The sequence below is a fragment of the Lycorma delicatula genome, chromosome 10 (genome assembly GCF_047948215.1).
Source record: "Lycorma delicatula isolate Av1 chromosome 10, ASM4794821v1, whole genome shotgun sequence".
In the NCBI taxonomy this organism is placed as follows: domain Eukaryota; kingdom Metazoa; phylum Arthropoda; class Insecta; order Hemiptera; family Fulgoridae; genus Lycorma; species Lycorma delicatula.
Genome location: NC_134464.1, coordinates 25,872,560 through 25,984,245, shown reverse-complemented (window position 1 = coordinate 25,984,245; position 111,686 = coordinate 25,872,560). Strand labels below are relative to the sequence as shown.

The window sequence follows — 111,686 nt, the reverse complement described above, 5'->3', positions numbered from 1 at the left end:
TCACCTTATATATCCAGAACTACTGAACGGATTTTGATCAAACTTTTTCAGATTATTTCTATGTACGAAACACTGATATCATTAAATTTTCAACTTAAAATGTCAATAAGGTGAGAGGCTCCCCACCGTCAGTATCTCGAGATTTCGCCTAATTATGGTCATATTTTTATTAGGCACTTTTTTTAACTACAAAAACAAACAAAAAAAATATATTTTGCAAAATCGTACCCCAATTCCAAAAAAATGGTGTTGTAGTCATCCGCTTTGTTGTGACGTCACAGGTTAACGGTATAATAATTAAATAAATTAATAATATTTAAAGTGTAAAAAAGTAATACGGTCTGGCCGGTCTCGAACTCGATCGCCTGGTAGACTCGGTACGTGGTGCGTTAAGCCTCGCGTCTACACTAGCAGACTGCCGACCGTAAAAGCGAAATTTGTTCTATGTAAGTTATGAAATTGCTTTATTTTAGTTAGTACCGACCGTCATCGGTAGTACCACCACACCCGCGCGAATTAAATACGGTATGCACGCGCGCTTTAGTTAGAATCATTGAATTAAATAAACGAAAAAATACTACATTTAAATAAAATTATAAATACTTTAATTTGTGTGTGTAAGCCTTACATAAAAAACAACGCACAATTTTAGGACTTTTCCGGATGCGGCTTAGTCGCGTGACGGGAAACTCCTACAAATGTGTTGTCAGCTTTTTAATTCAACTTTAAAATTACTACATTGTTTATAACTATATTTATTAATTCTAATAAATCTCGTTAATATTAAAGGTTATATATGCATATACATAGCATAAACATTGAAATGAAACTGAACCTACTACATAAAAATGATAAACTACTCTTATATATCAACAAAGACCCGTTTACAGTAAAGTTTGCCTATGAAGAGAAAGTGTAAAATAGTGATTGGGAGCAAAATCAACTCTTTGTTACCGTTTTAAATAACTTACTTTAATTTTTAATTATTTTAAAAATCGCCTTAAAATATAATTACCTTGTAGAATGTAATCGCAATGCAAATCATTCTAAACTATAAAATCATAATTAGAAATTTAAGAAAAATCTGATTTTGTTAAAAGAACAAGAGTTTTTTTGTTTAGTTATAATTATTAATAAATAAGTCATCAGATAAGGGGTAAAATTTCATGTCTAAAGACCTATTATACTAAAAAAAAATAATGGAATTAATAAATATGTATTTTTATATGTACATTTGAAATAACAGAAAAACTTTGTTTTCGATAAGTTGAAATTTAGTTGACTTCAAAAAATCGTATAAAAAATTATCTACCATAAGTAATTTCTACGTACATAGAAAAAATGCGATAAAGAAACTGAAAATTTGATTTTCTATTAAAGAATAATTTAAATCTGAGAATCTTTAAAAAGGTGAAAAAATTATAAATTTGGACTTTAAAAAATTCGTATCAGTAGAAGACCCAGTACTTGATTAGATGTGTCTCATTTAACTTCTGAATAAAAATCTGATACGGACACTACATGACTTCCTTGTACGCCTATTACATTATATATACACATTTTTTTTTTAAATGAAAATACATAAAGTTTTATTTCATTAATAACTTCTGATATATATATATATATATATTATTATTATTATTATTATTGAATTATTACCTATCGTAAATGTTTCTTTTTACAATCAGAAGTTAATAATTATTAATAAATCAATATATATATATATATATATATAAATTTTTTTTAAAAAGTTAAAAATATGGAGATGAAGTCTGATTCGAACCGAGTGCGTTCCCCTTATAAGATCCAAATATTTCGTTAATTAAAATTTCATTTGGCTATAATTCTGGAACGATAAAACTTATGATATATCATTGAAAAACACTCAATGAGGACTTATTATTGCAGTTAAGAAAAAGCCCACAAGACGTCAGACCCTACCTGGGGGCTGACTTCGCAAGATAAGTAATTTGGTATCGAGCCCCGGTTAGCTGAGATATTCGCTATTAGTATGAAAATGGATGTGTTGAGAACTCTATGATGGATCTGCGATGTGAAAAGGTGTAAGCATTGACCTCGCTCCCGAAAGCTGGCCAGAGCAGAGAGGCAAGGTATGTTTTTATTGGAAGCTTATTAAATTTTTGAATCTGTTTCTTGATTCTTAAATATATCAAGAGGACTTTAAGTAAATTGAACTGTAGGAAAAAATGTTCGTTGTATCAACACTTGTTTTATTAGTATGAGAATATTATTTTTGGTGTTTCAAGATTCGATCAAGTCTGAGACACTGTCACAAGACGGTGTCTTCCCCTACAGCGGTCAAGACGATAGATACGTTATGTGGTTCACAGATAAATTCTGGTTCCACTTGTCTGGCTACGTCAATTTCCAGAACATAAGCATTTGGGCTACACAACATTTTCCCGCCACTCATGAGGACCCAATACACCAATTTAAAGTCACAGTTTGGTGTATAATATTAGCAAAGAGAATGATGATACCAATATTTTTTTTAAGGGATTTTGGATACAGCAGAGTATCGCACAATTCGTTGAACAACTGGCTGGAATTGAATTTATCTAGGGTATTTTCAATAGGATGGGGCAACATTCCAATGTAACGATAATTCATGGGATTGATCGAAAGTTTATTTGAATACCGAATCATCTCAACTCCTGGCTTTTTTTTTTTTTTTGTCTTCAGTCATTTGACTGGTTTGATGCAGCTCTCCAAGATTCCCTATCTAGTGCTAGTCGTTTCATTTCAGTATACCCTCTACATCCTACATCCCTAACAATTTGTTTTACATATTCCAAACGTGGCCTGCCTACACAATTTTTCCCTTCTACCTGTCCTTCCAAAATTAAAGCGACTATTCCAGGATGCCTTAGTATGTGGCCTATAAGTCTGTCTCTTCTTTTAACTATATTTTTCCAAATGCTTCTTTCTTCATCTATTTGCCGCAATACCTCCTCATTTGTCACTTTATCCACCCATCTGATTTTTAACATTCTCCTATAGCACCACATTTCAAAAGCTTCTAACCTTTTCTTCTCAGATACTCCGATTGTCCAAGTTTCACTTCCATATAAAGCGACACTCCAAACATACACTTTCAAAAATCTTTTCCTGACATTTAAATTAATTTTTGATGTAAACAACTTATATTTCTTACTGAAGGCTCGTTTAGCTTGTGCTATTCGGCATTTTATATCGCTCCTGCTTCGTCCATCTTTAGTAATTCTACTTCCCAAATAACAAAATTCTTCTACCTCCATAATCTTTTCTCCTCCTATTTTCACATTCAGTGGTCCATCTTTGTTATTTCTACTACATTTCATTACTTTTGTTTTGTTCTTGTTTATTTTCATGCGATAGTTCTTGCGTAGGACTTCATCTATGCCGTTCATTGTTTCTTCTAAATCCTTTTTATTCTCGGCTAGAATTACTATATCATCAGCAAATCGTAGCATCTTTATCTTTTCACCTTGTACTGTTACTCCGAATCTAAATTGTTCTTTAACATCATTAACTGCTAGTTCCATGTAAAGATTAAAAAGTAACGGAGCTAGAGAACATCCTTGTCGGACTCCCTTTCTTATTATGGCTTCTTTCTTATGTTCTTCAATTGCTACTGTTGCTGTTTGGTTCCTGTACATGTTAGCAATTGTTCTTCTATCTCTGTATTTGAACCCTAATTTTTTTAAAATGCTGAATATTTTATTCCAGTCTACGTTATCGAATGCCTTTTCTAGGTCTATAAACGCCAAGTATGTTGATTTGTTTTTCTTTAATCTTCCTTCTACTATTAATCTGAGGCCTAAAATTGCTTCCCTTGTCCCTATACTTTTCCTGAAACCAAATTGGTCTTCTCCTAACACTTCCTCCACTCTCCTCTCAATTCTTCTGTATAGAATTCTAGTTAAGATTTTTGATGCATGACTAGTTAAACTAATTGTTCTGTATTCTTCACATTTATCTGCCCCTGATTTCTTTGGTATCATTACTATAACACTTTTTTTGAAGTCTGACGGAAATTCCCCTTTTTCATAAATATTACACACCAACTTCTGGCTATCGAGATCGTATGATTTAAGTCTACCAGGATAATTTTTCCTCGAGTTATCTCTGAAGACAATAGTATACTCTGTACGCCCTCTGACATGATTACTTTTATATGATTCGTCCAGTACAGAAGCTGTTAAACGATTGAATCCTCTGGAAATTAACGTATCACTTAAATAAATAAAACCTCTTTCTGTAAATATTATTATTTTATGCACATTTTTGAATTTTTTAAAAGAAATATAGTCATTAAAAAAGATCATTTAAGATGAATTATAGCTAAGGAGTGTATCTTATATTATCTGATAAAAATCTTGTTATTAAGATAATAATAATTATTATTATATTTTGTGCTAAAAACTCTATAATTTCTAGGTTGAGTACTGTTTAACTTTTTAGAGTCTTTCTTTTATTATATTTTGACACGTTTTGGAATAACTCCATTGTCAAAACTTATTACACTCGTACTTTTAAATTTCTATTAATCTTTATATAGTGTTTAGTCAACGCTGCTCCCTTTATTTGTTGATCTAATCAAGCGGATATCCTTTTCTAGAACCTCAATTTATTTAAAACAGGAAATAGATAAATAAAATAAAAATATAAGTATAACCATTAACAACAAATAAATAAGTAGAAGGCCAGATAAGGTATGACGTCAAATAAAGGGAGGGGCCTTAAATAAAGTCTATATAAAGATTAACAGAAATTTAAAAGTGCCAGTATAATCAATTTTGACAATGGAGTGGTTCCGAAACGCGTCAACAAGTGATATAAGAATGAAGCTAAGAAAGGTGATATTCGATATAGAAATTATTATGTGGTACTTGAACGGATTACACAGTGACTTTCGAACAAGCTGTACCCATACGGCTTCAATGCATAATGTCTGAGTTTTTACTTCGTTCACATGGTATCAAAAAATTACTGACAGTTAACTTAAGTTTGGCAAATGTTTCACGCCAAAAAATAGATTGTTTATGTACGTATAACAACAATAATTATTATCAAGAAATAATTACAATAAAAATCAAACTGTATTCTAAACAATTTTTGATATTCGTAAATTATTAACAAATATAATATTATAGTAAACAAACTAAAACATTTCTATTAATAAAATAAAAACAACAAACAAACATTTTTATTCTTTATAGTTTTTTCATAAATATGTTTCGCTGTATTTTTTTATTAGGATAGTAATATGCCGTTTATTTTAAAAAATATAGTAACGCCGAATTAAGAATTGTTCTATTACATGGCATGGTATTGTATGGTTAAAAAATACAGTTTTAAAATACATAGAAGCGTTATACAATGAAAATTCTATTGGTAGTTTTTTTATGACTTTTCTCAGTGTTTTTGCACTGCTCTATGGAAATTTTATTATCCTAGTACTTATCCTTAATTTTTAAAAAAAAAATTGTATTTTAATCTTTTTTTTAAGATTTGTTCATGACTTATTTTAATTGTAAATTTTTATTTATACTTTCATTTAAGTAAGGATTATGTAAGTATCACCCCCCCCCCCTTGAGTCAAGCAAAAGATGTGATTAAAATGATTAATGTGATTAAAATAAGCTAATAAAATGTTTTACAAAATAATATTTTACTCTCCTTTATTTTATTAATGACTGAAATGATAGAAAAATTATTCTAATATTTAAACTAAAATAATTAGAGCAAGGAAAGAAATTTTTTTAATTTTTAAATACCTCCACGCCAAGTACAAAAAATCTAACTTTAAAATTATTCATCAGGTTACATTTAGTTAAATTTAAAAAGTATCATCGTTATAAATCCTAGAAATAAGATTATTATTATTTAGAAAAGTAAAAGTTCTATACATTTTATTTTCATTCAGTAATTCAGTTAGTAAAATAAGCCTATAAAAATATGATTTTTATTAATTTTTCTTCTTACTTTATGTTATTTTTTAATTATTTGTTTCTATTAAAAGTATTGAAATCTACAAAAAAAAACATTCAATTTTATAAATCGTTCCCGGTATGCCAAATTTCTTGACGCTTTTCGTTATACTACATCAACGTTATTAATTCTGAGGATATACAGAGGAATTTATGTAGAATTACCGACTTCTCTGAGCACATTTTACTACCGAAGATAATGAACAAAGTTCATATAAATATATGTACAGAAACTTGGTTAGCGAGTTACGGCTAGCGAAAGATTTCACTCTGATTCCTGGGCAGAGTGAATAAAACTATACTGTAATTCTAGGAGCCCAAATTAAGGAGTAATATGTGAACTTTTTTGTCTTGGATTTTAATTTTGATTTCGGGTTCGGATTAAACATCGTTAGAGGATTATTACATACAAACACGTACATGAATGGCCACGATCGGATTTCGGATTCACCTTAAAATGGCCTCTAAAATTAAAATTTGTTAATAATACGCAATAACGATTTAAGCCATCAAGTTGAAACAAAAACACTAATGTAAAATACACTATAATGCATAAAATAGATAAATATATGTTTTTTTAAATCAAGGGTAAGACCCACCAAAAAGGTGGAAATATAACTTTTTAATAACCGAAAAATAAATCTGCAATAGAACCACCAAACAAACGAGATAAATAAATTGTATTAACTTAGTATATGTAGGATCCAATAGAGATTAATAAAATTATAACAAACTCATTTGCGCTTCATGCAGATTTTTTAAGAAGTTTTTGAAATATAAAAATGTGTAACATTTTAATCGTAACAAATAATGAAAAGGAACCAATGTTAACAATGAACCAATGATTAACATAATATGAGTACTGATTTGATCAGCCACCATATAATCGTCAAGTGACCTAAAGGAACTTTAAAACATAAAAATATGTTAAACATAATAAAGTTAAAAACTTATGTAACCTTAATAAATAATAATGACGTAATTGACATTATTCAACTAATTATAATGACATATATTAAACATAATTACTTACATACGTATATATATATTTAGTACCCTATGCACATATACAAAATTTATGAATAGTAATTGCATTAAATCAAACAATAATACTCAAATATATTATACAGACTCGTAATATGTAATAATCTGAGTTAAGCAGAAATTAGAGATTATAACTTTGTTAAAAATGAATTAATAATGGAGAGAACTGTAATAATAATAAGAATGTTCGTTCGGGAAAGTCTTACTAGACTTTTCATTGATAACTCGGTATTTCCTTTTTCCGAACTGGAATTTTGATGGGAAGAAATAATTTTACGTTTGACCAAAAGTACAGGATAATTTAGTTTTTACGTAGTGGAGTCATTTCGATGTTATTTATTATTTGTGTGTGTATGTGTGTGTGTTTTTTTGTTACGTGCACCCGTTGTAAATATATTTAATTCTTTCTCGAAAAATTTAAAAATTTTTTTTCATAATCATCCCCTTCTATTTTTCGTTCTTCCCTTTCAATTTTAGCCCTTTCTGTTTATGATTTATTACTTTGAATGCAAACACTGAGGCTTCACGTATTACAAACGAAACAGGTTCTGCACTGACCGATACGAAGGCGAGACGATTGAAAAAGGGGTGAACGGACCAGGGGCCGACGACAAACGGATGCGTATGCCCGCAAAAAAATGCAAATTACCTATTCTAGCATAAACATTAAGAGGTAGGACAAAACGTTCCCTTATATTTCCGGCAGTAAGAATACAGGACGAAGCGGAATTAGTGGTCTCACCGAAGAAAGGATTGTATATCTTACCTACCTGCCACCGCCACCACTACAAAAATATGCCTATTCATATTCGGCCTCTCACCGCTTGTAACCTTCTACGCCTGTTTACTCAGATTTGCTATTGTTGTTCTATAAAAAATAATTTTTGTTTGTGTTTAGTAATTATTCAAAACAGAAACGACCATTATAACGCATCTTTTTACAAATATAAAATATTATAAGATATAATACATAAAACTTGAGATGTGCGATGTAATCGGTCTGATATTATAATTGCTCATAAAATATAAGTACAGAAATGCAATATTGCATGTGACGTAAGATTACGAATTCATTTATCCAGTTTAGACTGGATTATGCCTCCACTGTTAAGTCCATTTTATGTAAGATAGATTGAAAAAATGCAAGAGAAATTTATGTGGTTTTCGCAATAACATTAGAATTATAAGTTATAGTACTTTATTAGACTATTTAGAATATAAAATCTTGTATCAGAGACGACAGATGATTTTTTATATTCTTCGAATGATAAGAACTGCCAATTAAATTACACTGTATATATATATATATATATATATATATATATATATATATATTACCTTAAAAGATCGATATTTGGCAAATGTAATTATTCTCCGGTGAATGTCGACACATACCAAATACGTCGGCGAAAGACCGAAATATTTGCTTATTCGGACATTCTCCGGTATGTGTCGACAAATAGAGATAAGCTCTGGTGGAGATCGAAATTATAACTAAAACTTTTTTAAAAAATCATCCAATAGCACTCTCTAATGTAAATAGATTACGAGAAACCCTTATAAAAAAATTTTATTTAAACTAAAGTAAAACATAACCTACGCTCGCTAACCTCGTCTAATTAACGTTAAAAATACAAATCATATAAGTTATTCTCCAAAACTGGAGGCGATTAATCAAATTCACTGCATTCAGCATGCACTGATGGTGAAAGTTGTAGATTTACAGTAGGCTAAGCAATCTAAGCAATGGTCTCATAAGGAAGAATAGATCATTTTGAGGTACAAGAGTTAACTAAATCTTTTTTTAGTAAATTACTGTTGAGTGCTTACTTAAGAGGTAATGGAAACAAACCACTTTGTGTCTTATCTAGTTGTAAAAAAAAAATAAAAACATTAAATGTCCTCTATTTAGGTTACGGTTAAAGTTATGCATGTAAAAATTTGATGAAAATTGGTTGAATCGTTTTTCAGTTACGCTCAAATGATCTAAAAAGAAATTTGAAACTTTTGTCACTCGAAAATCTCCTTTAAAATGTTTCACAATCTACCCTTTCAATTAAATTTTTTTAAGTTGCCCCCGAAAGGGAATTGAGGTGTGCTGGTCCCATACCAAAAAATAAATCGTTTTTGGGTAGAAGCATTTTCTAAATTTCGTTTTGTTATGTTTAACAGTTGAAAAGTTATTTAAACCTTTCCATACTTTATTAACATGCTGCTATATATATATAAAACTGTTAATATGAGTTTATATATATATATATATATATATATAAACATAATATATATAAATATATATATAATATATAAATGAGCTTTCACATGTGAATCGTTTGATTCGTTGGATACGTGCTCGAATTCTTTTAAGAATTCCAGTGCGTTCATCGTCGCATCGAACGGGTACGATGTCGGAGATGAGAATAGGTTTGGAAATCTGTTGGGTAATTGATTTAATAAATCTGTTCCATGGTCCTCCGCCGGGATACAACCCCAAATTCTCACGATCTCCATCAGAATTAACCTTTTCTGTCTCGTTATTGTCTTTATTCTCCTTCGGAATTCTATGAACACCCTCGAATAATCGGCTGTCTGTAGATTCGGAAGTAGTTGAACTATTTGGGTTATCGTTAGTAGGTCGAGTACAGTTGTCATCTCCGCTGTCTTCTTCTGTGGTTGACTACTTGCAGTTGAGGCTTTCTTCGAGGAGGATGTAGTAGAACTCTTGTTGGTGATTTTTTTGGCCGGTGGATGTACCTGGGTAGTCGCACATTTCCTTTTCGTACCTGATGTTGGCTTTACGTTGGATTCTTCAAAGTCGGTGTCGCTGATTACTTGTGCGTCTTATTCTTGTAATGTTTCCTTTAAATCGTCTGGTATAATTATTGTAGATGCTTGCGAATAATTTTCAAACGTTGTGCAATCGTCTGTTTGTGTATTCCCGGCCAAATCCTCCAGGATTTGGTTGTAGTCTTCCTCTTCTTCTCGACTGCTGGTGAAAGACACAGATTTCTTTAGTTGTTTTTGCGACGCACTTTCTATGAGTTCTCGTAAGTCAGACATTGTTATTTCACTGTACGTAAATCGACGATGATAAAGTAATCGTGCTTGTTAAGTGTTGACTGTCTAAATTTCATCTGATTTTCCTCAAATTATTGCAAAGTATTTATACTGTTAATGTGACGTCAGCAGCAATCGACAAAGCCAGCTGGTTACTTGCCGGTAGCAAAGCTGCAGCCTGCGACGACCCCGAACCTTATCGGAAGACGTAGCGTGTGCCCGACACGTCGGGACGTAGTGACGTACTACACACATACGTGCAGACCGTAACAAGCATTGTGAATTTGTAAAGCTGAGGATTATTCATATTTAAAAATGAATGATAACCTTGAGAGAATGAGTTCTATGAAAATGTTTTCTGAAGTCGGCACCAAATTAAAAAAATAAAAATGTTCACATCTTCATTTGATATTGAATTCAGCAAATAAAAAAGGAAAAATGTCGTTTTATTATGTTGTTCTTTTTTAGTAGGTTTTATTGTCAATTTTTTTTACCGACGTTTCAAAGAAAAAATTACGGTATAACTTTCGGTCACATGGTGCAGGATTGCGGGGTGAAGATAGATTTTCTTTACCTTTTTGAGCTACAAAGAGTACGTAGATATCATTCACTTAAAATTTAATTATATATATATATATATATATATATATATATATATATATATAGGCCTATAACAGTTTTGTGGCTCAAAAATCTCCAAAACTACTAAAACAATTTCATTGAAATTTAAATATGCTGTAGTAGTGTATCTGCAGTTGTGCATGTGAAAACTTAATGAAGATTGAATGAATCATTCGAGTTACACTCAATTTAAGATCAACAAAAGACAACATAAGTTCAATTTGAAGTATTAATTTCGATCGCATGGTGAGATTGGGGGGTAAAAATGATTTTTGAGGTATGAAAATACGAAAATGCCATTTATATATAAAGTTTTGCGGCTCCAAGTCTTCAAAGTCTCCAAAATACAATTCATGTAAAAACTTCAAACTTCTGTTGCTTGAAAATTTCCAAAAGATTAAATTCATTGAAATTTAGGTATTCTACAGTAGTATATGTGAAGTTATTCTTGTGAAAATTTGATCAAGATTAGTTGAGTTCTTCTTGAGTCACGCTGAATTTAAATCCGACAACATAAATGTAAGCTCAATCTGAGGTTATGTAGTGGTGTATTTTTCATACGCGCTTATGCAGTGAGTCAAGTGGTGAGTGATTTAAAACTTGATGGCTTCTGTGTAGGATCTACTAGTTAATCGAACGTATTTTGTGCGTTGCACTCTGAAAACCAGCACGTTTCTGACAGCAAAAAAATGAGGGTGTCGGAAACGAAAAAGTATTTAAAGTGGTCGCTAGTACCGCCATACCCACACGAATGAAATACAGTATGCGCGCGCTTTAGTTAGGGATCATTGAACTAAATTAAAAAAATTTATATTATATATAAATAAATTAAATTGTGTGTGTAAGCCGTGCATCAAAAAAAGTCTCTTGGTGGTAAAGTCCTACAGCTGTGTTGTCAGCTTTTTTCTGTTACCGTAAGCAGCTAAGGAATAACAAATTAATTTTTTTACCAGTCGATTCCAGTTATCGATGTCTTAATGTCATGTCATTTTAGAACAGAATTAAATAATTACAACAGAGATAAATAATTAATAACAGAGATTAGATGAAAATTGAATGAAAAACTGGTCCACGTTCTTATGCCGAAGATCTTTAAATTTGCTATTTTTCATTATCGTAAAGTAAAAGGCACACTCGTCCCGCAAGTTTGATTTAAGTTTTAAAATTGTTTTGGTAATATTTATTAGGTAAACTTATAACGCTATTATAAAAATACAATTAATTGCAAAAGATTTTGAATAGATAATTTGCATTTTATAAATATATTTTTTTTATTTCTTTTTTTTACATGTTAATTATCTTCCTTTTTCCTTTCTTCCGTAATTGATAAAGAAGTTGTAAAGTAAGTTTTTTTTAATATAATTATTTACACTGGTTAAATTAAAAATATCTCAACTGATTGCTAGCAAAGGTCGTTTTGAATGAATCAAGTTTACATGATAAAAAATTATTATAATTTATGCGGAATTTTTATATTTTAAAAAAATTGACAACCATCTTCCAGAATATTTCTGTCGTTTGTATTATTAATACCACTACAAAATGTTATTTAAATAAAAATAATTTCAAAAAAGCTTTTCTAAGAATCAATTATTATAATTTTTATTAAAAATTCAACTCTGTGCTAAAATAATCTATTTTAAGGAATTATAAAATTGAATTTAAAACAATATGTGTTCAAATATTCCATAGTACTGATTATTTAAACATACTTTTGTTTTTCCCCTATTGCTATGTTTCCTGCAGCCCCAAACCTCCTTAAAAATGAGAATAGTGTAAAAAAAGTTAATTATTTTTTTAAAAAAACGTTGAGAAAGATGTGTTATGATCCTTAAAACGGTTTCCTTGTATTCTGATACTACAAAAGCTGACAACACAGTTGTAGGACTTTCCCACCACTCGACTTTTTTCTGATACGCGACTATATGCATGTAATTTAAAATATTTATCATTTTATTTAAATATAATATTATTTATTTATTTAATTCAATAATTCTAACTAAAAAGCGCATACGTATTTCATTCGCGCGGGTGTGGCGGTACTAGCGGCCTCTTTAAATACTTTTTTACACTTTAAATATTGCTCATTTATTTAATTCTCCGGTCACCTGTGACGTAACAACATTGAGCACGACTACAACAGCTTTACATCAGCGCTACACTAGCGCTCCTTGTGGTGAGAGGCGATGCTATTGAGGCAATATACCCACTTAGCCGCTAGTTTATTTAGAGCAAGTATTTTGGGTGGGGGTGCGATTTTGCAAACATTTTTTTTTTAAAATATTATTATTTTTTAATTGTTCACAAATGTGCTCAAGAAAAATAAGACCTTAGTTAGGCGAAATCTCGAGATACTGAGGGTGGCTTTGCTCTACAGCCTCACCCCTTAATTTTTTAAGTTGAAACTTTAATCGCATCAATGTCCCATATATAGAAGTAATCTGACCAAGTTTGGTCAAAATCGGTCGACTATTTCTGAAGATATAAGGTGATTTACGACACCGAACACACACAAATTCTCTAAATTTTTCCCCATTATTTTCCTTTAATTTTAAAGGTGAAATTTATAAATCACTATACAACTATTAAATAAAATGTTTAGAACACAAAAAGATGCTACGAATAATCGGACAGTTCTATGACTTAATATTTGACAGATCATAGAATTTTTAATTAATACTCCTCATAAATGAGAAGACTCATCAAGAAAATCTTATTCATATATGTTAATAATAGATTAAAATTTTAAAGATAAATAAAATTGAAGAATGAAACAAATTGACGTAATCTTCTCCAGTTATGACGTCATCTAATTACTGAGATTTGCCTGATGATAAACAACTGATTTACCAGAGAATTTGAGCTTGAGAAATGAGTTTAAAAGAATGTTAAATTTTTTGCTGTGGCCTTTCTGTCTTTTATAGATTATTTCATTAAGGTCTGAATTTATCGAAAAATTACGTACGGAAATAGGAACATCAGTCATTAGACTTACGATTTTTTTCCTGAAATAACTGAATTCTTTTATAGATATTTCCTAAAAGATGCAAATAAGTTTAATAACGTATATCAAAATAGATTTTATTTTTATATAATGTAAAAATTTTCATTAATAATATTAACTTTTTTTTTTTGAATCTTACGAATAACATATGAGAATTCTTTGTCTATAACCTAGAAATGTCATTATGTATATGCCAATCTAAAATTTTTAAGTAATATTTAATATACATACAGCTCCTATAATTAATGTTTTTTTTTTTTTTTTTGAGTAAGAGAATTACATTATAAAAAATTACATCGATTTTATATTTTTCTTTCATAATTCGTTTTATTTCTTCTGATAATTTTTACATTGCAATCTATTCGACTAGTGAATCTTAAGCGACACGGCCCATTGTGATGAGGATGATATCTATGAGATTTAATCTTGCCGATCATTCCTAAGACGTACGGTTAATTGAACTCTAACTATAAAAGTACACCGGTATCCACTCTCTAGTATTCAAATCTGTATAAAAGCATTTACAGTTACTAAAATTCGAACCTCAGAACCTTCGATTTCGAAAATCAGCTGTTAAACAACTGATTTGCGACGACGAATTAACCACTACACCAGCCGGGTGGGCTAGTTCTTTCATATTATTCTTTCGTAATAAAGATATTTTATTTACACTTTCGATAGAAATATTGACAGAATTTATTAAACATTAACTCAAATCTGTTTTTTGTTAACTAAAAAATACTATATTTTTTACCCGTAAAGTAGAATACACATTCATGTGTATTCCATTTACGTAATAGAAGTCCTCAGAAACTAAATACAAACGTAAGAATATCTAAGTTTATTAAAAACAAAACGTGGTACATTTTAACTAGATATTAAACGAAACAAAAATTCTTACCTGTGATTTAGTTTCCGTGGACTTTACTCATACCGTTTTATTTAAAATCAGTTTTTTTTACAAGTTTTATTTAAAAATTTTATCTATTTATTACCCGTTTAACAAAGTTATTTTACTCAAAACATAAAATAGTGTGTTTTTCGACCCCAATATTTTGTCTTTTACCCAAAATTTCTCAAAAACGACTAATAATATACTTCTAGAATTTATTTCTTTTATTTAAATTTTTCAGATCAAATTTTATTTATAATCACAAAATGGATCCCTTAATTACAATCCCAAGAATTATAATCTGGCTTAATTTTAACGAAAGGGTAAAAATCAAGGCGAAATCTTTCGCCATCCGACATTCGCTAACGGAGCGTTTTCCAGCCTATGTTTATATGAACTTTCTTCTTTATTTTCACCAGTAGAACATGTCCTGAAAATGTGTTATAGTTTTTGTGAATCACTCGATATATATAGTAAAATTTAGCTTAAAATATTTTACTTATATACGTTAATAAAAGTAAAACGTGTTCTACACTTTTAAATCTGAGTTATTAATTATTGGTTAAGAAATTAAAAGGGCCAAAGATGGACAACCTTTTATACTTATGGCTGTGAAGTAAAGGGTTAAAAACAATCTAGGATCCTTGCATAACATTGATAGAGCTGACTAACAAACAGTGGAAGAAAAGAGAGATAGGTTTGTATTTATTATTACTATGAGGAAGTCCCTTCTTATATAAAAGCCTTTGGGGTAAAAATTGTTGCGATGGGATTACTAGTTAGTGAAACCGGTTTTGCCATTTAATCCATTACTATACAAAGAATACAGGTGTGATGAATATGTGTGCTTGTGTGAATGTGTGTATATTTGTTTTGTGTATGTATGTGTTAGTGAGAGTTTATGTTATACTCTAATTTTCCAGTACAGAGATAACGTAATGTAATTACGTCACGTAAATATTATGTAGAATTGACATTATGTCTCTTATGAGTAAAAATACTCAACATTTATTAAATGTCTGAGTTTCAAACAAAATAAAACCGAAGAAGAGAATTTATTAGCTCCATCTTATTTGTTCTTTATTTCCACTTCTCAGCCAACACTCCCCAAAAAAAGGCTCAATAAGTGTTATCGAAACTTACAGAATTATTTTATCGTTGAGCTCTATGCTGTCAAAAATAAAAATATTATTATTCTTATCCCATTAGTAATAGAAAATATTTTTTCTCTATTAAATTCCCTCAAAATTAATTTTAAAAATTGAATAGAAAATTAGAAATCTAATAATATGAATAATAATAATAATAAATTTTATAGATTTTTTAGAATTACTTAAATAAATGTTCCTGCAGCCGCTCTAAGCAAACAGTTTTTGTTATTTTAACATTCAGGATTAGCAACATATTTCTAGTCACAAAATATCCTTAATCCAGACTTCTATGTAACAGGTGTTCAGTTTAAATGGGCTGATTATATATTTCTATATGCAATTATATAAAAAAAAAGCTGACAACAGAGTTGTAGGACTTTCCCATCACGCGGCTTTTTTTCTGATGCACGACTTAAACATATAACCTAATTTTAAACATTTATCATTTTATTTAAATACAATATTTTTTGTTTATTTAATTCAATAATTCTAACTAAAGCGCGCGAGAATATCGCATTTTATTCGCGTGGGTATGATGGTAATAGCGGCCATTTTTAATATTTTTAACACTAAATATTATTCATTTATTTTACTCTACCGTTCACCTGTTACGTCACAACATAGCGGACGACTACAACAGTTGTTCATCAGTGTTACTCTGGAGCTCCTTGTGTTGAGAGGGAGTACTATTAAGGCAGTATACCCACTTAGTCGCTAGTTTATTTAGATTATTTTTTGTGGTAGGGGATTAATTTTGCAAAATTGTTTTTTTTTTTTGGAAATATTATTTTTTTATTTCTAACAAATGTACTTAAGAAAAATAAGGCTTAAATTAGGCCAAATTTCGATTTACTGAGGGTGACCTTGCTATATAGCCTCACCCTCTTGACCTTTCAATGTGAAAGTTTAACGGTTCAATGTCCCGTTTATAGAAGTAATCTGAATAATCTTGAGTTTGGTCAAATCGGTCCAATAGTTCTGGACATATAAGGTGAATTAGAGGCCAACACCGAACCCACATACGTACATACAAACATCCGGAAATTTCCATCCGGTTTTTTGGGTTCCTTTGGTGTAAAAATGTCAAGATCTGGTGAGAACCACGTATGCCCAAATTAAACCGATTACAATATTTTCCCTTCTTAAGCTATAGCACTGCTATAGTGCTAGACGGGAAAGTAAAAATAAGAACATTTTAAAAAAATGTGTTACAGGAGAACAGATAATCCATATTTTGAAAATATTCATATACTTTTATATAAACGTACCAGTTATGGTGTATTTGGGATCGGATTAATATACTACAAGAATAAAAACATATGTTTTATTTTAAATTTTGTTTAATAAATCCAGTAATAAAACAAGAGAATAAAAGTAATTTTAATCAAAAATTTGGACATTAAAGGATAATCTGAATTTTCCCTTATCCGGACCTAATGCGGTTCCATTTAGTATCGTATTGGTATATCGTAATAATGTATAGAACCTGGTTTTTCTCTGATTTAAAGTATTTCTGCACAAAAAATTTAAAAAATTCAGTCGGAAAAAGTAGAGCAAAATAAAATATATCCCGTATCCAAAGATTAAGTTTATTCTTCGTAACAGTATTTTTACGTCTACATTCCTTTCTTATGTTTATCAAAACTCAGGTTTTTCACTATGTGTTTCTTTTGAATTTTTCATATAATTACAATTTTTCTGTAGACGTATTCTTTTTATAAATAAAAATCAATATTTAAAATAAAATAAATTTAACAAAAGTAAATGAATATTTTAAAAAAATAATTAAAGATTTTAAAATATGATTTCAATTAATTATTCTTTACATTTCAATTTTTCCCCACCGAATTGGTCTAGTATTTAACTCGTCTTTGCAAATCATTTGTTTAACAGCTGATTTTCGAAATCGAAATTCTGCAGTTTGAATCCTAGTAAAAAATATTTCTTTTGAATACTAGTCAGTGGATAACGGTAAACATTGTTGGTTGGGGTTGAATTAACTACACGTCTCAGAAATGGTCGGCCTGAGTCTATACAAGACAACAACTCATTTACACGACATTCATACCATCCTCATATCACTGGGCTGAGGGGCGTTGCTTATTTGGTTCACTAGTTGAGCATATTGCAACGTACTCATTAGGAAAATAATTTTTTTTTAAATATTTCAATTTTTAGAAAACAATGCTAAAATAAAAACCTACTATATCTTACTTAAATTCATTAAATTTGGCGCCAAAATTATAATTTAAACGCTACCACTCCGATACGGCCTTTCATCCGGGAAATCCCGGGTTCGAATAATGGTCATGCATGGGATTTTTAACACCTCAAAAATGTCCACTTCATATAATCCAAGCACAAGTTCGAGTTATTTCTTGAATTAATCTCAAAAAAAAATGGAAGAAATAATTTTAGGGTATATTTTAAGTTGATTTTATTTTCGTGTTTTAAGTTTCAGAAAATATTTTAATTTTTCTATGTTTCATATTTATTATTTTTTGTCAGTTTACCATAAAATGATCGAATTTGTCAGATAGTTTATTCAATCAAAATTCGATATCAGAAAGAATACACGCATTTAAATAGCAGATTATTTAACCTTACATAACCTTTATGCCACAGTTAGATTATACCGGGTTGATATGTGTAACTAACAACACGTTATAATACTTGCCACTGGACAATAGCTGGAGAGACGAGGAGGGGCCGTATTTTGTTTACCCTTCTGTCCTTCATACCCTCCCAGAAAACGAAGCCTTAAGAAGAAGAAAAAAATACGCTCGCCCCCTTCAGTTAACCAAAGCTTTTTTGTTTGTCGTCCACTTGTTGAGTTTTTCTACCTTGGTCTTACTTTGGTCAGTGCTTGAACCTCATCCAGAACACAACATCGGAAGTCATCAGTGGCTCGGTAAATTTTCGGCAGTTTTAGTAATTGGTATTGAATTTTTTTTTATAATCTCTTCACATCAACAGTTAGTATTTTTAACTGTTAATAACATAAGAAAAAGGTAAATGCTTTACATGTATTTTTATTACTTTTTAATTTATTTTTTATTTTTATTTTTATAAATAAACAAATTTTCTGTTAATTTAATTATGAGAGTTAGATCAGTTCGTAAACAAATTTTTGTTACAAATATTACATCACATATTCCCCGTTGTAAAGATATTCGTAGTCCGCTTTTTCATAGTAAGGTTCCACAGACAAACTATTGAATCAGCTGATAAGCCCAAATCAGTTAAATATCTAATAGAATTAGAACGTTTATTTAGTACGTTATAAAAATGAAAAATGAGATTTCAAATAATTTTTAAATTCTCTATAATTTTTTTCCTATACATAAATTTCTCTTGTAATTGTTCGTAAGTGATAAAACTTTTGTCATCAATTAAGTCCGTTCGACATCTGTTCAAAATCTCATAAAGTCTTTTGAAATTAGGCTTATATTTTATCCAGTAAATTTTTTGCTTAAAATTATAAGTTTTTTTATTATTTTTTATTTTTTTTTTAATATTTATTTATTTTACTTCCTTGTACTAAGTAAAGGATGTATTGTGATCGCGAAAAATTTCGGTTTTCAGATTTCAACGGAAATATTTGATCATCCCTAAATTCATTTTGACTAGTTTTGGCGTGACGTCTGTACGTACGTAAGTATGTATGTATATACGAATGTATATATCGCGCATAACTCAAAAATGATTAGTCGTAGGATGTTGAAATTTTGAATTAGGACTGTTTTAACATCTACTTGTGTTCCTCCCCTTTTGATTGAAATTGACTGAACCACAAGTGTCCAAAAAAAGTCCAAAATCCAAAATTAGATTTTGGACTTTTCTTTAACTGCAGTAATAAGCCCTCATTGAGAGCTTTTCAAAGATATATCATAAGTGGTACTTATTTTCATTGGTTCCAGAATTACATCTAAATAAAATTTTAATTAATGAAATATTTGGATCTTAGGGGATTCGGTTCGAATCAGACTTCATCTCCGTTGTTTTAACTTTTTTTTAATTTAAATTTATTGATTTATTAATAATTATAAACCTGCGACTGTAAAAAAATTTATAATGAATAATAATTCAATTAAAAAAAAATCAGAAGTTTTTAATGAACTAAAATTTTACGTACTTTTCATTTTTTTAAAACTGTAAATGTAATTTAATAGGCATACAAGGAAATCATGCGTTGACCACATCAGATTTTTCTATAAATTAAATTTTTGGGACTTCTAAAAAGTCATTCAAAAATTTCTATATGCATATGATTCTATAAAAAAACTATAGAAAAATTAAATTAAAACATAAAACACTCCATGTAATTATGCAAATTTCTTATTATCCCAATTTTTTTCTAAAATGGATTTGTTGAACACAGTAACTGTTTGACATATCTTTAGTAAAAACTTTAGTTCAATAGCTGTTATTGAATTAAAATAAAAAGAGAATTCCCAGAATCCTTCACAATCTAGAAGTATAAATGCAATTTATATTTCAAAATCTAGAAGTGTAAATGCAGTTCAATTATTAAACAACGATTGACACTAGTACATCTGGACTATGAACAATCAAACCTTTTGATTTTCCATTGGACTGATGCAACATGATTTTTTTTTGTTTTTAGTTTGTTTTTTCCCTGGTAAATATAGCTAGAATAACTACGTTAAAAGGGAAAGGATGGTGATCATGTCAAAAATGGGATATGAATTTTTTTGCAAATCTTTTAATGTTTAAAAACGTTTCAGGATCCAACTAGTTCATCCAAACCCAAAAAAAAAACCAAAAAAAAACAAGTATATGTATGTGCAAATATGTGCTTTACACTACTTTTGGCCTTATATCTTAAGTTTGACCGAACCGACTTCTTTAAATTTGGCTCAAATATTTCTATATATGGGGCATTGATAGTATACATTTATTTTTCAAAATTCGTAAAGAGGGTTGGGAATATTGCGACAAAACAAATTTTGGTTTTTTTTTTAGACAATTTAAAGAAAATTTTATTAAAAAAGATTCGTTACGTACAATGCATATATAAAAATCCAAAAAAAAATGTTTTTTTTTTTAAATCAACTCTCTCCTCTTAAAATTGAAATATATCTTTTTTGTTCTTTTGCTGTATCGCCCTTCGGTTTAAATAATCTTCAAAAAATTTTATGAAAGTTTGTATTTCATATACAGAGCTATTAATAAATATCTTTTTTTTAAATTATATCCCTACATTAAAATGCAGAAAATGTTTATTGATTAATTTTTTTTTCTTACTTCTGCCTTTATTTAAAGAGGTGTTAGATTTAGAGAAAACTTTACTTAAGGAAATTTTCTAAGCTTTACCTTTATATGAATATTTTTAGACAAATGTTTCTTAAAATTTATTCCCCACCTTTAAAAAATATATATTCAGTTTTTTGCTGTTCGGCTTTTACAAATACATAACTTTTATTTTGAATAAATTGTATTTTATTTATTTATAATTTAATATTTTGTTTTTGTTTTAAATATCAATTTTAACTACATGATTTATCATCAGTAATTACAGATGATGACTGATTAACAACTGAGATATATACTCGTTTTAGATTTAATAAAAAAAAAATAATTTTTCTTTATAGATTTTTTATATCATCCTTTCAGATAAGGTTTTTTTGTTTATTTTGTAAAAGAAACTCCTCTGATGATTACAGTATAATAGCACAAAACTTGATGTCATTCCCATTTTTAAAATATCTTAAACAAAACTTAAAGAAAACTGAGTGGTAAATTCACTAAAATAAAATTTTAAATAGCCATTAAAAAATCCACTAATAACTTTTTGATCTATTTCTTTAGATTTTGACGTTTTGATTCCAACATTGAAATAACTATAAACAATTTACTAACCCTTAATTTAAGGGGTTATCAAAAAGTTTAAATTTCAGTAATTTTTTGAAAATTATGAAAAATAAAAACGGTTAAATATAATTCATGTAAAGGATATTTAACACATTTTTACTAAACTAGATGACTTTTACTGCTTCACACATTGTAAAGAGCTCTCTCTTTTTCTGTTTAGTCTCCGGAACCACCGTAATGTATTACTTCAGAGGACGAATGAGAATGATATGTATGAATGTATGTATGAAAAAGTAGTCTTGTACAGTCTCAGGTCGATCATTCCTGAGATGTGTGGTTAATTGAGACCCAACCACCAAAGAACACCGGTATCCACAATCTAGTATTCAAATCCATTGTAAAAAGCTGAACGATTTATTATTTTTTTAAATAAATTCTTATCGAGTTACAAAATTAACTTTACTACTTCAGGTCAGACCCGTATGAACCGTCGCAAAAAATAGCCCATTCCAGGAAATGCAGTATACATAAACCAGGAATAGAGATACATAACTTACTTCTATTAAAACTTCAATTAATTGTCCAGTAGGATGTGTACATGCTTGGAATTCTAAAATTTATTCTGTAGTTTAAACTCTCCTGAATTTATTTCAGAAGGGTAGAAATGTATTTATCCAATTATTTCTTCCACAAAAAAGTATAATTTTTTGTAAAGTTAAGTTATAAAAATAATAACGTCAGTGATTTAGTATTTTATTGTCTGGACAGGGTAATTTAGCGACATAAAATCTTATATTTTTTGGTGTCTGTATCCGGTCAAAAGAATGCGTCAATAAATATTACTTACCTCTTCTCTTTACTATAAAAGAGAAAAGATTTCATAAAAACTGTCCGTATAGAGAGAGAATTTGCCCGTATGTCAGAGTTGTCCGGGAGAAAAACTTTTACTGTATGTTACATAAATTTCGGATGAAAATAATATCAGGATCATTTCAAATTATACAGAGAGGTATTGGCCTGGGAGTTGTAGGCCAAACTCAAGAGACCGATCCAGGCATCAAAGTAAAAAAAAAACGTTTATCTAGACAATGCCCTACCAGGCTTCATTTTCTCACCGTTCGCTAATGTATATTTTAAGAATGGATTGAGATTTTTTAATAAAATTTCGTTTACATGTACTCTACAAAAATAAATAAATTTGAAAATTTTACCTTTAAATAGTCCAAAATAGAGGCCATTTAAATGATTTAATCATCAATAGTTTAATATCAGTTTTGTTGAATAATATTTTATTAAATAAATTCTAAGTTTAATGTGAGGAAAATGACACAGCATTTGTTAAAATTTGTTGATAAACAGATGAAAAATGACTGAAATTGTTAAAATGGATCGCAAAAAGTCTTGTCAATTTAGCGCCTCTCTTTACTTCCTTAACAAATTTAATTAAAAATAATTTCTATTATAAATAATAATGGAACAATAATAAATTATTGAAAAAACAAAAAATTGTGAAACTGAAGCGAGATAGGACATTTGCCCATATTAATTTTCGGTTTATTTTGATATTCTGAATCAGTCTTTTGAGTTTGGCTAACACTTTCGGGACTTCTGTACATCATTAGCCTAAAAAAAAATATTAACAAAGAAACATTGCTATTGACAAAAAAAAATTCATGAAAAATATCTTTTTATGTATGATTTTTTTGTTCATGAAAAAAAAATCTTCTTCTTATGTATAAAAGCAATTTTTTTTAATATAAAAAAATCTTCCAGTAAAGTATTTTAAAACAACTTATTAAAGATCTAAGAGAGATTATTTCTTTCAATCCTCCTGGCACGAGTGGTAGCGTCTCGGACTTTTATCCTGAGGTCCCGGGTTTGAATCTCGGTCAGGCATGGCATTTTCATACGCTATAAAATTCTTATTATTTTATTTCACCCTCTGAAGCAATACTACATAACGGTGGTCCTTGGAAGCTAAAGAAAAAAAAGAATTAATCTTTTTTTAAATAAAAAAAAATTATCGAAATCGATTAATTTCGTAAAAAAAAGATTAAAACAATTTTAAGATATACATATGAATTAAATAATCTCCTTTTTTGTAATTAAAACTAAGTTTTGTTAAAACCAAAGCAGATATTTTAAGCTCATTAACTATTAAGATCAGAATAAATACACTGAAAAATTTTGTTGAAATAAACTGCTTGTTGCGTGATATATACATTTCTTTTATTATTATTATTATTATTATTATTATTATTATTATTATTATTATTATTATTATTATTATTATTATTAAAAAGGTTTTAAATAATTTTGAGAAATATTAAGAAAAAAGTAAGAACAAGAGAAAGGATGTTTTTTTTCATACTCAATTTTTTTTTATTAAAACAATAATATTTATTAAAGAATTGATAATTGAGGTTACACTATAAATCTCAACTAATTAAAGTATAAAATTATGATATAATAGACAGTAATTTTACCAAATTATTAGTAACAGAGCTTAGACAGTAAATCCATGATAATGATAACAGTTGATCAAAAAATGGTTACGCTAAAATACTTTTAACTTTCTGATTCGAATCGTTGAACCGGATACTTCAAACATAATGATGAGTTTGTAAGGAAATAAAAAGCTATCAGAGACGCATAATTAGTTCCTAAAGTATAAAATTATCTAATGACGGAAATAATAGTAAACGATGGTCTCTTTATCCCCGCCCTTCACTAGCAACCGAGCACCCGACTAGACGACACCGTTTATGTTAATGTTAAGATAATGTGAACAGCAATTATCATCACCTCAATGCAAATCTAAGTCAAACTATTTTACGTAATAGTGATTTCTTTTCTGTAAATTTGGTAAAATTTGGCAGTCGGTTATTTTCGCGTCTCATGTCCACAAATTCTAAAAATACATTTATCCACTGAAATATAGTGTTCTTCAAAATATTTTACTATGTTACCTTCTTTACATATGGTACAGCTGTGTTTGTATTTGAAGATAATAATTGTTAATAAGATTAGAAAATTATTCATTAACCATTAAAACAAAAAATCATTCAATTATTGGATTTTAATTATGTAACTTTAAATCTGGATAAAATAACTGCAATGGGCTTCTCAAGTAGACATAACAATCCTAATCGCGTGGATAATATTCCGATTAATAAATGATTTCTGTTCTATAATGATAGTATTTCTATTATCTATAGAATATAAAATTTTTATTCGATTTATTGAGCGATAATTCTTAAGGATTAATAAATTTGATTTCATTAGCAATAAAACAAAAAATCATATTATTTCGATATCTTAACCGACAGATAACTTGTAATCATTATTACTAAATATGTATAATTTTTATGTTATGCTCGCCCTAAAATATAATATTATTTCTTTTTAAAGTAATTTTTAAAAAAGTCAGAACAAATTTTCAGAATAAACAAAACTGATAACAAAGTTGTAATACTTTCTTGGCATTGGTTGTTTATTCCTGTGTGATTGAAAAATAATGATATCTGAAAAAAGTTACAAAAGATTCCTTATATGGGGTAGGGGTAATTTATGACGAATTTTATTGTAAAAGTTTTTTATGTTTAAGTAAACCAAGAAAAGCCTTAAAGATTTAAAAAAAGGGTATATTTTCTGCTCCCCACATCAAAAATCACTTTCCAAGAAATTTTTTTAAATTTTTTTTACATTTACTATGTTAAATGAAAGAAACTAAAATATATTCTGCTAAAAATTGTACGATTAATAAAAAGTTACTTACGATTTCTATTTTGGGGGTGGGGGTGAATTATGATGAAATTTTATTGTAATATTATTATTAAAAGTTTAAATAAACCAAAAGAAGTTTTAAAAAAATCAAAGCAAAAACGATATTTTTAAACTTTAGTCGGCTCCCCCATCCTCAATATGCCCCCCAATTTTTTTTTTAATTCCTTGTACAAAGTAAATGAAGTACTGTGATCGCGAAAAATTTTGGTTTCCAGATTTCAACGGAAATATCCATTTTGATCATCCCTGAATCCTTTTTGACTAATATCAGCATGACGTCTGTACGTACGTACAAGCTTTTACTTTTTCTTAACTGCAGTAATAAGTCCTCATTGAAATCTTTTCAACGATATATCATAAGTGGTACTTATTTTCATTGGTTCCAGAATTATAGTCAAGTAGAATTTTAATTAATTAAATATTTGGATCTTACAAGGGGAAGGCACATCGGTTCGAATCCGACTTCATATACATATATTTTTTTTAGCTTTTTTTAAATTTAAATATATTGATGTATCAATAATTATTAATCTCTGATTGTAAAAAAAAGATAAATAATAATTCAATAACAATAAATAAATAAAAAATATGAAAAAAATATCAGAAGTTTTAATGAAATAAAACTTTATGTACTTTTTATGTAAAAAAAATGTGTATACGTTATTTAATAGGTGTACAAGAAATTCATATGGTGTCCACATCAATTTTTTTTATTCATTAATATTATACTCTGTTATACTACTCTATAGAATTATTTTTTAGTTTTCCTTAATTCTTCCAAGAAAATTATTGGGGAATTTATTTTTAATCTTAGAATAGCATACCTATCATTCCTGATATGAGTTTTGTATTGTATAATTATGTTATGATTTGAATAAAATATTTATTTTTACTGATTTTAGTTGAAATTCTAAGATTAAAGTATTTATGTATATATTAATTGTAATATATATTAATTTAAAAAAAAGAATCTCGAGATTACTGGATATGCTAAAATAAAAACAGCTGTGGGAAAATACGCTATTAGTATTGAAGCCTCGTAGAGTAATGTGTGAAAAAACTCTTTCATAAATCATTTTTTTCTTAATGAATTAATTTCCCACACAAGCTTGTACATAAGAATATGGAAATGGAATGCTGCAGCTGATGAAAAATGCCACGTCTGTCCGGGATTCGAACTCGGGACCCCTGGATAAAAGGCCGAGACGTGGAGTGGTAAAAATTATTTGAAATTCTGTGTAGCTCTGTTAAGAGAGTACCAATATTCATAACCCCAAGACATAATCAGGTTGCCCGTTTCAGGTAGATCCATTTCTTTTTTGAATAAAATTAGATAATGCCGGTTTTCGTCGGGTTAATCGCTAACTCGAAAGAACAAAGTTGTCCTACAATTCAACTCGAATATCGACTATTCTTTATTTCACAGGTCCCTTGGTATTTTAAAGTTTAAACTGACCTGATTTAATTAAAATTACAACCAGACTTGTCGATTATATTATTGTGTCTCATCGGGAAGTGATACAAACACTATTGTCATGTACTACTACCGGCCTTCTCATAACAGGTTAGCGTGTGACCAGTTCCTCTTCCGTGAATCGTTCGTCTAGTTTTTTCACTCGTCGATTATTATTAACCTCTTACGGATCAAAGGTTAACAACGAATTGGAAAAACAGGATTTACCAAGTAATTACAATACTATTTCTCAGTAAATCATTTTTATTCTGCTCCCGTCGTTTTTCTGTTCATACCATCTCCTAACCTTGATAAGTTTATTCTAAATGCCCTTAGATTGCAGTTTTGAGCAGTAAGTATAAACGCTGGTTATCGAACTATCAGATATAAATCGTATTTGATGATAATTTCAACCCCACAGAAATGTATCATCTTTATTTTTTAATACTTCTGAAACCAAATTACACTGCTGTTTGATTTTTCCAATCTTCTTTTATGCACTCGCATTATTATTTAGACTTAGGGATTAAAAACGGTTTTATAGAATATTTTATGGAATGTAGAGATACATATAATATATAGAAAATAGGAAGACCAAAAGGGTAAAAAATAAAAGTTTTTTTGAAATATTATGATCTGAATAGATTAAACTGAAATTTACTCGTAGATCAGTTGATAAAGTACGAAATGAAAACATTTTAAGACAAATCCAAGTCCGTAATGATTGTAGAATGGTTTGACATAAATCATAAGTCATTCCTAAAATTGAATTCTTATAAATACCAATTATCCTATGCCAGACTAATTGAGAGAAGCATAATTTACCTTTTCCTTCATTCATAATAGAAATATATATATAGTGGGTCTCTAACGATAGAAATGCAATGAAATTAAACCCAATAAGTGTTCGGTAATTAGACAATCATTACTTTCAGAGTAAGTAGATAAAAATCGTGCTTTTATTCCTCAGTGTTTTTTATGCCTTATGATCATTTTAATTGTTTAAAAAGATTGTTTATAAAATCTTCATATTTATTAACGATACATGAATTATATTTAATCTAATTAATAAAATATAAAAAAAAGCCGGGAAAGTAGTGCTATAATAAAATAATTCAGTGCTGCTACCTAGCGAGTAAAAACAAATTGAACGTTAGTAAAAGAAAAACTAACATTTTTATTATTTAGAGATGAAATTTCATCTTCAATACCAGAAGAATATATTTTATGGATAAAATACAGTAAGTTTCTTTCATGGAAAAAGCAATAAACGTCTGAACAAAGAAATCTTTTGGTATAAGATATATTTTACTTTACCATCTAAATAGCGCTGTAGCAGAGCTATAGCTCTAGAAGGGAAAGTATTGTAATCGATCAAATTTGGGTATATGCGGTTTTCACCGTATCTTGACGTTTTGATGCCTAAGGAACCAGAAAAACCAAAAAAAAATCGAATGAAAATTTTCCAGATGTGCGTATTCATATGTACGAGTGTTCGGTGTTGGCCTCTAAATCACCTTATATCTTCAGAACTAGTCGACCGATTTTGACCAAACTTGGTCAGATTATTTTTATACATGGAGCATCGATACCACCAAATTTTCAAATTAAAATATCAAGGGGTGAGGCTGTAGAACAAGGTCACCCTCAATATCTCAAGATTTCGCATAATTAAGGTCATATTTTTTTTTAGAGAATTTTTTAACAATTAAAAAATAACAATATTTGCAAAAACAAATTTTTGTAAAATCGCACCTCCACACCAAAAAATGCTGTTGTAGTCATTTATAATATGTTGTGATATCACAGGTGAGTAATAGACTTAAATAAATGAACAATATTTGAAGTTTAAAAAAGTAACATGGTCTGGCCGGGTCTCTCTCAATCGCCCGATCGACTCGGTACCTGTTGTGTTAAGCCTCGCGGCTACACTAGCTGCCGACCGTCCAAGCGAAATTTGTTCTGAGTTAAGTTCTAAAATTACATTAGTTTAGTTAGTACCGACCGTCGCCGCTAGTACCGCCACACCTACGCTAATTAAATACGGTACTCGCGCACGCTTTATTTAGAATCACTGAATTAAATAAACGAAAAAATATTATATTTAAGTAAAATGATAAATATTTTAAATTAAGTTGTTTGACTAAGCCGTGTATCAGAAACAACTGTGTTGTCAGCTTTTTTTGTAATGGACATGATAATTGGTGTTTCATCAACTGAAAATATATTTTTTTTTGGAAAACAGGAATAAAATCAAATGATTAAAGTATAAATTAAATAATCATCGGTAACTATTTATTATTTCTTTTCATACATTATTATAATAATCATTGTGGTTATTTAACAACAATATACAATTAGATGTGTTTTTTTTTTACAATTTTTAACGCTATATATAATCGATCCACAATAAAAAAAGAAGATTAATAGACATTTAATTTTAATAACTGTATTTCTTCGATATATATTATTATAATGTTAAAAAATAATAAAAACCAAAAAGTAACTTTTCCTTTTTCAAATAGGCCTTATCAGGAAAAAATGTTTTAATTTTATTTTATAGCATTAAAAATAAAATACGATTTTAGATTTAGAAATCTATTGTATTATTGTTTAAGGAATTTTCTCTATATTTAACGGAAAACTTCTATTTCATTATTTTGATCTGATCGTTGTTGTATAACTACTAATTTTCTAAGTTTAAATTGACTTTTTACTGTTTCCTAGTTTCTTTAACTTTTTACAATTTTTTTGGCACAATGGAATCCATGAAACGATGTAAATAATCTATTACAGGTTATGAAGACATACACACACTCGCATACAGTCATAGATACATACACACGCGCGTAAAAGTTCACCTTATATTCATGAAAAATAAAAAATTCAGGACACATGCACAGAAAGTGAATGTTTTTTAATGATAACCCTAAAAGAAAAAAAAATCTATTATGATTAAAAAATCTAAGAAAAAAAATAGATACTTTTTTATGTTGTAGATGTTTGTTTCTCTTCTTAATATCTGAAAACAATGAATTTGCTAACAGTCTCTAAAATAGTTCCATGGCATCGAAATTTTTTTTTTTTATTTACTATATTTTTCTATTTTTTTATACTTTTTTTTATTTATTTGTTTTTATATTTAATTATACAACAAAATGATCATTTTAAAGGACTAATCTGTAAATAAAAAATATATTAATATAAAGAAAGGGAATTTTCACTTTATCTATAAAAAAAATTCATAAATTGGTAATAAATAAAAAGAAAACCAAACAATTAAACTCTATTTAAATTAAAATATTTCAATAGAACATTCAATGAACAGTATTAACCCAAATTTTGGATCGTTCTATTTATTTTTATAATTTTTTTAAAATAGAAATTTCCTGATAAGATTTCGGCCTAAATTACATAAGTTGATAATTATTTATATATCTATATATCATAATATCTTGATTGTTGAAATGTTTATTTATTCGTCTGGTTCATTGAGGCGAAGCCTTGCGAAGTCCTCGAAAACAATATTATCATCATCATCTTCAGCATAGCAAGAATTCTCATAACGTGTTCTCTCAATGCTCTTCGTTTTCTTCATTGCGTTAGCCTTTTCCTTTTCGATGGTTCCTAAAATAAAAAATATTTTTATACTAATCAAAATATAAAAATAATGATAATAAAATAAAATTATAAATATATTAAAATGGGTTCAAAATATATTAGTGTATTAAAGAGTGGCCCAAAAGTAATAATCCATACTTTAACGCGCCGTAAAAGCAGTATAAGCATGAAAAGAAAAGAAATGTTTTAATTTGTAATACAAACACTCTTTAATATCTGTTTTCCATTGTGTGATAAACTTGCATCCATTAGCGTCAATCCAAGCTGTAATCGCAAAGACAAATTATCGCACGATTTTGCACATAGTTCATGAGGAACGGCCTCATTAATCACATCCTTCAGATCCTGTAGGGTGTTGATGTTGCGGAAATAAATTTTTCCTTTAAATAGCCCAACAAGAAAACGTCTGGTAGGGTGAAGTCAGGAGAGCGGGCCGGCAATTCAACTGTCCCGCGACGTTCAATCCAACGTCCAGGGAATGCCTGATCCCAACCGATTCCGTACTGTTGTGGGATATAAAAGAGGAGCTCCATCGCAATTGATCAAAGAGGTCTCTCTATTGGAGTAAAGGGTAAACAGTATCTCCAATAGCTCTAGGTAATTCTCATCATTGACGCCATCTTTAAAGAAGAAAGGACCGATAACTCCTTGATACGTAACACCTCCCCAACCATGATGCCGGGACATATCATCGTATTCGACTACCGCATTTGGATTCGATGTACACCAGTAAACACAATTATGTCTGTTTATAATACCGGACAGGTGAAATTTGGATCATCAGTCCACATCACACTCTATTCCATCTGTGGATCCTCTTCCGACTTGGTGAGCCACTCTTCAGCAAACTGCAGGCGGCGATCAAAATCATCTTCATTCAACCTGTTGATGAGTTTCAGGTGATATGGTTTCAATTTCATATCTTCGAGCGTTCGGTATAATGATGTTCTGGGAATTATCAGCGCTGCGGACAGACGTCATCAACCCTGCTGTAGCCGTTCCTTGTTCTCGGTCATGATGAGAGTTTTTACTCTTCCTGCACAAGACATATCCAGTACTGTACCGGTTGCATCGAAATGTTTGTTTAAATGTGCAATGGTTTTCGGCTTTGGCGAATCCGATCCATACTCCAGAAGCATACGGCGATGAACTTCCTGCACGTTGTCGGTTGCGGAGTATAAGTGTACGCACCGAATTCGTTGGTCCAAAAAAAACCCTTTTGGAATATTGCAATATGACACCTCTGCTATATGTTAAAAGTTAAACCCGTCAGAAAATGTAATTCCGCTAGAAGTTTTGGCGATTCAACTGCAGTATACTAGCTACGGGCCACTCCGTATATTACGACCTACTCGTTCAATTATATGAAAAAAAATCTTAGTTAAATATGAGCGACCATTAAATTTTCATTTACTCATTTAATACAGGCCGATAAGGTTTTAAATTTAAATTTAATCAAATATAACATACCTCTCTCATTTTAGGAGAGATTTTATATTTTAAATTTGTTAAAATTAGTTCTACGATAAAAATAAATTAATAAATTTGAAATAAAAATAAAACTATAAAACTGAACCTCCTCTATGAATCATGAGACCTTGCCGTTGGTGAGGGGGCTTGAGTGCTCAGGGATACAGAGTAGCTGGACCGAAGGTGCAACCATATCGGAGAGGTATCTGTTGAGAGCCAGACTAAGGAATGATTCCTGAAAGAGGGCAGCAGCTCTTTCAGTAGCTGTTAGGGGCGTGAGTCAGAATGACTTAAACGGCCATATCAGCATCACTCAGTCCTCTGAGTACTGCGGAGCTGAAAGCAATGGAAAACTACAGCTGCTTTTTTTCCAAGAAAATGTGGCTCCCTGCATTTTCATATAGCAATAATGGAGGCGCCTTCCTTGGTAAAATATTCCTGAGGTAAACTAGTCCCCCGTTCGGATCTCCGGGTGGGGACTACTAAGGAAGGGGTCACCAGAAAATTAAAAAATAACATTCTACGAGTCGGAGCGTGGAATGTTAGAAGTTTAAAAAAGGTTGGTATGCTAGAAAATTTAAAAAGGGAAATGGATAGGATAAGTGTGGATGTAGTAGGAATTAGTGAGGTTCGGTGGGAAGAGGAAGGCGATTTTTGGTCAGGTGATTTTAGAATAATTAACTCAGCTTCAAATAATGGGCAGGCAGGAGTAGTTTTCGTAATGAACGAGAAGATAGGGAAGAGAGTAGAGTATTTTAAAACGCATAGCGATAGAATCATTGTAATAAGGAAAAATCAAAACCTAAACCGACAACGATTGTTAACGTCTATATGCCTACAAGCGCCCATCATGATGATGAGGTAGAGTGTGTATACGAAGCAATTGGTAGATTGATGAAGCAATTAAACACGTAAAAGGAGATGAAAATTTAATAATGGTTGGAGATTGGAATGCAAGCATTGGAAAAGGCAAGGAAGGAAATATAGTGGGTGAATACAGGCTTGGCAAAAGGAATGAAAGAGGGGACTGACTTATAGAGTTTTGCACGAAGTATAATTTAGTAATTGCCAACACCCAATTTAAAAATCATAATAGAAGAATATACACTTGGAAAAAGCCAGGCGATACTGCAAGGTATCAGATAGGTTATATCATGATTAAGCAAAGATTTAGAAATCAACTCGTTGACTGCAAAACTTACCCTGGAGCAGACATTGATAGCGACCATAATTTGGTGATAATGAAATGTAGATTGGGGTTTAAAAACCTGAAGAAAAGGTGTCAGATGAATCGGTGGAATTTAGAGAAGCTTGAGGAAGAGGAGGTAAAGAAGATTTTTGAGGAGGACATCGCAAGAGGTCTGAGTAAAAAAGATAAGGTAGAAAATGTAGAAGAAGAATGGGAGAATGTTAAAAAGGAAATTCTTAAATCAGCAGAAGCAAACTTAGGCGGAATAAAGAGAACTGGTAGAAAACCTTGGGTTTCAGGCGATATATTGCAGCTGATGGATGAACGTAGAAAATATAAGAATGCTAGTGATGAAGAAAGTAAAAGGAACTATCGGCAATTAAGAAATGCTATAAACAGGAAGTGCAAACTGGCGAAAGAAGAGTGGATTAAAGAAAAGTGTTCAGAAGTGGAAAGAGAAATGAACATTGGTAAAAATAGACGGAGCATACAGGAAAGTTAAGGAAAATTTTGGGGTACATAAATTAAAATCTAATAATGTGTTAAACAAAGATGGTACACCAATATATAATACGAAAGGTAAAGTCGATAGATGGGTGGAATATATTGAAGAGTTATACGGAGGAAATGAATTAGAAAATGGTGTTATAGAGGAAGAAGAGAAAGTTGAGGAGGATGAAATGGGAGAAACAATACTAAGATCTGAATTTAAGAGAGCATTAAAAGATTTAAATGGCAGAAAGGCTCCTGGAATAGACGGAATACCTGTAGCATTACTGCGCAGTGCAGGTGAGGAAGCGATTGATAGATTATACAAACTGGTGTGTAATATTTATGAAAAAGGGGAATTTCCGTCAGACTTCAAAAAAAGTGTTATAGTCACGATACCAAAGAAAGCAGGGGCAGATAAATGTGAAGAATTCAGAGCAATTAGTTTAACTAGTCATGCATCAAAAATCTTAACTAGAATTCTATACAGAAGAATTGAGAGGAGAGTGGAAGAAGTGTTAGGAGAAGATCAATTTGGTTTTAGTAAAAGTATAGGGACAAGGGAACAATTTTAGGCCTCAGATTAATAGTAGAAGGAAGATTAAAGAAAAACAAACCAACATACTTGGCGTTTATAGACCTAGAAAAGGCATTCGATAACGTAGACTGGAATAAAATGTTCAGCATTTTAAAAAAGTTAGGGTTCAAATACAAAGATAGAATAACAATTGCTAACATGTACAGGAACCAAACAGCAACAGTAATAATTGAAGAACATGAGAAAGAAGCCGTAATAAGAAAGGGAGTCCGACAAGGATGTTCCCTATCTCCGTTACTTTTTAATCTTTACATGGATCTAGCAGTTAATGATGTTAAAGAACAATTTAGATTCGGAGAACAGTACAAGGTGAAAAGATAAAGATGCTACGATTTGCTGATGATATAGTAATTCTAGCCGAGAATAAAAAGGATCTAGAAGAAACAATGAACAGCACAGATAAAGTCCTACGCAAGAACTATCGCATGAAAATAAACAAGAAGAAAACAAAAGTAATGAAATGTAGTAGAAATAACAAAGATGGACCACTGAATGTGAAAATAGGAGGAGAAAAGATTATGGAGGTAGAAGAATGTTGTTATTTGGGAAGTAGAATTACTAAAGATGGACGAAGCAGGAGCGATATGAAATGCCGAATAGCACAAGCGAAACGAGCCATCAGTAAGAAATATAATTTGTTTACATCAAAAATTAATTTAAATGTCAGGAAAAGATTTTTGAAAGTATATGTTTGGAGTGTCGCTTTATATGGAAGTGAAACTTGGACAATCGGAGTATCTGAGAAGAAAAGATTAGAAGCTTTTGAAATGCGGTGCTATAGGAGAATGTTAAAAATCAGATGGGTGGATAAAGTGACAAATGAAGAGGTATTGCGAAAAATAGATGAAGAAAGCAGCATTTGGAAAAATATAGTTAAAAGAAGAGACAGACTTATAGGCCACATACTAAGACATCCTGGAATAGTCGCTTTAATATTGGAAGGACAGGTAGAAGGAAAATATTGTGTAGGCAGGCGTCGTTTGGAATATGTAAAACAAATTTTTAGGGATGTAGGATGTAGAGGGTATACTGAAATGAAACGACTAGCACTAGATAGGGAATCTTGGAGAGCTGCATCAAACCAGTCAAATGACTGAAGACAAAAAAATAATAAAACTGAAATATGAAAAAAAACTGAAAAAATAATAAAAACTGAAATGTTGATCGTAATTACTGATTTGGTCAATCAGTGTTAATGTATTAGTATATCGTAAACAATGTTATTGATAAGAAGGTACTTCCGACATATACCCTTGTTTTTTATTTGAATTTTTTTTTTGTACCTTTCAAATGTTTTTAATATTAAAATATTATTTTTTTTTTTTTTATCTTTCAAAAGCGATAAAAATAAATTATCGTAAGATGAACTAATTCATTAACATACTAAAAAATATACAATGTTAGGTGCACAATATTTAGAGAAGAACGACTCTTAGATAACCAACCAATGAGCTTAAAACGTGAAGCAAAACGAGAGGATTAGCCGATAAAAGACAGAATAAAAATGACGTGTAATATTAGGAGTGAAAACCATGTGTTCAGTCTGCAGCAGCGATGACTTGGCAACGGGGAATTTCCTCTTCTCTGAAACATTCTACTTCTACTCCCTCTCTAAGAAAGAAATTAGGCACCATTTTGAGACAAAATTCTTTAAATATTTTACACTATAACTTTCCTCGTCTAATAGTAAGTAACGAAACTGGAAAATTAAATAAAAATCATAAAAATACTACATTTAAACGATTGATTTAAAACAGGACCTTAAGTCGATCGGTTAATTAATGCGGGCATTTTTTACACCACTTTTAGAATATAAGTTATTCTAGAGTTTCTATATTAATGGTTTTTCCCCGCAGATTACCCTAAAATTCCTTTATAGATTATCCAACTTATAGAACAGGAGATTGTGCCTAAGAAATCAAATTAATAAATATGTTAGAGCTACTATTACACATTTAAATCTAAAAATTATAAACTAAAATATAATTTTAAGGATGAGACTGGCCTGTCTAGCCATGCTCAACTTACGTACTTACAAGCCACTTAATTAAATTTTAAAAACACTTACAGATAAACAACATCCTTTAGAAGGACTGATTGGTATGAATAGTTCCGTATTATTTTATTTATGTAAAACTTATTTTCTTTTTTCTAAGATCTAAAGCCGTAATTGCATTTCTGATTTCTTTATTTCCTATAACTGAATTGATTTAGATTTTGCTCGATATTTTTCGTTCAACTTGTTTTTTTTTTTTTTTTTTTGTAGTACATTCCAATAATATATTTGAAGCATTAAACAGTATGATTATCGTTCTGTATAATCAGTGCATTATATTTCTTTACGATGAATTAAACAATAAGTTTTATCGAATTGATGTTAAAATGGTTTTTTACCTGGAGCTGGATGCATGAGTTTAAATGGTACATCAGTAACCAATTCACCTCCAAGAGTACCACAGTTTAGTTTTACACGTACTGAGTATGATATCACAATACCCATGGCTTCAGCTGGGCATTTTCCTTCGGCTACCAGAGTGGAAGATGCTAAGTTAACATCTTCGTCCTAGTAACAAAATAGAAATAATTAATACATCTCATCGAGTAGGTTTTATATTTATAAATGCTATTTCACACATGAATACATTATTAATAATTTACAGATAAACAGAATGATAACTTATAATTTTATAAAAATGGTATGAAATTTTATAAAAGTAGTTTTCATATAACAGAGCGATAGCGTCCCGTCTAAAGGATGAACTACGATCGTATCATCAAAATAAAAATGAAATTTGATATATAAAAATGATAACTAAATGATAATATTTTCTATTATAAGGTTTTAAAGTTTAATGTTTCACTTTGTCTGTGATATTAGTTTTGGGGTTTATTTTGCCTTCTTGGCTTGTTTTAGTAAATTTTTATTATATGATAATTATTACGTATACACCTTGTATAGCTTATTATTTTGGAGTTATATTACCCTTTTAATAATAACTACCGGGCGATGATAACGCCCAAGCGTTTTTCGCCCACAAACAACCAAAAAAAATATATATATAAGGTTTTTCCGAAATAATACTTAATTTTTTACTTTATGCTCTCAAGAATTCGAAAATTTGCAGCTCCTTTAGTAAAGGTCCCCCAGACCTCCGTACAAAATTCAACCCGCCCAATCGTGGTTTCTACACCCTACGTTGCCCAGATTAAAACCTAATATTATCTTCCCAACGTCGCCTGGATCTACCCAAATATCTCCTTCCATTGAGTTTTCCCAAATAAAACCTTAGCAGTCACTCTTTCGTTACCCATTCGGGCGACAATCTTGTCCAGTGTAATTTATGATTTCTAATCGCTCTAACCACACCCAAACTCGAATATAATCTATTCAGCTCAAAGTTGTGCCGCTTCCTCCACTGTCCAGTATGTTCATCATACACAGGATCAAATATTTATTTCAGAATTTTATTCTTAAAACCTCCAAAGTCCCATCATTCAACGACCACGTCTTACAACCATATAAAAAAAATGGTAATTTTTTTTTGTTGAGATATAGAGCATCGACTGCTGTGATCATTTCGCCCTATGAGAATGGAAATTTTTAGCGTATGAAAATGTCATGCCTGACCGGGATTCGAATCCAGGACCTCCGGATGAAAGACAGACATTACCACTCCGCCACGGAGATCGGCGGAGACCGGTAAAATTACTGCATTATATATCCTAATTTTAACCCGTTTTAATCGAGAGCTCAATAATTTAATCGTAGAATAAAAACACGCGTTTCCTGAATGTAATCTATCCTGGATTTCCTTACGGTTCGTTAGAATCGATCCCAATACATTTCAATTTATCAATTTTCTCGAGATACTTCACATTCACGCGAAAAATAATCTCATCATTTGAGCTCCTATCCCATTAAACAATTTTCCCCCATTCCAGTAATAATTTTTGAATTGTTTTCAACAATATTTCTACTGTTCAAATCGTTCATATAACTTAAAACCTGAGTGTTTCCGTTGAAATGTAAACCTTCGCCATCGGTTATATTTTTTTGACGAAGTATTCGAAAGCAAAATGAAACAAAAAAGAAGAAAGTGCATCTTTTGTTTGACCTAAAATAACACATTAGACATTTTTTAATATTAAAAACTAGCAGACCAGGCAATTTTTCGCTATTCCTAGATTTGAGTATATATATATATATATATATAGAAAAAATGAACATAATTGAAAGTTTGAGAAAACATTAAAAAACTGAGCATTACGGAACATCACAAAATTTAACCTTTCACTTTATAAAAGTCAAAATATAAATAAAACCTATTTTCAAAACAACAGCACTACCTATCGGATTTAATTCAAACCACTCTCTAAATACAGTAATGTGTGGAAAATATCTTTTTAATGGAAATAGATATGGCTGCAAAATCATCACAGTTAATACTGAACGTTAAGAAACTTACAAAACATTACGGAACTTCACAAAATTTAACCTTTAACTTCATAAAAGTCAGAATGTAAATAAATCCAATTGTCAAAACAGCACTACCTATCGGATTTAATTCAAACTATTCTCTAAACACAGTAGTCGGTTCAAAGTACCCATAAATTTCTTTCTACTGTCAGATAGAGGATTTCAATAGCTTTAAACCTTCTCCGGACTACGCGGACCGTTTTTCAAAAATCCGCGCGTAAATCGGTCCAGCAGGTTTTAGTTTGTAGCGGACACACATAAGAACATTGTCTTTTATAAATATAGAAGAAGAAAGTCTGTTTGTATAGTTGTTTGTTTCGTAAATATCTCGACACCGGCGCCACCTAACGGGTATAGTTTTTGTAAAACTTTTTCTTTTCACTTAACTAATGTATATTCTAAATATGAGCCAAATCGGTTCATAAATACAATTTTTCTAAATATTTCAACCCCAGCGCCACCTAGCCGGTCCATTCTTTATAAAAATGTATCTTTCACGTAACTAATATATATTCTGAATATGAGCCAAATCGGACCATAAATACAATTGTTCGAAATATCTCGACCCCAGCGCCACCTAGCGGGTCCAAACTAATTCAGAACCTTCGCGGGCGTGCGCACAACTCACCAAAGTTTCATCGCAATCGGATGAAGGTATGGGAACGCATACGGGACCAACAAATAAACATTCATTTTTATATATATATATATATAAATTGTAAATATTATAGCTTATTTATATACGCTATAACATATAAATATATAAACATTTTTTGTGTAACTTCTAGTATTGAATAAATTCAATGAAATCAATATTTGTGTACAAATATCCGTCAATCATCCCTTTACTACTTAAGATAATTTTTTTTTAATATTATTTTTTTAATCTTGACTAAATCGGTTTATTTTTTTTTATTTTTTTGTTTTTTTTTTATAAAAATCAGTTTAATACATTTAATGAACTTGAAAATTAATTATCAATAAAATAATTATGTTAACTTTTATTTCTCGTATTAGATTCATACTCACCCTCAAATGTCCATCAAGTGCAATTCCATAACGGTCTTTGTTGCTGCTGGCCAGTGGTACCAAAAAGAATGATTTGGTAAATGATGCACCTGGAGTGATTGGACATCCTTCACGTGTTTCTAAACTTGCAACATATTTTGAGAACTGAGCGTTGACCATTGTCACCTCACAGTGTTGGACAACATATGCCTAATTGAAATAGTAAAAAAAAAAAAAATATATTTTTATTTAGTAATGAATATTTTAAATATGTAATACAATACAATTTATTTTTTTATGGGACAATTATTCTGCAGTATAAAAAGGGGAATGTGTATTAGCGGTTTACTAATAGTCTATATAAAGAATTACCTGTTTAAAATTAAACAGTGGTAATAAACTGTGGTTTACACAAAAAATCAGATATAACAGTCAGGTTAAACACTAGAATCCAGAGTTAAGAAATTTTTCAATTTGGGGTACAGAATTGCAGTAAAAAAGGATAGGCAAAGCAAAACGACGCCAACATTTTTTTTATAAAAATAAAATTAATTTTCCTTTTACTTACAATTTTTAAAAGTAAATTTAACATGGGTAATAATAAGGAAAAAAAGTTATAAGAATTTGAAATAGGAGAATTCTAAAAATTAAGTTGATCATTGAAGGGCGTTTTAGATCTCGAGATGAAACCAAAATTAAAAAAAAGTAATTGTAAATTTTAACTAAAAAGGATAAATCAAAAGGTTACATTTATAACCTAGGGTTATATTTTTTAATCCAGTTATAAACGTTATTAATCGGATAAAAAACTGCTTAGAAAAATTAAGATTCGACCAACTAGAGCAAGAATTAAAAATTTCTATTACGAGTTGAAAATAGATTTATTCTAATTTGAGTATTAAAAAATTACCTTGATGTTCTTGACAGATTTCTTTGAATTATTGTTGACAGTAATATTAGCTGAAATCTTTTCTCCATGATAGTATAATTCGCGATCCAGGGTTACTTCCAAATTAAGTTTTCCGTTTGAGAATGTGAATCCCTTGCTGACGAGTGAGCTAGGCAATCTTCTGCCACGAGTCAATGGAGCGTATTGCAACTGTAATCAAAATTTATATTCTATTTTTTATACATATATATATGGAAAATTTTTAATTATATAAAAAGGCTAACATTCTCATTGCGGCTTCACCCATACTATATACTATAGAACTTCAAAAATTGGAAATGTTTTTTTAGTAATTACGTGTGGGCTATTTCTCTCCCAGTTAACGCGCTTCACAACTTACCGGATAAAATAAAATGTTTGGATAAAAGGATGCGTTCCCAAAATCAAATTTTTAATGAAATCAGGTGGATATTGAAGTTGCTCAAGAATTCTTCCAGGACGGCAAAGTCCCGGAGTTTCATTATTCCATTTACAGTGGTTACATATTTGAATAACTTTCGAATTCATATAGTCAATTTCAGTGTGATAATCAAAAGCTGAAACCTAAGATATTTCTCGAAGCTTGAACTCGATTATGAACCGAGCGTAAACTTTACGTTGCTCTTTGTCTTTGAGAACGTTCTAGCGTAGATTCCATGTTGCCTACGACCATAATTTCAAGTAGCCCTAGAGGTTTTTTCTTATCTATGACCTCGTTGACCTAGACGTAATGAAAATATTAATACCAAATTCATAGTCGAATTTATGCTGTTATACGTATGGCTACCTGATGGAACTTCTTAGTTCAGTATATAAAAATCTACAGTTTTACATCGCTCGCGTGAGGATGAGTTGTCGCGGGTTGCCGCCAAATTAACTCACCGAGTTGGTCTAGTGATGAACTCGTCATCGAAAATCAGCTGATTTAGATCTCGAGTGTTCTAAGATTCAAATCCTAGTAAACGAAGTTACTTTTATACGGATTTGAATACTAGATCGTGGATACCGGTGTTCTTCGGAGGTTGGGTTTCAATTAATCACATATCTCAGGAACGGTCGACCTGAGACTGTAAAAGACAACAAACTCCATTTACATTCGTACATATCATCCTCATTCATACTCTGAATCAATACCTTACGATGGTTCCGGAGGCTAAAACAGAAAAAAGAGAGAGAGGATCGCCGCCAGATTGGAAAACATTAAAATCAGTAAAACTTTTTGAAGAATTTGATATTGATATCGAAATTCGATATTCCTCAAATTATCAAAACTTTTTTTAAATATTTAAATAATTATAATTCCCTTTAATTTTATTATCAAACTAATTTATTTTTACGTATATTACGATAATAATACAAATTGATTTTTTATAGACGATGACATTAAATTTAGTAAATAACATAATAACTTTCTGAAAAAAATCGAAATTAACGTACACAATATCTATCGATATTGAAACGAAATATTGAAAAGAAGTTTTAAGACAACTTATCAGCACGATTTGAAAGAAATGAGAAAGAACTTTATAGCTGGAACTTTTAAAAATTTACCTCAGCTAAAAAGATGGATGTACATATTTGAATTATTTTAAATACACTTCTGTAAGGTCCCATTAGTATAGGTACCAACGCATCAAGTTGTAATATGTAATAAAGATGTACTCATTTGTTTTGGTAATATGTAAAGTAATGAATAATCTGTCGATTGATTTGATTATAAGTCCGTGGATCCCGTAAAGAAAGATATCTAAGTTATTTTTTTTTAGAAATTGTTATACAGTTTATAATAATTTTTCTTAATTTAAATTCATATATTACTTTTAATTTTTTTTTTAATATATTTTATATTATCTTTTCTTCGTTTTCGTTAATATTTAGGATATAATTTTCTTATTATTATTACTTTTTTTTTAATTATTGTATTTAAACTCTTGTACATTGTTTGTATAGCTTGTTTATTTTTATTTATTTTCTTTTTAATTTAATAAGTTTTTTGTGGCTTCCTATAGGAAAATCTGCAAGTAAAACAAAATCAATAATCGATTTCTCATACTTACAGTTTTTCTTTGGCTTAAAGAAAAATCATACACGCATATCTTTACAAAGAATATAACGTAATAAAAAAATTATATCGTAAACTTACTAGCGTTTAAACATTTTCATTCAGAAGAATAAATTATTTCGATTTGTTTTTTATTCTCACCTTTTTGATTGCAAGGGTAATTGATGAACGTTTGTGGCCGCGATCTTCTGAATGTTCAGCGACGTAGGTCTTGATTGAATATTCAACTCCAAGGGGTTTTCCGTTATCATCATCGCCTGGTTGTAATGTTACTGAAGATGGAGAACTCTGTGGGAAGGTAAATGTAAATGGGAAAGCAGTTGAACCGAATTTTCTGATGAGTTTTTCTTGAATCGGTGTCAACATTGGTTTTTCATCACGCTTTTCATTTTGTGGTACGATTTGTTCCTTGGATAAAACGATTTCCTTGCTAAATTTCAATCCCATAACCTCATCTTCTTCACGACCGTAACGGTATGTGGTTGCAACCTGTAAATAAAATTTATTATAATATGATTAATATATAACATAACAAAATTTTTTTAAATATACTGTTATAGTCGTTGTATTCACAGAAAAAAGGCAATATTGGTTAATTTGATTTGGTTCAATCGTATTTACGATTCGAAACTATTCTTGAACATCACATCGTTTGTAAAGTTCTTTTTTCGTCTTCTTATTGTTCTGTAGGAGCCGTATTTATTTCTTAATTAGTTTAATTTTTTTCCTTTTATGTACACTAATTAAATGAAATATTATAGCATTCTAAAAGTTATTGAACTAATCAACTAGAATCTAACGGACCGGATGAGTATAAAAAATTAACCTAGCACTTCCTTCTTCTAGGTATTTCTCTATGAAACTTCCCCTGCGTACATAATTTAAGGATACTTAATATGTATAATTTTAAAAATGAATAAAACATTGTATAAAACCGTATTTGCAATGTATGGACCTTAGTAAAACCAGTATTTACGAAACACGAATACGTAACACTGACAGACATATTTCCCACCACTGGATTCTTTTCCTTCATTTTATTTGAATCAAAATTAAATAAACAAATAATGTTTTATTCTTATCGGAACATAAATCCTCTATTGATTATGTCAATAGAGGATAAATTATATATTTATTTAAAAATAAGGTATAAGATAAAAAAAAAGTTTTGTTTAATATCCATATTAGTTATTTAAGTATAAACACATGAAAAATGTTCAGGTAAATTTATTAAATATAAAAAATTACTTCAAAATAATTCATAATTCAGAAGCCGCTATGATCATAACTCTCACTAACAAGCGGTTGTTGTACACGATAATTCTGAAACCGATTTGAACTAATGGGTTCCAGCTTTGTGGTACTACAAACAGCAGAAACGTTGAGATAATACAGCGATTCTAAAACAAAATAACTGCGGATTATAAGAGAAGCGCCTTGGTTTTTAAGAAACAGTGAGATTCACGAATATCTGTGTGTACCTACATTCGAGAAGAAATACATCGATTCGGTAAAAAGTACCGGGTGATTCAAAAGTAACTTTAAACTTTAAAAGCATATAAAAATTTATTTAGATTACTTTCATATTCGGTTGAAGTCTCATTTCATAGCAAAACACACCAAGTTTTTGACTCGCGTAGTCCAGTAGTAGTGAATTCGGCCACCAGCTTAGTTAATAATGGATACATTTGCTGGCGCGGAACGTGCTCGCTACGTGTTTTGGTTCCACCATTTGCAGTCAGAAACTGCAATTCAATGTAATTTTCGTTGAGAATATGGAAGGAAGCCTCCTAGTAGGCGTACGATTTACTCTTAACATCAAATCTTTGTTGAGACTGGTTGTTCTGTTAAACATAGAAAATCACCAGGACGCCGACGCGTTCCTGAACCTCTTGTGTAACAATTCAGAAAAAGCTTTGCACGTAGTGTGAAGAAATCAACTCGGCGTACGTCACGTGAGGTTGGCATTCCACAAACGACTGCTTGGTTTACGTAATGCGAAAACGATTGTACTTGAAGCTGTACAAACCGTGGTTCAATATATTACAGATGATTGCAGATGGACTGCAGTTTTGTGTGGAAATGATGGACAGAAATGAAGACAACGATACATTTTTAGACGATGTAGTTTTTAGTGATAAGTCAACGTTTCACATCAGTAGCAAGACGAACATCCATAGAATATAAGGTAGTGAAAACCCTCATGAAACTTTGCAACACAAATACAGCCCTAACGTTAATGTTTTTGTGTCCTAAGCAAACGAAGACTATACGACCCGTTATTTTTCCAGGAGGCAACCGTAAATGATATCGTTTATCTAGATATGCTTCAAAATTTTATAATTTCTCACTTAGACGATGATGACCAAGATGGACGGCATTATTATCAACACGACGGGGCACCAACTCACAACCGCCAAGAAGTCAAAGATTTTCTTCATACTCTATTCCCAGGTCGGTGGACCGTTCGTGAAGGTCCAATTGTACGGCCATCTTCTCACATTTGACCCCGCTAGATTCTTTTTTGTGAGGTTTCATTAAAGATTGGTTTTATGTGCCACCTTTTTCCGCTGATTTTTATGAGCTAAGACTTCGAATTAAAGCCAAGACTTTGACTTGCTGGCTGCAGTCTGGAATGAAATCGACTTCAGGTGGGATGTATGTCGCATTGCAAATGGAAGCCATTCAAACCAAAATGAACGATGGGTGTTAAACTTGATGTGTTTTTCTATGAAATAAGATCTCAACCGAATCTGTAAGTTAACAAAATAAACTTTTATATGCTTTTCAAATTGTTAGGTCCTTTTTGAATCATCCAGTATAAACCGCAGCTAAGCAATCACGTGAATTATTTAGTTATAATAATTCCTACCTTCTAGATAATAGTGAAGACGTTAGTTGGCTAAAACGGCTCAAGGTTTGGAGACTTTATATGATTTGAGTTTCAGCTGCATCAACTGATTGTTACCTACCCATTAATTCATTATTTCAGTTCCTTCAATTAGTTAAATTGTCTTTTTGGTGTAGTTAAAATATTTTTTTTGAGACAGCTCCAAAGTTGTCATTATACTTTATATGAGAATATATAAGCATTGTATAAAAACTATTCACGAGAATTATAACATAATATTTCCCTTGGACATGTGCATAAAATGAATAAAACAAGGATGGGCTAAGAAGCATCAGAATTTTGATTTCATTGCACGAAAAAAATTTAAGTTAAAATTGATAGTAGAATAGGAAAAGTACTATGATCTTTTTTCACTAAAGCTAAAAAGATACCATAATATTGTAATCTTGAATTTAGGCTTACGTCTCTTGAATCAAATATCAAAACTCTGAAAGATTCATTCTTATGACTTTTTTTTTTTTTTGTAAAATTATTTCTAATACTAAAACACAAAATGATTTAATTATATAATTTTGATATAAAAATTCAACTTTTTTTCTTACCTGGCCAAATATTTTGCGTCCTTGAAGGTAATCATTGTCGACAACGACTACACCATCAATTGGGTCAACGTGATCTAAGTGGTCAATAAAATCTCTCTTACCTAGGTATACGGTTACTTTGCCTGAAATTCGATAATTTATTTGTGTAAAATTAGACTATCATTTTTTTAAATTTAAAATTTAAGTCAATTGTTTAATAGAACAACTAGAAAAAACTTATGTTATTGAAAGAAAAAAAAATTAATTAAGTTGAATGAAAAAATGAAAATTGTGAAAACGTTATGTTTTACAATTACATAATTACATAATATTGTAATATTGTGTAACAATAATCTGTTAAAGTGAATTCATGTGTAACGGTGGTTTCACTGAAAATTTAACTAGCCAATAGAAAATGGAAATTTGATTAATAAAGATGAATTATTATTATTATTATTCATTACTGATTAAAAAAAATAATTTCTTTTATAAATAGAAACTCTGAAAATGGCATCCACACTCGCGGTAAATCGTTGAAGGTCTTTTACTTAATTATTTTAGTACATATTATTCTATTTATTTAGATATTTAGAATCCAAATGATATGTATATAAGCAATTACTTATTTTTTTGCGACGAAGGATCAAATATGCATAGTCATGATTTTTTCCAAAATTATTTCATTCTTTCCCTTAACTTCTCTCTCCTTACATCCATCCGCTGTGTTTTTCTATTTCTCTGGAAATTTAGATTCATTCCCTAGTTTTCTAAAAGATTAACTGTCGAAAATTATTTCTTCAGAAATATTTAACAATTTTAGATCTTTTATCAATTTTTTTGAACCAGCTTATTTTGAAAAAAGTAAAATATTTGTTTTTTTAATCTAGTTTCATCCATTCTATTTACTCACTTTTTCTGTTTTGCCTCCGGAACCACCGTAAGGTATTACTTAAGATGATGAATGAAAATGATATGTATGTATGTAAATGGAGTGCAGTCATATACAGTCTCAGTCGACCATTCCTGAGACGTGTGGTTTAATTGAAACCCAACCACCAAAGAACACCGGTATCGACAATTTAGTATTGAAATCCGTATAAAATTAATTGCCTTTAAGGATTTGAACTTTAGACCTCTTCAAAAATCAGCTGATTTGTAATGACAAGTTAACCACTAGACCATGTGGGCTATCCATTTTTTTAGTCTTTTTTCTCATTACACGCTATTTTTTCAAAATTTTGATAAATTTCTTTTGTTTTTCTTATGTTATAAATATTATCTTCTAGTTCTGGACCGTAGATTTTTTTTAAAAATTTTTTAACTTTTACTACATTTTTCCTGAGAATTTCTGTAAGCCTTTCTCACTATATAATGCTTCCGTTAATATACGGTTTTATAGCGTCTTAAATTCCCGCTTTTGTTTAAGGATTTTTTTATGGAATGGAATGGAATGCAAAGTTGGCAGGAGTCTATTACTCCCTACGATTTTTTTATGTTAAATTTTTCTCATAAAATGATATCACTTCCATTTTTTGTGTTCTGTCTTTTATTTCTTACTTTTCTCAATTTTATTATTATTATTTTTGAAGCGAAGCTTCTTAAAAGCAGGCTTCGGGACGAGAAGTCAACTGAGAAAAAACGAGCGTCACGAAAAATCGTCACTCGCTAGCTTTATTACACAGTTCATTCAATAATCGTGTTCAAAGAATGATACTGTTACTCTTTTGTGAACAGTATTTATCACGCCCATATTTAAATATTTCTTTCATCTTCTTTTTTTTTCCTGTTTAGCCTCCCGTAATAACCGTTCAGATATTACTTCAGAGGATGAGTGAAGATGATATGTATGAGTGTGTAAATGAAATGTAGTCTTGTACAGTCTCAGTTCGACCATTCCTGAGATATGTGGTTAATTGAAACCCAACCACCAAAGAACACCGGTATCCACGATCTAATATTCAAATCCGTATAAAAGTAACTGCCTTCACTAGGATTTGAACCTTAGAACTTTTGAATTCGAAATCAGCTGATTTTCGATGACGAGTTCACCACTAGACCAATTCGGTAAGTTAATTTGGAAAAAAGTAGCTGACTTTACTAGGACTTGAACGCTGGAACACTCGACTTCCAAATCACCTGATTTAGGAACACGCGTTCAGCACTAGACCGACTCGGTGGGTTCATATTTAAATATTTAAACAGATTTAACCGTTGACAGATTAAACAGATTGGATTTCATTGTTAGTTCATATTTCATATTAATAAAAAATTTTTAAATTTACTTTTATTGCTTATACGTTATTTTGCGCCATTAATAATTCATATAATATTGTGTAAGAAGCTTGGTTGGCTTCAGTAGTGTGTCCACACACCGACACACTCGTTTTAATTTTATTATTATTATTTTACATAATATTACATTACTAAATTTTTCAATTTTACACTTAGTATTTTTCATGGCATTACGTCTTCATGAAATTTGTTAAAACTAATTTATTAAGATTATATTTATTTCACCGAATCGGTGGCGAAGTGGTAGCGTCTCTACTTTTTATCCAGAGATTCTAGGTTTGAGTTCCGGTCAATTATGGCAATTTTTCACACGCTAGAAAAAATTAATTTCATCGATAGCTGTTGACATCGGTGCCAGCCGGAATAAGACAGAATATAGAGGAGTTAATTGCTGTTGGGGTTTTTCTCCTTCAAACAACTATAAACATTCAATATTTGTTCAATGTTCCGAGCAGATTTTAGATTTATAATTAGCTAAAAAAAAAGATTATTTGAAAAAGATAATTTGCTGTTAAAATTTAGAGTGAAAATGCTGTATAGATTTTTTTTAATAGATCCGTAAGAATAATAATAATAGAAAAAATGTTAACTCTATTTGTTTTCTCTTGAAGTAGATCTAGAGAAGAATATGTTATACTTTTAAAAAAGATATTAATAAAATGTCGTATAATGACAAATAATTATTTTTTTCATTTATTTTTTCTTTAACTACTATTTCTAAATACGTTATAAAAAAATGTAGATGTGTTTAAAATTTGCAACGCTTATTTACTATAAAAGATTGTTAAAGTAATTAACCAGATGTTAACTAAACTATTTATTTAAAAAGTAATATATATTTATTTATATTATATTTACGTAATGTATCATTTGATTTTCTCTATAAAATGTTTTATAACTTAATTTGATTCTAAACAAATGAAATAAATTAATATATTTCAATTTCGACTAAAAAGATTTTAAAAGATGAAATGGGTTGCTATAAAAAAAGTAAATCGTTAAATTGTGATAATTTTTATATAGGACAAACAGGAAGAACTTTTTAAGATTCTTCAAAGATAGTTACATAGGAACAAAATAATACAAGTTTTTATATTAACAACCTGTATAATAAGTAAATCTTGTTTTATGTAATACTTTCAATTTTTTTGAAATTAGAAATGATTTTTATTGTAAGATATCTATCCTGACGAATATAAATTAAATTATGATTTTAGATTGTCAAATTACTATATTTTAATTAATTACTTAATTGTTTTATATTATTAACAAATTAAATTACTAAGTGTATATTGACAAGGTTAAAACAGTAATTTCTTTACGCTCTAAGTTGTTATTATGAAAAGAAAAACACAATCGAACTATTAATATTTTTTTATCAAAGCCATGATTAAATTAAAAATAAAGAAGATTTGATTAGTTTTTTATTGATATATAATACAATACGTTGTTTTTTGTTTAAAAAAAACTCACTTTTAAATGAGCTACGTATATTTTTTTCGGAACTTTTATTTGACTCTGTAGGTGGTTTATATTTCTTTTGTTTGATTTTATGTAGTTATGAACCTTTCTTTATAAATTATTAAATAATTTATTTTATGTTTTATATAAAGTAGTTTTTTTTCTAATTTGCTGCGTTTTTAAATGTAGTGTAAATGTAAGAATGTGTTACTGGATTTTTTTTAATATTATACGTACAATTACGTTTTATAACCAACAGATTATTTTTAATTTATTCTATTTCGATAAAATAGTTAAAAAATATTCTATATTTTTGTTCAACACTTCGTTGTCTTCTTGTATCTATAATAGAGATTTTCATCTTGTTTGTATGACATAATTAATATTCATTGCATTTATTACAGTTTAATACAAGTATGTATATTAGTAAACTATACATGTTTTTATGTCTACCGTAAACTCTTTTATTTATTATTATGATTTGGAATCGTTTATTAGTTTTATCTTATAAAAACCTTTATTTCTGAAAATAATTAGAATTTTAAATTATTGTTAATTTATTATTAAACATTAATTATTAAACGTACATTAATTATTAATTATTAAACGTCTTATAAACAGACAATTTTTATATACTATTTATTTACGTTAATTGGTTTTTTTTTTAATTTTTTACGTAGCTTTAAATAAAATTTTTGTTAAATTTCAACTTGAGATTTAAATTCCTCTTACAGTACATTAACTTTTTTTTTATAATAAAAAATATATATATTATTTAATAAATAATTAAATATAATTTAATAAAAAACAGTAATTCGCTTACCATTAGGGGTAGTTTTCTTGAAGACCTTAACGGCCACTACGTAAGCCAGAAAAAGTAGAGGAAACATGATATTCTAGGTAGAAATGTGAGCACAACTTCTGTGAAAAAACTTTTGACCGATCAGCGTGTATCAAGTGATATCACGCTAAACACGAAGAATTAGCAGTTGCGATTCGTACGCGTTCGGTTAACAACGGTCTTTCAGTATAATAGTTCTGTTCAACAGAAAATGCGCCGTTTGCTGATGATTTACTGCTTCTGCTCCGCTATTTATTTCCTTTAAACGACCGCATTTGTAAGGATACCCATGGTATGATGTGATTAAAAGGATCAATTTTAATTAGATTACACTGTGATGACTTATAAGTTTTTCACTTTACAACTCCGAGTTCCTTGTTCACATAACTTTTAATATTGATAAAACAAGCTTATTTTTCTTAAGGCGTAATACGATAACATTTTTACCCTTAACTTAGAAATATTTTCCCGTAGCTACGTGACCTTCTCTTCATTTTTACATAGTAGGCTTTTATTGTTTAACCCTGTAGTTCCGATCGATAAATTCTATTTAAAGTAAAATATGATATATTTATTATAGTTGAAAAAATAATATTTTTTTTTTTTGGAAAGGATCGAAAAACGCTTTCGCGTCATCATCGTCCGAAACAAAACTATAACAAAAAAAACCCTTCTCAGATATCAAAAATATTAATAGATTAAAACTTAGATGAAAATAACTTAGATAAAGCCTAGAATGCGGCAAATATTCCTTGGTAATTTAAATTTACGACGTAAGGCTGCATAACATACGCAATCCAAAAGGATGTGGTGCACAATCAGGCGGCAATTACATCTTACACAGAGTGATGCGTTTTCTGCTGACAGATACCCGTGAGTAGCTCAGTTATGTCCTAACCGCAATCGGCAAAAGCCCACTTCCTCTCGGCGAATTTTTCTGCAAGAATCCCATGGCAACACAGTACCTTTGTCGGAGTTTATTATCAACTGTAGCAGTCCAGTCACCTTGCCGCTTTGCTCGAAGAGTGTGTTTTACAAAATTAATGAAATCAGCAGAAGTAACACGACTGGTAAAAAACGGTTGACTATTAGCATCTTTCGCGCGTTTATTACCAGGAATTCCCTCGTGGCTAGGATCCTACAGAAATTCACCTGTGTGTTGCGATGGTTCAACTCAGTGATTGTAGTATAGATTTCAGTGATGATAGGATGTCTAGAAAACAAATATTGTAAAGCTTGAAGTGCACTACATGAGTCGCTACAAATAATGATATCTAGGAAAAAAGACATTTAGGGTTAATGATATTCAAAGCCTTATTGTTAGCGTACAAATAAGCAATAAAGACTATTGTAATATTAGGTAGACCAAACATATAGTTTCTGTCATTAACAACAAATGCGCATGTTATGGTATCATTCTGTTTTGATCCATCTGTGTATACTATTGCGTCTGGGTTTTCCTCGGAGAGAAATTGGTAAACAATTACTGAAAGACAAAAGGATTTGTTAATTTTTTATTGTATATGGTATGGTCAAAATTAAAATTTATGGGTTAGTTCTGCGTGGAGGATATGAACAGGGATAGTTTGGAAAACAACAACAAAAATTAACTTGTTAGTCAACCATTTTATTTGTTTTATACAGTTCTCTGTTTTGTTCTGTTCTGCAGTATTTTTTTAAGTTATTTCATAACATTTCTGTTTTAATTTATCTTCTTTTAAGATCTCTAAACTCATCACTATTTACTAAATCTGATTTACTTTAATACTGTAAAAATGAAGAATTACATTCAAAGATGGCTTAATACCTTATTTTTATTTTTTTTATTGTTGGGAGAATTTAAAAAACTGTACATTTTTTTCTAAAAATGTACTGCTTTTTTTTATTACAATAGAGAAATATTATCTGTAAGAATGATTTTCATATTGTTTGTTTAGCTGTTTTCAAAAAATAAAAAATTATTAAATCCTTTTTTCCCAAATGATCTTTATTTGTAATTCGGCTTAGAATAGATAAAAATGATTTTTTTTAACAGATTGACTTCTACATATAAAATGACTACAGTGCTACAGAAAGATTTTACCAAATTTTTTAAACCATTTACTATACAAAATTTCATTCCATTTTAAATTCTTTCCAAATATGATTAAAAAAGGGAGAATAATATGGGCCTGACAACATTTCGATAAATGAGACATACTATTCTACCAGACATTTTACATAAGATTTTTCGCAAAATATTTGTTTTTTTGGGTTAGTTTGCTGACATTCTACAAAATGCTCACATTATATAAAAATACAGACTAGAGAACCAATTAGAGGACTTAAGAAATGAAGTTTTTTTCTTTACTTCATCTTTATTTGTCAGAAAAATTTCTTTATGCTGTGAATGATGATTAGTGATTACTACTATTCATAGTATATATATAGCAAATCCAATAAGAAGCAGTCATTTTGCAAAATGTGTAAAGAAAAGCATGACAAAAATAATGCATCCCAGTAAGCTTTGTTTTTATATATATTTACATACAGGTCTTTAAAATTTGAAAACAAATCTTTAAAAATGTGACCATGAGTAAAACCTTATTAATCCAGACAGTTGATCCTCTTTTTTCCTGTTTTAGCCTCCGGTAACTACCATTTAGGTAATTCTTCAGAGGATGAATGAGGATGATATGTATGAGTGTAAATGACGTGTAGTCTTGTACATTCTCAGTTCGACCATTCCTGAGATGAGACAGTTGATCCTGGTCTCAGATAACTGTTTAGAACATGGAAAAATCAGATTGTTACAGCATATATTCGAGGAGTTAACAAAGAAGAATGTTAATGAATCCCTGTTCACTAACATTTTAATTCCATCCTAACTTAATAATCTTCAGTTTGAGAAACTGTGTAGAAGATAGAAAGCCAACACTTGGAAAATCTTTAAGCAGTCTCTTGGATGGATTTGTTTGTTTCATTCAGACTCTCTGACATTAAATCAACCCTTTTTTACTAACCAACACGTAAGCTAAATATTCTCTTATTCACAAAGAGAAGTAAGAGATCTTTCAGTCTACACAAAATTCAACTTCTGTATATTTTTCAGCTGATAAGTTACATTGTGTAGCAATTGGCTGGGACCCAACTTCATGTCCAGTCAGTCTTGAGTGCAATCAAGCCAACCAATCCTAAGGCAGTATCAATCATTAAACACCAATTATGTCCACATATGGGTTTTCACACCAAATTTAAAAATATCAATTAATTAGAAACTTTGCTTATTCTTAACCAATTGATGGGTTTAGTTTGTAAATTATCTACCCAAAGATTGTACAATGAGTTAACTAATTCACTCTAAACAAAATCTTGATTATGTTACTGGATAGTGATAATTCCAAATAACTCGATTAATTTATATATGCATTCCTCGCCGAGCTTTTCTATGTTAATGAAATCTTACTAGTTTTGCAGCTAATTCGTGATATAATGTATAAATATTGTAAAAAAAATTCACCAAGATAAAATTATACAGTAATTGAATCATACCACGTTTTAAATTCTTCATGAACGAATTCGTTATTTTGCGAATACCGTTCGATCATTGAGATGAAATTGATTCTGATTAGTTATTTAGACTTGTCACTAACAACGATGACGTGCTTATTACCAGTTTCGGAGTCGTGTACTATTTCCTGCTTTAATAAACGTTTGTTTTTCTGTCAGAATAAATGCAAAAAAACATATGAGGAAATGAAAAAGTATCAGTTTATTTAAACTTTCTTTCTTAGATATCTTTCTTTATTGTGAAGAAGTAATCTTATAAATTTACCGGTTTAAAATATATATGAACATTACCAAATTCTGCCGATCACGGTGGCTGTGAGAACATGTGAAAATGACGTTTCGTGTATTTGTGCAGTCCTGAGTTTTTCGATGAATCAGTTTTAATATTGATTCAAGTTGAATGAAATAATGAATTACAAATAATTTTTAGTCGTAAGTATAATTTAGTTTCAAAAAAAGACTTTACAAATTACCTGATTATTACAATTCATTAACCTTAGGTGGTTATCTAGTTGGTGCGTTCAGTGTAAATTTTTAGGTTATAGATCTGTCCAGTGTAAAAGTAAATAAATAAAAATTTCATTTATCTCATATCTCTGTGTATGTCCTGAAATACAGTATATTATCCGGGTTTTTATGTCTTTATTACCATAATTCAATAAATAAATTTCGAAACTGATAATTTAGGCCAATTTATGCAGTGATATTTTGTTACATATGAAAATTTCCTGATCTGCACAAAATTATTTACATTTTATGTTGTCAAAACTACAACTTTTATTTTTCTAATTAGATTATAAGTTAATCTAATAATAATTCGTTTTGCAACATGTATAAAGAAAAAGCATGACAAAAATTCATCTAGTGAGCTTTTTTTCAGTTATAAAATCTGTTAGTCTTAGGTTATATTTTTATTAATTTAAGCCAAATGTAACTGCAACTGATTGTACGTACTTAATTTAACTTTAGAATTAATCTCCATAATGTCATAATGTGTGAATGAGTTTTCAAAATTTTTATACATTTGAAGTTGTATTTTATTTATAGGTATCAGTTTATTAGTTGTATTATATAAGAGATAAAGTAGTTTTTCAAATGTCCATAGTTGTTAAACAGATAAAAATTGTTTCCATATGTAAGTTATAGCACACCAAAAAGTAGTCTAAAGAAACTATAAAATCATTACTGTTTTCAGATTACATAAATAACTGAAATAAATTGATTCAAGTAATCTGCTTAATACAAAAACTTTATCCTCATTCTGAGGCTAACTGCATATAACATTCCTTTCAATGTCTTAACTTAACTTATGATGTACATATCTGGTGGTGGTAGAATGTAAAATTTTACAAATTTCCTATGTGAACATGAGAAGCATGCCATGTGATATGGCAAATGAGCATGCATGCACCTTACTCTATGGATATGTACTTTCCACTTGCAATCGAACTGCATTACTGCAATCACCTGTTTGCCATTTAGTGTTACCAGTGCGACTCACCTGATTTGCAATATCAGCTGTCACTTTGGTAGAGCACCAGCTATGCTTGTTCTACTTACATACATCCATGCGATTCTGAACAAAATTTAGTATTGTTCATCCATCTAAGGGATGCATGAATTAACTACATGTAGACTGATGTCCAATGCCTAGAACAGTAAACTTTTGTACTGGGCTCTCTAAAGGCCTACCTTAGTACAGATATCTGGTTCCAGCTGACTCAACGTGTTAATCAGAACTGCATACTATACCTGTGAACAACTAGTCATCAGGAGGTGATTCAGTCTGGGGCCATATGCTACTTGTTGTGGAAACGCAGATCTGGCCCAGATACAAGGCTTACTGGCTATCTATCTGTAACACTATAACATCCAAACAGATTTGTCAATGGACAGCCAATAGTAAGACCAAAAGTAAGTTATATAAGACAAATAAATGGTTATCTAAAAAATATAGTTGTTTAGTGAAATGCACAATTTGGTTCATTTCTTTCCTTCTGTTATTTGTATTCTTTGACGCATTTTTGTTTCCTGTACTCCTCTAACCTTTTAATGATGATGTAACAGGTTTTGTACATATTACATAGTAAGTTATCTGTTTTATTTAATCTGATTTTATATTAAGATTTTGTTTCTAGATTTTATTTCATCTTTTTTGAAAAAAAAATAAATGAAGACAAAGATACTATTCTCATACACTTACCTAATTTCCATGTCTTTTGATAACTTTTTTCTGAAGTTTTTTAAGTTTTTACTTTTTTATTTTTCCTGTTGTACTGCTATTGTTAGAAATTGTAGAAATAATTACATTCCTGTACTTAAAATGTGAATAATTATAATACACTTAAAAATAAAATGTTGCACTGATTAGTAAATAACAGATTTTATTTCATAAATTACGGAATATGTTAAACCAGTAAATTTTATTTTGTTTTTTATAAACCCATATATGTATTTTAAATTCTATTAAAATAAAATTATCTAATAATATAACAATTCATAAAAAATCAAATCACCCTTGATCCCATAAAATTAACACTTAAACAAATATGATTAATAGTGCAGTCAAATACACACAACAAATAAAAGTTAAATAATGAAATAAATCATAAAACATAGCAGTTGAAAAAGAATATGATATTGCCTTAATTAATAATATTTATAAAAAACAACTATCAAAACACAAAAATACAAAATAGCTGTCTTACAACCAGTGCATAATAAGACACAACAGAATGAAAACATATACATATAGTATTTATACACTAATCATATCAACGGAAACATTACTAAAAATTACAATAAATAAATACTTAAATCAGCATACAACTTAATAAAACACATAATAAAATATTAAAAAATCAAAATTAATAAAATAATCTGTGTGAGATTTATAAAATTAAATAGATCCATTAAAACTAGATTTCTTGAACATTATAGAAATTACAAAAATAATAAATTAGGTTTGTCTAATATGGTAGACTATCTAATAAACAATAAAATTCTATTTCTGATATTAACACAAATTTAGAAATAAGTTATGTATAGAAAAGGTAAGCTCAGTAACAAAAAAAAGTTAAGAATAGCAAACACTCTTTTCTGTAGTTATATCAGTGCAATATTACAAGTTTTTTTTAATGAGAAAACCCAGTTCAGTTTATGTTTCTGTTATCTGAAACCTAACTACAAAGTTTAAAAATATCTTACTTCACATAATTATGAATTACGTTATATGGTAATCCATAAGAATTTTTTAAATGTTTTATAAATGGAAAACTGAACTATGAGAATGTTAGTATATCCATTTCCCTTGATTGAGTACTTAAATCAGTAATTTTGTAAATTTGGAGAAAATGTTCTGCTCATTTACAAACTTATTTGTCCTTTTTTAGGGACTACAAAATTGTTGATCATTGTTTATGATATGAGCACCAAAAATTAATAATATCATTATTAATTTTGTTTTCATTAAAGTCATGTTACATTAAAGTTTTTTTCATTAAATACAGATGAAATTGCAATTACAGAAAATTTTTACTATTTCAGAAAAGGCGTGGGCCTTTACCATTATGCCCACTTATCTTACTCCAAATCGCCATGGCTACTCTGTAAGGTTTTCACCTTTCCAACCTGAAAAACTCGTTTGTGCTACATCACAGTATTTTGGATTAGCAGGTTTGTTGTGAAAATATTTTTTTATTATGTTGTTATTATCATTATAAAATAATCATAATATCATTTCTATTACATCTTTTTTGATAAAAATTGAGTTTACAGGTATCACTGAGTATTTCTGCTTCTGTAAATATTATGTTTCACAATGTTCAAAGAAAGTATCTAGCGTAGAGCAATTATGTTAGACATTAAAGAAATCATTTAGAAATTTGTTTCTCAGAGTCAAACAGTCAATGTAAACTATGTATAGTTAATTTTGTTACTAATAAATTCACATAATAACAGCTATTTTTTAGATTTAATTTTTTGTTTTTATTAAACTGAACTATTTCAACTTATTTATCCTCATGCATTCTATTGACATGGTTATTCCATGTTTCTTCTGTCTAATATCCGCTCACTTTGAAAATAAATTACTTTCTCTTCTGCTTCTATTATTACGTCTTCAGAACTTTTGGTCAAATAATTGTACACTGTTTGAACAATCTCATTGGTTGTTACTGTTTTACTTAAAAATTATTAAACAAAACCTCTCTTTTATATGGTTCCCTATAAATTGTCTCAATTTTAGTTTTATCCACCAAAATGTATGTAACATAAATCTTATATGCTATATTTAACCATGTTGAAGTTTAAAGATTATTTTTACTTAATACAGTTCCAGTTGCATGACATATATTCAAATCTTTTTCAACAAACTTGTCTCCTGGTTTATCCAATAATGTAGATTATCTAGTCCATAATCACATTGAACAGTGATGGACTTAAAAAATCACTCTCATATATATTTTCTTCTTTCTATACATTTCTGTGTCCTGATACATAAATATATATACAGGTGATATTTAAGTATGGAAACACCTTTACATTGAATATCTGAGAGGTTTTTGGAGGCAGGAAGAGATGGGGTTCTACATACTTAAAAACTATTATACTTTTTTTTTTTTTAAATAGAAAGGTGAACAAATGACATGATTCTGACTTAAAATTTTACAAGAAAAACAATGGTGAAACTATTTTTCCCTTATTGAGTTATTAGCATCCAAAGTTACAATGACAAAAATTATATTATCAAAAAACAAGCTAAAATGCACTACATGAATACATTTACATTTTACATTTGTAATGTATACAGTAATGAACTTTAAACAGTGATATAATATTGATAATAGTAAGCAGTAACTAATAATTAACAACAAATTAAATGATTATATCAACTGATATTATTTACTTTAAATATTATAATATTTATTTTAAAATTTTAAATAAATGTTTTCGATTGTAAATTATTAATGAAAGAAATTTTAAAAGCTTACCATTCAACAATATGTGTTCAAAATGCAATTATTGTTTATTATCATTAAAAAAATATTAAATATTTCTGATTTTTTTTACTATTTACTTAAAAAATATCAGAATTATAAGTCCTACAAACACTACTAAATAAGTTCACTAATTATATTAAAAAAAATGTCAGTTGTACTTGCGATAGTATAAGATAAATACAATAATTATACAAAAACTGAATTATTACTCTGTCATTTTTTGAATTGAATATTTAATTACAATAACATTATCAATTAATATTTTGTTAATTTAATTTTCTCATTATTTTCCTCCCTGTATACATTTTTAGTATCTAATATACTCTGCACTTAAATTTTAAAGTGTTTTAGTTTTAATATTTTTTGCCAGTAAAATTGTTTGCATTTTTATTGTATCAGGAATGTTATCATTATTTTATTTTACCAGGTGGTGGCACATTATTTTTTTTGGAGTTGACTGGAGATGGATCACTGCTTGAATTATCTACATCGTTGTGGCCAGATGGTTTGTTTGATGTTGTTTGGAGTGAAACTGATGCTAACACTGTGGTTACAGCAAGCGGTGATGGAATTTTACAATTATGGAACGTAGCTTTTCCTCAGGTAATAATTGTAATTGTAAACAATTCTTATTCTCATTTATAACTTCTACTTTTAGGTTATAATTTCACTTGACTTTAATTGTATCAGTTGTCCCGATGCAATTTTTTCATTGGTTAAACCAGCTGGTTTGAAAATTTCACATACACTTCTCAGAAAAAATAGTATTCTCAAACTAATATCCACACTGTTGCAGATGTCTCATACCATTTTCCCATTCTTGTAACATGTTAGTACATTGCCTTGAAACAATTTTTTTACATTATGCTGTATTTTTTTTATAGAAATGTGCTTTACGATATAAAAGGTGTATGTTTTTTTGAAGTCATGGAATTGTGTTTTACAATGCTTGCTGATAAATAAATAGATGAATAAATATATTTATGTAGAGTATACATTTAATTTTTATTATCATAAATTTCTGTTACAAACAAAAATATTCAATTTATGACAATTTGAAATATTTAAATTTATAAGCTTTATTTACACTGATTAATAATAACCCAAACAATTACAGATTGTGTTTTTATATCAGTTTTCTTATTGAAAGTAATTTAGTTATCAATTACATAAAACTATGTTGTTTTCTTTTGTACATGTTTTGCTTTGTACATTCAGAAAATAATGATACTAATTGAATGTGGTATAATTCTAAGTATAAACCACCTTATGTAAAAATTCCACCACATGTGTTTTATCAGATTTAATTTTTTATTTAACTTATTTAATTGTCAAAAGTTTTTCAATCGCATCAAGTTGTGCTCTAAAATGTTTTTATTTATGTCCGAAACTTTTAAAAAGTATGTCATAGACGAATGTTAACTTTCTAAATTATTCATTATGTGGCAAGCACGTAACATATTATTAAAAAAATTTGTTTCATTATTTATAACGAATAATTAACAGAACTTAATGTGTTCATTCTGTATTTTTCACATATTAATAAATATGTGAGGGCGTATATTATCAAGGGCAAGTCAAAAATTATCTGCACTTTGTCCTACAATTTATTTACACAAAGGTAAGGGTTCAACATGTACATCATTTTTCTACGTAGTCATCTCCTTTGCCAATGCACCTGGTCCAGTGGTCCACAAACTTGTGTATTCCTTCCAAGAATAAAGTTATTGGTTAGTTATTAAAAACCACATTTGTATTGCTTCCTGCATGTCTAAGTCTGTGAAAAATCAACGACCTTGCAAAGCACCCTTGAGCAGCCCAAACAAATGAAAGTTAGAAGGAGCAAGATCTAGACCGTAGGGAGGGTTTTCCAGTGCCTCAAAATTCAACTTGATTGTTTAAATGGTATGGTGAGCCGTGGCAGGCGGGGATTGTCATGGAACAAAAACACTTTTTTCAACAATAGATCTTGGCATTTGTTTCACATTGCTGGCTTCAGCTTCTTTTGCAACATTTCACTATAACCTGTGCTGTTGATTGTAGTTCCCTTTTCAATGAAGTCTTCCAGTATAGGCCCTTTTGCATCTCAAAAAATGGTTAGCATAATCTTTCCTGCTGATGGCTCAGTCTGGGAATTCTTCATTGGAGATCCCAGGTGTTTCTACTTCATACTCTGGCGTTTCAATAGTGATGAATCCACATTTCATCATCGTTGACTACTCTGCCCAGCAATGTGTTGTTGCCTTTCTTGTTGAAGCAATCAATTAAGCTTTTGGCAGATGTCAACACATTTGCACACTGTGTTCTGTGTTTGCATACTGTGTTCTGCAGTAAGCTGTTTGGTACCCATCATGCACAGATTTTTCAGAACCCAAGCTCATCGTGGATGATTTGATGGACAGAACCATGACTGATGTTCAAAGAAGATACAACCTTATTAATGGTAACTTTCCTATTCTCAAGAATCATCTATCGAGCTTGCTGAATCTTGTCATCCTACAAAGGAGGTTGACAGACACCCTGCTCCCTTCTGTGTCACACTCGTCCAGCCACTTTTAAACTTTTCAATCCACAAAAAACACCTTCATGATAAAGCACTGTGCCTACATGGTAATAAAAGTCTATGATGAATTTCAGCCCCTTTCACATCCTCCTCTGACCAGAGAAATTGGACTACTGTTCTCTTTCCGTCCTTAGTGCAAATTGCTTGTGGAGTGGAAGGCAAATACAGGATCAAATTTTACACACATAACCGCAGTTGTACCAACTCTAAGCACGCATGCGCAGAAGATAGTATGACAACCTTGAACGTATGTTATGGTGAAAGATAGGTAATATTTTACTCGTCCTTGTATGATACTTTTAAATATATTATACAATGTTGAAATTATTTTATGAAAATTGCAAGAGAGCCACACGTTTTACCAAATTCATCTAAATTTAATGAATTGCTTCTGAAAATATATACACAGTGAACGGCACTTTCTATTGAAAAATCCAAGGCAGAAAGATTATAGCTCTGGATTCTGGAAAAAGGATAATATAGCTTTCTTTATCACTTTATTACAAAATTAAACATGGAAATACTGAGAATCCATAAAGAACTTTGATCGGCCTGTGTATTTTGAAAATAACTTGTTTACACAATTTTTTTTTTAATTTCTATATTTTAAATTTTACTAATACAATTTATATTAAGCTGTATTTAATGTAATTTAGTTTTTGTTTAAAGAAGGAATATCAGCCATTTTAATTTTTAGTGTATGTATTCTTTCAGCTTCTCTGTTTTCATCCAATGTTCTGTCTTTACAAGTGTTATTAATTCTAAATTATATTTTTGCTGAAGTTATAATTTCTATAAATCTAATGTACTGGAAAATAATGTACTAACTTACTGGATTTGGTTTTCATATTTTATGCAAAAGTTGCAACATCACTATTATATTCCTTATGTTGTAATTGTTTTAATCTTTGCCATTTTGGTCTTAATGTAATCACTGAAGTATAAATTATCTATAAATTTTATTCATGCAGTAATTGTTATTAGAGTTAAAACATTAGAAATTGTCAAGTGTTATTATTTAGTTTTATATATATTAATTATTTGAAAAGGACACAATATGAAAGTAAAACAAAACAAAATCATTTAGTTAGTGTTGTGAGGGTGAGTACTACTTTTCAAGATAAGTGAGATAGTAAGGGTGAATAAATTACCAATTACAGTACCACTTGTAGAGGTAATTACATTTTTTAGTCCTTTTCATCTCATCATTCAGTAAATTTTCTTTTTTATTATATATACTTTGATGCTTATTGGTTCCATTGATGATTATTATTGGTGCATATTGTTTTTGTTATGTAATTTATGTTAAATATGAACAAAACATTTGTACTTATTGACATTTGTTTCTTAGATTGTATTGTATGCTTAACAAAAAATATTAAAATGGGAGATTTTCTTTCCAATTCTGTCAGCTACATTACATTAATACAAAGAAAATTATTATTTTTTTTAATTCATGAGACCAAGAAGATATTTAATTGAAGACAAGATTCAGTTTTCGTCAGGTTTAACCCACTGGATTGATCAAGTGGTGAACTTGTCATCGCAAATCTGCTGATTTCAAAGTCAAGAGTTCTGAGATTCAAATCCTTGTAAAGACTTTTATATGGATTTGAATACTAGATCATAGATACTGGTGTTCTTTGTTGGTTGAGTTTCAATTAACACACATTTCAGGAATGGTCGACCTGAGACTGTACAAGAATATACTTCATTTACATTCATACATATCCTCTGAAGTAATATCTTACAATGGTTCCGGAGGCTAAACAGAAAAAGAAAGAACAATTTAACTGTACAAAATTTATACTTGATCATTTTTTTTGTGATTTAATCAATTACCTATATTTAAACTTACGTTATTTAGATGTTTTTTTGTTATTTTCTGTTTAATTTTTTTTACAGGTACCACAACAGACTTTACGGGAGCACAAAAAAGAAGTGTATAGTGTGGATTGGAGTCAAACCAGACAAGAACAGTTCATACTGTCTGCTTCCTGGGACTGTACAGTCAAACTGGTGTGAATAGAAATTAAAATTGTTTATAGAGTTTTTTTTTGCAATATGTGTAAATATAGAATGTCAATCAGCATGGTTTTCCCAGCTATTCAGTAAGATTCTCGATGTCGGTTTTTTCTGTTTTTTAATTGCAATTATTCTTCTTTTTTAGCACTATTTTTTTTTTTGTATTTATCAATAGCTTTGTTTCATCATCAAAGTACTGATCGTGTTTTTTTATAAGTAGTTAAGGTAAAATTATAGAATTTGATAAGAATATTCCAATGTATTTTAATATGTCGGCTTGAGTCTTATTGTAACTTTTGTCATTTTGATCCATTCCTTTGTGTCACAAAAGAAAATGCATTCAAACACTGCATACATCACATTTATTCTTTATAAAAATTTGTTTTAATTCATTGAGTGTTGTTAACTATACCACTACAGTATCTGATATTGAACATAACACTCTGTTACCGATCATACACTTTCCATTTTCTCATGAATTATACTGTTATTATATTGATATATATATAATTATTGTTGATTATTTTCTCAAAAGTGGAAGAGTATATATAATGCATTGTTTCTCTACAGAAAGAGATAGATTAATTTACTTAACAGTAACTGTCCCAGTCCTTACAGCTCATAAGTTTACAAGTTCATGTAAAGCATCAGAGGTACAAGAGATACAATTAGAGTCACTTTTTCCAATAGTAATGATCACTTAACAAGCAATCCCTCTGGTAAGCAGAGTGAAGTGCCACTTATAGCACTGAATATCACCTGCATTTCATCAGACTTGTGTGCTGATATGCAGTTATATGCTGCATTTTGTCCCATTGAAGAATGCAACAGGAGACTACTTTATTCCTCATCCCTCCCTTAAATAAACCTAACATCTTATGCTTGTTATTTTTAGAAATTGTTATTTACAGGAGTGGTTTACATATTAAATGTCTCACATTAAATTGCCTATAACCATTATTATTATAGTTATGGTTCTTTACATACATATTTGATTATTTACTTTTGATATTTGGAAAATTTTGAACTATATAAAATTTTAAATATTTACATAAAAATAGTTGATTGAATACATTGATATTTCAGATATTACTCTTATCATTCTTTCCAGTTATTTCTGATTTGACTGATTTTTCTTGATGTAGTAGAGTTTTGTTTGTTGTTAACTTTTATTAATAAATTGTGTTTATTTAATGAAGAAATAATGCTGAGTTAGTTATTGAAATGGAGTCTGATACTATAATTATCTGCTTAGTGTTTATATGTACATGTTTGAATGCTTTTGTGAATATAGATTTAAATTCATGAGCCAGTGCCTAAAATTTTCATTTATTCACTTTGGCAACGACTGGCTGACAACCAGACTCAATCCTAATTTTTTTTAATAATCAATTAAAAATAAAGTTAAAAAACTTTTTGCAGTTTAATTAATAAAGACCTGAGATGCTTAACTCTTGAAAAATGTATGGATTGTGGACTAAGATCGTTTATGTTTTTTCGTAACAGAGCATTTCATGCAGTAGGAAATGTTTAATTTGGTCAAACTAATGACTGCTTTACAATTCCTGATTAGATGAAGATCTGAAAAATTAGTGAATTTAACTGATGGTTATGTTTAATGTACATTTTGAAGCAATATATTTCTTTGCTATATTTTTTTAATTACAAATTAACTTTTTAAATAATAACAAAAAAGCAGTTACTGATGTTTAGAGTTAGGTAAAAAAACTAAGATTGTTAGGTAATTTATAATTTATTGTGTAATCCATTTTATTTGCATTTACTAATAATTAGAATTATTTCTAAAATGTAAAGTTACATCTTAGAAAATTTTTCAAGTTAATCTTTATCAAAAATAGATTTATCAGATTAGTAAGAATTTTTTTATAAAAAAAAAAAAACCATTGATTTGTACGTCGATATATGTCAGTAATATTTGTTGGAAATTCGAAAGTATATGTACAAAATATGTAATAGACAATGAAATGTGATCAGTTTAAAAGTAAGACATATCAGTCACTACATTCCATAAAACATGTAAAATAGGTACTATTAACAAATTATTAAACAGATTGTAAATTGTAATATATTAAAACAAATATAAACTCATAAACAAAGTCATATATATTTGATGTAACCAACCACCTTTGCAGATTCAGTGATTATACAAGTAATTATTATTTATTATTTCAGTGGGACCCAAATAGACTCTCATCATTAGCTACATTCCTTGGTCATTCACAACTTGTATACAATGCGATGTGGTCACCTCATGTCCCGGCATGCTTTGCATCTGTTTCTGGTGAGTAAAATATCTTGGCAATAATATTTCTTGTTTTGTATAACTGATGATATATTTAAAAATAAGCCTTAAAATCATTAACTTACAACTTAAAAACATTTACTTCTTATACCAAAATATATATTTACTTCTACTTTTTAGCCTTCAGAATGGATCTCCATTTTAATTAATATAACATACAAGTACTCGAACAGAGTGTCTACCAAAATCTTGAAAAGAACTTTTATGAACCATTTTTTATCTAGCTGCTTAACAAATAGTCATTTGGTTGAATTGAGTAACCTAATATTATGTCAAAATGTTGATTATATTATCTCTCAATCTTACTGGTTTGCTGAATTTGATCATTGATAGTCATTCTCTACAGATTGTTAAAAATTTTTACATTTTACAGTTTTAATTCAAGAACTCCATATGTAATTACCCTATAACCTTGTTAAATATCATTGTATGAGATTAATTAATTTATCTCATTTTTATTTGGAATTGTTAAAAAAATAAATGGTCTTTCATTTGCTTCACTTTCTCATTTGCCATATCCTAGTTACGTTATTTATCATCCACATTTCATTTGCTAGAAAATAATGAATCAATTATTTTAAATTCCTGAACTCATTTAGAATCAAAAGCTTTAAAATTAATGTCTTTATTCCTGTTTTAAAAAAGTTTGATTTAATATGGTGGGTTGAAGGTGGCGGACAAAAATTTCAAATAAACCAAAAAAATAGTAATTTTGTAATTATGTAGATATGCCCTTGTTTCATAGTAACCCTTATTTTGAAATACGAAGCAGTTTCCATACTTTAATATCACTCACTCGATATGCATAATAATTTCATTGAAATTCAGATGTTACGTTTTTCTATTTACTGCACTTTTTACTCCTATGCATGTTATGATTAATTTATTTTATTATAGGTGATGGCACTCTCAGGATATGGAACTCACATGTACCACAGCGTGCAACATTATCAATACGAGCACATGATGCTGAAGTACTTACATGTTGTTGGTGTCGCTATGATCAGAATATATTAGCGACAGGAGGTTCTGATGGTCTTATAAGAGGCTGGGATCTTAGAAATTTTGCTTCTCCTATATTTGAACAAAAAGTAAGGAATTTTATATTTTATTCATTATCATTAATGGAAGATATATTAGTAAAAACTATTTGGAAATTATAGTCATGTTCATCAGAAGACTGTATGTATTTAGTTTGAATCAATTTATTACTCGGTCAGACTAAACCTTTTGTATTATCAAATATAGTTATATAATTCACCTGTAATAAGTGACAGTAACTGACATCAATCAGAAAAATCATTCTGTACATAGATTTTTTGTTATGGTTCTTTTTTAAATGCCTTGTAAATTCACAATTCATGTAAGGTAATGAAAAACAAACTAAATGTGTAAGGATAAAATTATTACACCTTTATGTATAATATTTTCTTTTATAGACTATATCAGCCACTAATGTATTTAATAGACTTTGGTTAGATGCTTGTTAAAGTTAGGTCAAGTTGTTCAATAGATCATAATAAGCTTATAGATAGGCAAGTTTAAGTTGTTCAAAATTTGTAACTTAGTGTAAAGGTAGATAGAAATAGGCTGGCCAATTCAGAGATGAAAATACTTTAGTCAAGTTAGGTAGTAAGATTTGTTAATTAATGTAGGAAGATCAATCAAATTAGACAGGTATGAAGGTTAATCAAAATTATTATATATGGTTTTACAAATAAATGAAAATTTTTTATTTTATCTGAAATTATTTATTTAATTTTATCTTCTATCAAAGTAGTCACTCTGGGATATACAGGGTCCAGCATATAAATCTGATGATTTTGTAGTAATTGTCAAATCATGGCCTTACCAAGGGGCTTTAATTAGTATTGCAAGATGGACTGCAAAAGCAACTGTATATTTATCAATGCTTTTTTTATACAGGCAATCTGCAGCACAATATGTTCTTATTAGTTCACCTCTTTACTGTAATAGAGTTACTATTGATGTTTTACTTTCTTTGTAGCCTGTAGTAGAGTTGAATTGGCATTGAGTGCTAGGACACCAAGACATAAAGATTTGTAAGAGACTCATGTTTTCATAAAAGAAGTGCAGACTCGTCTGTTTATAATGTTAACTCAATTATTGCTGAAAAACAGTGATTTGAATACTCATAATACTTATCATGTATGAGAATTCCCAAATTTTGTGTAAAAGCCCTGGTCAAGGTCTGAAGAAGTTAACTCATAAACTCATGAATCTGATTTCCTGGACCCAGCTGAGCAAAGTCTGTTGCAGGTAAGTGGAAGCGTTTCCATCTCTTTGAAGAGGTGAAATTTGCCCTTATTATCTGAACTGTTATTTGTGCTGTCATTTCTGGACTGACGTAGAACTTGAGGAGGAAGGAAAGATTCCTTTCTTGTACCTCCATTTCAGTTTTCCTTATATGAGCGTGTTTGATAGAACTAGATCATCAACACTGATGCCATTTAATATGGGCTGTTATTTAGTTATTAAGGTTTGGTGGTGGTAGTAGTAGTAGTAGTAGTAGTAGTAGTAGTAATTGTACATGTTAGCTTATCGAGGGATAATAGAAAAACTGGTCATAGAAAAACTAGTGGTTGAAGTATCTGTACATAAAAATTTTCCAATTCTAAATTCTCTTTTGCTCAAAATTTACTGTTATTATATCAAAATTTATTATTATTTCTATGCTGCTATTCTACCACAGTTGATAGTCAAAATTCCTCACTTTAGTGAAAAATTAGCAGTATGTCAGTTTATTGTTAAATAAATTTTTAACCCCTAAAAATTTATTACCTGATTTCATTCAGTGAATTTATGTTTATTTATTTGTTTAGGTTTTGTTCTTCGTTGTTGAGAACAGGAATGTAAGTTTCATGTTTTATATGTTGAAATTTATAGTTTTTCATTTTTATTTAAATTCTGCCAATCTTTATGAAGATATCTACAGGCTGAGTGTAATCTAAGATTATTTGTCGATTGAGCAATGTGAACCATTGGCATATGTAATAAGATTATCACTAACTGAAATACTTCCTACATTATTGATTTAAATTTAAAATAAATTACTAATAAATAGTAAATTACTAATAATTTAAAATAAAACTAGCAAATTGTGGGTTGCTACTTCCAAAGAGAAAACCCAAAATTTGTATCCTTTATATAATCAGGTATCTTAATAATCCTAAAATATGTTTCTTTATTTTTAAAGGGCTGTGAATATGCTGTGCGAAGGATACAATTTTCTCCTCATCATATGTCTATATTAGCATCTGTTTCTTATGATTTTACTACTAGGTAAGCATTATTGTGATTGAGTGTGGAATGCCAATTATTAATTTTTTTTATACAGAATTAAATAATATTTTGTTTTTAATTTTGGTTATCTGCAGGAGCTGGTTTATTAAACATGGTTAAAGTAAAATACTTTGTTTCAAACTTCATACCCTTCAGTTTCAAGGATCCTATTGGAGATGTTCTTCCACCTGTTGTAGGACAATCAGATTACAAGGAAATACAGTTTAATTATCTCACCCATAACTGTGGCAGCTTTGTTATTTACACGGTAGGTCTGAAAAGTTCCCGAACTAAATTTCTGTAGTCGATACCAGTCGCGCCATCTCTCGGACAACCAAAGAACTATGTAGTACAATGTGTGATGTGTATATACAAAATTTCATCATGTTTCATCACGCCATTCTTGAGTTATATTTGGCCGCATACATTGTATTCATGTGACCTTGTGCAAGCTTGCAGCATGGAACAGAAGAGTGCAATAAAATTTTCTGTTCGACTTTAAATCGTTGTAACATATTCTGATACAGCAACCATTCGGTAGTGAAGCTGCGTCTTGTACTACAACATACACATAGTGGAAGCGGTTAAAGATGATAGATGAGTCGTTGGATGATGACAAACAGTGTGGGAGGCTGTCAACAGCAGTTCACGATGAAAATGTTACAAAAGTGCACACATTCCTGCTCGAACAGCCTTATCTTAGCCTTTGGGCGATAGCAGAAGAGCTAAACATCGGTAAAGACGCAGTATGTACAATTCTAACAGAAAAAATGAACTGCAAAAAGGTGTGCTCTCGTTTCATTTGACACTTCTTGACCGAAGAACAAAAACAGTCTTTCTTGCGATCAAGACTTCATTGAAACTGCCAATAGCGACTCAAATATTTTGCAAACAATTGTAACTGGGGATGAAAGCTGGTACTTCATATATGATTCGCAGACAAAGCGTCAATCCGGTGCTTTGTTGAGTCCTGGAGCACAAAGGCAGGCAGCAAAAATCAAGAGTGAAAACAATGATGGCATTCTTCGACTTAAAGGGCCTAATTCATCATGAATTTGTCCTAACTGGTCAAACTGTGAATTCTGAATTCTATTTGGAAGTAATGAAACACCTGATGCGTTGCATTTGTTGAACCCAGCCCAAGTACCAGGATCCAGGCATTCAAACTCTTGCACGACAATTGCCCCGGCGCACATAGCAACAGTTTTAACATGCTGTTATGCCGTAAATCAAATCGCCATCTTATCCCACCCGACTTGGCTCCCTTGAGTTGCCTGAAACTCAGGTTGAAGATGAAAGGTCTCTTTTTTGACAACATTCCAGCCATCCAAAGGGCTTACACTGAGCAGTTGAAAGCAATCCCACAAACTGCAGAGCATTTGACAAGCTGTACCGGCACTGCAATGAATGTATAAGTGGAGAAGGATTCTGTGTTGAGGGCTGATGTGAGTAATTCGTTTATGTTTAAATCTGCATTTTTATTTAATTTAGTTTGGGAACTTTTCAGACATACTGTGTTGTTGAGAGTTGTCTAGCCAAATCAGAATTGTGTAAAAAAAACTTGTCATTCTTTATGCTATTCAGCTAAGTCTTTGAATTTGTATTTTCTAGTATGAATTATTTGTGTTTTAACTCATATCTTATAGTGTACTGGTATTTCAAATGTGTTTTAGTAAATATTATAATTACTTAGAATTTTCAAATGCTAATACTATTATGAAAGGAATTTCTTCTGTCTAATATTCCAACTTTACTTTTTTTGTTATAAGATTTATTGTTACAAATTAAAGATCTTGAAGACCTTTTTATTTGTAGAAGTCCACAAATTATATATAAAAAACTAACTTTTTAAATCAATTAAAACAAAAACTATCTGTTTGTATTAGATAGGCAAAATGCAGTGGTGGTTAGTCACATTTGTTCCCTTTCATTTCTTTGTCTAGGGTGGACTGTGGAAGTATGCAGTTGCCATGGCAAAGAGCTGTGTAAGTTAATTTTAGTTTACAAGTGCTTGACCCATAAACTATCAGTGGGTATTTATAACCTATATTGAATTAAGGACAACTGTTTAATTAAAGTTACTGCTTCCTATTCATCATAAGTTTCACTATTATTTATTATCAGATCTTGTAGTAAGGTTGCTTCTTTAAATGTAATTCTAGGATGGTCATAAATTTCAGGCCAACAGATTGCATTCAAAATGAATATGTTAGTTTATAAAAGATTTTGCACTTCCAAGAATGTTGAATGAATCAGACAATGATGGTTTACTAAAAAACAAAATCTATATAGTCAGTAAGATGTGAGATCTTTAAACTTGTTGGACCACACAATGCATCAAGATCTTGCATTCTCTTTTCTAATGACTTACCTTCTTCAAGGTTTGCATCTTGTAATCAATTTCAGTGGTTATTGAAACCAAACAACCAGACATTAGCTTTAATTTTATTGTCAAATTAAGCCCATTTACATTCCTCAGGCTACATTAACAAGAAAAATTATTATTTCTACACTGCTATTCAACACAGTTGATAGTCAAAATTTCTCACTTCAGTAAAAAATTAGCAGTTTGTCAGTTGTCTGTTAAATAATACTATATCCTAAGGCCTACTTCTTTTAAGATGGTGAAACATTAATGGTAACATGTGAAAAGTTTTTTTCTGTTTAATTGGAATAACTAGGAGATATCAAAATTTTATGATTCCTACAGGAGAGTGCTATAACCCATACTTTACAGAAGCCATTGAAAGTGCTAAGAAACATGTTTCTCTGATGTTTCTTCTCAACGTACAGGGATATTGCTTAGCTACCATAATTCTATGAACTTGATTGTGTGCTAGATTATTTTTTATAGTGTTATGGGAAATCTTAAGTATATCAACATATTGATTAGATTAATGGAACATTAACATATATGAATAAGCAAGTGCATATAAAGTGAAAGTTATTATTTCAATTATTTAATCATATGCTGAAATAAATTTTGACTTTTGATTGATGCAGAATAAGTTTGCTAAGAAATTTACTTGTTAGCTGTTAGTAATTGCTGTTATTACTTTACAAAGCACAACTAAATATACTGGATAAATTTCTTGAGGTCTCATATTACTCCTTTTATACTGAAAAAATTCAGTTCATGAAAAATGATTGTATATGGTGGTATACTTCTGGAAATGTCAATTTTATTTTTGAGAATTTAGTTTTAAGTTTTACCTACAATGCTTGTATTCAAGAATTAAATAACATGCTTATTACTAGTCACATTACATAAAGCCACTCTTGTTCTTTATCTTGATAAAATTTCATTTCTCACAGCTCACCTTTTTCACTATTTTTCTAGTTACTTTCATTATTATCCTTGGCTCTGTCCAGATCTATTTATTAAAATTGATTAAGTCCATTTTATGCAATATTTTCTTACACTCTGTAAAGAGCCTTCTTATTCTACCCAAGTAGACCTCCATGGTGAATTGATAGCATCTCTCTTTCATCAGAAGGTTCTGGGTTCAAATCCGGTCAGGCCTGGCATTTTTTCATGCACAAAAAATAATCCATTCTCACCATCAGTAATTGTAATTGGGTCAAGTACTTGCTAAAGAATAAAAAAACAAAGTTCTTCTACACTTCAATAAAAGCTCTTTGTACTCTACCCATTTTTCTTGTTCCACTGCACTCCCTAATTTTTCAGTATTCACTTAAAAGTTTGGAAACTCAGTGTATCATCCTTTTATCTTTTCCATTCTTGTATATGTGTAATCGTACCTTTACTCCAGTGCTATAGATCTGTTCTGAGCCAGTGTACTGTTGCTGTATTGACAGAGTTTTTATTCCTGTATCTTTCTGTTTTTATGAGAATATTTTTTGTCTACCTTTAAGCATTTACTTTTGTTCTTTGGTTCTGTCTCTGTGTTTGTATTACACTACTTTCATCTAGTTTCTCTTTATTTATCTTTTGTTGTTTTCAGTAGAAATACTCGTATTATCAGTATTGAATTTTTGGAATAATTTTTTATTTTCATAAATGTAAGTGGATGATTAAATATTTTTTAACAATAGTTGATGGATTGTTAATCAGAGTATACTTTTTTTTATATTGGTCTGTGATAAAATTTATGTATAGTTAAGTTTTTCAATTACAGTATTGTGATAAAAGTTTCTGTATTTCCTGATTTGTTTCTTTGTACAGGATATGGGATTTCAAAGCATCATGTGAAGCAATAGAAACGATCAAACATCACTCTGAGTTTGTGTATGGTTTAGATTTTAATAACAATGTACAGGGCCAATTAGCAGACTGTGGTTGGGACTCATTGGTGCATGTTTTTAATCCTAGATCCTTAGCAGCTATAACAAAATGAGATTATCATAATGATGATTTACATCAGTTTATTATGAATTATATATATAAATGATGTGGAATACATGGTTTAACATTGTTTCTTAAATAATGTGTAGTGAGATGATCAAATATGAAAAAGGAACCGTGAAACATCAAAGATTTGGGCTTGTTAGACCAAATTGCTTTTAGCAATCATGTTACTTAATGTGTATTATATTTTTATAATATTATTATAAATTAGCATTATCTGCTAATGTTATCCATTTGAGTTGACTACCTCTTTACATCAAGGAAAATTAAACTAAGAAATAGACATACAGCAGTTAACTAAACATTTCAGTTTTAATAAACTGAAATTTTTGGAACTCATACTCCCCAGTAGTCTATGACTAAAATTACTATTTAAATGTTAAAGAATTACTTAACCATTGACCAGTGCTAGTTTCAGGGTCTAATTCACAGATAATTATTTTAGTCAGTCATTATAGAGTTTTTTCTCATTTACAGCCATTCCACCTCATGCTCCTGATATAACACTTCAGTTAGTCTTACCTCTTTCTTGGTCTTCCCAAGCCAGTTTTAGTCTCTTTTCAAACTATAATCTTAATGTACTTTGTATCAATTACCAGGTGCTGCCATATACATACCACATTAAGAGTTAAGGCATAGCAGTTTTCTAATTTGTTAATTTCCATTTTACTTTTATTCTGTTTAAGATCCAGAATTTTTTATTGTACCACATTCTTAGTTTAACTTCATTTGGAGGTTGTAAATGTTTTATAAGGCCAGTTCCACTATATGCATTGAAGGCATAACCTTCAATGTTTGTAAAAGTTATCAGACATAAGATTTCTAAAGTGGTGGTAAAAGTAAAGCTTTTTATTGGTTGTTTTTACAATATCATCTTTTTGGGACATATGTTTAGGTTTTATACTTGGTGATATTTGCTTTCTCTAATCTGATCTATCAACAAGAATATTTATCTTCTTTTTTTTTGCTTATGTGACAGCACATATTCACAGTATTTTGTTTACAAGATCTCATTAGCTGATTGCATTATTTGATTTTTTTCCATTTCCATTAAAGGAATTGTTTACTGTATTGTTATACATTAAAGTATACAACAAATCTTATATCATAATGTTATTTGGTACTTAAAAACTGTGAACTGGAATAAAGAAATATTAATTAAAGCTTCTTCAATTCATTCATTGTAGTTATAATACAATTCTGTTAAAAGTTCTGTCTTAAACTTTTATCAGGAACTGAATTAAAAATGTATACTGTTAAATACAAAAATACTTGAAAATCATAATGTCTACATGCAAATAGACCCTATTACTATGAATGCAATTAGATAAGAACTTTTGTGTTTGTATTTTTGTACAAAAATACAAACTTAACAATTTCCCCTGTATGCTACTGCAGACAGGATTTTTTATTTTAATTTATTTATTGCATTAAGACATAAAAATAATTCTTTCTCATCATGGTAGCCCATAATAATAATAATAATAATTGCATTATATTAACAATATCATAGTAAGTTCATCACAAAATAAAAATCAAATGAATATGACTGAAAAGATAAATAAATGTTTTTTAACAAAAATAAGTAGTTTATTTTTTGTTGATAATAATTCCAATGCACAGTTACTGATATTACCTGAAGTGATTCCTGGTTCAAATGGTTTTATTATGTGGGCCATTTTTTAAATGATTGGTTGTAGCTATGCAAATTTTGCACAGCTGTCAAAACATGTGCCCCAGCTCCTGGTATACCTTGCACAAATGCATATACCATTTGCAGTTGTAGTGTCATTGTGTATGGTTTATACTGGAAGTAGAAATCTTTCAAATAATTGAGTGGTGGTTCGCTGATTGTGAATATGGTCTGCAATTAGATTTTTGACTGCAAAGAACGTGTCAACAGCAAACAGTCATCACCAGATATGTAAGGTTTACGAGCCTAAATCAATGAGTGACAGCAAAGTATGTAAATAGATAAGACTGTTCAAGAATAGACGAAACAGTGTCGATGAACCATGATTGGGCCAACCTTCTGTAATCACAGACAATTTGGTACGCAAAGTTGATGTAAAAATTTGTGAAGACAGTACTTGTTATGAGTTCCCAGGCTTTCTGAAAAACACCAGAAAAGAATGGATAGGGCTTAACATTTTTGATCCAATATAGTAAGGAAGATAAACTTTTGGATCACATTGTCACAGGGATGAGACACTGGTTTCTCGCATTATTCCAGCATCAAAACGGCAGTATTGGAATGGCAACACACATCTCCAGTCAAAGTGAAAACTAAACAGACAATGTCAACACGCAAGATTATGGCAACTGTATTTTGGGATAGACATGTAGTCCTATTAGTCAATTTTAGTGCCCATAGAGACAATAATAAACTCAGCTACATACTGCGAAACCTTGAAGAAGCTTTGGCGTGCCATACGAAATAAGTGACATGGCCTACTGTCATCTGGAGTTTTGTTGCTGGATGTCAATGCACAACCTCATTCTGCTGCTCAGACTCTAGAGTTAATCAGATCTTTTGAAAGGGAGCAAATGGATTACCCATTGTACTGCCCAAACCTTATACCTAGCGATTACCACCTATCTTATTACCTGAAGGAGTTTCTCTGTAGTCAGCAGTTTGACACTGAAGAAGTGAAAACAATGGTTGAAGACTGGTTGTCTTCACAGGATGCAGATTTCTATGTTGTGGGCATAAACAATTTAGTAAAACGCTATGATAAATGTTTAGACAAACAAGGTAACTATGTAAAATAAAGAAGAGTGGAATAAAAAAAAGTTTTTGACAATATCTTTACTAGTTATGTTTGTATTAAAAAACGAACCTTACTTAAAAAATAGTTCTTGTATAATAAAATACTTCTCTTACTGATGAATTCAACAGTATGAAGAGTATACATTCTCTTTGGTTGGATATAAAGATCAGTAGTTAAATTAAAATCTGACAGATGTCCAACTACCCAAATGGCCATATAAAGTGAAAATGAAAATTACCATTAATTTTCCATTTAAAATATTAGCTTTAGTTCATGAAGTTAAAAATAAGGGATGTAAACTCATTAATTTCATATGATAGTTACAAAGTTGACAGCTTTTACGAGCTCAGAAAGAAACCTCCATTTAGCTATAAAATAAAATACCTGCATAAATAAAAATATCTTAAACATAACTTAAAACTACAGTTTTTAACTATATTTCAACATAACCTTTATAAAATTTACCCACCTGGAAACTTATGCCATTTCACGGCATTTTTAAGTTCATTGTCATCATCAAAGTGCTGCGATACAAGCAGCTACCTCAGCAGTCTGCTATGAAACTTTGAAGAAACCAAGGCAAGCCATTCAGAACGAACTTTGCGGTATGCTGTCATCCATTTTTGATCATCACCTTTATAGCCCGGACTTAGTGCCAAATGATTTTAATCTCTTCACTCGCATGAAGAAATAGCTTGCATCGCAGCATTTTGATGACAATAACAAACCTCAAAATGCAGTGAAAAGTGGCTACCTTTTCTGTAGCCTTTAGGCTGTTCTTTGGTGGTTTGGTTTCAATTAACCACACATCTCAGGAATGGTTGATCTGAGACTGTACAAGGCTACATTTCATTTGTAATCATACATATCATCCTCTGAATTAATACCTTATAGTGGTTCCAGAGGCTAAACTGAAAAAGAAAGGTACCCGGCGGCTAAATTTTATGAAGAGGGTATTTGTAAATTAGTGAAACTCTATAACAAATGTTTTAATTTAAATGGCGACTGTGTTAAAAAATAGTTGAAATCTGTAGTTTTAAGTTGTAAATAATAAAATATTTTTATTTATACAGGTTTTTTATTTATAGCCAAATGGAGGTTACTTTCCAAACTGCTCGTATAATAAAGGACTTAACTCCACAAAAGTTCCAAAATTGTTTCTCCATGCGAGCATACTAGTATGACACAAAGACAAATAGCTTCTGAGTGTGATATAAGACTAGGGACAATAAATGCTATTTTAATATAATTTAAAGAAACTGGTTGCTGTTCATCTCAAAAAAAGGCAAACGCGTCTGTAAAAAAAAATTTTCTCTAACACAGGATAAGTTAAACTTAATCCAAAAAAAATGTAAACCTTAATCCAGTAAATGTAAACTTGATCCAAAATTATCTGCTGTGGACTTAAATCAAGAATTAGCAGCCAGTGGAACAGATTTACATGCGAAAACTGTCAGATACCAACTGCAGCTAAAAAGCAGCTATTAACACCAGCAATATGCAAAAAACCCTTTGGGTAAAGCACAAGCTAACTGGACCAAAGAAAACTGGAAAAGATGTTATGTTTTCCAACAAGTCACATTTTTATGCTCAGGGGCAAAGAGTTCCATAAATTAGAAAAGCATCGGATGAAAATGCATCACCAGCTTGTATCTACCAAGCAGTTAAACATCCCAGTAAGAAAAATGTTTAAGGGTTGTTTCACATTTTAAGGCTCTTATTCATAACTTCCAGTAAGTAGGTGGTAAGTTGAAAAATTATGAATAATCAAGATTCTGAAGCAAAGGGTTGTGACAGCTTCTAAACAACTTCCCACAAGGCAACCAAGTGTTCCAACAAGATCTGGTGCCATGCCGTACTGCCAAAAAAGCGGAAATATTTTTTAAGAATGAAATTTAAAGTACTTCCATGGCCAGGCAACTCCCCAGACTTGAACACAATTTAAAATTTTTGGATAATAATAAAAAATTAACAGTATTGTAAAAATTGACATCATTAAAGCAATATCAGGTTGGTTTCATGATGAAAAAAATAAAAAGATTGTGTATACTTATTGAGTCAATGCCAAATCATCTAAGTGATGTGAATAAGAATAAAGGAGGATATGTTAATTACTAGATATTCACAAATTGTGCAGGTATGATTTTTTTCTAGATAAAGTTACTTTTTATTAAATAATATCTGTTGGAATTAATTTGCACACTACTGGAATGAATGCCAAAAAAAATCTTGATAATTCCTTTAAATTTATAAATAGATAAGACAATAAAATTGTAATAAGTCTAAATTACTACACAGAAAAATTACATAAAAACAACACCATAAAACATTCTTTAATAAATATTTATTCTGTATAAGCAAATACAATTAAAAAAAATTAAAAATAACTAATTGGCCATAAAATATTGGCACACACAGGACGGATATTTTCAGTACATATACTTAATGGAAATTTAATTGATACTGCCAAACACAACAATTAATTGTTTTTAATACAATTAATAATGCCAAAAACATTTAATAAAGTAATAAAGACCACTTTTGTGGATCATCCATATCATCAGTTTTTAACATAATTTAAAGTTATACTATGACCAATAATCCACCATATATTACTATCTATTATAATGCCACATCAGATATATATAGTACATCCAAATAAAGATTCTTTTGTGGACAAAAAAAATTAATATCCATCAAAAATTAGTAACAATGGAGATGTTTTTAAAACACTCCTACATCAGTACTTGAAGATAATGGAAATTTATAATGTTAATAAAATATAGCACAGGTTACAAATTATTTTATTTAAGCAGTAAAATTAGACCATGAATGAAGGATAAAGAAAATATCAAAAGTAATAAAGGTTTTTACCCAGCTTATCTTTGAAGAATATTATTTGAGAAAAAAGCAAGAATTTTTGCGTTAGGAAATGATGGAATTTGTTCATTCTCTTGTCTCAAGCTGTGCAAGGCAGAAGAATTTTAATTAAAACTACTGACCATCTGAGTTTTATTTTAAAGAATACAGTAATTTCATTTTACAATGATCCTAGCATTAAGCTCTACTTATGGATATTCTTCTTTATTCTCTCAATCCTTTTCCATCAAATTGTTTATTGGAACTATGAAACTATTTACATACCTTAATAGTATTGTTAGAACAAATATTTCAATGCAAATAAAATTTTTTATTTGGTATTTTTATGCATAAATTATTAGCCAGATGGGTTAATTTTCTTCAAATAAATTTAAACTTGAAGATAAAGAGAAAAGAACAAGTATAGTGTAAACTCAATTTCTTTCATTTAAGATTAATAAGATATAACTTATCATAAATAAATATTTTTCCTTTCACGAAATATTAAACTATCAAGCATAGATATATAGAATGAAAAAACTAAACCAAAAGTAAATAATAATAATATAGATAGGATTGATTAGCACACAACAAAGAAATGTGATTAACATGCTGAGTGCTAAATGGCTTGTTAATGTATCATCCTGAACTCTGCCAAAGAATTGATGATATGTCAAATGTCTATGATATTTTATATTGCTGTTGTTAGAGCTCAGGCAAGTGGGTTGGGTTAATTTATGTTGGGTTATCATGAGAAAAGGTTTTTTCAATATTACTATTAAAGTAGTCCACGGATATCTCAAACTGGCAATTTTTTCCTTGAAAAGATTTTCAAGGAAAAATTTTTCAAGTCCTTGCAATTTTTTGTGATTATTTAAAGTTTATCTTTGATTCTTTTATAAAAAAAGTTAAAATAGTACAAATATAAAATATAAAAATAATTACCAAATGGAAAGTGATTGCACTGTATACAATATAGACAGAAGACAAGACAAGCCTAGAATTATTCATTTACATCTTTCATTTTACCAAATTCATTATTTTCTTAATAAAAATATTTCTCCAGATAAATATAAAAAACTACTCCACAAATTATTACATGGTACTTAAGGTAAACTGTGAAAAGAGGTGTTCCATGACAGGTAATTATGTTGTCATATGCAAATTTTTTTTTGGACATATGACTCAGGCTTAGCAAATACACTGTTTTCTCCACACTGTGTTAAAATTGAAACAGCAGAAAGAAAGAAATTCATATTAACATACAGCATTTAAAAGAGGCAATTTTAATCTAAGACTGAAAATAATTTCAAAAATATTACAAACATATTGGTAAATTATCTTCTTAATACTAATACTATTGGGGTGATTTTCATATAACTTTATAAAAAAAACACAAAAATACTGGAAGGAATAAAAAAAGGAATGTACATCATAGTATGTAGCTGAGATTTTACAAAATACAAGCTTAACTAGAAATGTTATACCTATTCATGCCTCAACCATTTTTTTTTAAATATGCAGAAAGAGACTGAATTAAACACATTGCAAGACAAAAGAACATCACATGAGTATTTAATTACACCAAATATCAATAAAGATCAATGAATTCATTGACGACAAGGTATACTAACATAATATGAAATCTGTGTAATCATTTACAAAAATTGACAACATGAATGATCCATAAATGTGCTCATACTTTGGTAAATGTGTCTGTTATTTATTCAACTGAATCCAGCCACAGAAATTAAACTTAAGATTTACACTGAATATTGCAAAATAAAAGGAGAAAATATATAATAAATTAAAATATTGGCACGAACAAAAGCATAAATAAAAAACATTAATACAACTTTACTAATCAACATTTTCCATATAAAACTCGGAAACAATTTTTTTAAATATTAAATATATATTTAAAAAAATAATCATTACAAACACTATAAAAATATAAAATCATTTTGAAAGCATCTTAAATTAACAAGAAATACACATTCATGAGATCAATATTTTTATATGAAAGAAAAATTTATGTAACTCAAACCTGAATCTCATTAAAACAATTATTTGAGTATTACTTTTAAAACTGCTCAATCATGAACTAACCTATTTACAACTGTTAAATCCGAGTCCTAGAAAATACATATATATATATTTATATTTTTAAACCTTAAACTCTGAGGTTTACCAAATTTGAATACTTCAATCATTCACATTTTTAATATGAGTACAGAATATAATCAATGGCACCGATTTGACAATCTATACTCTTTATCACCACAACCTTTGTGTCTCACAAGATTTGATTTTATTAGCACAAAAATGTTAAAGTTTCTTTACTCTTTGTCAGTTTTGAGAAGCCTAAACGTTAAATAACCTACATATTAAAAATCAGTCCTTTTTTAACAAAAATCCAGTCAAGATATTAATTCCAGATGACAAAAAATATTTTTAAACAAAGTAATAACTACTTTTTTTATTAAGAATTCCAAAAAAATAGAATGTTATGAACACATCACATAAGCATATAAACAAGAATTTTTCTTCAACTTTGAAATGAATAAAAGACACACTAATATTAAAAATAACACCAGACTAGTTATATATTACAATAATTACTAGCAAATTAAAATTTTTTATTTTAAAATTATGACAAACATGAAATTAATTCTTGTAAAAACCGACAAATGAAATGTAAAAATGCATAAAAATTTAAAGCAACTCTAAAGCAATATTTGTTTGAAAATATTTTGCACAAATGGAAAATAAAAATTCTGTGCATATATATATAAATATACACACAGTAAAAACTAACCTTTAAAAATATTCAGTCCACAAATCGTGTAAAATTCATTAATGAAAATACATTAAGATATAAAACATGTCATATCATAACCTAAATTATTAATAAAAATTTTATGAGTGTATAAGAAATTTACAGCTTATAATAAATAACAATAAAATAGTGTAGTAGTTATAATAATAATAAACTTAAAAATTATTTATAAACTTCTACATCCCATAATAGCCACAGTCACACAAAAATATGTTAAAATTTCATTTTACAGACCTACTTTGTAAGTAGAGCCTTGACATAATAGCATAACTCCCGCATGGCACATGACAAAAGACCTACCTTCACAATTCATCAGTCCCAAACCATGACTTACTTAGCAATCACTGCTGAAATGATACAAAAATATTTTTGAACAATTTGAAACTTCCTTTAAAAGGCCAACCAAGTCATTCTTAGCTGCATCAAAACTCATGCAACAAACTTTTTCATTACATTCTCTACTACTACTACTGTGTAAATATCATTTACTTCAGTCAGATATCTTGTACTTCTCAGTAATTCTGGTCAAATAATTATAATTCACAAAGCAGTAAAGTATAATGAGAAGAATGACCCCTGGTCTCATCCCTCATGTAATCCAGTGATCCAAGTCATTGAGTGTCCCTGAAATGTACCAAAACGTTTTTTGCAAAATACATAGACTTTATGTCTATTCCCCTAACTACTGCTATAAAGATCTTCATCAAACATTTCCTTAACCAACACAAAATGAAAAATTTACAAAATATTAAAACCTTTATTTTAATACAACCACATTAACTACTACTATTATGGCATAATAACTAAGTAAGATGATAAAACGGTCTGTGGCAGATGAACTCCAAAAGGTCACTGTTCTCATCCACATACTATTTACAATATCTGAATGATTTTTAAAAACACCATGTAAATATGCAAGTCATGTCTGCGGCTAGAACAGTATGTACAATAACAATAATTATAATATCGCTTCGATTACAGTAATTAATAATTAATTAACAACTACAATATAATTAATATAATAAAAATAATAAATATTAAATATAAATGAAGACCAAGTCTGTTACTGTTAATATCACATTTGACACACATTATTTTTAATTAATATAAGCTTACCATAAGACTAAAATTACCTTACATTATGTTAACAATTAATTAACTGAATGACCGAACAATGTAATCGAGGCACACACAAATGAGAATGATGAAATTAAATCACATCACGTCGCAGCGACCACAGTAAAAAGTTAACCTGAAAAAAAATTGTTTGTTTAGTTCCAATTAAACTCAATTCAAATGACAAATTTTTTTTTTAAATATTTAACTCAAGTAAGGTTATTAAATATCCAAAAAATGCAGTCAAAAAAATGTTATTGAAACTGTCTTGTAACTATAAAGAATAGTTATACATATATATATATATATATATATTTAAATTCTATTAAATAAACAACTACCTAGTACTGGTCCCACTAAAACCCCATAAAAAGCACCAACAGTAGAATAGCAATGTGATGAAACATTGGAGAAGAGATATCAAGCATGGCTATTACACCAAACCAAAAAACAGAAACATCCTTCCAAATCTAGTAAAACAAAGAAAAGAAACCACTTGATCTCTAAGAAAAATAAAAAGACACCATTAAAGATATATTGAAATCAACATAACGCAGTCAAGAGACTGCCACAAAACCTTCATAAAACAACTCCAAAAATACAAACCCCCAACCCTAATAATGAAGAAAGAAAACCATAATCTGGTTGCCCATTACAATAAAGACAACGCAGAAATCGTAGCTGAATATTTCAACAAACTTCTAGAACTGCAAAGAACTGACAAAACTCCTAAATTTTGACACCAGCACCCCAATATCAACACCACCAGAAAACATCAACTATTCTACAATGAAAGAAGGCTTCCAAGCACTGGGTGAGATGAAGAATTAAAAAGTAGCAGCAGAAGATCAGAACTTTGTAGAGTACTGGAAACATGCAGGAAGGCCAGCATAAATATAATCTCCCTTCATCAACATCTGAATCAAAGAAGAACATCGGATGACAGCCTTCATCCACCCACTACACAAAAAGCAGGCAAAACAGACCCAAGAACTGTAGGGGAATCTTACTCCTAAGCACAACATATAAAATTCTATCAAGAATCATCCTCAACAGGACTGGTTTACAACTCAAGAAAGAACTAGCAAAATAACAGGAAGGTTTCAAACCCTGGAAGAGCTGTTCCAAACAGCTCAAGCTCATAAGAGGTCTCAAGCTAATATTGGATTACAACAGAAAAAAGTAGAGACATGGTGATAACATTTATAGACTTCAAAGTATACGCCTGCATTCACAGAGAATTCCTACTAAAAATTCTATGATACCTAGGACTACACTCAAAATTAATGAACATGATAAAACTGACCCTCACATACACTACGTCAAAAGTGAAATTCAGAAGCGAACTCTCAGAACTATTCTAGATCAAAACAGGACTGACCTAAAGCAATGGACTGTGCCATTCAACTGTAAATGGTAATGAGGGAAAGGTTAAAAAATCAAAACAAACTGCCTTGGTTTCTTCGACTTGGCACTGCTAGAAAATGACATTGACAAACATAAAACACTGATATTAGAACTTGAAAACATTGCAAATAAAATTGGCCTCAAAATATCATTTGAAAAGACAGAAATTATCCCCCAAAAACCAATATAACTAAAAGAAATAAGCATAAACAGTAATAAAGTCAAAGTAGTAACACAATTTAAATACTTCTGAGAAATAATAACAAACAACCTAAGCAAAAAATCTTCATCCAAATAAGAAGAAAAAAGCTAGCTAAGTTCAAAAATTAACGTGGTACACTTACAATAAAAAATGTCTATCAATAAACACAACTATAAGGCACTACAACACAGTTTTATAAAACCAGAAGCCAAATATGCAGCAGAAATACTCTTACTCCTGAACGAATAATCGAAGACAGACAGATTCCAGAAAATCAAAAGAAGAATTGGAAGAACCTGCAACAAAAAAAGTTACCTGAAAGATGGGCAGTGGTGAATCATGTACAACAAAATCATGTACAAAGAGTTAGAACCCATCACTGATACCATGCAAAAGAGGAGACTAGGATTCATTGGACACATCATGACGATGCAAGATTCAAGACTTCTGAAACAGCTGGTACAGCACAATCTTGACTAGAAAAACACAAGTCAGGATGCAGAAGAATAAGAAAAATAAGAGAATCTGAAGGAAATTGGCCTTATACCAGAAGACATTACAGACAAGATAAAATAAACAAAAAAAAATCAAGGACAAAAACACTTGCTTCACACTCAGAAGGAAGAAACTCAAACTTTTTCAACACCAAAAAGGGCACAGAGATCGGAACATATGAAAAAGTACTGTGAGGACCACAAGGCCCAAACAGTCCCTTCAAATTGACTTGGATAATGGACTAACTAAAGTGATCCTAGTGGTCATAAAAGATGAAAAAAACCACCTAATACAGAATATTAAGATAAGATATACTATAACATAATTTATCATAAAAGTACTTTGGCGGGATCCCACATCCAAAGTCATGATTGAAATAATTTTGTAATTGCATAATAAGAAATAAAAATACTAAAACAATGAAAATTGAGTACTAATTTTCACAATTGCTGTTATCTGTTGCAGTTTTTATAACAACATGAACTACAGATAGTAACAATCGTTTAAAATATGAAATTATTATTATGAGGGTTATTTTTTTTTCACGGTCCAATCGATCATGAAATTAAAACCACGTGAAAATAAAAAATTTTTTATTTGTACAAGTACTTACATAGTTACGCTATTTCTGTACATAGTCACCACTCCGATTTAGACATATGTCGTAGCGTGGTATCAACTTTCCAATACCCTCGTCATAGAACGGAGCCGCCAGAGTTTTCAGCTATGTTTCTACGCTGGTCTGCAGGTTGATATCTGTGCCAAAAAGTTGTCCTCCTAGCCAGCGTTTCATGTGAGCAAAGAGGTGAAAATCAGATGGCGCCAAGTCCGGGCTGTACGGTGGGTGATCAAACACTTTCCAACGAAAATGCTGCAGGAGCTTCTTTGTTACAGCTGCAGTGTGCGGCCGAGCATTGCCATGGAGAAAGACAATGCCTGACGACAACATTCCTCTCCGCTTATTCTGAATTGCTCTTCGTAGACGTTGAAGAGTCACGCAGTATAAGGTTGCAGTGATGGTCGTGCCACGTTCCATGAATTCTACCAAGAGACTCCATTCTAGTTCCAGAACACAGTAGCCATACACTTTCTGTTAGAGAAGGTTCGCTTGAACTTCTTTGGTTTACTGGGAGAATGAGATACATCCACTGTTTGGATTGTTCTTTTGTTTCTTCAGTTTCGAAATGGACACATGTCTCGTCTCCTGTGACAATTTTGTTCAAAAAATCTTCTCCTTCAGTGTGGTAGCGCTGGAGAAACATTAGTGAGGTATCCATTCTCATTGTTTTGTGATGGTCAGATAGCATCTTGGGAACTCATCTTGCACACTGTTTGTGGTACTGAAGTCTCTCACTCACAATGGTGAAGAGAGCTGACCTTGAAATTTCAGGGAACAAATCACTCAATACAGAAATTGTGAACCGACGATTTTCTCGAATTGCCTCATCCACTCGCTCAACGAGAACATCGGTTGACACTCGCTTCCTTCCCTGACCACCTGCATCATGAACATCTGTATGTCCTGCTTTAAAGTTCCTGCACCATTGTCGCATTTTGCTGTCACTTGTTGAAGTTTCATCGTACACATTACTTATTCGTCTATGAATTTCAGCTGCATTACACCCCTCAGCCTGAAGAAATCAAATTACCACACGCACTTCACACTTGACGGGAGATGCTATTGTTGTAGACATGTTTACGTGCTAGCTGTATTCAGCTGTGTTCAGAACTAAACGAAGTGATGCGGCATGATTGAGGGTCATAATCCATACTAGAGACATATGCGCAAAGGTTCATCCGTTTTTTGCACGGGTTTTTATTTCGCAACCGATCGGACCTCGAAAAAAAATATCCCTCAAATTTCAGTATTTTTATTTTTAATTTTTATTACGCAATAACAGAATTATTTCAATCATGACTGAGGATGCGGGATCATTCCAGTAATGGCAGTGGAGTTGTGTTATTACAAATTTTGTGGTTGTTAGTGTTTATGTTTTCTACATTTTTAAGTTTTTATTGGTTTTTTGTTACTTTCTGATGTAATTACAGTAATGAGAACTGAATGATGATGCGGGATCCCGCAAAAGTAGACTATTGGTTTTTTTTTAGCTTTTTCTGTTACTGTGTTTGGTGGTTATTTTTTGAATTTAATTAGCAAAATGGTCAACATGTTGATGAATTATCTGAATTTTTAAAAGGATATATATATATATATATATATATATATATATATATATTCTTACCTTTACTTTTTTTTGCTCATTATAGTGCTTTCAAGCATAAGCCCATCTTCAGTAATGTTTTCTTTACAATTTTTCTTCTTTCTTTACATTTACACATTAAAATAAAATATAATGCATTAAAATCTAGAGAACAAATATTTTTTCAGTCAATAATTTTTATTTTTGTAAAATTTAAAACATTATTTAAAATTTTCTTATAACATGTTATTTATACATTAATACAGTACTGTTCTGATTATTTGATTTATTAAAATTCTTATCAATTTATCACCAACTTAAATAATATTTATAAGAATGTCCCCATCAAATTCTCTCTGCTGATTCATGAGACTGAATTTACGTTTATCTATATACGTATAAAATTTTTCTAAAATTTTATTTTTTTATTATTTTTTACGTGTTCAATATTTACTTTTTCAATTATTTCTAAATTATTTTCCAAACTAGTTATATTATGTTTGTTAGTTAACAAATGGTCTACTACATTTGAGAAACGTATTTTGTTATTTTTAACTGATCTGAAATGTTCATTAAATCCATCTTTAAAGAACTATTTGTTTATCCAATATATATTTTTTCACAATTATTGCATTTTATTTTATAAATACCAGAAGAATTATACTTATTATTTTAATATTATAATATTTTAAATGATTATTATATGGTTATCAGGTTTTTAAGCAGGTTTATATTATCATTATATGCATTAATAAAGTTTTCTATAATTTTATTTGTAAGAGTAATTTATATAAATATTTACATTGTTTTCATTTTCATTTATAACTTTCAATACAGAAATGTTTATTTTATTAAAATATTTGGAATTGTATTTTTTATATATATATTATCAATCAATGAGGTATCACATCCATTTTTTATAGCTAAATTTTTTATATCATTTATTTCATTATACAATTTTTGATTATTGTTTGTGTATTTCATTGCTACGTTTTTTAAAAATATTAATCTTTTGAGACCAAGGATGGTTGGAATTTCTTTTTTATAATAATTTCATTTTAAGTAGGTTTTTTATACATTCCATTTATTACTTGATTGTTTACATTTATTTTAATATTTATGCCTAAATATTTTATTTTCCTATGTTCAGCCTCATGAACCTGCAGACAGAATTTGATGGGAACATTCTTATAAATATTATTTAAGTTGGTAATAAATTGATAAGACTTTTAATAAATCAATCAGTACAGTACTGCATTAGCATACAAATAACATGTTATAAAAAAAACTTTAAATTTGAAAAAAATAACAAATTTATTGCCTGAACAAATATTTGTTCTATAGGTTTTAATGTATTATATTTTATTTTAATGTGTAAATGTAAAGAAAGAAAAAAAATTAAAGACAACATTACTGAAGATGCCTAAAAGCAGTGAATGAGAAAAAAATAAAGGTAAGAATGTTCTTTAATTCTGTACTTTGCGGAGTGGCTAAAAAAATATTACATTATAAGATTAGCTAAAAGTTTACGTACAGTGGAAACTACAAAAACTTTAATTTAAATAAATTAATACACATATATATATATATATTCATGTTTCATAAAGTATACTACCCCATCAAATACTAGTAGCATTGATTAAGTATTCTGTTAAATGGGACTTTTTTAAAAATAATTAAAGACAATGTCCATTCATAAAAAAAAGGAGGTAAAATATAAAATTTAACTTCAACTAACAATGGAAAAACCATTATTTGTAAAATCATTTTAAATTTAAATATAAGGAAGAAATGAAATATCTTAGGAAATTAAATAGCCTTCTGAAAAGAGGTTATATTTCAAGAATTTCCTAAAAGACTTGACAATTCCACTTGCTTAACGGAAATAGATTTTTATTTACTACCAGACTTTCCAAAGTCACGCGAAAACTTGAGTAAAAGAACTATGACTTCCTACCTGTCATTTATTTATAGCTTAAAAAACAAATGCAGCTATCACCTTAGTATACCCCATGAAAGGGGAGAAATTAGAAAAAAATACTAAGCACTAACAAACAGATCTGATGTCGGAAAATTAGTAACCAATACAGAAAATGTTAATTATTGCCAACACTCAGAAAGTAGAATCCTTCTGGAGCTGAATAGCATAAACAATATCAATGGCAAGTTCGACAAAATGAATTATTAGACTGCTTAGTTATAAAATTCAAAGACCATTTTAGACTATTAATGAATAATCACTACAGCAGTCATTCCACTTAATATTTAAAATAAAAAAAGGCTAAGATTTTCCCACTAACATCTCATAAACAAGCAAACATTTTATAAAAATCAATAAACTTTTAACTCTAAGCAATCGTTGGTTTAAATTACACAATACAAGTAAAAGGCCCAATTTTGTTCTTTTCAATTTTACTAGCCAGATAAGAAATAACCTACAACAATATCCGGGTAAAAAATGTAATCCTAGTTAAATTATAAAGTCACAAAAGATGCTCCAATTAGGAAGCAGCTTACTTCCAAGCCTAATGTCTTCAATAAGCTTCCAAACAGAGCCAGGACAGCAGCCAACCCAACATGCATAGAACTATGCAGGGGAAAAAAATTAATGATAAGACCGCTAGAGAAAAGGGTTAATCAACCCATATGGTAAACAATTTATTACTTTAAAAGCAAACCTGTTAATAGCCTAACAGACCGTAAAATATTCAATGAAAAATTGTAATTCTTTAAAAGGTAACTTATAGCATAAGTGCAGTAGCCACAACCAACCTTACTAAATGCCCAAACCCACCCAATCATTTCAGTGCCAAATAAAGTAACAGTCAATGAGCATGGGACCTGTCCTGTCAACAACGAGGTGCTCAGTATCATTTTTTTACAGCAGAGCTTCTAATAACTTATGACAAAACAAAAGTGCGAGAGATTGGTATGTAAATTTGGAAGGATGCAAAAAGAATAAATCATTCAACTGCAGTTGATGAATTCATTTAAAATGTTGCAAAAATCCTATTTTGGTAAATGAATTTACATTTTCACCATAAAATAATAACTTTGCAGAAAAATCTATTAAGAAAAATAGATATTAAGCAACTGCTGAAACAATTGTGTGTTTTTTTGTACTGTATATAAAAAGCATTTTATCATTAGTCATAATCACTTTAGAGTTTCAAAATGGAGAAAATTACACCACTGTTGAAGTTACTTCAAAAAATGCAGAGAACTTTAGTAATCATATAAAAATGTAAAATGTACTGAACACTTCTTTGAAACTGGGACAACAGAATAAAGAAAAAATTTTAGGCAAACTGAAAAACATAATATCAGTGAATAAAAAAACATATGTTGCAAGTATGGAAACATAACCTAAGATTTAAAAGATTCAGATGAAACAACTGATGATTCTTAAAGAGTGAACAGTAAACAATTTACATACTACAAAACCAGAAATTTTGAAACCAGTACAATTCATATGGCAGAAAAAACATCAGCTGTCTTCAAAATGTAGGATTTCATTTCAAACAAAATTAATTTATATTAAAAATTTGAAAAATTAATAATAAATCATTTAAAATTTATCTTTCAATTAGTAATGAAAAAAATCATAGATACATCATATTCTCTACACTATCTTAATTATTATACATGAATTAAATCAAATAGTACTTGCTTTCATAAAAAACTACTGATTTATAAACTTTTTTAGAATTTTTAAAATTTCTAAAATATTAATAGGCATTTCAAATTTCTTAATTTAAATCTGCTTATTTTTTATTCGTCTGAAAATACCAAAATATAACTACTCTATTTTTTTTATATTTTTACAGTACAATGAAATCGGAAAAAATCTTAGTGAAACTAGCAGAGGGTTGTCATTTAAATTAGAATGATTAAAATTATTCTTTTTTTACCAAGATTGTTTCATGAAGGCGATAGAATTATATACAGCTTGAGTGTGCAAAATATATGAGTTATCATGGAGTAACTCATATCACTCTTCCACAAGGAGAATAATGCCCCTGTCCAATTTTGTAATAGAAGAAAGTATGTATCCCAAAGGTCATAATTATTCTCTTAAAATATTAAAGAGGCATAAGCAAAACATTTTATTTGAAATAATAAATAGAACTATAGAACTTCAGCTCAATAAAATCTTTTCCTATGTAGCACATATTTTATCAGCTAATTTTTAAATAGTCCATAAATGGTAAACAATTAAAAGAAAAAACAAATTTGTATTATTAGTACATAAAACCAGAAACTATATACGAGAAACTTGTACAAAAAATTCTAAACCTGACACAGAGCTGGCACAAATAACTATATTAGTGTGAGCCTCTGTATGGCATGCTGAAAAGTTTCAGAAGCAAGTCTTCAGTTGCTTGTTTGTGACAATCTAGTAATCCAAACAAGTTTTGACATTTTCTGAAAAATGGAAAAAACTGAAGTTTGAATAATTATAAACTACTTTGTTTTAAAAGATTTAAACCAAACAGGCACACAAACATAGTTAAGATTTAACATTAAGGATTCTTTCCCTTCATTTTTGACTATAAAAAAAGTGGGCTGCTGAATTTAAACATGGTCGTATTGTCAATTCAAGATGATAAACGTTTGAAACACCCAAAAACCACTATTAATGACAAAATTGATATAAAACTCCTCAATCCTGTATTAAATGATTACCAACTGAAGATATAATAGCTTGCTGACATTGCAAACAAGTAGATAAACCATGTGATTTATGCACGAAAAAAGTATACAGCTATGAGAATAAACCTACTGCTTAAAACTGATTAATAATTCAAAGTATCAAGAAGATAGTAGTTAATAAACGACAGAAATTTATATTAACAAAATGTCAATTAGAGTAAATATTAGTAATTTATAAGTTTATTGATGTTCCAAAAAAGAAAGTGTATATTCTTATGAAAATTCACTGGTGAAGGTCTTGAAAATTTCTCAAATATATATGGTTTTCAGTTAATCAGAAATTGTGGATGAATTTTGTCCCATGTATATACAAATATTATATAATAATTGATAATTATAGACAAGGATTAAAATATAAACAGATATGATGTACTTTTATTAGAAATATTGAAACACAGCTGATGTGAATTATTTTAGTTTTAGTTAATGTATAATATAGTAGAAAAGATTCCAGACCATATTCTATAAAAATAACCTTTTTTCTATTCATTCCTCTGCATCATTTAAGACATTCATTCATATTCTACAATTATGTTTATAAATTGATTTCAGAACCTGCTTTTAAACTACCTTGTTGACAAGTTTTTCCTTTAGATTTTAACATACATTTCATCATTTCAATCTAAATTATGATCAATTTTGCAAAATAAATTTTAAAGTGCACTGTTTAACGTCTATTCGCATATCTTAATCCCTCAATACAATCATTAAGTATTTATTTAATTGATGTTTACAACAAATCTACCTTTTTTTACAGAGTTCAACTATTACCAATGAAATGAAGGATTTTACTATTACCAATTAATCTTGTGTAGCAATCGGTAAGCAGACAAACTTATAACTTACATTTTATTAAAGTCTAGTCATCGCTGGTGGGCGTGCATATGCTTTAGGTATAAATCCATTTTTTCTTGTTTTTGGAGCATAAACCCAAAGCCATCCATCCACCGGTTGCTTGCTCAGGTCAGCATAAATCCAATCACCTCGACGAACTGACAAATCATCAGGTGCTTGAGCCTGTTAAAAAATAACATCAATTAAATGTGTTAAGTTAATACACACTGTATATTACTCACACACACACACGCGCGCGCGCGCACATAAAACTAGCTATAAAAAATAATTACCTTATAATCATAAAGCATAACTAATTCAGTGCCATATCTTAAGTCATCACTTGTTGTTGTTGTTAAATGGAGAGCACTCCCTGATGTATTGTTTGAATTCATATTCTGATTATTGTTATTATTGTTGTTATTGTTATTGTTATTATTGTTGTTACTGTTGTTATTGTTCATTTGATTCAAATGACCTGAAATAAAACAATAAAGAAATAAACTCATTGGTTGATTAATTGATTAAAAAGAGGTGTAGGTAAATTTACATTATAGCGATACTTGTAATTTAAAGAAAAAATAAATATTTATTTATAACCATTAAACAAAAATATAGAGAGAAATAATTCTCACTAAAAATAGATAATAAATCAATAACAGGTGAATTATTTATTACATTACTATTGACAAATATTTTTAATTGAAAACAATTTATTTAAATGCATCCTGAAGCATTATGTATTCTTACAAAATAAATAATATTATTTGATAACTAAACTACTGAAATGTACTCGAATAATGTATAACTTTTTTCAAATTTATTTTTGTAATTAAGAACTTTATTGTTTCTTAATATGGGTCAGATAAGTGGATGATATTTTGGTTATACATGAATCAGTTTTAAATAACAAACATGAAGTAATTTTAAATAGATTAAATTTGTATCATAAAACATTAAAAATTTACATATGAAATGGAATATAACAGAAAAATAAATTATTTAGACGTAAACATTGAAATAAATAAAAACTGGAGTATATAAAAAACCTAGTATATATAAAAACCTGATCATTGTAAACAAAAATTCTAATCATCCTTGGTCCCAAAAAATTAATATTTTTAAATCATGATAAACAGGGCAATAAAATACATAAATGATAAACAGGAATTGTATAATGAAATAAATAGTATAAAAAATATAGCTATAAGAAATGGATCTCATATGTCATTGATTGATAATATATATAAAAAATATAATTAAGAATTTTTCAATAACACAATTACTACATTAATACCCATAAATAAAAATAAAAATAGTGAAAATATTTAAATAGAATACTCTTATACAAATAAACATAGAAAACTTGATTGATGCATATAATAATAAAAAATATAAACCTGCTTATAATCATATAACAAAACATTTAAAATATTACAATAAAAAAATTTAAAAAAACATGTTTCTTTCGATATTTATAAAATAAAATGCAATAACTGCAAAAAGACTTAAATTGGTAAAACAAACAGGTCCTTTAAAAATAGATTTAATGAACACTTTAGATCATTTAAATATAAAAAAATAGGTTTCTCAAATGTAGCTGACCATTTAATAAGTAATAATCAATACATCTAGTTTAGAAAATAATTTAGAAATAATCGAAAAAGTAAATACTGAACATGAAAATAGTAATAAAAAATTAGAGATTTTAGAAAAATTGTATATATATAGATATAAATATAAATTCAGCCTTATAAATCTGCAAACAGAATTTAAAGGGGCCATTCTTAATTATTTAAGTTGGCATACAAAGATAAGACATTGATGAATTAAGTTATTCCAATACTTTTTCATTCTCTTGACTGAATAAATATTTGTAATTGTAAATATATATATATATATATAATTGTAAATATATATATATATATATATATATAATTGTAAATATATATTTATAAATATTTGAAATTTTTTTTAAATTTCATTAACAAACAATTTTTATGAAATAAATTGTAAAATGTTAATAAAATTAATGTGTAAATGTAAAGAAATCAAGAATTTATAAAAAAAAATATCAGTGAAGATCACTGAGGTCTGAAAATGTTTTGATAAACGTAAAAAAGTAAAGAAAAGTGTTCTCTAATTCTGTACTTTGCAGAGGCTGAGAAAATAACATATATAAATTTGAATACAAAATTGAGGTTATTTTTACTATCAACAGCTGCTGAAACAACATTTTTAAAATACATAATTATATACATAAAAATACAGAAGCAGAAAACACTGTAAACAATCAATCAAATGCAGTTTTACAATAAATAGATTTTTCACAGAGTAACAAAGATAATGCCATATTCTACTAATGTGCTTCAGAAATTTTTCATACGCTACAAAATTCAATTTCTGTATTCCCACATACAACCTTCAAAGCATCTGTGGTGAATTAATGCATCAAGAAAAACATTACAGAAATAAATTTCCATATTTGACAGCTGAATTTTGGACAGCACTGTAACTATTGAAAAATCAACAACTGCTGGATTCCAGAGTTACTGTAGAATATAAATACTTTTTAATATTGACTATAAAAAAAGTTATCATAAAATATACAAATGGGAACATACACATCACCCACATGCAATGTAAAAAATACAATTTATAGTTCTTTACGTATTTCCAGAAATGCCAACCATTTGATAGAGTAGTTAACATAAAGGTGCCTTCTAGATCTACTGGATTCAGGTTTAGTTACCAGCATGTGTTTGGCACCGACATTCTCTCATTAAAATAAATGTAAAAACATGTTTTAAGCCATTACAATAAATTAAAACAAAAAAAAAACTTATATTCAGAGTTCTCAAATGAATTTTTGGCCAAAAAAGAAATTTATCAATCAGTTAATATATTTCATTCAACATAATTAAAACCTTTCTTCTCAATTCAAGTATACTTTTTATATATATTTTTTTTAATGAAAATTAAGATAAGAAAACAATTAGCAAACAGCAACAGACAACCAGTGTTTTGTTCAGCAAGAGTAAACAAATCAGATATTTTAGATTTTATAAAACTTGTATCATAAATTAATTACAATTAATAACTTACTAACCTTGAATTACATCGGCCGGATACACAAAACCACTTGGAACAAATCCTTCTTGACCATCAGACCGAACAATCCAATACCAGTCAGGATCTTCCCTGTTCAAAACAGTCACAAACTCACCACGCTCTACACTGACATCATTCTCATCTCGTGCTATGAATGTATACAGTACAATAAACCTGCCAGATGGATCCTTTAAAACAAAAAATAAATAACTTTGAAAGTCAATCACTCTTAATAAACAGTAGTTCACTACAAGTGAACCGCATAAGTAAACCATTTATGTATACACACACCTGTAATTTAATTCAGAAGTAATTTATAAACTATCTAAGCAATATAAAAAAATACTAAGTTGCAAATGTTTACTTCAAATTTTCATTTTTACATGGTTATATCTTTTACCTTCAATTGCACAAATATTTAACTGGCAATTAACATAATCTATAATTGGACTGTTCATTCCAGATATTAATCTGGAATGATCATCATGATTCTGAAAGGCAAATATGGGTAAGAGGCCATGATAAAGTAAAATTTACAGTAGCACTCGCTTCACATGAGTGGTGATTACTACTCATGTAAAGAAGAAACTCCATTACTGTTACCAGTAGTCATTAATTAGTTCCCAAAGATCCCCAAGAAAAATAATTTCCGTGTAATTCAAAAGATAGTTGTTTTAATAATAACTTTTAATAATTTCAGTTTATTAGAATAACACGTTTCATGAAAAGATGACAAAAGATTTTACAACTTTATTTAGCTTTTGTTTTAATAACTACATAGAAAAGAAAATTAAATTACTTCAGAAATATGTTTTTAAAACTGAAATAAAGGAGATAAAATATCACTAGCCTATTGTTTTTTATCCTGCTTTGGTTGCTTACAAATATGGAAGAAATATAATTTATGTACCTCTTACAACTATCAATATGCTGGCCCCAAATACCTCACCAGATCACGTTACTTTTCCTTTAATTTAGTTAAAACATAATTTTTGAACTACATATTGAAATACCGAATGATAATGTTGTTTTCTTTTGTATTATGTTATTGAATAACTTTAATAACATGATAAAAAGGTAAATAAATTTTACTTACAGTTACTGAAGCTTGTAGTCCTTGAGGGTATGGTACCTTTCAAAGTAGTCTCCTGGCAGAAAAGCAGGTTTTCGTGTACATGTTTTGCAATAGAATTTTGTCTCCTTCCTTCCAACTGGCACCTTCCTATTACTATACACACCACAGTCTTTGGAGGTACTTTCTTCTTATAAATAAATAAAGTGAGGAAGATTGTTAAGTCTTTCTTCTTTGTCACTAGAGGAAGGTCATCCTGGTTTCTTATTTCGGTCTAGATTTCTCACACTACCAACAAGTTGGTTAATGAAGTTTTTTCTGTATTTCTTGTGGTCTATGATTTTGAGTATTTGAATTAGAGAACAGCAAATATGAAATAACAAATGAAATTTCCAGAAGCCAGGAGAAGCCACCATTTTATAGACTTGCATCCAAAGTTATAGCTTGATATGTAATTATCAGCACGATGCATACCCCCCCCCCCCCCCATATTCCTGTTATACTGACAGATAACAGTTGGTTTTACAATTTCATAAATAACACCTTTAGATCTCCTTTCAATTATTAGTTCTGTGCTGTTACTGTAACTAAGTACTGAGCAAAAGTATGTAACGTTTATCACACCACACTAAAGAATAAAGATCATTTATATGACAAACAGAATCAAATTCTTGGTTTTTCAGTTTCAGCTGTTTTAGTATAGCCTTGTTATAACTTCTTTCCTATTTCCAATCATGGTTTCAGTTAAATGGATATTCAATCTTTTTAATTCAAGTGCTAGTTCCAGGCTTGTATAGAACAATCAGTATACAAGGAAAACCCACAATCTGAAACTTTTTCCACCAGCTTATGTGCTAAGTGCATCACAATTCTTGATGTACGAAGCAAATCAGGCCTTGCTAAATTATCTGTAGTTGCCTTGCAGTAGTGTGTTCCTCCATATATATTAGCTTTAGAATCAGCAAGAACATAAACCTTTACTACCCATTTTGTCAGTTTATCCTTATTATAAAGTAATACTTTACCCTTGAAACCAACTGTGCTTTCATCAACTAAAATAAAATAAGATGTATGAAATGCTCCAAATACTTACTGTCCAAGTATTTCCCAACGTTTTTCAATTTATCCCCTTTTGAACGGTTACATAAATTAAGATTCAGAGAATATAAATGAAAGGACCAGAGAATTTGGCAAAATCTATTTCTGGAAAAAACATCCTTAAAAAATGACTGTTTCTCAGTTCAATCTTCAGAAAAGTAGTTCTGAAGAGAACTTTTTCGTGCAAACCCATATTTAGTAGTACTCCTAAAAAAAAAGCTTTTATTTCATCTAATGTTACAGGAGACCAGTTACACCAGATTGACCGCTGTCGAAGTGGTGTATTCTTTTGTATTTTTTTCTGCATATCTATTAGTCTCATTGGTGATTTCAAATAATAATTCATCAGACATGAACAACTGAAAAAAGTCTAGCTCACTAACAGGTTTATGATCTACAGTAGGAGCAATAAAACTTAATTGTTTACTGTTTAGTAAACATAAAAGGTTTATAATCTGGAACTTCTTCCTTCATGTTCACAGTAATCCAATTACGTTGAATGGGGTTATTACTAAAATTACCAAAACTCTATGCCTTTTAACCGTATTTACATTATTTTGGCTTACTCTTCACCTTTTAGCTACATTTATATTATTTTGAACATCAGAGTCATCAGCAGTTGGAAATAGGTTAGGTCCAGCAGGTAAGGAAATATTTGTACCTGTAACCTTACTTGTGCTTCGAGTTACTAAATTAAACTATTTACAGAATTATTCACACACTATTTACTGTTATATTTACATCACTATCAACTAAACTTAAGTTTCCTGCATCACAATCAGCATCACTTTCATTTTCTTCACACACATAAATGTTGTCCAATGCATCACTCGAATTATGGTTATTTTCATCTCTAAATATAGATTCAATAACTGAAATATAATTTAAAAAAGTCTGTATCATTATCTTCCAAGTTATTTTTACCGGACATGATGTAAAAAATTTTAACAATAAGTTTAGATAAAGCATGACAGTAAGTTGATACTCGAACACAAAGTAAACATTGAACACAATAACCTCACTAAGTTCAATCAGCTGAGTTACAACTCTCAAATAAGTGATTAAGTTTATTGAGACAGATTCCATTTATTATAATACATGTTTAGAAGAGCCCACTATCAAAATTTTATGAAGTCAATTGTAGAATATGTCAAAAATGCGTTATATCGAACTGAAGTTCAATGTCGGGTGCCAGCCGACAAACGATAGGAACTAGCCAATGGCTGTCAGTTGTCAGCCGACAAGAGAGTTGTAAGGGTTAAAATATAATTAATACTGCTTAAAGTTTACAATATAACCTTGAAAAATGGATGTACATCTGGTTGAAGAGAAGATGCACTATGAAGAGATGCCTGTGAGCTAGCCATATTCAATGTTTGTTGAGGGCCACCAGCAGCTGCCATATTTTTCCCATAACTTTCACAATCTGAAACATCTACCAGAAAGAAACATATAACAACTGTTATTATATGATACAAGAAAAAAAGTTTTAATTACAGTAATAATATTTGAATTTACATACACAAATTATAATTATAATATATAATGTAAATAAAAAAAATATACTTTTAAACACTTTTCTTAAGTATTGCAGAAATGATTTAACTGATGACAACACATTTTCCAAAAAAAAAATATATATATACATATATACATGTTGGAATATATAAAGAAAAAAATATTATAAAACCAATTGCTAAATATAATGGTTATAATGAATCTTTAATATATACAAAAAATAGATAGATAATATATGCAAAAAACAAATGTCAAAAAGGAACAATAATACATATTTAATACCAATAACACACAGAAAATATTGTTGAAAACATAACAAGGGTTTACGATAAACATTTATTTAGACCTGAACATACCAGAACCATTTGGAACCAACGATTTGAAAAATTTATATAGAGCAACTGATGATGCGAGGTACTCGCAAAAGAGCTTTTGCTTGGATTATGGTAGGTGTCATCCTATTTTATTTTATTTTATTAATTCTCTACTTGGGTTGATGGGATTAATATAATTTGTATAGTGAGAGGAATATGATTCCAAACAGGATCAATTTTAGAAATATATATACATATTTGAACATTCAAGTTAATTTGACAGAGCATGAAAACTGATGTACTGGCATTCAATAAGGTAACAAAATTAGCAATCAATCCTAAAATAAAGGTATTACTTCTCACAAAGTCTACAAATATCAGAAATGGATATGATTACATCACAATTCTTGGCAGTGTCATTTACTGACAGTAAGCAATACCTGCTTGCTGAGGCATTATTTGTTTGTTATAAAATAGTCATATAAACAAATATTCTACACGTGCATGAAACTGTTCTTTTGTAGTAGATGTCAGATACTCCTAGCAGTTGTAAAGGAATTTCTCCTTTTTTTTAAAATTTGTTTTCTAACCTTCTATTAAATGAAATTAAGAAACTATGTAACGATACTGAAATATGGCTAAACTACAAGTTAAGTGCAAAGAAAACCATCCTTTTATCTAAAAAAACCCAAAATAAATCTTTTTTATTAAAAATGTCCACCATAGTGAAACCGACTATCAGAAAAACATTTTTAAAGTCTTGAGAAAATATTAAGACCGTTCTTAAATATACTTAAACAACATTTTTTTTTTTTTTTTGTATAACCTACTTCCAGAATTAGCACAGGAAAACCAATTTTTGATATGGTATACACATAAAATACAATTTTTTTCCATTTAGTGACTCACACATATAATTTCAACAACAAATTATTATCTTTTGTAAAGAATCAGTAGTAAATATCGGTTAATTCAATCCTACTTAGCTACAGTATAGGCATAAACTTTCTTGTTGTTAGGAATACCCATACAATCTACAGAAAAATGAATCAAAACTAATTAAAAGAAAAATATATTATTCTAAATGGCATTAACTAAGTTTCTTAACCTAAATAACTTAGCATACCTGCCCTAGCATCCGCATTTATATCAACTTCAACTTCAGGTCCAGACATTGTACGTTGTTCTCGAGGAAGCTTCTTTTTCACATTATTCATTGCCGATTCACCTAATGGAGTGTTGTACGGAGTACAATATGAATGTGGTATGAAGCCCTCTTGTCTGCTTTCAGCGGCTATTACATAGACCCAGTCATTTTCCCTATACAATATATTCACAACCTGCAAAAAATTCATGGTAATAGAGGGTTTTATCAAAGTAATCAACAATTTTTTAATGTAGAAATTTTAAATAACATTTTAAAATATTGTATGAAAGCATATTTTAACACATTTAAATTTTTAAGAGATTGATATTAGTTTCAGTTAAGTTTCAAAGCAAAAATAAATCCCACTGGCATAAGCTTAAAAGAACAATATTTTAAAAAAGAAAGTGTTTAAGCATGAATTATTTTATTCACTTTGAGCATTAAATCTAATATTAAGTGCATTAACTTTGCAATGTTGTGCATTTAGTACAATATATAATTATAAGAATAATGAGCATTCAAATTACAATTTTACTCTATTTTTTGTTTTGTGCATTATATTAGCATCACACAAAAATATTGTGTGAATTAATATTTTACATTATGTGCATTACATTTACCTAAAATAAAATATTGAAATAAAAATAATAATAAGACAGCATAATTTTGTAATGAAATCAAAATTTATTTATTATAAGTTTAGCATACTTGACAAATACAACTTGAATCACTAACAGTATACAAACTTAAATGATAATTACAAGTTAATAGTATTAAAAAAGAATCTAATACATATTCGAAAATTTGTATAATTAATGCTTTCTTCACTTTAGATGGTCAGCCATGTCTTCTTTTCTATTGAATTTTCCAATTTTTCACCTCAGCTGGCAGATTTAAATACTTAAAACTTATAGCATATTCTAACAGTAAAAATATTAATATATATCTGTTTTTAAATTACGGAAAAATACAATACCCTTTCTGCCATTCTGTATCTCCTTGAGAGAACTGCAACCTACAATAAGATGATTTGCTTTTCATATAATGAGACTGCGCATGGATACAAAAGACGTAAACAAGCATGGCTGCAAGGAATGAGTGGCATTGCTGTTAATTTGCTGTTTTGTTTAAATCTAATCCACATTTTAAAATGTTAGGGGATATACAATGAGGATAGAGTGATTCACATTTTTTTTACCATAGTGAATGAAACAGTGACTAATGAATTATAGTAATCTAATTATAACTGTTGAATCATAGCAATTATTTGTGAAGTGTACAAAGGTTTATATTTTATTTAACACCCAAAATGGTCATTTAATTTTTATCAAGACGAATTTATTAATAAGGGAACATTCGATCTAATAAATTATATTTATTAACTCAACTCATTTCTACTAAATACTGAAAAAATACAAAAGAAATCCCAAGAAATTTTATTATCTTTTTTCTTCAGAATGCCTCCTTTAGTATTGTATATTTACTGCCCTTAATCACTTCACATTTTATTAAAAATAGTGCATGTTTAAAATGAACTATTTTGAAAATATAAGCCTTCTATGCTCACCAAATTGAATAATTTTCTTGTGATATTTTGATGAAATATTTAAATACTTAAGTTTCATTGGGAGAGGTCTGGCTACACTTTACAATTCAGTCAGACTCTTCATACACAAACAGTTTCAAGAGAAGGGAAAGTTGTTGTTTGGCATTTAGTAATCCAACACCTATATCCTATATCCAATTTAATTATATCCAATACCTATATCCATTTAATTTTTGGAGGAAAAAGATTTTGTGGTTTCATATAATTATAACAGGTCAAGGGAACTGTTGATTAGTATTATGCTGTTCCCAACCTAGATAGAACTGTGCTCACCACCCAAAGGATTGTAAGAATGGGTTCCTGATACCATTCAGTACCATGTGTCTGGTACCAGAGTACCTGACGGGAATGATACCAGTTTTGTATTATTCCCTAGATGGGGTCAGTTGTTTCACATTACAGTTCCTCTAGGAAAGATTATTCTTTCAAACCATCCACCCCTTTAACTTACCCTTGATTCCTTCTATCCAAATTTAAGATCTGAATATAAGTATACATATATCTGTATATAAATATATGGATATTATTATGTAGGTTAAGTATACAAAGACCTTACAGCTAGTGTACTTTTGGTATGATGTAGTTGTAGCTGCCCTTAGGCTGATTGGGGAATTCTACTTCCAGTCTGGTAGCTATATAATAAACCTATGGATGACATTAAAAAGGTAAACCCAAGAAATCCTCATAATTCTATATAAAAATCCAAATACAAGTCCCACAATGGTTAAAATAAAATCAACATAGATTCAATTACACCAAGTTATCGAATAAATTTTTTATTTTTTAAATAACTTTAATACAGGAAAATAAGAATACAAAAAAATACTTTAAACAAATTTTAGTAGGAAATATATTAATAAAATTTTTCATGCCTTAAAAATTACAATATTACGTGGAATAAAATGTTTAAAGTTTCTTTTAATGAGACAGAAATGTAGAAAAAGAAGATATAAAAATAAGATGTCTAATTTTTGTAATGCTAAGAAAAGTTATCTCTATTATAATAAATAGTAATTTACATATGTAAATTACATCACCTTTGTTTTTCAATTTTAATGTTAATAATCCAAGAAGAAAAATAAATATAAATAAAAAATAATAAACAAAGAAAAATAAAGGGATAAGATTAAGATAGAAATTTAAATGAAAAATAAAGATGATTTGGTACTGTTCTATTACATAAACCAAAAATGAGTTGAAAAGAAATATCAACTGGTGTAGAGTTAACTGAAAAGCAACAAATTTATTTTGAAAATAATAAGCAAAAATACTAAAACAAAAGTAGTGAAATGTGACAAAAAAAATCTTTCTATAATAAGTTAAAAATTAATATAGGAAAACATAATATACCATCAATATGTTAGGTGATTATGTTAGCAATTTTTATTTTCAAATAAATTTGAAAAAGATAACTTTTAACCACTTTGATTGTAAAGCTATCATATAACAAGACTTAAGAATTAATATAAATAAATAATCCAATAAAAAAATAACAGTAAATAAAAAATATTAATGAAATGCTAAAAAAAAGGGAATGTAATATAAAATAAAAATAACTGCTGACTAAAATCTATGCGTTACATTTTAGAACATTCCAGTCACAAGCAGAAAGTTAATTTAAACAGTCCATAGCACTCTCTATCTTCTGTCACAACCTAAACTTTATGTGGGAATAGACAAAACTATCTCAAGAAGACAGAGAGATAACAAGAACCTTTATTCAATAAAAAAAAACCATCCTTCCTTAAAAAAATTTAAAGAGGGTTAACCCATTTAATATTGTTACAATAGAAAACTTTAAAATAAAGATTTTTAATTTAAAATTATGAAAGCTTGTTAAATATTGCTTCCTATCATTATATGACAGTGATATTTTTTTATAATTGTTAATAAAATAAATTTCTCAATTAATTCTCGTCTATTACAGACATTTTCAATAACTTTGGTTTCTAGTAAACCAATTTTGTCATCAATTTCAAAGCAGTATTGAAATACAGCAGATTTATGTCATTTAGAAAGTTATATGACTAGAAATTTGCTAGTATAAAAGGAATTATAAAGAAATTCTTTTAAATACTCATATAGATTTTAGTATTTTATAGTAATGAAACATGAACGTCTATCATAAAATGCCTAAGAAGGGTTTTAAAATGTAGAAGAAGGAAATCAAAATTAAACAGTTGATAAATTTATGAATGAGGTTTTAATACTAATCAGGGAAAAAAGGGCCTACAAAAAATTTCAGTTAGAACTAGAGTAAGAAAGGGTTAAGGCTGCTCAGAGTCAATTAATTTAGTAATGGGTGGAAATTTAGAAACTACAAACTGTTACAAGACAGAGGAAAGAGAATAATAATTGAACTAAATAATTGAAAATATCTGATGAACAATAAAATTGAAACACTACAGGAAAAAAAGGAACAAATCACATCAAGTAACTCATAAGAAAAAAGCCTGAAATATGCCACTACAAATTATATTTATCTTTCTGTTACACACAAACCTGTCCACGTTTAACTTCCAACTCATCATCAACACATGGGGTGAAATCATGTAGAACAACCATTTTACTGTCTGGTGAGAGGCCGTTCTCTTTTTCAATTCCGACCCTAACCAGTGTCTCTATCGAAGCACTACCTGTGATGCGGCCCATACCTACCATATCCTTCTCTGATTCGCTCCCACCACCTGCAAGCAAGGAAATCATTCAAATTTATGTATGTGTGAATCTATTCTCTACTGAAGTATGATATAGAGTGAAATTCATATTTCCTCAGCATGTTCAAGATATTGTGCAGATATTGAGGTAAGATGCACCTCATAAACCACAGATAATTTGAGATCCATACACAAATAAAAAAATATATATTCATTAATAATTAGTTATAAACACTTACTGCTATTAAAACATGTTTATTTAAGAAAATTAAAAAACAAAATATAAGGGAATTTTTTTACGGATTTTCTACACTTTAATATTTTTCTACTATGCCTTATTTATAACTGTTGAAAAAGGTTGGTTCTGACTTTAATGAATGCATCAGCACGTTGGAATATAGTTTGAACTGTTCAAAGATCTCTGCGATAGCTTTAATGTTAAATTCTTGTATTTGGTACATTTTTACATTTAAGCCTGCAATGAAAATTAAGTTGAGTTTTCAATCAATTAGGAAACTAGATTATATTTTACAAACATTAATGAATTTCAGAGCAGTTATTTTAAATCCTATTAACAGTAAGTGATATGTTAAGATTGTACTTCAGATTTTAACTAATAAAAAAATAACTTCCAAAAACAAATTGTAAAAGAGATAATACTTAAAAACAGATACCATGAAAAAATTTTAAAAGAATAAAAACTCAAGATTTATTTTGTAGAAAGTACCAAACTAAACATAAATACCAAATTTCATAAGAACTCAACTATTTCAATTCTTTCTCATAATATACTGTAAAATATGTCGGATTGAGAGAAAATTATGCATTTTCAGCCAAGTTTGTACATACATCTTTGTTTGTAAATTTTGTTTTAAAATAAAGAAATAAATTGCTGTAGTTTTAACTGAACATAATGAATTAGAAATGTAAACAGCAGCCAAAAATTTGTCTAAAATTGACTAAGAAAAAATGACAAGTTTATAGACTCCACAAAAAATATCAGCTATGCAAGTCCCAAATGCTAACTAACAGTCAACAAACAAGTTGGGGACATGTTGTCTCATTTGACAATAAATGAACAAACTGGTACTGTAGGCAAGAGGCAAGACTCCTATTCATAATTTTGAATTTAAGATAAGGACACAAGAAACTCATTTCTTATACTGTTTGTTACAGAAACACCGTTCCTGGACAACTAAGGTTCTATATTGTTACAGCTGTGATGAAATGGTGATGACAAAAAGATTTTTGGGACTGGATGGTGACATTGTAAACATCTTGGAGAATGGTCAAACAAAACTAACCAGAATAAAGGATAAACAAAACGAACAATCTAATACAAACAGAGTACAAAATTGCTGCAAAAACTGCAAAAGATATATTATACTAACTAGCACATATATCTGAAATAAAAAAATTATAGTCTTTAATATTGGGAAATGGAATAAGCCATGAGGAATTCTGACAATGATAGAACATCACTTAAATAGATTAAGATCATATATTTTCACATTTTAATATTAAATATAAAAGATAAATTAAAAGTACAAATCAAAAGTAATTGGAACCAGTATTATAAATGATAATCTCTTTCTAACAGCTCATTCAAAACCTACCCAAAGCAGATAATCAGTAATTTTGTGACTACTAAATAGGTATTCCACCAAAGAAGACTGAATATGGTAAATCTACCTGCTATAATGACAAGAAAATAAAAAAAAAAACATAAAAATACAGTGGAACCTTGCTTAATGAACAGCTCTCATAACAAGTATTTTGCATAACGAGCAAAATAGATTGTAAAAAAAATAGCTCCCTTAACGAGTGACATTTGGCATCAACGAGTGACGTGGGAAAAAAGTTCCTTTCTCTTCACATCAGTCACTTGTGTGCATGCACTGTGGAACTTTTATCACCAGTGATACATCAGTCTGTTTAGGATTCATTGTGCTGCCTGTTACTGCCACTTGTGATTACAAATTATCCAAACTTGTTTACACATTGTTTATGATTTTTAGGTTAAGTAACCCTTGCAAAAATGTCCCCCAATGAATAAACCACAAGAAGGCAGGTATAAGAGAAAAAAATAATCGTAGAAATGAAACGTAAAATCATTGAAAAGTGAGAAAAAGGTGTGAACGTGGCTGACCTAGCACACACATACAATCGGTCTACATCAACGATCTGCACTATCCTCAAGAACAAGATCAAGGAGACAGATGTTCAAAGGGAGTGACAAGAATATCTACGCAACAGTTACGTATTCTTGACAATGTTGAAAGGTTGCTTCTCATATACATAAACAAAAAGCAATTGCAAGGCGATACTATTAACGAAAACATCATTTGTCAGGAGGCGCAAGTTATTTTCACAGACCTCATTAAGAACACGCCAGGATCATCAACGGCCAAAGAAGTATTTAAGACTAGATGGGTGGTTCGAGCAGTTTTAAGAGAAGAACTGGCATCCACAGCGTTGAGACATGGTAAAGCAGCATGCTCTGACACAAAGGTAGCTGACATCTCTTCGGCGACTTCAAAAAGCTTGTAGATTCTGAGGGTTACCTCCCATAACAGGTTTTTAATTGTGACAAGGCGGGTTCCTTCTGGAAAAAGATGCTTAAGTGAACATATATAACAGCAGAGGAGAATGCATTGCCCGGCCACAAGCCAACAAAAGACCGGTTCATTTTTCAATTTAAAAATGAAAACGCTGCTTGTTTACAATTCAGAAACTCCACAAGCCTTCAAGAAGTGCGAGTCCAGAAGAGCAGGTTAAATGTGAAGTGAAGATCCAACAAGGCTTGGATGACACATCACATTTTTACTGATGGATCAATGAAGTTTGGTCCTTCTGTGAAAAAATATTTGCTCGAGATGAATCTGCCACTCCATGTCTTGCTTGTTATGGACAACGCACCTGCCCATCTTCCAGCTCTACAGGATGACCTCCTTGAAGAATTTATTTCATCAAGATCCAGTTTCTGTCTCCCATCATCACTCCGTTACTTCAGCTTATGGGCCAGCAGGTTATTTTACACTTTAAGAAACTCTCAAAATACTCTTTGAGCGTTGTTTTGAGGTGACTAAAGGGACCAATCTCACTCTCAGAGTTTTGGAAGATCACTTTTACATCATTACTTGTCTCAAGATAAGGCATGGGAAGGGGTCACCAAGAGAATCCTCACTTCTACTTGGAAGAAGTTTTGGCCAGAAAGAATTGTTGAATGTGACTCTGAGGGATCTAAGACAGTATCTGCGGAGCCTATAGTCAATGAGATGTCTTTGTCCAATATCATGGGACTGGAGGAGCATAAAAATGATGTTAGCTTGTGGAAGAGCACAACCAAGAGCTGACCACCAAACAACTTATAGAATTGCTTGCAGTGTCTTTCACAGCAAATAGTTGTGAAGGAGAGTTTTATCAGTGAAGATGGACGAAGAAACAGCAAAGCAACAATCTTCCTGTGCAATAAAAGAAATGCTGAAAGCATGGGAAACTGTTGCATCGTACATTGAAAAGCATCACCCTAATAAGACGGTGGCTATGTGCGCTATAAATTTATTTAATGATAATGCGGTGTCACATTTTCATCAAATTTTAAAACGTCAAGAAAAACAAATGTCGCTAGATAGCGTTCTAATAAAAAAGAGTAAGATATTTTGTCATAAATTCATAAATAATAAACTATATATGGATGATTTTACTCCTTAACAATCTATGTATAAGTAATTTTTTTTAAATGAACGTTACATATAAAAAATGTTGAATATTTTTTGGCATGGAACACATTATTGTATTTTACAATAATTTATACAGGAAAAATTGTTTTGCTTAACGAGTGTTTCACATTACGAGTAAAATTCTAAAACAAATTATGCTCGTTATGCGAGGTTCCACTGTACTTAAATTGAAATATTAGCAAAGAGGTAAATTAATTTTACAATAATACCTGAAAGACAGAACGATATGTGCATTATTTTAATTATGTGAATAATGCCAGCAAATATAAAATTCAAGAGAAATGTAATATATTGCAGCATCACTAGATGAAATCTGAAAATCATGTATTAATTCTAAGTATTCCAAACACAATCTTTAAAGTGTGGACTACTGATGAAGATATCTTATGCAACAGAATTTCATTTTCAATTTTCCTAATGGCTACAATCAATTAATTACTTAATTATTAAGTTTAAGAGCATATATAGATATTCATAATTACACATACAATGAATAATTCACAGTATACAACTTCTTTAAATTGAAAAATTAAACGAGAAACTATAAATAAACAAATAAAAAACAAAGTAAAGATTTCAGCACTAAATGCAGCACCACTATTATAAAATGAGCATGAACAATATGACTATTTAAACAAACACAAAAATAAAAATAATTTATGTCAGAATTCAAGATATTTACAATGCTTTACATTCTCTATAATGTACTATTAGCCATAGAAAAAAAATATATATACCACAAATATAACTTAAAAATAATCTTAATAAGAACGAAATTGCTTAGACCTACTAAAAAAAAATGCATTTTTACAAGTTTTTACTCACTTCAATATCATGTAAAAAAAATACCCAGGAAACGGGTAACAGGAAAATCAAATCAAAAAATAACTTAAAAAAATAATAACACAATGTCAATTAATATGCAACATCGCAATGTGGGTCTATTACAATAGTAATACATTGCAGGCTATTATCAAATAAAAGAACATAATTCATCAGGATGGCCTCTTATATAGCATCAAACTTTCTTTAATACAAACTTCAATAAATATGAGATTTATTTTTCTTTTACATCTGTCAGAATTAATATTCATTAATAATTTCAATCATCACCTTCAGCTACCAATAATTAATCAACCTGACACTCAACTATTTTTTTAACAACAAAAAAATAATCCAAACAATTATCAACCAAAAACTATTTTTTGAAATAAACTGGGTAATGAAATGGCAACCTGATAGTTAACCTAAACATTATTCAACCCTAGAAGAAGATAATACAATTCAACAGACTTCAAGAGAATATAAAAAACAAATAATTGATAAGTTAGTTAATTCTCTATTGGTAAAATAATAATACTATAAAATAAAATGATTCAGAAAAAGAAATGAAGTTGCCTTTGTTGATAACATTCTATTAAAATCTGACCTCCTTTGAAAACATCTAACAACTTGTCGAATCGAGGAAAGAAAATGAGGATCACAATATGGTAACATTATCTAACAACAACAGAAAATAAACTTGGAATTTTTCTTTCGATAATTTCTTTACAGAAAAAAAGATTCAAATGTTTTTACAATGACTAGTATTGAGGCATCAAATCATCAGTCAACTTTCATCGGATAAAAATAATATAGCATATTACTTTTAACCTGTGGATGAAATAACATTAAATTACACTAAATATTAATTAAGACTACTCACTTTTCTTCTTCTTCCCTCTTCGTATTCGTACAGGACAAAGAAAAGCCATAATAACCAAAATGCATTATTTATCTTCAAACCTATTTTCGGCCATTACCCTCAATTTCACTCAAACTTCAAATTGTCAGTTGACATTTGGAATGAAAACATTAACACCACAATTAAAAATTTTAGTAAAGTAAAAGGTATTACGTAAGAAAATTCGTGATAATAAAAATAAATGCTTTAAATTATTAATCCTGTTTATATCTAAATGCAGTAGAGATTTAAACTGGATTATTTTATTTTTGCTTTAATAAATTATGTTTAAGTTATGAATTGTTTTGTTTAAAATAAACACATAACGAAACAAGCAAATAAAGGAATTAAAAATGTTGAATAATCCAGTTCAAAAAGAAAGGTATATTCCAATACGCATAAAACGTAATTTTGTACTACAGATCAA

At 29.4% G+C, this 111,686-nt stretch overlaps 3 protein-coding genes across 3 annotated transcripts; 1 reads left to right on the top strand and 2 right to left on the bottom strand.

The window, feature by feature from the left end:
* Positions 1 to 29,106: 29,106 nt before the first annotated feature.
* Positions 29,107 to 50,935, bottom strand: Arr2 (arrestin 2). The gene is made up of 7 exons (XM_075376581.1): positions 50,684 to 50,935; positions 46,129 to 46,250; positions 42,817 to 43,164; positions 40,596 to 40,784; positions 39,707 to 39,895; positions 36,595 to 36,763; positions 29,107 to 30,460 (listed from the first exon to the last, which is right to left on the bottom strand). The coding sequence occupies exons 1-7, from the start codon at positions 50,748 to 50,750 to the stop codon at positions 30,309 to 30,311; spliced, it is 1,236 nt and encodes a 411-aa protein (XP_075232696.1). The 5' UTR covers positions 50,751 to 50,935; the 3' UTR covers positions 29,107 to 30,308.
* Positions 50,936 to 54,546: 3,611 nt separating this feature from the next.
* Pex7 (peroxisomal biogenesis factor 7) lies at positions 54,547 to 75,399 on the top strand. Its single transcript, XM_075376979.1, has 8 exons — positions 54,547 to 54,682; positions 57,797 to 57,925; positions 59,678 to 59,853; positions 63,719 to 63,832; positions 66,032 to 66,140; positions 67,059 to 67,252; positions 69,379 to 69,464; positions 73,651 to 75,399. Exons 2-8 carry the CDS (start codon positions 57,820 to 57,822, stop codon positions 73,820 to 73,822), a joined length of 957 nt encoding a protein of 318 aa, XP_075233094.1. The 5' UTR covers positions 54,547 to 54,682; positions 57,797 to 57,819; the 3' UTR covers positions 73,823 to 75,399.
* A 3,534-nt stretch (positions 75,400 to 78,933) lies between these two features.
* Positions 78,934 to 111,356, bottom strand: Dlish (Dachs ligand with SH3s). The gene is made up of 8 exons (XM_075376529.1): positions 111,242 to 111,356; positions 105,639 to 105,823; positions 101,510 to 101,723; positions 99,850 to 99,986; positions 96,380 to 96,569; positions 93,564 to 93,748; positions 93,283 to 93,453; positions 78,934 to 83,554 (listed from the first exon to the last, which is right to left on the bottom strand). Exons 1-7 carry the CDS (start codon positions 111,288 to 111,290, stop codon positions 93,289 to 93,291), a joined length of 1,125 nt encoding a protein of 374 aa, XP_075232644.1. The 5' UTR covers positions 111,291 to 111,356; the 3' UTR covers positions 78,934 to 83,554; positions 93,283 to 93,288.
* Between the last annotated feature and the right edge of the window lie 330 nt (positions 111,357 to 111,686).

Coding starts and splice junctions, on each gene's coding strand:
- Arr2 (XM_075376581.1), bottom strand. CDS start 50,750: ATGTTTCCTCTACTTTTTCTGGCTTACGTAGTGGCCGTTAAGGTCTTC. Junction 43,165..46,128: donor GACGCAAAATATTTGGCCAG/GTAAGAAAAAAA, acceptor TTTTATTTACAG/GTTGCAACCACATACCGTTA. Junction 40,785..42,816: donor TTACCCTTGCAATCAAAAAG/GTGAGAATAAAA, acceptor TTTTGATTACAG/TTGCAATACGCTCCATTGAC.
- Pex7 (XM_075376979.1), top strand. CDS start 57,820: ATGCCCACTTATCTTACTCCAAATCGCCATGGCTACTCTGTAAGGTTT. Junction 63,833..66,031: donor GGGACTGTACAGTCAAACTG/GTGTGAATAGAA, acceptor TTATTATTTCAG/TGGGACCCAAATAGACTCTC. Junction 66,141..67,058: donor ATGCTTTGCATCTGTTTCTG/GTGAGTAAAATA, acceptor ATTTTATTATAG/GTGATGGCACTCTCAGGATA.
- Dlish (XM_075376529.1), bottom strand. CDS start 111,290: ATGGCTTTTCTTTGTCCTGTACGAATACGAAGAGGGAAGAAGAAGAAA. Junction 101,724..105,638: donor TGGAAGTTAAACGTGGACAG/GTTTGTGTGTAA, acceptor AATTTTTTGCAG/GTTGTGAATATATTGTATAG. Junction 93,454..93,563: donor TTATGCTTTATGATTATAAG/GTAATTATTTTT, acceptor ATTTTTTAACAG/GCTCAAGCACCTGATGATTT.